The 144,179-nt window shown below is 30.1% G+C and overlaps 1 protein-coding gene across 1 annotated transcript; it reads right to left on the bottom strand.

The window, feature by feature from the left end:
* Positions 1–57,557: 57,557 nt before the first annotated feature.
* LOC132753000 (dopamine D2-like receptor) lies at positions 57,558–122,702 on the bottom strand. Its single transcript, XM_060743412.1, has 4 exons — positions 121,439–122,702; positions 71,164–71,273; positions 64,468–65,360; positions 57,558–61,092 (listed from the first exon to the last, which is right to left on the bottom strand). The coding sequence occupies exons 1-4, from the start codon at positions 122,030–122,032 to the stop codon at positions 60,854–60,856; spliced, it is 1,836 nt and encodes a 611-aa protein (XP_060599395.1). The 5' UTR covers positions 122,033–122,702; the 3' UTR covers positions 57,558–60,853.
* Positions 122,703–144,179: the final 21,477 nt, after the last annotated feature.

The following is a 144,179-nucleotide window of genomic DNA, read 5'->3' as shown; positions in this document are numbered from 1 at the left end:
ATTTAGATGCTCGTTCATTGGTTACTTTTCCTGGGGTTTCATATTGTGACAACAGGAAACGTGTTTTTATGTTTGACTATGATACAAAAAAGAAAGAACATCAAAACACTCGGCAATCTGATTTATACTCTAGGGCTACGCCCCCTCGTACAAATCAGATAGCCTCGTGTTTCGATGCTTTTTTTATTACTTATCGCATATATCCTATATATCTCTTTCGTGCTCTTTTCTTGTATCTTATTATTTTTATACAGTTATTTTAATATGTTTGTGGATGCTGATGGAATTCAGACGATTTATGCAATTTATCATTTTATCACTGAGTGGGATATGCATTTGATTCTTTCGGCATTTGCCGCTAAAATCTAAAAGTTGTAACCTTATGCTTGAATACCGAATATCACAATTTGAAAATCTCATATATTCAATGAGCCCCATCTGTAATTAACTAATTAAATGATTTAAATTTTTTATTGTTCATTACGTATGTGATTGAATTACAAAAATAACGTTTGTGCACAGGAATAATGATAGTCTTACTTAGGCATTTCTTACAGATTCTGAAACATAATTTTTTTTGGTCTTATATAACAATTTGATGCTCAAATTAAGATTTATCAATTTTGAAATCATTTGTTGCATGATTTCATTGTCTTCTTCTTCTATTTATGATTCATGTTTATCCGTATGCAAAAACGTCCGATGACAATGGATCTTAACTTTAGACTTATCAACCAAAAGATATCTAAGACGCGAAAAGTACTTCAGTTTGCAAACATCAAACTATGTGGCTTCTGTCACTGTGGTGATGACCATTTGTAGTAAAATATAGTCTGATTCGATGAATATACGACAGCCATTTTTTTAATGTAAACCACGTGACCAGCTTTTTCATTTTTAAAAACTACAGTTACTTATGTGTCAGTAACAATTCGTTAGTAACGTGGTCCATTTGCATTACCAGTAAGAATAACTCCCATCGGCCGTAAGAAAATAACTTTACAAAAAGTGAGGGTTAATATTATACACGTTTCATATTCTTAATAAGACTGTACTAAATTGCAAGGCATTGTGAGCAAACATGTTTCATGACCTTTTAAGCTTCATGAATATCTATTTTCTAATATATCAGACGTCAAGCTTTGTGAACAACGGGAAAATTTTATTATTGGAAGTGTTTTTCTAAATACATTATTCATATCCTAATATTATGTTGCTAATTGAATAACGTGACACAAATTGTATTTGAAAATACCTATTTAACGAACTGTTCTAATCAAAGAATAAGTGTGAGAAAGCAAACTTACAGAGTCAATTTAAATGCGTTTCAGTTTCTTCTATTTGATAAACAATCGAGATGTTTTCAAAATGCACCATAATCCATTTGCCTAGATATTACCTCATTGAATCATTAAGTGATTTTTATGATAATAATATTGATATATAAAGATTCCTTACTCCGTGTAAATATATACAATTACTTGTTCCTTTGACAGTTATGGATTATCTAAAAATCAAAATTGTGAAGTTACAAACACTATATTATTTCTAAGGGTCTTTGCTAATCGAATTAACAAAATATTGAAACAGGCGAAAAAAATTAACCCTTAAAACAATTTCGGCAATGTCAAACAAACTGGTAAGAAGCTGTTATTCCAGGCGGTTATAGATACTTTTTTAATCTTTTAACGTTTATTGAAAATTTATCGGTTATAACTTAAACCTTACATTAGTAATCATTTGTTTCAAAGGTATGTGTTTGTTTCATCAAGTAAGAATGCGTGCTGTTTAACGAAAAAGAAACACACACACAAAACAAGACAAAGAAAAAAAGAAAAATGAATAACATTTGAAAAAAAGAAAAAGAAAAGAAACAAACAAAACATATTTAAACAGCAACTACAAAAATAAACACACACAAAACAAAGTAGCAACAAAGACAACAAGTGTTTTCTTTAAAACAAGTAAAAAGACAATAAAATCTAGATTTACTAGCAATAGTTACTTTGAAATAGGAAAAAGGGAATAAGTTAACATGATTACAATAATACGTGCTGCTACGTAAATAAACAGAACGTAATATATGATTAACTAGATACATGTAAAATTTACATTGAAATATTGTCTATACTGTTTTTACCGTTTTTATAAAAATGATTTTGATTTTCCTATATTATTTAGACATATTTGAAGTTATGATTAAGAGTATTTTAAACAAATATTGTAATTCGAGCAGGTTTATAAAATTTTGTTTAATATATATATTTCTGAGGCACATTGTATACCGGTTTGATTTTCGATCTCGTATTACCATGCCAATTTTGCTTTGAATTTTAAATTTTAAATTCCTCACTTAAATGCATTGCTAATGATGGTTTATGAACGGATAAAATATCTAAAGGATATATTCTTGCTTTTTTTCTTGTTAAACGTTCAGTGAAGAGTACTTCTACAATGTGGCTAAAGATGCACTTACAATATTGATGTTAGTTTATCAAATAATACAAGTAAACTACATTTATTTGAGTAAGGTTTCACATTCTTGGTATCACATTGAGTGATGTTACCGCATAATACATTAGAATATCTAACTACTCATTTTACCCTGATATCATATAACCAATATAAAAATCTGGTAACGTTCTTAATACATCGTAGTAAATTTGTGCGGGCTTAGGTAATGCACTTTTTGCTTTGTGTAAGCATGCATACGTACGTGTATTGATTATTCAAAGGAGATGATATGGGCAATATAACACCATATTACATGAAAAGTAAAAGTGACGTAAATAAAGAAAAAACAATCTTAATAATAGTTTTATTGTTAAATGTAGGATAATTAAATTTAGATTAAATTAGGTCATTACATTAAAAGGAAACATACGAATTTTTATTATTTACTGCATACTTCCTTTACAAGTTATAAAGTTTTAAACATTTATTCGTTTGATTGTGAGATAACAAGAATAGAGACATTTATTTGTATCTCTTGTTAGAAAATAATTTTTGTTGGGTGTAACGTTGAAAGTAATATTTCGATTTTTCAGCTGTCCTGGTGAAATTACGACAACGGGTGCCCCTCCGTGCTTTGATTCAAGCACGAATGTGTGTAGAAGCACCCCGAAGTTCCGTTACTAGCAGGATAGTTTGTCAACGTAAAGTTGAACGGTTGCAGTTTGAAATTAAAGAAGTATATTATATTATGCTCTACAAAAGTCCACAGTGTTACTTGTGACAATGACAACTTTGAAATTCATTCATTTGTATTAAACTCATCAATTCAACTGAAAGATGACTTTATAGGCATTTCAACAGGATCAATCAAAACCGAACCTGCAATAGTTCTAGTTTTGCAGTTTTTTGGGCGTTCTTCAGGGATTGATCTATATTTTATCATTCCTACGAATAAAAGTATCTTTGTTGACATCGCTGACATTTAAAAGATTCGAAACATACACAGATTATTTGCACAAAAATAACAACGATATATGCAAAGATTCTGAAGCTGAAATGCTCGTCTTAATACATTTTCACAAAGGAATCTATCAGTAATCCATCCGTATATTATCTTCCAAGAGGTAGTGCAACCTAAATGTACGATTATTTCCATTGTTAAAGAAAATTGATTCCTTATTAGGTGTTGAGAACTGTCTGTCTAGCATTTAGTTATAAACTGATTTCCCAGGGGTTTACACATACTAGATTAGGATTTCAGTTTTAAACGCTTATTCATATACTGTCCGGTCATAAACTTATATCTACATTTACGTAGATATCTGAAGGACGGCCGTGGTTTCTTTAGAAAACTCAATAGTACTTTACGTTTTGAGGAAAAGAAAAACCTAACTTTATATATTCGTTATCTCGAAGTCGCCGGGACTGGATAACGAAAAATTAAGATTAATAAATAAGCCATGATATGGGAGTATCAACCCTATGCTACAGTGATGAAATATATCATTTTAAGTTACTTTTCATTTCGATTATTTGAAATAATTAAATAGTGTAAAGTTGGTTCAGTTTCATTTGCATAAAAACTAAGTAAAAACATTATTTTATTTTTCAATCCCAAAGTTATGAATTGGTTAATTTAAAAGCAAAGTGATGCAACCAGATCTAGCATATATGTCAAATTGTGAATGTCATTAGCTATAACATATTTATTACATTGAGACACAGTGATTGCTCATTTCATAAAATATCAATAAGACAACGCTTTCATGTCAAAATGCTAATATTGCCGTACAACAGGGAAATTATTTCGTTAGCATGTATCAGACACTATTGAACGCGTCCGGTAAATGCCCTCTCTCAATATGACATCTATATATTACAAAGTCAGTGTTTTGTATCATTTATTACGGTGGCTGATTTGTGCCATTTGTGTTTTTGCCCCTCGCCCCCGCCATTTTAACTTGTTAATCATTGACTTTTCGCTTGGCGGGGTCGCGGGGCGAAAACACGAATGGCACAAATCAGCCAATCTTATATCTTACAAGTGATTTTACTGCTTAATAACACACACTTCCGGTTCTTTTATATCCAATAGGGAAAATGCGGTTTGTGTTAGAATAGATAATTGTGCATAGTTTAAAGTTCCTTTTTTAAGGAATTGAAACCCTAACTACTTTTTGCTTTTTTGTTTAGCACATTACTTGATTTTTCTTGTTTCTGTAACATTATTAACTTTCGTAAGATTTCCTGTACTATGTAACATTTGTTTTTAAATCTGAAATCTTGCAAATAATTCGAAATTATTCGTACTTATAACATCAAGTGGTGTCTAGACATTTCAGGAAATAAAGTTTTAAATTAAAAGACATGAAACCAACAGAACTGTTGTAATTGTAATCTTGTCTGTGCATTTAAAACAACAGAGAAAATACTAATTCTCTTACCATAATGCGTGTAGGTTAAGTTTTACAGTGCCTTATGAAATTGTGTCATCCGGTTGATTTAAATTTTAAGATGGAAAACTCTAAAGCCAAAAGTGATTAATTTGAAAAGTGTTTAATTAATAAAGTAATTGGCAATGAAGTAACCGCATTGTCCAACAAAAAGTTGGCAATGAAGTTAAGAAATTGCCCGAGATCTTTAAAATATGGTAACATTACAATACGATTCTTCGGCAATGAAAAAAAAGAGATAGTGGATAGTTTCAACTATCTAGGTCTAGTGTTTACACCCGGTGATTCCTTTAGACCATCAACAATGACTCTAGCGGCAAAAGTATTCAGAGCTGTCGGGTTATTCTAATTGGTAAAATATATGCAAGTACCAACAAACGTAATGTTTAATTTATTCGACTCTTTTGCGAGCTCAAATCTGTCATATTCTAGTGAAATATGAGGTCTGTCAAGCGCGGTGTGCATAGAAAGGGTGCATGGGATACTAATTAAATGGACACTAGGTGTAATAATGTCTACTAATAATGTACGGGTTCCAGGTGAGTCTGGTCATTTTGGAAGTAAAAGCAGTAAATGTTTGATAAAACTGAGCAGTAGAAAAGTAATTGTATTTCAAATACTTTGTTTGATGGATTGATAAATTTGACTGAAAAATGCTATTGACAATAGTTTTTTTACAAGAAGGTGATTTATTAAATGCAACTGGTTTTGGTGAAATATCGACTTTGCCAGCATATGTTTGTATAGAAAGATTTACGCCTGTTCTGAAACAGAGACTAAGAGACTTTATATAGCAGAATCAGCATGTGTCCTTCATTATATTTATACAAGTCCCACCGTATTTCTTATTATTTAATAACTTGAAATACAGACGAACAATTGCAAAGATACTTATGGGGCCACATGATTTAATGATAGAAAAGGCAAGAGATCAGCGGAAGTGTATGCTATGTGACATGAATGACATTGAAGATGAAATTCACTTCGTTTTAATATGTAAATTATATAGAGATATCAGAAAGAATTATATAAGTGACTATTATAATAATCATGCAAGTGTTTATAAGTTCATTGAAATATTAAATTAGACAAACAAATGTGCTTATCAAGCTAGCATTATATATTCTTAAGGCTTTTAAAAGGCTTTTTAGAGAGATTTATTAGTGTTAAAACAGTGAGTGTGTTTTCAACATTATGATAATGGATGACGTATTTACCAAGTTTTCTGTTTCTGTAAAAGGTTTATGAATTCTTGCTGTTTTTTATTTTGTGTAGCCATTTGTGTATTGACTTTGTGTTTTGTTTAAAATGTAATACTGTGTGTTTTTTGTATATTTCTGCAAATATGATAAAAATTATTACGCATGCTACAAAAAGTTTTATGTTATATATAAAAGTCCATGAGCTGTGAATGTGCTTAAGACTAATAAAATATATATGTTATGTTATATACACATTTACGTTTAAAGAATATGCAAATTTGTATTTTCTATATCCTGTTGATGACATGAGTTCCTTCTAGCTGATTTTCAGAATGTAAACGTGTCTTAAGCATTTAAAGCTTATTTGCATTAGTTCCGGGGATTAAAAAGCAAAAAAGTGAATGGATTTCCCTTTACCGGTACATAGTGATTTATTATATGGAAAAATGGTGGTATAGTTTTTTATTATGTTGTCCCCAGATAAAATAACTAACAAAGAAGTTATATCCACAACAATCATTTTACAAATTGTTGTATGTTTCATATGCCATTCTTTTAGGAGTCGTTCTTTTTGGAGTCAAGATCTCTGACATCAAATCATGGCGTCTATATTTGGGAAGGTATCCCTCTAGACAAATCTTTTTTGTTATGAAACAATTGTGCCGGTATGGTCAATTTACCTAGTTGTCACGTTCTACTAGGACTCGTGCATGAACAGGGACCTGATTTAGTATTCACAAGCTAAAGCAATGTCACAATGTGACACTGTTATCATAACGGCCTCGATGTGACAACTTAAGACATAATCATAATTGCAACTGTACATAAAATATAACATTCCTTTTGTTTTAATTTGCTCCTTTAATTAATTATTTAATTTACATATTTATTATATATCAGTATATATTAATATATATTAGTGACTTAACTCAATACCGTTTTTGTTTCAATTAAACATACCTTTTATTTGCTTCGAACCTCTTTATTTATCTATATTATTACATGATATTGTTATTCGTGCAAACAATGCAGATAAAAAATTCCACTGCATGCTTTGTATAATTTGTTGAAGATAATACGCCTTTTATGTATATGTATCATACATACTAGGTAAAAATATCAATATGGAAATAATATACTTTTGAAAGAATCATCATACCTATCTTTGGTGGTTGCAATACTTATTTAATTGCACCATTGACGTATAGAACAAAGGTAAAAAAACGGCGAATACTCAATAATTCAAATAATTTGCATGTAGATTTGTTTGTTTGTTAAAGTATGAGTAATCAGAAAACTTCCAATTATTTTCCAATAACAATTGCCTTCCAGTTGCCATGATTGCAATCAGAATATACGATAATGTCAATGGTTTAAAGAAAATGAAAATTGAAGCCTTATAAAGTTAGAAATGTCTCAAATATGTTTTTCGAAAGCTAATTTCCCTGAGGGTTGGATATATTTGAAAAGAATTTCATCTATACATGTATATACTATTATTCTCTGAGATTAAATCAGTCGGCATTCTGAACTGTATAAATCAAAGATAGTTGAAGGACTTCCATAAACTCTATTTGCTTATTTGTGTCGCTTATCCGTTTACAAAAATATTATATTTCCTTATTAGAAACCCAGGGAACTTTTTTTAAATACAGGCTTTGATATATAACTTTACAAATAAATAAAATGTACCACTTAGCATTATGATATTTTATTTTCAAGTAATTTAATATTAGTTTTTTTATATTTCGACCACTAAGCATTAACATATATTATTTTCAAATAATATAATATTAGTTTTATTTATATTTCGACAAGTTATATGGCCCACGAGTAAACGTTGTTTTATTCCATATATATATATCATATATAAACCGAATCTGTCAATAATATTTTTAAAGAATTAGCAATCTCCTATTTTATGAATTGATTACAGCTAGTCTATATTAACGTCACGATTTTCCAATGAAAAGCGACATTACGATTGTGCCGCATTTATGTATAAGAGAATATGTTCAAAATTGTAAATAAAATAAATGCTCGAAGGCTTTAATAAAACATAACGACAGATTAGCCCATACCCTAAATAATAATATCATTATTGAATTTAAGTAGTAAATTGTTTTTGTTCATTAGTTCATCAAGAATATGATAACTTCTTTATACTTTTTAATCTCCAACTATGTTATATTGTATGAGTTAATTTCGACGACGTAAGGTCGAAATGAATGTGAATTCCAGTAATTTTACAATGAAGTATAGAATGCGTCTATGTGTTTTAAGTTGCGTGCATAAACATTTATAATGTTATATTTATTTATAAAAATGACAACGATTTCATAAATTGTTAACATGCGGTGCATTTCACATCGTTACTTTTAACAATTAAACCATTTATATTTGTGCTCTGACTTTTGTCAACAATGACACATATTATAATAATAACAAATTACTTGTTGGCTTACCATAAGAAAAAATGAGACATACTCACCCCGAGCATCAAAATGAAAATGTATATTTGCTAAGATATGTTTTGTCTAGGAGAAACTATATTCTATCTCCTGATGCAAGAGGACAAAATAATTGCTCATTTCATAAAATATCAATAAGACAATGCTTTCATGTCAAAATGCAAATAGCGGTATACCACAGGGAAATTATTCCATAACTATTCATCAGACGCTATTGAACACGCCCGTTAAATGTCCTCTTCTCAAAAATTGTTTTACTTACCAAGGTAAGTGAGATTGTGTTCATTTTGTTACCTTTGGAACATTTTTAATTTAGCAATATGCCATTGACTTTATTTCAAGGTATTTTATCTCACTTTAGATATAATGTAAAGAACGCAACGACTTATATCAATATATTCCACGCATTTGTGTTGTGTGTTGCGATATAATATTTCCACTTGTATATTCAAGGCAAGAATACTATGATTTGCTAGCAAACATATATTAAGTAAAAACGGAATTCGTAGAACCAGTAAGGATATAAATCAAAATGAAATCATTTGAGGTTAAACACTAAACACGGCAAATTTAAAATCATGTTTCTTCACACATTCGATTGAGTTTAAAGTAAAAGTTTAAAAACATGTTATATCAGCTGAACAAACAACTATATAATAAAGATACCAATTCCATTTATTTTCACCGACTTAAATGTGGCACAAAGAATTTTTTAATTTTTGGGCATTAAACCATGGAAATATTCAATTAATTTTCATCTGTAGCACCACAGAGAACAGTAAAGTTAAACTCACTTTAATGTAACTGTTATATATAATATCATTATTGTACAGTATTGTAATAAATGAGTTTAAATTGTTCAATATAATTACCTAATAATATTATACGGGTTGTTTTACTTCATCAAAAGAAATCATGAACGAAGAATCACATTGAAGTGGAAATGTCTACAAAAGGAATCATATATTTGTTAATCAAATACTAATACAAACAATAGAAAAGTATCATATGGATTATTCTTAAATAATGCTGCTTGAAAAAATGTTGATAATGTACTAAGTGATTTAGAATGACCATTTAACTAACAAGAATAATAGTTTGTTCTGGATCACTTTATCATCTGCTATAAATGTATGAAATATAACGGTATAGTATGTAATAACGGATCATGTATATCACACTTGCCAACAACTTGTAATCCGACTGTTGTTTTTTAAATACTACCAACATGATTACTCATTATATTACAGACCTCCCATTATAGACAAAATTACTTTAAAGTTAGATATTTCTCTTTTTAATAGACAAATAAATCTTCCTTTAACCTTTTTAAAAGTATGTTAAAACCATATAATTTGCATTCGATTTGAAAGGATTCCTTCATTATTAGATCAGGTGGTGTCTCGACATTCCTGAAAATAATGTATTATAGGAAAATACATAAACCAGATAAAGCTGTTTCAATCGTAAATTCATCTGTGTAAATGAATCAAAGACAGTAACTAGCTTACAATCACACATGTTCGCTTACATATTGGTTGCGATACAAATCAACCACACGTTTTTATAATCATTTTATCCAATCCATTTTATGAAATTAAACGAAAACGAGTGGATACAATTGAGTTCGTTGTGCATTGTTTAAGCTTGTTGTGTTTGAAGAAACGTTTATAACTTTTGCCAAATATACATTGGTCATTTGTTAATTTCTGTAATTGAAATTACTTTTTTGTTTTGTAAACATATAAAGACAAGCCATGTTACAAGTCATCAAATTGAGGTATTTTGTATAGTTTACGTAATGTTATTTCGAGCAAAGTTAATAAGAATATTTTAAGGTATAAAATGTATTGTCTGTGAGGAAACAGATTTTCCATGGGGTGCAGAGGTGCAAACTCAAGGATGCAAACGTTTTAAAACTTTTTTATTTGATCAGATTATTGTTTTCCGTTTTTTTCCCAGTAATATTCTAATTTAATTATATTCGCAGTTGTATTTTTAATGTAAAAATAGTAAAAAGCAGGTATTTTTACAACTTAAAATGATTATACTAATTGTTTCAATATTCGGCATGGAAAAAATCCATTACTTTACATGATAGTTATTGGGAATATCAAGGATGTCACTATTATATATATATAATAAATCTGAAAATTATTTTTTTTCCTTTGCTTTTGTTGGTTATTCACACCTTATGAATTTAATTGGTGACACTTTGTATTATTATTATGTACACTTTAAGAAGAAGAATATGTCTAAAAATAAGATATATTGCGTTACCACTTTACAAGACAAACGTTAAGAAAATTATTACGTCACTTACACAAGGTTTCCATTACCAGTATTGACAGTGGTATAATCAGGCATGTAAGAGGCTGAACAATGTTTGTCTGCAGAAAGTCTCGGAATGAGTCAAATCATCGCTTTACCCATTAACTGATTGGACAAATTACGTGCCCTTATAATGAGTCTGGTGTTACATAATATCCCTGTAAGTTTAACAGCCAGTCTGATATGGTCATTATTCCAGTGTCGAGCGTAAACATTGTCAGTCGGGAGCATTTAAAAATTACAATATGTCAGAATACATTTATTTCATTCAGAATTGCAGTATGTTTTGGAAATATAACTCATGCATGTATGAGAACTCAATAGGCATATTTGTATTCTATTCATACATTTTAAGACTTTTTTAAAGTGAAACATTGTGTATCTTAAATGTTGACTGTCATTACACTAGCTTGTAGAAAGTCAGTTAGTCTTATCCAAGCACCATCCCCTCCATCAATGTGTGACAGGAGCAAAAAAAGGACGCTATTTGCTAACACTTTAATGAGTGCATTGTTAAATTGATCCTCAAATACTGTTTGATCAGTTAAATAATGTTCCATTTGATGCAGGTATAAACCAATAGCATGTTTACAAAACTTCAGATCATTCGCACACTCCGTGTAACCAGAATGAGTATTCTCATTATGAAAAAATGACCCAAAATTGAAGCACATTACGATTTTATTGTCTATTTCTGAGTATATTTGTTCATTGTCTATTGCATATCGTTCTGTTTAAGGTTCACCAGATGACATTTGTGAAAAAAAAATCAAATTTCATGTTTTTACGCTTTAGAACATCAATGAGTTCTTTTCGGGGATAACCGTAAAGAAATAAAGGCAATTAGTTATGTTAATAATTGTCATTATGATAAGAGATATTTAAAGCATGTGAAATATTCCCGTTTTATTTACTGTATAGGTGAACTACTTTCAAATATGATAGTTAGCATGGTGGGTAGAAATACTTCACTATAATATGTCTAATACAGTTATTACTAACTTCATTTATCACGACCTTTTATTTATTGGTGATTTCCAGAGTGTTTATAATTAACAATTCACTTCAATATTAGTTAACAACTATATTTATGGTTTAAACAGAAGAAGACAAACTATGGACTGAATAAGACGAGCCAAAATAAATTCTATTTCCCCTTAGACCAATATAAAGCTCGTTTAATGATGCATCGCTCAGTAGTCAGAAAAATGAATAAGAAAACGGATCAGTTGTACCTTTAAAATAATGTTAATGGTCAAACCGATACACATACGTTCAGTTCAGAAATGAAACGTTGAAAATCTTGACAATCCCTTCATCTGTTTCGGTCTTTATGAACAATTACAAAACGTGCGAAAACCTTTAAGATTAAACTTTCAAATATACTGGTCAATGAACTGTTCAACTTTAAGAAGTTAAAACAGCTTTTGAATTAAAAATTGTTGTGAGAATAAAACAAAATTTAGCAAAATATATAATTAAACATGAATCATAACCAGCCTTTCAAACTGTTAATTTGGAAAGACACTTTTAGTATAATAACTGATTAGGTAAACTTAAAATTATATATTATTTCAGCCGTTGGTCAAGTATTCGGTTAGTTATAATAACTTTAAAATGTTAAATACATGCGTAATCGCCTATACGATATCATATTACAGGAATTGCATGACTTTAAAGAACTTACAAGTGTCAGTAAGAACATGTTTTCCTCTGCATTTTAAATATTGTACAAGCTGTGTATTTTATTTGTTTTAAGCGTTTATTTCAATTCGCGCTGCTTAACTTTAAAATGTAAAAGGAATGTAAAATGCATAGAAACAGAAAAGAAAAATGTTATTTAAATATTGCAACAGCTGTTTAATAATATTGAAAGAATGTCTGCATTTAGTGGGTCACAAATATTGAAACGTTTAGCATGTCTATGGTGTCATTTATACATAAGTGCATAGTCTCTGTACGGAAATGAAGTAAGGTTCAACTGCACTTTAATGTGTAACATGAGCGTGGTTGAAACATGAGATATCAGACAAAACTATTTCATTTTCAGAATTAAATACTTATTGTATTCAATGAATTGTTGTTTTAATGCAAGGATTTGTCATTGAAAATACTAATATAAAATCAAACGATATTTTATTTCTTATTTTGATATACAAAATTCATCAATTAACGCATTTGGATACTTCATGCAACAGGAACATTAAAACAATAATTTGTCTGTTCCGTCAATCTACAACAAAACAAATAATTATTTTAAATACAGAAACAATATTTTATATCACACATTTTCAAATTGCATACAGAAAACATAGTTTTGTATAATATATACGTAAAACAAATAATCTGAACAGTTTCCAAAATCGAAATTATCCAACCAGCTAGCTGTTCTTCGCTTTTGCTAGTATTTGTTTAGGAATATAAAGTACAATAATATGTTGTTTACGGCACTTCTTTTTAATTTTTGTTTCCCAAATAGGTAGGATAATAACAAATCTTATTTGAAACGCCCGAGCACGGCAACATACTTATTGTATATAGTCTAACATTTTTCATTCACTACAAATAGACAATACTTATACGCAAGCCAGTGAAATAATATCTAACATATTAAGAACTTAATGTGGTTTAATGATGTTTGCCACGTTATGTGTTAACGAATTTGATTCACCGTTTTGAAAAACTTGAAACATCTCATGTGTTAAGCTTATTGTCATATTATTAGATGGTAGTATTTGAGAAGAAAACATAATTAGGGCTCTGTAATGCAATCAATGAGACAAGTATTTGGTCATATAACAAGACGTTGACCTATGACCTTGTCATATCGAAATGTCGCAGACATTCACCGAATTATTTAGATACGAAATACAACATATATGAACAATAAAATATATGATAGTATCTATAGGGCCAAAATCTGTACATTCAGACAGTCTAATACTTTATCATACTGGCATAACGTTGTTCAATATTGTTCCGAAAGGAGACACAAACAAGGTATTGTTAAGGCAACGCAACTTGGTGAAATTTTAGATTTTATAAAATATCCTGGTTTATTTTATGCTTTTCAGTGGATTACTGATTTATCCGTGAAAATTATATTTGATAATTTCACAGTGAAAATTATCAAAATATAATTTCACACTTTTCAATGACGAAACTACTTTTTTAAGATTTTTCCCATGTGGTACCTCAATTTTATTTTTGCTAACAATTCTGACAATGTCAGGCTGTTTAAAGAAAACGCAAAGCTGAAATTGATAAATACCTTAAACGTCAAAAGTAATAAAAAGAAGAAAACTTACTTCTATTCATTCAAATTCCAATCACCAAATTTCGTCTCTAAATTTTTTGTTTCATTTTTACAGTCTGAAAAATACATTCCTTCCACATGCAAACTGCTCTTGATGACATTTGGGCATATTAAAGTATCCTACGAGTAATAACTGCCGTATGCTTTATGAAAAATTGAAAAGCAATGACAGCTACAGCTCGTAGAACAAGTAAACCACCCAGCGTTCCGAGCAAGTTCCAAATCTTCCATTTTCATAGCTGCTTTTTTCATGTTTTCACATCTGTCAACACTTATTTTTTGTCTGTTTCAATCCTCAAATATGTTTTCTTTCTTTTAAAAAGGTGTATGACTGACAAATCCAAATGATATCCCTCTGAATCAAACACAATTATTTTCCTCCCGTGAAATACACAACTTTAAAAAATGGCTGCCGCTTACATTTAACAAAGCCAGGTCTAATATAAATTCGCAGTAAGTAACAGAAATATGGATGGATGGTTGGAATTTTCTCCTACACGAATTGTTTGTTTTTATTATTAAAACAAGCGACCATTCATATTTTTTAAACAAAATAAATAATATCACTGTCATTAAACGTTGATTGTCGGACTTATTTTTCAGCTCAAGACTTCTTGTTTTTAATGAGAAATTCGCACGAAATGGGGCTCTCAATGGGGAAACAGATTTTAATATTTATGTTAATATTATGGAAATTTCGTTTAAACTTGTTTTTAGCATAAAATAAAAAGAAAATTTGTTTGTTTGTTGTGTAAGATGTAATTTTATTTCATCTCGTGAACTTTAAAAACAGTATTCTCACTCGTGGCTACGCCACTCGTGAGAATACTGTTTTTAAAGCCCACTCGATGAAATAAAATTTCATCTTACACACAAACAAACAAATATCCTCTATATAGAACATTAATGTTAGGGTCGGATAAAACATAATGAATAATTAGCATGTAATTTTTTGAAGATATGTTTACTTTCTGTAACAATGGCGTATTCATGCACGTATAAGAATGCCTGCGGTTAATCAAGGCAGGAGGAGTAAATAAATGATTACTCTACCCTTCATATATTTTTTGTTATTGTTCATTGTTGTTTTTCATAATTAATTATTTTGTGATTTGTAGGGTTATTATTGTCGGGAGAATAACTTAAAATTATGTGGGATAAAACATAATATAAGTCAGAATTAATACTTAAAATATAGGCTACACACGATTGTGACTTTAAGCATATTTTATTAACCTTTCTGTATAACGATCACTAGTTTTTAACCACTATCTGTCATGAGTCAATGTGCCGGTTATTGAGATTACTCACCTATGGGAAATAGGCTTTACTTTAGTTACATTTGTTACAAAGTATTCCGAATATAAAACGCTTCACAAAACCAATAAATATTGAAATATCTACAAATAAAAAGAAACACAGTTGCTGCAATACATTTCTAAAACGTTCAATTGCAAAGAATTTTGTCATTATGTCAAAGTCTTATTCCAGTTCATCATAACTAAGGATCGAAGGAGGAATGACCTTTGCTGGAAAAGTACAAAATCACTTCTGAAATCATAACCAATATTTCAATTTGACATTCAACCATTTTCAAAAGTGATAAAAAGTGCCCCAGGTGCATAAAGATGGATTATAGAATAATGAAATGCATTCAAATGGAAGGTCTCCAATGGGCAATGAAAAAGATATAAAATGGGCAATTACTTTATATGGTTAAAACATCAAATATCAAAACCTTCAATTTACGTATTTTAACCGACATACATATAAAAATGTATTTATATACAAGTGAAATATCAAACTAGACTTCAAAGCGACGTTCTGTTAAACAATTAGCCTATGTTTAATTTTAAACAAATAGTCTAATAAGCAAAACGTTTCATTTTTAAATAATCATTTGAAATATAAAATCAATTTTAAAGGACTCCATTTTTAAAGAAATTGGCTTAATTATCAAAAAACACTTAAAAATAACGACTCTTAAAGGAAATAATATTGAAAATAAGTGATAATTTTAGCATTTTAATCTAAACATTTAAATAACTGTGTACAAGCACTTACGATGGCTGTTAGTAAAGGTTTGAAATAATTAATTTTGTGTAAATTATTAAATAACAATCAAAACAAAAGAAATACAATGTAAGCATGCAATTTTACATATGCGTGACGCATTCTGTCAAGTTCAAAAGCTCAAACGATATAGGATTTTAGTATAGTATTTCATATCTGCGAAGTATTGTTATCCATTATGTGTACTCATAAAAATAATAATTAAACAGAGCACAGTTGATGTATTTTTTAAATAAACTGCTCTATTGAATTCAAAACACAGATAAATAAAATACTAACACTATCGGAGATTTATTTCTCTTATATAAACAAAAAAGGCCGGAAGCGTAATATATTAAGAGATTAATACAAAGCACAGTAGGACCGGACCGTGATTATCGGCTCGCAAAATGATTAATGCTTCAGCCAGATGGCATTATTCATTTCAGGGCCGATAATCACATTTTTGCCCATTTATGACGTGAATTAAAGTCTTAAATAAGCTTGATAGATCTAAAATGTATATTTTAATATTTTTGTCGTTGAAATTCCTTTCTCTGTTTATTTCAACTGTACTATACAAATACTTCTACAGAGTTGCTTCGCGTGTGTGTATACAACAGAATCTAGAAACACTTTTTATTTTCACAGAATGAAATTATAGCTAGTATTTTGTCTTTAAATTTCAATAAAGCTGTGTTTGTGGAAATTACAGCCCTACTTTCACTTTCAGCTAGCTGTTTTGATGACGTAAAATGTGAAGTCATTGTTTCAGTTAGTAACAAGTGTATTAATTCACAACAATGCACTCGCCGTTCTTATTTCCTCCCTCTGAACTTTCAAATCGACTCATTCATGGCGCCATTTTATTTGAAAAATCTGATAAATAGAAAAACAATTTTTTGTTGATTTTTTCTGAATACTATCTAGAATGGTAGAAAATTGCCCTTTAAAGTGTTGTTTACGTGACCTCACAATGTAGCGCAAAACAGCGTGGGCAAAAGCAGTCGAAACAAGAACGCTTTTTCAAATTTGGATTTCTATAACTCCAAGTTAAACAAAAATACTTTATTATATCGATGCATTGAATCAGCCATCTGCATTGAAACAGCGCAGAACAATTGGAAACCGCATCTTTTTCTGTTTATATAATTTCCACACAGTTATGCTGAATATTCGTGCAACTTTAGGAGTAAATATTTACTAGATTATTTTGCATTAGAATAATATTGCACCGATCATTTTGAAATTTTAATGTCTTTTAGCATCTTAGATTAGATATTAATGTAATTATCCTTTTATGCTTCTCATGTTTATCATGCTAATAAGACATTTTGCTCTAACAGAGCAGACACACGATAAAAAAAATCAGGTTGAAAGAAATATTCACACCGAAAAAATATAAACAAATCAAATAATTACAAATTTTATTGAGCACGACTGAAAAAAGTGCATGTCACATTTCATCAAGTATTAAAACAGTATTAGAACATAAGAGCCCTATGCTTGAAAATCACTTAATAAGAGATAATCTTGAACTGTCGTGAGTTCTGTAATGAAAAATACTTTAAAATCAAGACGCAGTTTTTGATAAATTAAATTTCAAAATTTTACGGATTCGCAAAGAATTACTATTTTATTGTTTTTATTATAATTGAATAAAGACATGCTGTATAAAGCTAGACGTCATTGTTAAGAACTTACCCATTTTAAAAAAATGCAGATAAAATTAAAATCAACCATTTATTTAGTTATTTATCCATTTTTGTAATTTCAGAACGAAACAAATATTTATTGAAACACCGCAATTGACGAAATACAAAATAGAACACTTAACACAACTGAAACATTACATTACAGTATACAATAATAAAACAAATTATTCGACAACTGTTTCAATCATTGTTATACTAGATCACTATGCATAATTTAATTATTGTAAAAGAATCGAATCCCAAACTCACAGAATATATACTAGTCTACTACCTGTACATGTAAACCAAGTATAATAGCATTGCTTGATATGTCTTATTTCTGTAACGTTATTCACTTTCGTAAGACTTCCTGTACTATGTAACATTTGTTTTAAATCTAATATCTTATAAATAATTCCAAAATAATCGTACTTATAACATAAAGTGGCGTCTAGACATTTCAGGAAATAAAGTTTCAAATTAAAAACATGAAACTAACAGAACTGGTTTGATTGTAAACTTGTCTATGTATTTAAAACAACTGAGAAAATACTGATTTTCTTATCATAATGCGTGTTTGTTAAATTTTACAGTGACTTTATAAAATTGTGTCATCAAAATAATTCAAATTGTAAGATGGAAAATGATATGCTTATTTTACAAACTATAGCCCCTGCGATCATAATACAAGTAAGTACTTCTGAACACTTCTGATTCAGAGTGGTAATTTTTATAATTCATTTCTTAAAAAAAAATTAATATAAGCAAAAATAACAATACGATTATATACACATTATTTCTACGTTTAAAGCATTATTATGCAAACTTGTATTATTCTATATCCTGTTTATGACAGAATTCCTTCTAGCTGATTTTCAGAATGTTAAAAAGTTGAAAAATATTTGCATTAGTTCCGGGGATTTAAAAGCAAAGGAGTGAATGGATTTTTCTTAACCGGTACATACTGTAGTAATTTGTTATATGGAATGATGGCGATATAGATTTTTTTATTATGTTATCCTTAGATAACAAAACTAACAAAGAAGTTAATACCACAATAATCGTTTTACAATTTTCTGTATGTTTTATATTCTATTCGTTTAGGAGTCTCCCTTTTTGGAGTCAATATTTCTTACATTAAATCGTGGCGTCTATATTTGGGTTGGTATCCCTCCAGACAAATCGTTTTTGTTATGAAACAAAAGTGCCGGTATGGCCAATTTTACCTAGTTGTCAGGACTCGTGCATGAAAATGATCTATTAACAACCAGCTTAAACAATGTCACAATGTGACAGTGTCGCCGTAGACAACTTAAGACATAATCATAATCGCAACTGTACATACAATGTAGCAGTGCTTTTGTTTCAATATCTTCATTTAATCAATTATTTAATTTACATATTTATTATATATCAGTATATATTTATATATATTTGTGACTAAAATCTATACCGTTGTTTGTTTCAATTAAACATCCCTTTATTTGCTTCGAACCTGTTTAACTAATTTATTTATATTATTACATGATATTGTTATTCGTGCAAACAATGCAGATAAAAATGTCTACTGCATGGTTTGTTTTTATGTTCTTCTCTGATGACCTACCTACACAGCATGCACAGGTCCGTTAGACAGAAGATATTTCCGTTTGAAAGGGATATACAATATTATGTTGATGATAATACGCATTTTGTGTGTATGTTTATATATACTAGGTACAAATATCAATTTTCAAAAAACAATGGAAATAATATACTTTTGCAAGAATCCTCATACCTATATTTGGTGTTGCGTAACTAATTTAATTACAATATTGACCTATAGAACAAAGGTAACAAACGGCGCATAATCAAAAATTAAAACATTTTGCAGTTTTTAATATAAAAGTTATCAGATTGCTTGCAATCTGAATAAATGATAATGTCAATGGTTTAAAGAAAATGAACATTAGAGCCTTATAAAGTTAGAAATGGTTCAAATATTTTTTTCATAAGCTGATTTCCCTGCAGGGCCACATATATTTGAAAAGATTTTCATCTATACATATATATACATTATTCTATGGGATTAAATCAGTCGGCATTATGAACTGTATAAATCAAAGATAGTTCAAGGACTTCCATAAACTCAAATTACTTATTTGCGTCTCTTAGCCGTATACAATGGTATACAAATATGTTATATGTTCTTATTAGAAACCCAGGGATATTTTTTTAAATACAGGCTTTGATACATAACTTTACAATGTATTTATACTAAGCATTGTCACATATCATTTTAATTAATGGAAAACTACTTTTATTTATATTCGACAGGTTATATGGCCCACATATAAGCGATTCTTTGTATATATTACCCGAATCTGTAAAGAATACAAGAATATTTTGTAACGAATTTAAAATACTGCAAACTTCATATTTCCTGAATTATTTACATTGTCACGATTATCCAATGAAACGCGACGTTGCCAATGTGCCGCATTTATGTTTAAGAGAATATATTCAAATTGTAGATAAAATAATGCTCTTAGTTGGTGTCCGAAAGGCTTTGATAAAACACGACAGATTAACGACAAAAGTATCAGCCATACCGTAAATAATAATATTAATAATTTCATTATTGACATTTCAAGTAGTAAATTGCTTGCGTTCATGAGTTCATCTAGAATATTATAATTTCTTAATACTTTAATCTTTTCTAACTTTGTTAAATGAAATGAGTTTATCTCGAAGATGTAAAATTGAAAGGTGTGAATTAAAGTTATTGTACAATGAAGTATAAATTCCATCTTTGTATTTAGTTGTATGCACAAACTTTTAAAATGTTATAAATATTTGTAAAAATGGTTTAAAAATACTTTCATGTTTTTAAGTTATTTAAATTGTTTACATGCGGTGCATTTCACATCGTTACTTATAACAGTACTATAAACAAGTATATTTGTATACTGGTAACAAATATTTTAATACGAACAAACTATTTGTTGACTTGTAAGCAAAATGAGACATACTTACTCCGAACATCAAAATGAAAATGTATATTTGCTAAGATATGTTTTGTCTAGGAGAAACTATATGCTATCTCCTGATGCAAGAGGACAAAATAATTGCTCATTTCATAAAATATCAATAAGACAATGCTTTCATGTCAAAATGCAAATAGCGGTATACCACAGGGAAATTATTCTATAACTATTCATCAGACGCTATTGAACACGCCCGTTAATGTCCTCTTCTACAAAAAAAACGTTTAACTTACCAAAGTAATTGATGTTGTATTTATTTGTTTTACCTTTGGAACTTTTATAATTTAGCAATATGCCATTCACCGCCCGTATGTCCGCTCCTGGTTTTGGTTTGGTGCCTTCTGGGTGCCCTACTTTGGTGTGTCGGGGGCTACGTCCTGTGAACGTTGCCTTTGCCTTGTTGATCTTTATTCTTGTCTTTTATTTTAAGGTAATTATTTTATCTCAATTTAGATATAATGTCAATGAACGCAACGACTTACATCAATATATTTTATGCATTTTTGTTGTGTGTTGCGATAAAATAATATTTCTACAAGTATACTCAGGACAAAAATACGATGATTTGCTTGCAAACATATCAGTAAAAATAAAATTCGTAAAACCAGTAAGATGGAATCATTTGAGGTTAAACACCAAACACGGCTTTAAAATCTTGTTCCTTCACACATTCCTTCGAGTTTAAAGTGAAATGTTAAAAAAATAAAATTTTCTGACAATTTATACAGTTAATTTTCATCAGTAGCACTACAGAGCATAGAAGAGTAAACGTTATTTTATTTTAACTGGTAAATATTTTATCATTATTCTACAATATTGAAATAAAAAAGTTTACATTGATCAATATAATAATGATATAATACGGGTTATATTATACCGGTATAATATGTAATATCGGATCATGTATATCACACTTGCCAACAACTAGTAATTTGATTGTTGTTTCTTACAATGTCTTTTACAAAATACTACCAACATGATTACTCATTATATTACAGACCTTCCATTATAGACAAAATTACTTTAAAGTTAGATATTTCTCTTTTTAATAGACCAATAAATCTTCCATTAACCTTTTTAAAAAGTATTTTAAAATCTTATAATTTGCATTCGATTTGAAAGGATTCCTTCATTATTAGATCAGGTGGTGTCTAGACATTCCTGAAAATAATGTATTATAGGAAAAGACATAAACCCGAAGAAGCTTTTTAATCGTAAACCCATCTGTGTAAATGAATAAAAGACAGTAACTAGCTTACAATCATACATGTTCGCCCACATATTGGTTGCGATACAAATAAATCAACACGTTTTGACAATCATTTTTTCCAGTTTATATCATAACATTATATAATTAAAGTTCATTCTGAATTTTTAAGCTGTTATGTTTGAAGAAACGTTTATGACTTTTGCATAAATATACATTGGTCATCTGTTAATTTCTGTTATCGTAAACATATATAGACAAGCCATGTTACAAGTCATCAATCTTAAGTATTTTGTATAATTAACGTAATATTATTTCGAACAAAGTAAATTAGAATATTTTAAGGTTTGAACTTAATTGTCAGTGAGGAAACAGATTTCCCATGGGGCGCAAAGGTTTAAGCTCAACAGGATGCAAACGTTTTAAAACTTTTTTATTATATGATCAGATTACTGTTGTCCGTTTTATTTTCCAGCAATATCTAATTTAAGGATATTCGCAATTGTATTTGTACTTTTTAATGTAAAAAGAGTAAAAAGGAGGTCTTTTTACAACTTAAAATGATTATAAAAATTATTTCTAAATTTAATTCTTATTTTCTAAATTCGGATGGAAAATCCTCCATCATATTACTCAGATGTTCAGAAATGTATGTAGATAATTATTTTGGAATATCAAGCAATGTCACTATGATATGTAATAAATCTGACCAGTGTTTTACAATTTCATGAAAACTGAAAGAGAATACAGTTGACTCTCAATAAGTCAAAATCGCTTTACTCAAAATTCCGCCTTAGTCGAATAATTTCTAAAGTCCCGTCAAATTTCCTTCTTTATCTTTGTATTTTAACTCCGCTTAGGTCAAATTTTGACTTACCGAGACTCCTGTTTAGTCGAAAAGAAAATTTGGTCCCGTCAATTAAAGTACGACATATTTTCATCTCAATTAGTCGAAGTGTGAAAAAAGCCGACTGATCAAAGGTCGGCGACATCATGGTTAGATGTTGTCACTCGTGATTTACACGTTTCATAGTAATTTTTAATTGCTGGTCATCATGTATTATTAACACGTCGTAAAAGTGGCTTTAATCCGTTTCAGGACTTAATTGGTTTTAACAGTTAGATAACTAAATAAAAAATTAATTACGTTGACGGGTGTTAGTCAAATATTGCAGCATTGCCGCTTACAACAATAACAACTTACTTCTTTACACATTCAATCAGGCACATGTAACTGCAATTAACCAACTTTTCTCTGCTTTTGTTTGTTATTCTTTTAAAATTATTGTCAAATATACATCTAAAACATATTAACTGAACACACTGTTCGTAGATATATTCACACACTGTGCATTTTATTGGTGAAACGTTGTATTATTATGTAAACTTTAAGAAGTAGCATATGCCAGACAATAAGATATATACATTACCTCTTTACTCGACAATCGTTAGGTCAATTATTACATTACTTACTGAAGTCAAGGTTTCAATTACCAGTATTGACAGTGGTATAATCAGGCATGTAAGAGACTGAAAAATGTTAGTCTGCAGAATGTCAGTTTAATGAGTCAAATTATCGCTTTATCCATTAACTGATTGGACAAATTACGTGCCCTTATGATGAGGCTGTTGTTATATGATATCCCTGTAAGTTAAACAGCCAGTCTGATATGGTAATTATTCAAGTGTCGAGCGTAAACATTAAAAAAGAGCCAGTCGGAAGCATTTAAAAATTACAATATGTCAGAATGCATTTCTTTCATTCAATTTATTATGTTTAGGAAATATAACTCATGCATGTATGATAACTCAGTAGGCATATTTGTATTTTATTCATACATTTTAAGACTTTTAAAAGTGAAACATAGTGTATCTTAAATGTTGACTGGTCTATTTCTGAGTATATTTCTTCATTTTCTTTTGCATTTCTTTCATTCTGCTTTAGTTTATCCAGTCAACCGTTGTAAAAAATCAAATTTCATGTTTAAGGCTTTAGAGCCTTAGTGAGTTTTTTTTAAGGGTTACCAAAAGTAAGGTCTGTAAAAATCATTTAAAGCTTTTGAACATGTTCCTTTTTTACCGCAGTGCGGGTGAAGTATGGTACTTTGGAATATGATAATAGACATGGTGGTAAAATATACATATACATGAATTACAAATATAATCACGAAATTTAGTTAGAAATGATTCGCAGAATTATTTATAATTAACAATTCACTTCGATATTAGTTAACAACTATATGTTTGGTTTAAACCGAAGAAGACTAACTATGGACTGGATAAGACGAGCCAAAATAAATTATATTTCACCTTAGACCAATATAAAGCTCGTTTAATGATGCATCGCTAAGTCGTCTGAAATATGAATTAGAAAACGAATCAGTTGTGCCTATAAAATAATGATAATGGTCTCGTGAGTGGAGTAACCGATACACATACGTTGAGTTTGGAATATAACGTAATGCGTGCTAGATTTAACGTGTAAATATGTTAATGAATGAGTCATAATTCATGCATGATTTGTTTTATATAAGTTAAAATAATTAATGAAAAAATATTTCAGTCTTACAAATTAATTATTTTCATCACATGGCAGTACATGTTTGAAAAGCTGGACATTCGTTTCATTTGTTTCGGCCATTATGAATAATTACAAAACGTGCAAAAACGTTTAAGATTAAACTTTCATATATACTGTTTAATGATTTACCAAGGTGATATATAGACAATAATGCATTTGACTCAGTGCATTACGAATAATTATAGAAGAATAAATAGATACATAATTATAGTAAAAAATAAAAGGCGACTCCTAAATAGAATATGGTTTGATAAGAGTATGTAACGTAACATAATATGAAATGTAAGTATGTAAGCTAATACAGATACCATACTTTATATTTTCGATATAAAGTACCATAAAAACCTTCAATCTCAGGAAGAAATAAGTTTTTATGTCATATATGTTACGTTTTTAACCATACAAGCGTTTCGTTTCCGTTTTAATGTTAGATTCTTCAGAAAACATAATGAAGAAAACAAATAAAATATTTTTTTTTTAAAAAAATATTTATTAACTATTACCTGAACTTCTGCAAATTGGTACAAAAAAGGATGATCATTTTAAAGGATATAAACCTTGCTCCAGTTTTAATAATTACTCAATGACAATGTCAAAGGGCCAATTTGTTTTGCGCCTTATTGTTTTACAACGGTCTGTGAAATTATCTGTTTAATAAATGTGTGTGACTTGACGAAAATGTTTATCATGAAACAGAATCTCAGTAGAAATAAAAAAATATCAAAGGCAATTCTATTTGAGAAACTTGTTATGTAATAAAATTAATGGCGTAGAAAGCCACGAAAAAGTTGGGAATGTGTCAATTTGCAAGGCGAACAAACTCGATCACTCACTCACTCGATCACTCACGTATTCGACTCCTTACTGAATCTATCACCCAATCACTAACTCAATCAACAAGTCACTCATTTACACACTCATTCATTGATTCATTCATGCAATTGCCATGCATCAATTCATTTCTTTGTCATGCGGTCATTCATTCATTCATTCATCATTTAATATACAGTAATGTAACAATTTATATTGACAAGTACACGTACATGTACAAAACACAATCCTCAGTAATTTATAAATTATTGATGACTGCCTTTATTCAAAATAAAAAGACTTCGGCTGACGATTAAAAAGACGATTGTTTTATTACAATTACACAACATATGCAGTTTGTCACCTCAACATACGTTAACGCACGTATGAATTTTATGTCTTAAAGCAGAACCTATCAAATGTTAATGAATAATTTCAAAAATAAAATTTATATATCATGATGTCTAATAAAGAATTAATAATAAGTTAATTTGTAAGAGTAATTCACCAAGGCTGGCATGCATAGATAATTTCACTGGTTTCCAAATAATGTAGGGGAAACAGTGCGTTGACAGATTTATTTCTTTTCATACTACATTGATGCCAAGTATTGCATCAAGTATTCTCCAAACCATTTGATGTCCTGCAAACAAAGAAGGGATGTTTTTTCCTTTAATAAATGTTCACAGCATTATACGCAACTATTTTAAATTTCTTTCACTATCAGTCTTGTGAAAACCTGTACCTTTTCTTGCTCAAAATAGATACATAAATATTTAGGAATTCTTCATTTAAAGTTTATGCAAATAATTCAATACCAAAATAGTGATATTCACTCATGCAGATGTCTCAAATGTGTGATAAAAGTGACGGATACAGTCGTTAAAACAGTTTTAAAAGTATAAATTGTTTTAAAATACAGCACAATTTAACAAAATATATACATGTATTTCAACAAAAATCCAAACAAGTCTTTCAATGTGTAAATTTAGAAAGACACTTCTAGAATGACTGATTAGGTGAACTTAGGTTAAATCGTATTTTAGCCGTTGGTCAAGTATTCCCTCAATTTCGAGAGAATGAAATCAAACTTTTCGTTAAATATTGAATAATTGTAATATTACTTTATAAATGCTTTTGTTTGAAACGTTGTTAATAGGTAAGATTCAAAATAAACGCTTTTTAAATATATAAAATATAAACTCGATCGAACGGGCACCTGAATTGAACAACGGACAGTCCATCAGCTAACTTGGTAGGTTCCTCACATGTCAACATCTATAATCATTTGTAGGATTCAAAATAACAGTGGTGAGGGGCAAGTGGTTTGGATTCAACGACCTTAATCTCCCGGCCACGCTATTTGTTCCTTTGATAAATTGATAAAATTATAGACGCATAATGTCTTACTTGATGGATTGGTTAGTTATACTTACTTTAAAATGTTAAAGCCTTTAAGATATCATTAACAGTAAGTGCATGACTTTAAAGAACTTACATGTGTCAGTTTATGCTAGACATTAAAAGCATGACTTGTTTTTCTTTGTTTTCCTCTGCATTTTAAATATTGTACAAGCTGTGTGTTTTAATTGTTTTAACTGTTTATTTTAATTCGCGCTGCTATAATGTAAAAGGAATGTAAAATGCATAGAGACAGAAAATGCTATTAAAATTTTGCAACAGCTGTTAAATAATATTGAAAAAGAATGTCTGCATTTAGTGAGTCACAAATATTGATAAATTAAACATGACTTTATGCATAAGTGCATAACATCTGTATTGAAATAAAGTAAGGTTTAACGGCACTATTATCTGTAACAAAGGCGCGGTTGAAACATGAGAAATCAGACAAAACTATTCCATTTCCAAATACTTATTTATATGTAATTATGTTATTGTATATTCTTAACCTACATGTATGTTAAATAATTATTTGCTTTTTAAAATGTGGGTTTAACAAAAAGGAACAAGTGTTACATATGGTTTATCACCAGAAATTTATTTTCTGTAAACTGTAGTTCATTGTCGTTATATAACACATAAATAAAAAAAACGAACTAGTATAACAGTAAAGAAAACGATGCAGTGATAGCACCTGAGGCGTATGTCTGTTGTGAAGAAATCCAACCCTCTCAAATTTATATTTTCCAATACACTGCACGAACATGTTTCCTTAGAATATACTTTATTGTAATCAATCTAGATTCTAGAATGATTATCAAATACACGTATTCAAACAAGAGTTTAATATGTTCGACATCGATTATAAGTTCTTATAACCAATAAAATCTTGAATTGCCAAACGATCAAAATGATCTTAAATTTTTCAAAATAAACACAGTATATGTGTCCAATGAGGAAATACAAATGTTTATATGAGACATGAAATGTTTGTCCTACAATGTATTGTCAGAACATGTCAATGAAAGCTAATAAGGTGTGGTGAACGTGGTATAAGTAGTTTTGTTAACAAACAAGAAATTGAAAATTTAGAGAGTAGCAAAGTGCTTCCAGATGCACAATTGAATTCAAAATACATATTTTTCTATTATTTTATTCTTAAAAGATAAATTTCTTAGTTTGTTTTCAACGAATTGTCGCTTTTCATTAAAAATACTTATATAAAATCAAACAATATTTTAATTCTTATTTTAAATACATAATTCATCAATATTTATGTTTTTGGATACTTCACGCAACAGGATTAGTAAAGCAATAATTTGTATGTTCTTTCAATCTAAAACAAAACAGATTCTTATTCTAAATACAGAAACAGTCTTTTATAGCACAGATTTTCTTAAAATCGCATACAGAAAACAAAGAATTGTATAATAAAAATAATTTGAACAGTGATCAAAATCGATCTCATACACAAATTTGTTTGCTACATGTTCATCGTTTGATGATATTTGTTTATAAATATACAGTATAATAATACTTTTATACGGTCATTCCATTTTTAGCTTGTTTCCGAAATATTTAGGATGATAACAAATCTTATTTGAAACGCCCGAGCAACAACATACGAATGTGTAGCCTATCATTTTTTATGACTACAAACAGACAATACTTTAACACAAGCAAGTGAACTATAAAGAACTTAACATAATTTAATGGTGTTTTGCCATGTTATGTGTTTAAGCATTTGATTCACCGTTTTGAAATCATCAATTAGCTTTTGTGTATATCTTATTGAATGTCATATTTTTAGATGCTAGAAGAAAACAAAACCAGTGCTATGTAAAGCAATAAAATAACAAGACGTTGACCTATAACCTTATCATTCAGTAAGTAATCGATATGTGAGTCATTAAGTTACTAATTGAAATTTGTCACATTAACCGCAGCGCAGAACTGTAAAAAAGCCATTAATAAAAACGATATTACACTAGTGTAATAACACTTTGACGTCACGTCATTTGCGCTATATATAATCATAGCGTTAAAGCGCGCTTATGTTAGCGTTACCCTATAGGAGCGTCAATGAAAAATGACTCTTTTTAACAGTTTACCGTTCTTATTGTGCCCCCGCCATATAATGGCTGGGGCATATAGTGTTACCTTGTTCCGTAATTCCGTCCTTCCGTCATTCTGTCATTCCGTCATCATCAGTTTCCGCTCATTATCTTAGTAACGGTTGCACACATTCAACTCAAATTTGACATATGGATATGTCATGATAAAATACAGTTCAAGTTCGAATTTGGTCATGGTTTGATGATTTTTGGCAGAGTTATGCCCCTTTTACTTTGAAAATAATATTAAATTTTCAGTTTCCGTTCATTATCTCCACAACCGTATTACACATTCAACTCAAATTTGACAGAAGGATATGTCATTAGAAAATACAGGCCAAGTTCGAATTTGGTGATGATTCGATGATTTTTGGCAGAGTTATGCCCCTTTTACTTTGAAAATAATATAAAATGTTCAGTTTCCGTTCATTACCTCCCCAACGGTATAAGACGTTCAACTCAAATTTGACATATGGATACGGCAAAGAAATGCGCAGGCCAAGTTCGAATTTGGTCATGGTTCGATGATTTTCGGGAGAGTTATGCCCCTTTTACTTTGAAAATAATATGAAATTTTCAGTTTCTGTTCATTATCTCCCAAACAGTATTATACATTCATCTCAAATTTAACATATGGATACGTCAAAGGAATACGCAGGCCAAGTTCAATTTGGTCATGGTTTAATGAGTTTTTTGCAGAGTAATGTCCCTTTCACTTTGAAAATGATATGAAATTTTCAGTTTCTGTTCATTATCTCCCCAACAGTGTTACATATTCAACTCAAATTTGACATATGGATACGTCAAAGAGATGTGCAGGTCAAGTGCGAATTTTGTCATGGTTCGATAATTTTTGGCAGAGTTATGCCCCTTTAACTTTGAAAAAAGGAAATGTTCAGTTCCCATTCATTATCTCCCCAACAGTTGTAGATATTCAGTGACAACTAAAATTAAAGATATTGAAATGTCATAAGAATGCATTGGTCAATTTCGAATTTAATCATGGTTTGATGATAGCTGACAGAGTTATCCCTCTTGAACTTTGAAACAAAATCAGAAATCTTAAGTTTCCGTTCATTATCTCCCCAATGGTTGTACACATTCAACTCAAATTTGACATATAGATACATCTTAGGAATAAGCAGTTCAAGTTTGAATTTGGTTGTGGTTCAATGATGTTGGACAAAGTTATCCTTCTTGAATGTTGGAAAAATTTTGAATTTTCAGTTTCAGCACTCATACTTTTTTGGACATGTATGTAGCCATTATTTTGGCTACAAATATGCAATATTCAATTTACAAAAGGTTAACACGGAATAGTTTCAGTGCCTTGAACTTTGTATAAAGATGGTTTGTGTTAACATTGAATATTTTTAAGGGCTTTGAACTTAAAAAGAAAAAAAATAATTTGTGCAAACAAATTTGGAACTAAATATTATAACATCTGAAATTTTGCATCCCTGGCGTGACGACACATTTCTAGTTTCATATATGTGATAAAAAGTATATTATATTCATGTAGATTCAATACTAAATTTATTGAACTCGTTGAATAAAACAATTTGATGCTCGCCAGAGGATCGCGTAATATGATTTTATTTAACTCGTTCAATAAATTTAGTATTTAACTACACTCATTCAATATCCTCTACATATGAAAAATATAAAATATATGATAGTGCCTATAGGGACATAATCTTAACGTTCAGACAAACTAATATTTTATCATGCTGGCATAACTTTAATAATGTTCCTACAGGAGACAAAAAAGGTATTGTTAAGGCAACGCAACTAGGTGAAATTTGAGATGTTATAAAATATCATGATATAAAACAAACATGTTTAGGTCGGATGAAACATAATGATAGCATGTGTATCGATATCTAGGACAGGAATGAGCAAATATAGTTGTGGTAAAATACTGAATTCAGAATTGAATTTTTGCTTTACTAAAATATAAAGCTTGTAATTTATAAAAGATATATTTACTTTCTGTTACAATGACGTTTTCATGCACTTATAAGAATGTCTGCGGTTAAACAAAACTCATTCAGGAGTGAATTATTGATTACTATACCCTTCATATATATTTTAGTTATTGCTCATTGATGTTTTTCATAATTAATTATTTTGTGATTTGTATGGTTATTATATGTCGGATGAATAACTTGAAAGTTTAATGAGATAAAACATAATATGAGTCAGAATTAATACTTAAAATATAGGCAACACACTCTTGTGACTTTAAGCATACTTTTATTAACCTTTCTGTATAACGATTTCCACTGTCTGTCATATGTCAATGTGCCGGTTATTGAGATTACATACCTATGGGAAATAGGCGTTTAATTTAGTTGCATCTGTTACCAAGTATTCCGAATATGAAACGGTTTACAAAAAACAATTAACATTGAAATATCTGCAAATAAAAAGAACAACAATGGCTGCAATATGTTTCTAAAACGTTTAATTGCAAAGAATTGTGTCATTATGTCAAAGTCTCTCCAGTTCATCATAACTAAGGAACGAAGGAGGAATGACTTTTGCTGGAAAAGTACAAAATCACATCTGAAATCATAACCAATATTTCAATTTGACATTCAACCATTTTCAAAAGTGATAAAATATTCTCCAGGTGTATAAAGATTGATTAACAGTTCTTTATAGAATAATGAAATACATTCAAATGGAAGATCTCAAATGGGCAATTAAAAGGATGTAAAATGGGCGATAACTTTTAAATGGTTAGGAAAATATCAAATATTTAAACGTTCAATTTGCGTATTTCAACAGACATACATATAAATATGCATTTAAATCCAAGTGAAAGAGCAAACTAGACTTCACGTCGACGTTCTGTTAAACAATTAGCCTATACTTAACTTTACACAAATAATTTAATAAGCCAAACGTTTCATCTTTAAATAACCATTTTATAAATTAGGTCATTTTTAAAGGACTCTCTGTTAACATGTAAAAATAACGACTTTTTATGGAAATAATATTGCAAATAAGTATTAATTGTAGAATTTTTATCACTGTCTACGAGCAATTACGATTGCTTTTCGAAAAGGTCGGCATAATAAATGTTGTTATAAAATTATTAAATAACAAGGTAGAAAAGGAATACAATGTTAACATGCAATTAAACATATGCGTGACGCACTCTGTAAAGTATTTCAAAGGTTCAATTATATTGGATTACTTTTTAATGGGATTACTTTTTCAACCGACATGAACAGCTTTTAGAGAACGTTTCTACTGGAAACTCTTAGAGCCAAAACTTTTTTAACCACCAAAAATATAGTCCAACTATTTCATTTTCTTGAGGTGTAAGAATGGAAATGTATATCAATTTTTCGTGAATTCTAATAAGTATAATAATGCACGGTTTTTCGTTCAAATGCATTGAAATTAATCACTCAGGCCTATCGGCCCTCGTGACTTTATACCACCTACGCATAAACAAAATGGAATCTTTAAAGAACGCCAAAAAACGGCGAATTGAATATGTTCCCGGCTCGGTTTGATTGACTCTTCATGGAAAATAGTGGTAATGTATCCAGTATTTGCAACTTAATTTGTGTTTAAATTTAGAATTAAAAATAGTTGGTTTAAAAAGACTATAGAATTCAAATAGTTAAAATCTTTTTTAAAACAGTCATTAAACAAAGCATGTTTTGCCCTCAATATCAGACCATTGCATTTAGTTTTCAGGAGCATGTATTTTTATAACCTTTTTCAATGTGTAAAATTTAGTTTAACTGTTATGCATCAACGTCCTACCTTAGATTATTCACGATGCATATATCAATATTTCAAACGTGACTTTATAAAGTTAAAACTAACAACGTAAAATAATATTCTCAATATTTTTTATTTTTTATTGATAAAAGTATTCTTACAACATGTGTACATTTTGGTCAAATAGCATCGCACACTAAATATTGTACATATTTCTATTTAATGTCGTTGTATGTCATAAAACTACAAACACAATACGTCATGTTTAAGGCTATAACCAGTTTATGTTTATGGACATATCGATAAGAACTTTGAAATCCTAACAATATCACATTTTGGATAATTATGTTTCGGTATTAGTTTCGAGATTCACGATTTAATTACTACACAGTTCTAACGCAACATCGCAGATGAATGTTACCTGAAGCTCAACGTGTTACACAGCAAGATCTCAGAGGTCAAAATCACGCGACTCATAAAAAGATTTTTATAAGTCGTGGCTTAAATTAAAGTAAAAATAGTTAACACACTGTTATTTACTACCAATAACAAACTCATCTATTGCTACAACGATAATGTTATGTATTTTGATATTTTTGTTTAGGTCTCCACCATTACTCACGGTTACTGTGTACCAAAAATTCAAAATAATGAATAATATTATGGTATACTGGTTTGGTTTTTGGTTTTGAGTGTCATACAACATGACGAATAATGGTGATTTATTAAGTTAATAAACGATATCGTGTTAATAAGTAGTTTTTCTAAGGATATGCATCGTCTTTTTATGTCATTGCTTCTCTTGGTATATGTCCTAGAATTATAATATTCATACATAAACATTATAGCTCTTTCAATAGTCAATTGAATTGACAATATATTTCAAAAGATTGACTGTTAAAACGGTGATTGGTCAACAGTTTATATTGGATTTTTTATTTATGATTTAATGAAGATCTGAATAGAATATATAATGACTGCCCCACAATTTCTATAAACAGAATGATACAGTTACACTCTCATGGATATTTATAAGAATGTCCTTAGGTCATGTGAGTTGTTTATCTTTTCATGTGGAGAAAACTCTAAAAGTGGAAGGAATAATGGCAAAATGAAAACTTATTTTGACTTTAACCTGTCCATTTGCTGTTATACCTTTGGAAAAAAAAGTCACAATGCTTCTGAAAGTGAGACATTAAAATTACGTTGCGTTCATTGAACGCCGCCTTTCCTTGTTGATCTTGTTTATCATATTAAAGCATTAAGCATTAAAATACATGGACAAAAATATGTAGTCATGCAAAATACAAATTTTGCATTCTATCAGTATGCTATCGCCTGAGAAGTACAGGTTAATTGTAATACTGTATTATATGAGTAATTTGCCAGTTACAGAGATAACTAAATACAGACTATGTGCCACGACCTGTCAGCATCGTTATCGTTAAGAATATTTGTTATCGTTTAAAAAAAAAAACATCAACAACCAAAACAAATTAAAAAAACATCGTTTATTACATTAATTTAACTATTAACTTGCATCGCAAGTCGTTAAAAATATTTGAATGTTAAGAATTAACAAACAAACAAACAGACAAAAACAACAAGAATAAAACAAACAAACAAAACGATTTAATGTCCATATATTTAAACTCGCGGATAGATTGAATGTATGAAACTGTCATGCTGCTTCATATTAAGTTGATGCATTCTCTAAGAATTAAAACATTATCGCAATATTTTTGATGCAATGTGTCGCTCATTGAGACGCAAGAAAGAAAATTCATTTAAAAGCGAACAAAGTCAAAATGTAGCGTCATGTCGTATTGTTGCATGTCGTGTTGCATTGACATATTTCGTGTCGCATTGTCGTTTGTCGTATGGCATTGTTTCATTTTGTGTCACATTGCCAGCCAATTCTTACATAGCATTGTTACACTCCATGTCATATTGTCATCTTTGACATATGTGTTGTCGCATTTACATTTTATGTTTCGTTTTGTCTTTTGACGTACAATACGTCACTGTCTTCATTGTCATACGTAGTAAGGCCAATACATAAATCTATTTGCTTTCAAAACAAACAATTGTTGATAATTGCATAACTTCAATTAGTTTGTAGCATGATATTGGTATATAATTCAGCTTTTAAATACAAAATCATTTAACGACATAACAAAAACACATAAGATGCGGTATCATGTCCGGTGGAGACGGATTGAAATCTTCATAATTTGAGAGATATCATTCATCATTTAATAAAAGTATTATATTTTGCTTTGATTAAAGGGCACGTTGCAAATACTACGACCTTGCATGTTCTCACGAGTGACAAAAACATACATTCTAAAGACTCTATAATAATTATTTCAAACATGAAAGGGAATGTGATCTTTAATTGTAACTAATGATTCGCGTGTCGTTAATTCATTAATAAAACGTTGTTTACTAATGAAACCTAGCTTAACATTTTGCATCATCTTATATACTAGATATTGTTGCAGCTAAATAGAGTTTCCCTCGTGAATATTTTGGAGTGGTTTATCCGAATCAACTATAAACTGGAGTAATGCTTTATGATATTAATAGATAACGTGTGTACTTGGAATTTTATTAAACTATATTATTTGAAAATTTATACTAAAGATAACGAAATTGTGTACATATATTCTAACATCTCAGGAAACTCATCTAACTTGTCAAAGACTGTATGAATGAAATAGCTTAAATAGACACGCAAAAATAAACAGAATATAGATTCAAATTTATTTCTATATTCACTTTAAAATACGAATAACCTATGTCGTTAAACTATTAAACGTTTTATATAACAGAAGTGTGATTGTCGCCTTCTAAACGGAAAAGGTATAGCAATCATTGTGCCTGAAAAAAGTGAAAATGATGCAAAATAATTGGCAATATTTCACACATCGTTTGAGATAATTTAGAACAGTAAATATTTTCGCGTCTCAAATCCCTGTTGACTGTTTTATGTACTACATAAATACTCTCGTGTTGTGAATAAGTCAATGCGGTAATAAGACTTTATATAAAAAATAAAAGTAGCATAGTCATAGGCCAGAAATTTAATATTTTCCCAACGAAATTATGCATTATAGAAATGCAACATTTTTCTGGCCTTGAAGTTCTCGAAGACAAGTTCTATAGGAAAATATACTTGTCCGATTTAAAAAAGTCACGAGTTGATCGAGGCAGGCACAGGAATTCCGCAACCCTTTAAAATGAAATTAACATACCAAATTATTATAATAAATAAAATGCTTAAAAATTACTTAAAATGTTAAAAATTGCCATACATGTATTTATTACGAAAACAACTATAGTGAGGGTTATTTGTTGTGTGTGTCTACCATGTTTTGACAACAATGATAAGCTCAAATAGTAAATAATCATATGTTTTTATATATTATGTATGCCTGTCTTTGCCATATATGTTTTTGTGAATATGGCCATAATACATGCCAATAAATTTTGAAACTTTTGAAACCATTGGCAACATTATAGCCTCTTTTCATTGTAAATCTATGTCATTTTGTTGACCGATATATGAACGAAGTTCGTGATTTTCACAATATTACACAGTTCCTAATTACATTTCGGTATCAGAATCATAAGTGAAAATAGATGTGTGTCACGCAATGTCGGTAATTACTTGGTCCTTTGTCGTGTTTGTTTGTTTTTAACCAGCACTTAGAAAAAAAGCAACATATGAAGCATATGCAAGACATACAAGTACGTACATTTTAGCTGAATGATAACGTTACGAATAGAGAACACGGCCTTTTTGTCTGCTAATGTCTTTTTAATTCTTTAAGGTTTTCTGTCCTTTTGGACGAATTTGAAATATATAATTACTTTTTGTATGAGAATCATCGTTAAGATAAAAACATGCATCACTCTCTATTTATTTTTAAAATACAACTGAAATTTGAAATTTAAAATATTCAAAGACAACAAAGTTTCAATTTACAATAAAGAATCGGCAGAACGTTTTTTCCTTAGCTCGAACGATATATCTACATCACACAAATATAGTTGAATGGAGATGCCAGGATTTGAACCTGCATGGATGAGATGAAGGGAAAGTAAATAAGGCTCAACGACCTTAACCACTGAGCTAAGAGAAACCATGCGTTCTATGTGGTAAGTTAAAATACATTGCCTACTAGTATATGTGTACAACAGAACATTAACCAACATTGGTGCATCAAATTGTTTTCGAAATTACATTTTGAATATCTCTATCTACTCAATAACTCAACATTTGATTATTCAAATACAAAAATATTTCCTGTGTTGGGAAAACAAATATGCCGATAAATATTAAGCACTTTATGGGGATTGTTAATGTTAATTGTAGCATACCGATATGTCAAGGCGCATATAATTAAATTTCTGGATGTTTTGAAACTACGGGATTTTAGTCGTGTATAATCTAAGGAATGAATATTTTCACATTGTTGTGTTGTTGTCTGTGCTTCAGGCCAACACAGTTAAACTTTATTTAAGTGGCATTATCGCAGCAGAGGTCATATGGCGACTTTACAGTTTAACTTGAGGAGGAAGACCTCATATGGCCTTTCGGGCATTGTTTCAGGCACGAACGGCACCTAAGGAAAGAAAACCATAACGTAGCCCGATAGCTTCATCGCATGTTAAAATCCACAGTCCTTTGTGTGATTCGAAAGCACAGCGGTGAGAGACAAGTGTTTCGAAGTCAACTACCTTAATCACTCGGCCACGCCACATGCTATTCAGAAACATTTGTTTGAAAAAAATGATATTTAAACGCAAAGTGTTTTAGTTGATGAAGTGGTTAAACATAATTATGTACTTTAAAAGTCCAAATTGTGAGGTGCTAATACATGCAGAATCGCCTATTGCGATATCATATTACGGCAATTGCATGTCTTTCAAAAACTTACAAGTGTCGAGTTATGTTTGATATAAAAGGCATGGTATATTTTAGTTTGTTTGTTTCTCTCTGCATTTTAAATATGTTACTGTTGAAATGTTCAATTCAATGTGTGCTGTTATTCTATACAATGCTTGAGGAATGCGAAAGCAGACAGATATATGAAAAAAAAACTATTTAAATATTTAAAGAGTTGTTTAAAAATATTGAAAATGTTTTTTGATTGTTTAGTTTAGATTTAGTGTGTCACAATCTCGAACAGGTATTGATAAAGTCAGCATGTCTATGATGTACTTTATACATATGTGCATAACCTCTGTACGAAACTATGATATGTCAGGTTTAACGCCATTATCCTATGTACTAGTAATCGAGGAAATGGTTGAAATATCAGATAAATGATTTGTTTGTTTTTATAAGATGTAAACACTGATTGATATGCAGTTTTTTATTTTGTATATTTTTAATCTATGTTATATTATTCTTTGCTGTTTAGAATTTTGGTTTTACAAATAGGAATATGTGTTAGATATGGTTTATCACCAGAAATTTACTTTCTATAAAATGTAGTTCTTTGCTGTCATATATCACATAAACAAAAAGAAAATATTATTAATAGTATAAAAAAAGAAGCGCTGATATACACACATTCAACCATCACGAGGAAATATTTGTCCAATAAATGGCACAAACAAGTTTTCCTAGAATACATGTTTATGTTATCTAGATTCAAGAATAACTATCAAATATTCAATATAATTTACATCAAACCATATTTTATTTCTTACTTTAAAATACAGTTGTACAAAATTTATCAATTAACGTATTTGGATACTTCATGCAACAGTTAAGCAATAATTTGTATGAACGAAACAAATAATTATTTTAAATACTGAAAAAAATCTTTTATGTCGCATATTTTTAAACTGCATACAGAAAACATAGGTTTGTATAAAATATACGTAAAACAAATAAGAACGATTTAACCAATTCGTTAGCTAGATGTTCTTTGTTTTTGCTTATATTTGTTAATTTAAATACAGTATGATTATATTTTAAAAACGGGCGTTCTATTTAAAAAGTTCTTTTCACAAAACTTATTACAATAACAAAATGTTATTTAAAATGCCCGAGCACGGCAACATACTTATGAATAACCTGACAATTTTCTATGTATACACATATACATACTTATAAGCAAGTGAGTGAAATAATATCTAGCATATACAGAACATAGTTTGATGATGTTTTGCCACGCTTTGTGTTTAAGAATTTTGTTTACCGTTTAGAAAAAATCTTCAAATAGCTCATGTGTATATCTTATTGCCATGACATTAGATGGTAATATTAGAGAAGAAAACAAAATCAGCGCTCTGTAATACTATCAAATGAGACAAGTAGTTGGCCTTATAACAAGACATTGACCTATACCCATGTCATATAGTAAGCATACGAAATGTCGCAGACATTCACCGAGTAATTTAGATACGTAATACGAAATATATATAAAAAAATAAAATATTTGATGGTATCTATAGGGGCAAAATGTGTACGTTCAGACAGACTAATACTTCATCATACTGAAGGAAACTAAAAATAAGGTATTGTTAAGGCAACGCAACTAGGTGAAACTTGAGATTTTATAAAATATCCTGGTATAGAACATTTATGTTATTGGCAGATACAATATAATGATAGCATGCGTATCGATATCTAGAACAAGAATTAGTTATTATAGTTGTGGTGAATATTGAGCTCAGAATTGAAGATTTTGCTTATCTTAGATATAAATATTTAGCATGCAATTAAAAGTAAATACTTTCTGGTATAATGAAGTTTTTATGTACGTATGACAAAGGCCTGCAAATAGTCGTACGTATACTTAATTAAACCGATTTTAAACAATCACTCTTAATAATTGTTATCATACTTATGTCTTAAAAATTAATTATTGAGACATAGCCGCGTATTAACTAATAAATTAGAAGATAAACAAACTCAATTGCAACGACCCTCTTTGATATTTGATATTTTTTATCCTTCACGGGGGTAATCGAATTCGTCCTTCGGCCTGTCCGTCCATCCGACCGTCCTTCTGTTCAGCATGTTTGCTCTGAGCGTAACTTAAAACACTATTTGACTTACTATCAAAAGATCAAACTATACCATGTAGATTTAATTAAATGTTCTAGGAAACAAAATCTGTTGCTTTTATGTTTAAACTGTAATTGAGGCGGCGTTTCCTAGTTAGCGAATTTAGCGTTGAAATGAACTGTTTTATCATGAAAAAATGTTACAGCAGTATACCAGATACCACATGTCGATCAACTGTACAAAAATATTTCTATACACTTCAATCGTGAACGAATATTTACAAAAAAAGGAAACACTCTCTTGTGAACTGCGGGATTTTTTTATCACTCTTTCGTATAATGATACCTAGTTTATTTACAACTGTCTTCCATGACAAAATGTGTCTGTTATTAAAATTACTCACCTCATTTAAGTAGCATCTGTTACCGAATATAAAACGCTTCACAAGAACGATTAGTTTTGCAATATCCACATATAAAGAGAACTTTAATGGCTGCAATATGTTTATAAAATGTTTAATTGCAAAGAATTGTGTCATTATATCGAAGGCTCATTCCAGTTCAGAATGACTTCTGCTTGGAAAAGTGCAAAATCACATTTGCCGTATGTATGTGAAATCATTACATATATAGTATATCAGAAAATCTATTCAGATTTGAAATTTTGAGTATATTTAATAGATTTGAAATCATGCTTTACCTTTCTCATTATTTTAATTCACTCTTTACTAATAAAAAAAAGAACACAATTATTTCATTCAGTACATTCAACAATTTTCAAAAGTGATAAAAAGTGTACAAGGTACACTAGAAAAGTTCATTACAAAATAATAAAATGCATTCAAATGGAAGGTCTCAAATGGGAAATTAAAAAGATATAAAATGGACAATAACTTTTAAATGCTTCAGAAAATATCAAATATTTAAACCTTTAATTTGCGTATTTCAACACACATACGTTCATATAAATATGCATTTTAGTACACGTAAAAGAGCAAACTAGAATTTAAATGGGCTTTCTTAAAAAAATTATTTAAATGTCATATTTAATTTACATGCATAGTTAGAAAAAGGGTTTTTATTTTCAAATCCCATTTTATTAGCCGGGTATTTTTAAAGGGACTCTCAAAGGAATTGACTTAAATTACAAAAACACGATAAGACTTTAAAGAATGAATGGTTTTAAAATTTAAAGCATTTGTATCCAAAAAATTTTATTAAAGAAACGGGGTAAAGCTTTTTAATTGGTTATTAAGATGGCTGTTCGAAAGGTCGTAGAATTAATTTAGTTGTAAAATTATTAAATACCAGTCAAGAAATGGAATACTATGTAAACAAGCAATTTAATAAATGCGTTAACATATGCGAAGGGTACAATTTGGAATAAGAAACATCCGCATATGTGTTCATACGTCGGTTATCATGGAATCTTCAATGTGACACAGTATTGCCCTTCGATTAAAAGCGGCGTATGGTCCTCAAATAATAAAATGCGTGTGACCTAAACGAGAAATAATAGGCGGAACAAACAAAATGGAATTTTGAAAGCGTATTAGAGGTTATGAAGCCTGCATATGACAGATAAGACGTCAAAAGACAAGGTAAAAAGGCAGACAACATATCCTAAGGGTGATTCAACATTATTCAAGTAGGAATATAGGAACCGCCCAGCTAGAAAATGCCAAATATTTAAAACTAAAAATACAACAAAAACAACAGAACGATCTATAAGGATCGGCAATTTAACATCTCTGATTGAATGTACCGGGCGACTTCAGACTCATACAATGAATAATGCCATGACATTCAAGGCTAAATATTTTTTTTTTTTTGTGACATACGCCATAAGGAAAAATTTAATGGTGATGGATTAAGTTAATAAACGGCATCGTGTTATTAAGTAGTTTTTCTAAGGATATAAATCGCCTATTGATTTCATTGTTTCCCTAAGCATATGCCTTAGATTTGTAATATTCCTACATAAACATTATAGCTCCGTGCAATGTATATAAATCTAAACAAAATCTTATATCACCGTCCATTTAACTATTAATTTAAATATAAACAAGCATCGTAAGTCGTTAAGAATATTTAAATAATAAGAAAAATAAAACAAACAAACAAACACACGTAACAAACCAAACAGAACAACGTACCAAATAACAAAACCATTCAACAACATAACAGAACATGTAACATCAGGTTAGTACAGATTGAAATCTCCTAAAGAAATGAAAATATTTGAAGAGCATCATTCATCTTTTAACAACAGTATTCCATCTTGCTTTGATTTAAGAGCACATTGTAAATATTACGAGCTTGCATGTTCTCACGACTGCCAAAAACATTCATAACACAGACTCTATAATATTTTTTTCTAACATGAAAGGAATGTGATCTTCAATTGTAACTAATGATTTGCGTGTCGTTAATTCATTAATAAAGCGTTGGTCTCTAATGAAACCTAGCTGAACATTTTGCATCATCTTATATACTAGATAGTGTTGCAGCTAAATAGAGTTTCCCTCGTCAATATTTTGCAGTGGTTTATCCGAATCAATTATAAACTGGAGGAATTATTTTTGATAACAGATTTAAAGTGTGTATTTTATGGTGGCATATTTCTGCCACCAGATAACCTGATAACTAACTAGTTAATTAAGAGGTTAACTAGTTACGTAACTAGTTAACCTGATAATTAACTAGTTAATTATCAGGTTAACTAGTTACGTAACTAGTTAATTTTTTCAATAAAGAAAAGATCATAACGGGAAATAAATGCATGTTAGTGCCTGCAACTGCCATCCTTTCATTATATTATCATCTTAAAATTAAGAGGTTAACTAGTTACGTAACTAGTTAAATTCTTAATTAACTAGTTAATTAATAGGTTAACTAGTTACATAAATACTTAACTAGTTAACCTCTTAATTAACTAGTTATTTATCAGGTTAACTAGTTACGAAAATACCTAACTAGTTAACCTGATAAATAACTAGTTAATTAACAGGTTAACTAGTTAGGCTTTTACGTAACTAGTTAACCTCTTAACTAACTAGTTAATTAACAGGTTAACTAGTTACGTAACTAGTTAACCCGTTATCACTTATCTATAAATAGATATTGCATAATATTTGGAATGCCCGTACTGTCCGCGGGGTATAACTAAAATACGAAAATAGGGTTATTTTCGCGAAAATAGCATTTTGGCGTGAGCGGCAAGATATTCCCTTTTTTATTGCACGTGTCTCACAGCATCGGGTCAATTTCCTGTGTATTTGTTTATTTGAACGTTAAGACTTTCATTGTCTGACTAATACATATCTTATTTTATATAAACAATATACATACCTAAATGAAACGTAATCGGGCCGTAAAGTAATCATTTGTACTGACCCATGAAAAGGCATGTTATAAAACATAAACTAATCAAAGGGTTTATTGATGTATCTTATTATAACCACCAACCCTTTGGCACCTATCCATTAAGATATGGAAAGTATTGATTAATTACTTTTTACAACAATTCCATGTACTCGTCAATACACAAATCATTGCCTTAACAAGAAGGTATACAAATACATCAAGAAATGAATAATGTTTGTAAATCATGCAATGTTATATTTGTTTGTAACAGAATATCTTTCTCTTTTAGTATGACTAAAAAAAAAACTTAAAAAAAACACAATATAGTTTGTCAATAATAAGAAAGACACTTTAAGTATATAAAAGCTTCGTAATATTAGGTATATATAACTGCTAAAAATGCTAAACACATCTCGGTGAAGCATAATACTTTTTTTACATAGAGCATTTAATTAAATGTTTGCTATACACATTGTACTCTTTTATGCAAAAGACTGGAATGAAGGGACCAATCCAACACTGACACTTTTACATCCATGAATTGGCAACACGTGTCGTGTCATAAAGGGACTTCATAACACCTTTAATTTAGGTACTTCTGATATTGCAGTCGAGTTTACTGCACAAACGTCAAACTTTATTACACACATTGAGAAATGGACAAATCAAAAACACAGTATCATCATCTTCGTCAGGTTAACGATGGATCAGGAGCATAGATCAGGATGATATCGATAGGCCCGGTATCCAATGTTTACAAATGTCCACCGATGCTCTCCTGGATGCGTGTTTAAAATTATATCATTGATTAAAAATGCCTTAAGGCACATTTGTGCAATAACTTTTTTTGTGTTAGTTGGTATATTCATTATATGCTTACGATTTTATATGAATCGTGCGTGTTTAAATGATACCAGTAATTAAACATACTTAATGCATGCACATCTTGATTTGTGCAATGCCCTATGTATTTTGTGTGAGAGTTCACTATTATTTGTTAGTGTTGCTAGTTTTAGTCTTAAGTTGCAATTCAAAGATATGACAGTAAACGATCTTAAATGGTTGTTTGAATTACTTTATACCTTTATGTTAAATTACAACATTGAATAAAATGTATTTTGCATTCATTTTCTGGGTTTTTTTTTTACTTCTGTCTTTAAATTCAAAGATACTTATTTAATAAAATTTAATTGTGTTTTGGTACAATTATTGCTTTACAACTCAAACTATTTTACAATCGAGGTAAAATAGAACAGTAAAAGCATCAATCATTTATCCGACAATGATACCTTCAAAGGGAATAAAAAGCGAGTCATGTCAGAATGAGATTAGGGATCTGTTAACATTGCAGTAGCACTCAATCCAGTATCTGACCATTCTCTCCAGTATTTGACCATGTATCAAATGCCAATGGAGCAAAAACAATGCTATTTATAGATAAGGTGATAACGGGTTAACTAGTTACGTAACTAGGTTAACCTGATAATTAACTAGTTAATTAATAGGTTAACTAGTTACATAAATACTTAACTAGTTAACCTCTTAATTAACTAGATAATTATAAGGTTAACTAGTTACGCAAATACCTAACTAGTTAACCTGATAATTAACTAGTTAAATAAGAGGTTAACTAGTTCTGTAACTAGTTAACCTGATAAATAACTAGTTAATTATTAGGTTAACTAGTTACATAAATACTTAACTAGTTAACCTGATAATTAACTAGTTATTTATCAGGTTAACTAGTTAAGTATTTATGTAACTAGTTAACCTATTAATTAACTAGTTAATTATCAGGTTAACTAGTTACAGAACTAGTTAACCTCTTAATATTAAGCTGACAATAAGGGATGGCAGTTGCGGGCACAAACATGCATTTATTCCCCGTTATGATCTTTTCATTATTGAAAAAATTAAATAGTTAGGTAACTAGTAAACCTGATAATTAACTAGTTAATTATCAGGTTAACTAGTTACGTAACTAGTTAACCTCTTAATTAACTAGTTAATTATCAGGTTATCTGGTGGCAGAAATATGCCACCATAGTATTTAGTAGGTAAGGTTTATTAAAATACATGTTTTTTGTATTATAATATAAATGGAAAAAAGGAAGATATTGTATATAAATTTTCTAAAATCTCAAAAACAATCACTCTAACTAAGTTAGTTTAAGACTGTATGAAACAGCTTAAAAGAAAGGTAAAAGTATTAAACAAAATATAGCTTGATATTTATTTCTATATTCACTTTAAAATACGAATAATGTTTGTCGAATCACTGTTAAACATTTTAAAAATAGAAGTGATTGTCGCCATGTAAATCTAACTAAGGTATAACAACAACAGCCTATATAAAGAGAAAATGGTGCAGAATATTCGGCAACATTTCACACATCTTATGAAATAATTTAAATCACTATAGATTTCAATGTTTATAACCCGTCTCAAATCCCTGTTGAATTATGTGCATGTATATACTTTGTTAAACATGACAATACATCATTATTATCTACTCGTAGCACAGTTTAATGACAGATGAGCCGCGTCAGAGAAAAGAAAAATGAGTAGAGAAACTGATAGCGAACAGCATGGATCCTGATCAGACTGCACGGATGCGCAGGCTGGTCTGGATCCATGCTGGTCGCAAACTCATTATGTTGTTTTTGTCATGACGCGGCTCAAATCTGTTCATTTCCTAAATGCGCATTATAACATAAATATTTACATCGAGACAACAAATAGCAGAGCTTGTTTTGTTCTTCACGAGTGCTCTTAGAAATGCCTCTCATGTGGGGAATAAGTTAATGCGGTAATAAGACTTTATATAAGAAAATAATGTAGCCTAATCATAGGCTAGAATCATAGGCTAGGAATTAAATGTTCCCGATGAATTTATGCATTATAGAAATGCCGCATTTTTATGGCCCTGAAGTTCTCGAAGACAATTTCTATAGGAAAATATACGTCGGATTTCAAAAAGTCACGAGTTAAACGAGGCAGGCATAGGAATTCCGCAACCCTGTAAAAAGAAATTAATATACCAAATTATAACTATAAATAAAATGCTTAAAAATTACTAAAAATGTTAAAAAATGTACAATTACGAAAACAACTATAGTGAAGGGTATTTGTTTTGTGTGTCTACCATGTTTTGACAACAATATAGTTAATAATCATATATTTTTATATATTATGTATGTCTGTCTTTGCCATATATGTTTTTGTAAATATGGCCATAATACATGCCAATAAATTTTGAAACTTTTGAAACCATTGGAAAACATTGTAGCCTTTTTCATTGTAAATCTATGTCATTTTTTTGACCGATATATGAAAGAAGTTCGTGATTTTCTTAATATAAATTACACAGTTTCTAACTACATTTCGGTATAAGAATCATGAGTGAAAATAGATGTGTGTCACGCAATGTCGGTAATTACTTAGTCCTTTGTCGTTTTTGTTTGTTTTTTTAACCAGCACTTAGGGAAAAAAACAACACATGAATCATATTCATGACACTTAAACAAGACATACGTATATTTTAGCTGAATGATAACGTTATCGGCCTTTAATATTGTATGAGAATCATCGATAAGATAAACATACGCATTACTTTGTATTTATATTTTGAAATACAACTGAAATTAAAATTTAAAATATGCAAAGACAGCAAAGATTCAACTAACAATAAAGAGTCGGCAGAATTTTAAGCTCAGCTTAAACGATATATCAACATCATGCAAATATAGCTGAATGGAGATGTCAGGATTTGAACCGGTATGGATGAGGGAAAAGTAAATTAGGTTCAACGACCTTAATCACTGAGCTAAGAGGGACCATGCGGTAAGTTAAAAATACATTGTCTACTAGTACATGTGTGCAACAGAACATTTAGCATCATTGGTGCATCAAATTGTTTTCAAAATGACATTTTGAATATCTCTACCTATTCAATAACTTAACATTTTAACATTTGATAATTCAAATACAAAAATATTGTCTGTGTTAGGAAAACAAATATGCAGATAAATATTAGGAACTTTGTGAGGATTATTTATGATACCGATATGGCAAGGCGCATATAGTTTAATTTCTGGACGTATTAAAACTACGCGATTTATTTGTCACCAAAAGAAAAAGGTACAGAGGGAAAAAAGGATGATATTCTCTTACTCATTAATTGACGAAAAGTCAATGCAGACAATGAAACCCAGTTCTCATACGGATAAGATTATAATATAATAACATTACATCAAATTGGACAAAAGACACACATCAGGCTAATGGCACGATTATAGGAAGCTCGATCAGTCAAAAAGCGACCGAATCTTTATACTTTATTTTATTGTACATGTAGTCCTGTGTAACGAGGTATCAGATAAATGATTTGTTTGTTTCCTATTTAAGATGTAAATACTGATTGATATGCAGTTTCTTATTTGTATATTTTAAATCTATGTTATATTATTCTTTGCTGTTTAGAATTTTGATTTTACAAGTAGGATTATGTGTAAAATTTTTATTATCACCAGAAATTTACTTTCTGTAAACTGTAGTTCTTTGCTGTTATATATCACATAAACATAAACAAAAACAAAGTAATAGTAAAGAAAAAAGATGCACTGATATAAACAAATTAAACCATCTCAATGAAATATTTTTCAAATAACTGGCACGAAATTTTTTCCCTAGAATACATAATCATGTTATCAAGATTCAAGAATAACTATCAAACATTCAATATGAGTAACATCAAACCATATTTTATTTCTTATTTCAAAATACAGTTGTATAAAATTCATCAATAAACGCATTTGTATACTTCATGCAAAGGGAGATAATTTGTATGTTCAGTCAGTCTACAACAAAACAGATAATTATTTAAAATACAGAAACAATCTGTTATGTACATATTTTCAAACTGCATACAGAAAACATAGGTTTATATAATATATACGTAAAACAAATAATCTTGACAGTTTCCAAAATCCATTTCGTTTGGTAGATGTTCTTTTATGTATATTTGTTTATTAGTATACAGTATAATACTATCTTGTAAACTGGCACTCCTGAGGTTTTTTTCTCAAATGTTTAGGACAATAACAAATCTTATTTGACAAATGCCCGATATCGATAACATTTTAATGTATTGCCTGACCTTTTTCTATGATTACAAATAGACAACACTTATTAGCAAGCTAGTGAATTATATCTAACATATACAGAACATAGTTTAGTGATGTTTTGCCATGCTATATGTCAAAGAATTTGATTCACCGTTTTGAAAATTCTTCAAATAGCTCAAGTGTATATCTTTATGCCATAAACTTAGATGGTTATATTAGAGAAGAAAACAAAAACAGTGCTTCGTAACGCAGTCAAATGAGACAAGTATTTGGCCTTATAACAAGTCGTTAACCTATGACATTATCATATAGTAAATATTCGAAAGGTCGCAGACGTTTACCGAATTATTTAGAAACGTAATACAATATATATAAAAATAAAATTATATGATAATATCTATAGGGGCACAATTTTTACATTCAGACAGGGTAATATTTCATTATACTGCTATAAAATTGTTCAATAATGTTCCTTCAGGAGACAAAAACAAGGCGACGCAAGTAGTGAAACTAAAATATTCTGGTATAGAATATGAATGTTAAGGTCAGATAAAACATAATGATAGCATTTGTTTCGATATCTAGAAATATAATTGTGGTAAAATTATTGAGTACAGAATTAAATATTTACTTTACTTAAATATGAATAATTAGCATTTAATTTTATAAAGAAAAATTTACTTTCATTGACAATGACCTATTCATGCACGTATAATTATGCCCGTAAAAATGTATGCACCCTTAGAAATTTAACTAACTGATTTCAAAACGTCATAGTTTATCATTTTGCATCATGGGTTCATGCATGTTTTAAAAACGAATTAAACACACATAACCACGCATTAACAAATTGATCACAAATAAAAGCAAAATAAATTACAACGACCGTACGCGTCTTTATTTTTTTTATCCCACACGGAGGTGATGGGAATAGTCTCCGTTCCTCCTTCATGTCCGTCCATCCGACATGGCCCGTTCGTCCATCCGTCTTTTCGACGGTCCGTCCCACATTTTTCCCTGAGTGTTACTCAAAAACAATTTGACATAATATCTTGAAACGTCATAAGTATATCGAACTAATTAAAAAAAGAGTGCAGTACACAAAATTGATAGCTTCTACCGTTATTGTTTTATATCGTTGTCTTTTGTTATTTTTTACTTTTGACTGGAGCGTGTATCTACTTGAAACTTCATTGGTATTTAAAACTCAAATAGGAGGAGGACTATTTACACAAATGAGAATTCACCCTTAATACCTCTTTTAGTTATTGCCAGTTGTTGTTTTTCAAAATTCATTTTAATTTATACGATTATTTTTTGTCGGGAGAATAACTCGAAAATTATGTGAGATAAAATCTTGCACCTTTATAGGTGAATAAATGGCATTGAGAAAGAATGAAATGTTAAGGAATGATAACTCTTTCCATCATAACTTATTTGGTTATTGCCCATCATAATTTGTCATACACAATTTGCTTTTACAGAGTATAACTCATAGGTGCTTGGAATATCAATTGTAAACTTCTTATGTGGACTAAAGTATTTGTTGAGGAGTGCATAGCATAGAGTAATTACTATTCCCATCATTATATTTGAGTTATTTCCCTTTTGTTATTTTAAGGCTAATTTTGTACGGACCATAACTACAACTGTATTTGAGATATCAGGTTGAAACTTCAGTGATTAGATCTTACATAGGAGAAATGAAGTGCATAATATAAATAACCCTACTGTAAATATTTTTTCAGTTATTGCCTTTTATCAATCATGCTGTAATGTCCAGAACATAACTAAAAGAGTGTTAGAAACGTCAACCATATTCTTTATATGTTGATAGATGTCAATGAGGAGGAGTTCATGCTTGCTACGTCTGGTAAACAACACAACGAATTTTGCCTTAAAATGGTGTGTTTGAAATATTACTGCTTTCCACTTAACAGCAATACAAAAGGACAAATTATGAAACTGTCAAAATGTATGAAACATAATATATGTTGTAATTAATAAAATATGTAAAACATTTACAATCAGATACAAAATGTCGATAAATTAATTTGTTTAATAGTTATAAGAAATATTTCTATACACTTTAATCATGACAAAATACAAAAAAGCAACACACTCTTGTGACTTTCAGCATATTTTTTACAAATCTTCCTGTATAAGGATACCTAGTTTATTTACTATCTTTCATTACATTATGCGCCTGAAAATGAGAATACTCACCTATGGGACTTCAGCGGCGTTTAAATGAGTTGCATCTGTTGCCAAATATTTCGAATATAAAACACTTCACAAGAACGATTAGTATTGAGCATAAATGGTTGCAATATGTTTCTAAAATGTTAAAATCCAAAGAATTGTGTCATTATGTCAAAACCTTATTGCAGTTCACCATATCTAAGGAACGCATGTCGAATGCACGTAAATGACTTTTGCTAAATTAACATGTGCCAGATGTATATGAACACATAACAAATATATCCAAAAACCTTATTTCAATTTGCCATTATGAGTACATTTAATAGATGGGAAATCATGATTTACTTTTAAACATGTATTATTATTATAATACATATATTCGGCGATCAATTTATTCTTCTCATTGTTTGACTTTACTCTTTACCAATAAAATAAGAAACACAATTATTTCATTCATTACATTCAACCATTTTCAAAAGCGATAAAAAGTGCACCAGGTACAGACAAATGGTATAATAGTCCATTATAAAATATTAAAATGCATTCAAATGGAAGGTCTCAAATGGGCAATTAAAACTATATAAAATGGGCAATAAGTTTTAAATGGTTCAGAAAATATCAAATATTCAAACCTTCAATTTGCGTATTTCAGCCCACATACTTATAGATATATATGCATTTCAATACAAGAGAAAGAGCAAACTAGACTTCAAATCGACGTTCTGTAAAACAATTAGCCTATATAAAAATTTACACGTCGAATAGTTCAAAAAACATTTTTTTAAATAACTGTTTTAATAATAACCATTACCATTCAAATACACTTACAAAAATGACTCTTTAAGGAAAAATATTGCTAATAAGTAATAAAATAGCATACTTAAATTGACATATTACAACGGCTGTTCGAACAGGTCCTTGAAGTAATTTTGTTATAAAAGAAAATTAAAAAAGGAATACTTTATAAACATGCAATTTAACATATGCAATATAATAATTAAACAATATATAGTTGATTTATTTTTTAATTTAACGAGCATATTGAATTCAAAAGAAAAATAAAAACAAAACGGAATCCTTAAAGGACGCCAAAAACGGCGCACTGAAAATGTCCCCGGCTCTGTTTTACTCTATTAATGGATAATACATGTAAACAATCCACTATTTCTAAAAAAATATATATTTGAATTAAGAAAATAAAATGTTTGGTATGTTAATATCATGTAGCTCAAAAAGTTTTTTTTTAAATTACATTACACAAAGCATGTATGGCCTCCAATATCAGATCATTGCGGGCAGTTATTTGTACATACTTCTTTCAAAGTGTAAAATTAAGTTTAACAGTTTGCACCACCTTAAATTATTTACAAAGTATATAATCTTTCAAAAAGATTGTATCATTGAAAACAACAATGTAAACTAATGTTTTCAATATGTTTATTACTTCTTGAAACATGTGCACATTTTGCTTAAAAAACATCGCACACTAAATACTTTACACAATTCTATTACATGTAAGTATATGTCATAAAATGCTTGCATTTAACAAAGTACGTCATGTTTAAAGCTATAACCTGCTAATATTTATGAACAGACGGAAAGGAAATTTGGAATCCTTACAATATCAAATTTCGGATAATTATGTTTCGGTATTAGATTCAAAATTCACAGTTCTCACGCAACATCGAAGATAAATGTTACCTAAAGTCAAACTATTTACACAGCAAGATCTCAGAGGACAAAATCATCCTACTGCGCTTAACTTTTTATAAGTCGTTGCTTAAATTATAGTAGCATTTAGTTAGCACAAATTATCATTAACTGGCAAAAACAAATTCATATATTGACGCTATGATAATTCTATGTTTCGATATTTTTGCCGTTTTATACTTTTTACAAAGTCCCCGGTGTATAATAAATTTACAGATTATCTAAAGGTTTCTCAGGACTTTTGATAATATTTTCACGGTTACTGCTAAATATTTAAAGATTTATATAATGCTATGACATACTAGCGTTTTGTTTTGTGACAAACAACAAACGGGGAAATGTTGATGTATTGATAAACACCATCATATAACCTTGCAAAATACAAAATTTCACAATTAATCAGTTTACTTTCGGTAAATTGTTAACTGTCTAATATGGGTTGTTCACAAGTAACAGAGAGCAGCTAAATATAAAAGTTTTGTCACGACCATGAGCATTTCAGTACCTGTCAGCCTGGTCAAACAAACAAACAAACAAACAAACAAAATAACAAGCAAGCAAGCAAGCAAGCAAGCAAGCAAACAAACAAGAATTAAACAAACAAACAAGACAATGTAACGCCCTTATATTTAAACTCGCAAATAGATTGAATGTATGAAACTTGTTATGCTTCATATTAACTTGATGCATTCTCTAAGAAATAAAACATTATACTGCAACATTCGGTTTCACGTAATATATCGCTCATTCAGGACGACGCAAGCAATTTTATTTAAAAACAAAGTCAAAATGTTGCGTCGTGCCGCTTTTGTTACATGTTGTGTTGCATTGACAAATTTCGAGTCGCATTGTCGTGTGTCGTATGGCATTGTTACATTTTGTGTCGCCTTGTCAGCAATGCGAAACATCGCATTGTTACATTCCGTGTCATATTGTTCTCTTTTTTATATGTTTTGTCGTATTTTAGTTTTACGTTTCGCATTGTCTTTTGTCATGTATTACGTCACTGCTTTTTTGTCATGCGTAGTAAGGCCAGTAAATAAATCTGTTTGCTTCCAAAAACAAACACTTTGTGATAATTGCATAACTTCAATTTTGATAGATGATATTGATATTTCATTCAGCTTTTAATTACTAAAACATTTAAGGACATAACAAAACATATAAGATGCGGTATCATGTCCGGTAGGGACAGATTGAAATCTTCTAAAGAAATAAAATATTTGAAGAGGTATCATTCATCATTTAATTATAGTATTATATTTTGCTTTGATTAAAGGGCACGTTAAAATATTACAAGCTTGCATGTCTCACGACTGACAAAAACATACATTACACAGACTCTATAATAATTATTTCTAACATGAAAGGGAATGTTGTCTTTTATTGTAACTATATGATTCGCGTGTCGTTTATTTATTAATAAAGCGTTGTTCTCTAATAAGATCTCTTAAGAAAATATAAGTTCATCCATTATTGTGTTATATATAATAATTTCATTCATTTTTCATCCTATATGTATCGTTTATTATTATATTATATGTATTATTCATTGTTAAACACTAGAAACTATACAGTTTATGTGTAATAAAATCTGTTCTGTTCTGTTCTGTTCTAATGAAACCTAGCTTTACGTTTTGCATCATCTTATATACTTGATATTGTTGCGGCTAAATAGAGTTTCCCACGTCAACATTTTGAAGTGGTTTATCCGAATCAACTATAAACTGGATTAATGATTTATGATTTTAATAGATTAAAAGTGTGTTTTTTGGTACGTAAGTTTTATTAAACTATATTATTTGAAAATTTATATTAAAAATAACGAAATTGTATACATTTATTCTAACATCTCAGAAAACTAATCTAACTTGTCTAAGACTGTATGAATTAAATAGCTTAAAAAAGACACGTGAAACAAACAGAATATAGATTCAAATTTATTTCTATATTCACTTAAATGTACGAATAACCTATGTCGTTTCACTATCAACCTCTTTCTAACAGAAATGATTGTCGTCTTATAAACATATAAGGTACAACAATCAATGTACCTGAAAAAAAGAGAAAATGATGCAAAATATTTGGCGATATTTCACACATCTTTTGAGATAATTTTGATAAGTAAACCATTCCGCTAATAAACGATTTCAAACCTTTGTTTAAACCTTAAAAAACTTACAATACATTCATATCACCCTTTTTCATAGAAAAGTTAAGGCCCAAATCTGTTTTTACGAAACAAATAAAGTTGTAATTTAAATCTTTTTTAACCGAGAAACAAAATACAAAAGTTTTGTTTTTTCCCCACATGGGGCTCTTAGAAAGGGGCCCTTTTTCTGGGGGTAAATAATAATTCGTAATAAAAATTTAAAAAAAATGAAGGGTCCTTTAAATAAAAAAAGCTAAAACTAAATTTTACAAGAATTAAAAAATTTAAAAAATGCTGCATATTCTGGCCTTGAAGTTCTCAAAGACAAGTTTGTAAAAAAATATAATTGCCCGTTTTTAAAAGGGTTTAACTTTTTGAACATGGGAAATTTCCCAAAACCCTGAAAAAAGGAAAATTTAAATAAAATAAAATTTTTAAATAAAAATTAAAATGTTTTAAAAAAATCAAAAAATTCTTAACAATATTCCTATTAGGTATTTATTATAAAATGTACTTAAAAGTATAGTTTTATGTGTCTATCATTTTTTGACTCATATGGAAATAATTTCTAATATTTGTATAAATTTTGATACTTTGTATATTTTTAAAATTATGTGTAAATGTCCCTATATGTTTTTTTAAATAAAACATAAGAATTTCCCTCGTTTAGTAATAAACTTTGAAATTTTTTGATAGACATAGCAGTTTCTTTTTTCATTGTAAATTTGTGTTTTGGGGGTTGGGAGATCATAGAATAATTCGTGTTTTTCAAATATCAAACAGTTTTTTAAATTAAACCTTTTGGTATAAAAATATGATGAAGATAAATGTTTATCACGCAATGTCGGTAATTATTTGGTCTTTTGTCGTGTTTGTTTGCTTAAAACATCACATACAAAAAAACAACATATGAAAAATATGCATGACACTTACACAAGACACGTTTCGTTACGTTACGAATAGAGCACAAGGTTTTTTGAATATTTATGTCTTTTTAATCTGTTTTTTTGTTCTTTTTACGGAATGATAAACATGTGAATCATTCTTTATTATGTCTTAAAAGTACAGATGACATTTGAAATGTCAAATATGTAAAGGCAGCAAAGTTCAATCTTCGGCAGAAAGTTTATCTCGGACAAGAGAAATAGAAAAAATAGCTTAAAGGTGATGTCAGGGTGTGAGTAGTCAGGGGTGAGGGAAAAAAAGGCAAATTGGGCTCAGCGATCTTAACCACTCGGCTAAGAGGGCCATTTGGTCTATGCTGTAAGTTAAAAACAAATTGTTTTACATGCGTGCAGGATATCATTGAACATAATCGGTGTACCATCTGACATTTTAAATATCTTTACTTATTTAATAACATAACATTTGTTTTTCAAGTTCAAGTAAAGTTGGTGTGAAATATTAAAAAACAATAACAACAAATATTCGGATAAATATTCATCTCCTTATGAGGATTATTTATTATCAGCATAACGATATATCAATGCGGATATAATTATTTTTCTAGACGTTTGGAATCTACCCGATATTTGTCACCAAAAGAAAAAAAGTACAACAGTAAAACGATTTAGTTCTCTAACTAAGGAATGGATGAAAAGTCAATGCAGGCCACTGTAACTGTGATCCCATGCGGATAAGATGTAAATATACTTACATAAAAATCGAACAAAAGACACACATCAGCCTAATGACATTACGATAAGAAGCTCGATCCGTCAGAAAGCGACCTTATCTTTATACTACAGGGAAATTATATTGTAGCCAAATATTTAACATTATGGTCAAGTCGGGAGATCGTCACTTCTCATATATGATAAAACAAGGGTCAATATTAACCAGCAATGGCATTTGATGCGATCTTTAATAATTTTTTTTCCACATTACTGCCTTCACGACATATTTGCAGAGAAAGACTTTGAGACATTTAACAGTGTCCATTTAATTTTGTTACTACTACGATGTCTTGTTTTGTCCAGTTTGAATGCAAAACTAATTAAGTACTTGTCTTATGCCGTTGGAATCTTACAATTCATTTTCATTTAAATAACGTAAAAATATGACAGGAAAAATCAGCCAAGAAGGTTGACATTCAACGTATTTATCAAGAAATGCAAGAAGCAGATGAGCACCTTAAAAGCACACAACAAAAATTGCACACGAATAAGCAAATACGGACGGGGTTTATTACAGATCATTTTAAACTTAAATGTAATTAACCAATTAAGGCATATACTACTAGTAGTTTTCGTAAAAGGTTTATGTAAAACAGATATTGTTACATATCATAAATGTATTGAAATTTTCAGTTTGCACGGTACTTTATTATGACAAACAATCCGATTATTATGTAGTGTTTAGAATCAAAGAATTAAAATAAAACTATGATTGTTGTTTCTTTTTCACAAGATGCAACAGCGTACTGGTGTAAAACTACACTTTTGAGACCAAGCTATCTTACTGTCTTATTGTATTTATATACGAGTGCTTAAAGATCCTGTTACTCAATTTTTTATGGTTTTATATCATAAATATAATGCTCAAATGAAAATTAACAATATTGTAAGTTCCAAAAAAAACATTATTTATAAAGATATCACCGAATTTACATTTCATGTTAATAAAGGGAGGTAATTATAAATTTATTTTCTATAAAGTCTAAGTCATTTTTTTCCAATTAGAAATAAATGCATATACTTTAATGATTACATATATGTATAATGTGGACAAATATTTGCAGTACATATTTTACATATTCTTCGATGTTCGAAAATTGTTTAAGAAGCATATTTATATACATATATAAAATTTCACTTAAGTGTGGTTACAACCTTAATTACGACAAACAAGATCTTTAATAAGCTGTCCTATAATATTAAACTTTAAACGTATATAAGCAATCATTTAAGCTTTTAAATTACAGATATTTGTCTTGTGATGTTGTTTTGAATTGATGTTTTCTTTAATGATGTTTTTCTTGTGATGTCATTTGGGGTCCTTGCTCCTTGCTGGTGGTCCTGTGTTACTGGGTCGTGTGGAGGCTGCGTTCATTGAACGCCGCCCTTCCTTGTTGATCTTGTTTTTTCTTAGTTTACCCTCATTTAGAAAAACACACGTTTATGTTAACATTTTATTTCTCATGTATTTACATACAGTACATTTAATAACAATTCAATTTATATACAATTAATTCATACTGTATTTATCTAACATTTGTCTGTACTAGGTTTACTACTACTTCAATGCATTTATTTTATACACCCACACATAAATGATAATTGTCAGTGTTTTCTATAATACAAAACATGCGTATGAATATTGAAAATAGTTCGTAATTAGCAGTGTTTTGTAAGGAATAATCATCATGATATGTCTGTCTCAATTAAAAAAGGATTAAAATATAATCAAAATAAACTAGATCACAAAGTTCCGTGTACTTGTATAATTTTCATGGATTAAGATGCACTAAAAAGATAAATACTCAAAATACCTACTGCTATAATAAACAGGTGTATAGATTATATTAAATACATTTACTTCAAAGTGTTTAAATATTGGAATCTACAAATGATACTTATTGATGAAAAAATGTAAGACAACAGTGTTTAATAGCAGTAGAAACGTTCATATAACCATTTAAAAAAAATTGTTTTATTGTTGACAATTGTAATTTATTAATCTTTATGGTCATAAAGTATAAAGAGGGAACAAACATGGCGTCAACTGACATTATCGCTGCTAAATGTCTACATGCTATATTCAATAATACATGTAATTGAAAATGACCCTAAACTATTTTAATACATTATACTAGAATATTACATGTATTGCTTTAATATAACAATCTAAATACAAAGCATCGTATATTCTGCGTCATTTGTCCAATTTAAGTAATTACCTTTCAATCAATTCTACCTTCTGTTAACATGACAGTTATATTATAATACTAACATAACTTTAAAGAGTCAAGTGAAGTTTCTAAAAAGACAATATGCAATAGTAATACATATGAAATTTACCTTCGCCATTTTTTAATAAAAGGCAAATTATTCTCCAGTAGTTCTTTTATTTTTATTTCTGAAAAGCTTTCAATTTTTGTTCCTAAAAATTACTCATTTGCCAATTTCTTTGAACCGTCTTTTACTCCTGGTGCCTTTTGTCAATAAATGTATTTATAGTAATAAAGTGCTTTGTACGATAATCAAAATAATACCTTTTTTACTTTTTGCTACCTTACGACAAATTTTGAAGATTAAGTGCTACATTCTCCAGGTGTTGAGCATCTAACAAGATCTTTATGTAATCATCATTTAAACAGTATAAAGATCGTGTTGGTCCTTTCTTCAGAAAGAAAAAAAATGCATTTCTGAGGCATAATGTGCATTTACGTTTAAAAGAAAATATTGGCGTTGACTCTAGCTCGATTACAATACATTATTTAGGTAACTCATATTATTCTCTACCAAATACATTTGATTTTGATGGTATATGCGGTATAACAATTTAAACATGTAGACTTAATGCTACTTTGTGCCTTAAATAACATAAAAGATGTCTCCTTTGTGGTAAATATCACATATTAAATCGTCCAGTATTCCGAATAGGACCTATACTTTAGAACACACCGGGGGTATATGATATAATCTGCTGTTTGCTTAGAAATTTGATATTGTTGCATATAATTAAGCTGAGAAAACATGAAAACTATTTATCTCGCAAATATTTTCTAAATTATTCCAGACACGATAAATATTTTGGCAAACAAAGAAAACTATTACTATGTTACATTTCTTATTAAATAAAGTTTAACGTAATTTCCTCTCAATATCCAGTCTTTTGGATTGTCGTCACCAAAAAAGCGGACAAAATACAATGCTTCACAAAAACATATACTTTTTGTTATCAATAAACACAATATAAAAAATGTTATTTACCCACATCATGCTTTTAATATGTAGTTACATCAGGTACTGTATGTTTAGTATCTAAAATGAACATATGATTTCAGTGCGGCAAACCGATAATAGATGTATAAAATCATGTTCCATTACTCGAAAATGTCACGTGTTAACATATATTATAATCGATTGTAGAATATTCCATAATCGGAAAGTACATAACAAAATGATAAACTCGGAGATAAAAGTGAAGAAAACCCCATGTATTCTTCTGTTAATACACCATTGTACGTGACAAAGACACAATGTGTTTTGGTAGAATAAAAGCTTTTAACGACCTAAGACAACCTCATTGTCTCCTATTGCAGCTTTTCTCTTATTGTTACATGTATCCAGCGAGCTTTACGATCCAAAAACATTGACGTTAAAAACGATAGAAAGATAAAGCTGCTTCCGTACCAATAAAACAAGCACTTTGTAAGAATCTAAGATACGTGCCTGGGGGCAATCAGATTAATATTTTATGATTTTTCATTAAGTCTTGGCACATCAAATCAGAAATCTATCCAAACATTTGATCGTTAACAATACCGTGCTCATTTCTATAAAAGCCATATATTGAAGCCGCCTCTTTCCTTAATTTTGGCAACTGCTGCAATAAAAATGCTGTCTAACACGTTTAATTAATTTCTCTGGAAAAATATTTTTTGAGATAGAAATATATGTTACGTAAAAACCTTAAATCAGATTTGCAATGTTTTAAATAATAAAATCAATGTGTCTTGGCACGGTAAGGACCTAAAAACGAAATTCGTTTAAAATAATGTAGACATGGACATATAAAGTTAATGCTTAAGTTTCATAAACTTTAGTCTGATATAAAAAATAAGCCGCCTGGATATATGATGCACTTACGTGAGATTATCATATATTTAATTATGCTTTGCCTTTATCACAATTGATTTTCAAAATTATTTGACTATGAGATCGGACATAAAATTTAAAAGAAAACAATATATTTCATTATACTGAAACTAGAATCGAAGGACCTAACAACAGCAACATGTATCTTATTGCTGCAACCGACAATGAAAAAAGATGCAAATGATATGCATGTACAACATATGAAGCTCAAATGTGAATTGTCTCATATTGTAAATGGAAATCTTTCTTTTAAATTTTGAATTCCAAATAAATCATTCTATTTTAGAATAATTATGATTAGAAGAAATAACTATAAAACACATTAATCACAGTTTTCACCAATCACGCAAGAGATCTGATCTTAGAAACAACTTTCATTCACATGCTCCTTTGCCAAATATGGCTCAAAATGTTTGAATTTCTCTTTGTTCTATATATACTTGGCATGTTTCCAGATCGTCAAATTTTGGCATGTATCCAAAATGTCAACAATTGACATGTGTCCAAATTTTTCGAACTGCGTCATGTTTCTAAAGTATTGTCGCATAATGAATGTAACGGATTTGATTCTAAATTGTTAGCCACCTTTTTCAATACCTCTTTTTTAAAGGGTCGCTGAGTATTTTCTTGAAAGCCTTCCTGAATTCCGGGTTAAATATGGTATAAATTAAAGGATTCAAGAAACTGTTGATATAGCCCAACCAAACAAAAAATCCCATTAGATAAGGGTCAATGTCGCAGGATGGATAATTTAACACTTGATATCGGAGACATATTGCTCGCATAATGTTCACTGTGAAAAAAGGCCACCAGCAGAGCAGAAACACACCTGAAATAAAAGAAAAGCTCAGTTATTCTTTGTGACCGACAAACTAAAACAAATATCGACAAAAGTACAAAGTATAATTAAATTGAATGTAGACATTACGTGACCATTTTATATATAAAATTTAATTTAACTGCAACGTTGAATTAAAACAATAAAAGCCACAAATTAAATCTGTAAAACAACATGGAATGTCAGTTTTATGAAAGAGGGGATTGGAAAAGTTGTGTTTTCAAGACGTTTTTATGATAATATATATTTGCTTTTAAAATTTACTTTTCCTTTTCAGTAATAACTTTGTCTTCGTAAGAAATGAGGACACTTTATTTAGAATTAAACTAATGAAAACACCACTAACTCTTAATGTTGAGGGGCAGTAATACCAATTTTTATACGCTATGTGCCATGTTATCAAACTAATTCGGAAATACTTTCAACAGTTTTTTGATGTATGGGGTGGAATAATGACACTTTATTGCAGTCTAATTCTTATTTCTGTATGTAAATAGCGAATAATTAAGACCATATATTTAGAAAGGGTCTCCGCATCCTGACATTTATTGAAAATTTCTTTCTCATTAAACAAGCGGTCCTAGACATTCTCCTGTAAATAACAGAGAAAAAATGCTTGTTTAATAGTCAACCTTTCACCTCATTAAACAGACGCGGGCTGACTCGATGTAATGATTCAATGAAATCTTAGATTATTCTTAGAAGGGCAAAACGTAATCCGAAGCCATCTTAAAGTTTTCGCCTTTCCCCAAGAATGTTCGTTTAGTCAATAGCGTGTACAAGTTATTGGCTGTCACAACTATGTGCGTATATAAGATGTTATATGTAGTACGAAAATGTGTTTTACCGTAACAAAAGATATTATTATTTAAACTATTTACAAAAATTATACTAAAACAGTACTAAAATAGAAAAAATTGGAATCAAAACGAAAAAATTGAAAACGTTTCACGCTCTGTTGGTTTAATAGGACGGTAGTGGTTATTGCAAGCTACCGTCCAGTCCCGTCGTTCTGTTTTAATCAGAGTCTTTCCATCATTTAAAAAACATCATATACGGCGGTTACATTATCATTTTAAATGCAAGTGGCAATAATGATTTCAAAAGTAATACACAAACATAGTAAACTAAACTACTAGTAGAATCATGAATACTCATTGTGTTATTCAGCAATCAAAGAGATATCCTTGCAAAATGAATGTGAGTAATCACGATAGTTTTCTTTCTATCAGTGTGTAAAGCTATTTATAGCAAGAAGGGATTTCTATACTTAATAAGTAATCTATTTATAGCAAGAAGGGATTTCTATATTTAATAAGTATCACAAAATTGTCCTGAACACGTAATTTTATTGAAATAAGAACACTGTGTTATATTTTCTTGTACATATATATAAAAAATAATAAAAAAACAGCTTGCAAGGAAATAAACATGACGTATATAGAATTGAACGGATGTTACATGATTTAATAATAAAGATTTTTAGAAAAAAAATATAAAAAGTAAAGTAACGGTTTACTGGCTTTTGAATATATTTTGAAAGTAAAGTTAATACGTAATTTGTGAAAAATACATAATAAATATTTTCCTAAAATGTTATCATTAACTTGTGTGTTTCAGAAATTATGTACATGAACGTATACGTAAGTTTAATACTTATTGGTTACGATTACCTTATTTATCCATGAACAGTGGAGGAGTAAAATGATTAATTCTGATTGTTGTATTTCAGATTGCGAAGTGTTTATTATTTGAGAAGATATTTTTATTTAGTTATATAAGGTGTATTAACAGATACAATAAACAGCTGTTTGTGACGTTTGCTTTATTACAAAATAATAAGACATTTTTACAGGTAGTGATTACTATATAGTTCTATCATTCCAGTATTCAGTTTAGTTATTCCAAATTCTAAATCGGTCTAAGCAAATGTATCTATAAATCTGTCATATAATGTTTGGCTTTTGTCCTAACGCCTTTTTTGAAAAGACTAATCTTTATAAACCTTATAATTACTTCAAAATCGGCATCATTTTGCAAAAAAGTATTTATCTTTGAGTATTTTATGACGACATTATCAATTTTTATCCCCGGAACATGAATTTATTCATTATCTTTAATTCAACATACATCTTCAAGCTGGCAGAAAGGGGTGCATGTACCTAAACTATTTAGTTTTTTATACTCTCCTTAAATCAATTTTATATTTATACATACGAGACATATACGTTGTGAATACACGTAGACTTTTTGCGCACACCGTGCTGTTAATAAACCATTTAGTATCATCCTTTAACAAAACAACAGCCTACACACAACACAATAAATATTTGTGGATTTTGAATTCAGTACAAACGTATCCTGCCATAAGCACAGACATATGCTTTGTTTTATAAAAGATTTTGGCAAAATAGACAAAAATGCATTTAAAATGTATTTAAACTGAATTTTTATTGTTTTGTTGGTATTTAGGAAGTTGTCCAAACACCGAACTAAAATACTTTGCCATAAAAAAATCTCTATAACTGTTCAGCTGTATCAGGATTTTAAAGTTATGATCAATAATAGAGAATGTGAAGCTACACTAAAAATCTCGTTTCGCAGAACTCTGCTACTATGGAAGTAAAATACGAGTTCTTCAATCAAATTTACTTCCCTTATACTAAAGGTAACCGAATATATCATTCATTTTATGCTGTTCCGAGATAGTTGATAGGTATCCAAGAGAAAACAAATTAGAAGATTGTATCGCATATCTTTGCATATCATTTCTTATCATATGACGTCGCTTGTTTTTATTTTGAAATATAGCCACGACATGACGAATTAAATGATGAAAATACGACCATTATAAAATATATCTTTACCATTTTTTTAACAATTTATTGCTCAGGTTGTTACGTAACAAACATGTGTCGATGTTATATGTGTTCATACGCTTTTTCCATAACTGCGGTTACCTGATGCGTAGCCTATTCATTAGGAAAAAAATACTTAGCGAGTTTTTTTTATAGAAGATATGAAAGTATACCCATAATAATAATAATAATAATAATAATAATAATATTATGATGATGATGATGATGATGATGATGATGGAAATAATGATAATAAAAGGGAAATGATATAAGTTTACTACTCGAATAGAAAGTATTGCAATCGTTGATTACATAAATTTGCTTTTCTAAACCGAATGAAACAAAACCATCAGAACAGAACGCCCTTGTAAGATTGTCTTTATGTTTAACACATTTTTGTCATCAAGCCTCACGACGCAAGAAACCTTAGTGAAGTGTACGGTTGATGTCATTTTTAAATAATGCGTGAAAAGTTTAACGATTTTAGAAAAATTGATAATTAACTTACCTAATACAATGGCTAAGGTTTTTGTTGCTTTTCTTTCTCTTCTAGAAGAAGATTTCTCCTTCCGTTTCCGACTAGTTCTCATGTGAAAATTAAATTTTGTCATATTCTTTTTGTCTTTCTTCCGACGACCTTTTCCGTCGGAGCTAGTTTTCTCTCCACTACTGCTGTCATCTTTGTTATCGTGATTGACAGTTTTACCGTCTTTAGAAACAAAATTTGTTTCTTCAACCTCTGGAAGTGATATAACCGGTACAGGCTCAATTTTCTTACATGATAATTGTTCCTGTCGTTCAATGTCTTCAGCAACAGGGTTAACGATTAGTTCCCCTTCTGCAGGTAAATGAACAGGACTTTTAGAATCACTTTCCTCGTCTTCGTCCCGTTCTTGGGAATCCGTTGGAGGGTTGGAGGTTGACGGATCGTCTATATGAGTTTCATGAACTTCTCTATGATTAGATTTGTCAAAATTATTTGCAGTAGTATTATAACTAGACACTTTTCCATTGTCCATTGTGGCAAGACCTGTTTTGACAGTTGGCTCGTTAACCGCTTGATTTTCTATTACATTAGTCAATGTTTGCGTATCTATTGACCTAGCTTTCTTATGCGCTAATGATCGCCTAGCTCTTAGTCTTAAAACTCTATAAATCCTCCAATATAGAAAAATCATTATTAGTGAAGGAATATAAAACGAGCCCATGGACGAATAAATTAAGAAATCCGAGTTAAAGAAGCTACATGATCCCGGTACCCGTGCGTCAGAATAGTTAACTCCAAGTGCTATCGGTGCCGCAATTGCTACGGATACCACCCACGTGAGTGCGAGCATCACGTGCACTCTTTTTGAATTCTTGTGTTTGGCATATTTTATAGGTTGGGTTACGGCAATGAATCTGAAATCATAAAATATAAGATATTATATACATGTATAAAACTACTATTTACAGATCGGCACAGTCATTATGTATGTTGAATGCTTTATAAGTATAAAAATAAATACAAAAACAATTATGACATACCAGTTCAATTACACATTAAAAATGTATTGACTTCTTCTAGATTATGTTTCTAAAGTGTATGTAATTATTGTTGTTTAAATAATACATAAATTAAAGAAAAGTTAACAATTAACTCTGATATATACACATTTAAAGGTGTATCGAAGCATCTCAATGCTTTATAGTGGTCATGTGTAGACATTGATAATACCAAACTTGCGCGTTGTAATAAAATTGTATGTGTTTTGAGCATGTGCTTAAGAAAACGGGTTATAATGCAAATGCATACTCAGAATATCTGACCGTTATCTTATAAAGGCTGAGAGACGAATATTCTGATATATTTGACCGTGTGACGAAAGGACAATAACTAAGATACTCATTGTTATTATCTTATCCTTATAAAATACCGATATTTATATTATCAATGAAATTGTACATTGTTTCAATTTATGTTTCCTTTACTGACAAACAAGACATCGCATTGACCATTTTAGATACAAATACATTTTGACAATGTAGCAATCCCACTGCATGCCTCCATTCAAACATGTTTGGAATATTACGCAGCGACCAATTACGTCAGAATATTGCCGGATGGGAATAGGCATTCCCCCAGAATTAGAAGAGTTTGTCGAACCCTAAATCAGGCAACGTCCTATGAAATTAATGCAATAGTAAGTTCAGGGTTCAGATAGGGTGTAATGCTACTGTTTTCTTACGTATATTTGTTAAGAAATCGAGAATCTTATTAGAAATATTACATAACAGTTTGTCGTCACACGTTACAAGTAAGCAGTGTTGTAAGCTTCACATGATTTTGAGTATTTTTTCAAGTAGAACGACGCCAGAGTGTTTTACAGATGAAGTGTAAGATGTCTTTAAAGTAGAGAGCAAAATGATGTGTAGAGGCCGCTCCAACTCAACTGACAATCTGCCCTTGAGCATGCATTTCCTGAAAACAACCTAAATTATTTCTACGATACCAAATGACATTGCATTATGCATGTTAAACGTTTGGTACATAATGAAACCGTGGTATTCCGAAAGTGTGTTAATTTGCATACGTATCGCACCAAATAGACATAACAGATTGACATTAATGTCATTGTCCTAAATCATTGACCAAAACTTTGATGGACGTGTTACAGAAAAGTAAAAATGCAACCAGTACTGGTAAAATAAATAATTCAGGGTGAGTCCGTTGTATCATTACAAAATTTCAACAAAAAATACCGCGGAACACACGATGACTATTCTTTATAGTACATAACCATATAATCTTTGTCATATATGTAAAATAAAACATTTCGTGATTTCAAATGTGTACCATCAATTATTTAAGATTATCTACAGATATCATGTAGGTTAAATACGTGTAAGTGGAGACCTACTCGTATACAAACTAGACATTTCCCATTAATGTTGCTTTACTGAGTAAATTACATTTTATATAGAAAATAACTTTTATCGACTTTGTCGCAAATTTAGATATCAATTTTTTGAAACAAGTTTTATGTAGTTTGATGCGAAACGATATGATATAATAATTGTAAATGTGTTTGTTTTTCTATTTAGTTTGAATGTGGGGGATGGTTAAGTAACACTGACACTGAAAATGTCACGTGACGACTTTCGGCTTCACACTGGCCGATGGAAACTCTATGATATGAATTGCTGATATAAGATGATGACAGAGCATGAAATAGTTAGACAGAAATAAATATGATATGACAGCCAAAGTCATGACATGCATTCATTATAATACGTTTGAGTGAATTTTAGAGCGAGACTCTTAATCATGGCAAAATACAAACTATTCAAGTATTATAATGTTGTGTCAGTTTATAAATATCAGAGGACAAAAAAGAAAACATTGAAACAACTGTTACATGTATGTAAAAGTTTGGAATATATACAATGTCATCAACATAAATAGCAAACAGATTACACGTTCTTATTATAACTGGAAATGAGAACTTCAAAAACAAGAAATTTCTCAATGAAAAAAAGCAGACAGTCTTATATATTTGTTGATATCCCGGGGGTTTATTTCGCTAATTCTGTAAAACCGTATGACGGAGTTAGATGGATGACTGCTTATTTAGCACGCTTTTCTCTTTGTTTCGATACTGACGCATGGTTAAAGACATCTATAATTGATCGCCAACGGGTGGTAGCTTTTCTTCAGCTCGGAAGCTACACAAATGTTTTCGTCCCTTTTCTAAGAATTCAGTAAGCCTTACAAGCTTGTCCTAGAGGTAATTATTCTTTAAAATAATCACAGACTGGCATATTTACGTCTTGTCTTTAGAGATAACGTATCCGATATTTCGTGTTGCAATGTCACGTAGGTTAGTTGCGTAAGAATACAATATCATTACACGATGATGTTTTTGAACCGCGTCAAAAAGTCTCGGATTTAAAATCAAAACATAAATGAAAAGAAAAACAGTAAAAATTATTTTTAATTCGGACAGATAGAATTATCCCCATACACAATCATCAACTAATAAAGTATGAACAACTAAATGCCATTTACAAAAAAACAAGTATTATGAGTAGTCGCCATATTGACTCTTTTAAATTTTGTAAATATATTTGATGTAAAATCTGAAAAGATGGCCTAAACATTAATCATTTCTCCGGAAGGTAGGTGCCATTCTCAATTACTGAAATTTAATAATAATTATGGCTTATCGTATGACTTGATAAATTGTTCCCATAAATAAATGAATAAACAGCGTGTTTTTTTTTCAAGGATATATTATATGGGGTAACCATAAATGTGCTAAAGTTCGAATATTGTGACATTTGTCATTAAGCTGCTAAATCTTTAACCTTATACATAAATAATAAATACCAAACCAGACAGTTATTATTTCTGACCTTGTATTGAATGCCTTAAAGATATGCTGTGCCCACTTGTATCAGTGCACAAAAGTAAATACTGACAACCAGATCATATAATATGACAAACAGGAATAATCAACAACATGTGATTCTATCTTATAACAACAGAGAAGCCTAGTCAGTGCAAGGAAATTCTTAGGAAAATCAGAAATAACCATTTCTTTTTACGGTGAGATGATATAAATAGCCCTTGCTATAAAAAAATGTGCACTTATACTTGTAGTATGTACGTATATCTGTCTGTCTCTCTGTATGTATGGGTGAACGTACGTACGTACGTATGCCATGCCATGTCATACCATGCCCATTTCTTTTAATTTACTTAACGTACAAAACAAAATTTGAAACATTCAACTATATTATCAGATCCAAGACAGCACAATCCTAATACATATTAATGTATTTTTCTTTCATTTTTGCAAAACAACAGACAAGATTCTTTCCTTTCTTCTTCTTCTTTTTTCCTTCTATATTTCATTTTCTCAAAATTTATTTGCATTATATTTGTTTTTGTTATATCTGGCAAATGTACATGTTTTCTAAGTCATTGTAACGCAAATTATATAAAAATCAGTTAACATCGTTAAATACTATTCAAGCTAGAGAACATGTACACCCAATCATTTTTATTGTTCTTTCTTACCTAAAATCATTTTTTAAAGCCAAGTACTTACTATATATGTGTTAGTTTTGTTGCTTCTATCTAACTGAGTCATTCTTGTAAAATATATTATTGTAATTTATTGCATCAGGCAAGACCCGGTGCTAATGTTGAGTGAACTTGTGGGTCAACCCTTTTGCCAAATATGGCATGTCATTGTATTGTAACTGTCTACATGTATGTATATGTCTTATTTTTGGCAATAAAATATGTTTAAATCAAAATCAAATCAGATCCAAGACATATCATAGCCACATCGTTCGTTTCAGTTAGACACATAAAGTGTGAACATAGACGATTACATATCTATAACAATTAATGAAAAAGATAATTTCGATACATCAGGAAATAACCATAGCATGGTCCGTACTATAATTCTCATTGTACGCAACTCAAAAACTGGCCGTTTCCCTAGACTTGAGTTAACTAACTGATGTTGCTGACATTTGCTGAACTTTATCAATGTAATCAGCTTTCGTATCATACTTTTTTATTTAATGTACTGTTATAATTTCTTCAGAATAGAATATGTATTTTATATAAAGATCCGCATGGAGATTAAAGTGCACTTTTCGCTGATAGAACTGTCAAAACTCTCACTGAAAACTTATGCATAACCTGTGTATCCAGTTTTTTTAAAGATAGCTATAACACTGGGGTGTAAGTATACATTTAGACAATATGTTTGTTTTTACAAGGTTGTCAGAAGTTTATTCAATAAATACTCTTTCCTAGACATTCACATTGTCTGCAAGATAAATGGTACAATCATTCAAATATACTTCCTTTCCATATCTATTTGGCAGAATTATAAAGTCTGGATTCCATTGATCCAAAATAAAAGATAGCAATTTACGAAAATAAACATATTTACTTTATGTATCGTCAATGTTTAAATTGGCAAAGGAATATCTTGAAATCTGCGTTCTATTAGCTTTGTGTCTATACATTCATTCTATCTTAGCAATAAAAACTTTACTTAAAGACATCTTAAATAAATTGCATTTTTTGTTTTAAATTGATGTATTTAGAATGCTGAATGATGTGATATTTAAGAATAACAGATTCGAGTTTCCCTGAGATAAAACCGGGTTTGATTTGTTGTCTTTTCTCATATGTCAAAATAAGTTTCGAGTTACATTCTTCTGGGCTTCTATAAAAAATTACATCTTATCTATTCTTATGTAAAGTTTGATGACATTACACCTGATATTTAGCAATTACTGTCTTTAAAATACGTTTTAGACTTACTGGAGAAGTTACAATGAAACGACATTGACGTAACTGGGTAGCTTATTAGTCATTATCACATGGATAGCATGTTGATCGAGACATTTGAGTTTTAAACATTAGGGGGGAGATTCGGTGCAACATAATTGTCAGTTTTTCGTTCATCGTTATTTGTAAATGATTCACAAAAAAGAATCTTGTTTATATTCAGAAAACAATTAGACTTCAAACATACTGTCAGATAATGACAATAAACATATCTATGATTTTCACATATATCTATACTGCTTACACCATACAGTGAGAATTTGTTTACTACAACCTGTTTTTATGACACTTGTGGTTAGTATTAAATACAGTATAGAAGATAATGTAAATGTTAATAGGCTTATAACACTTGATGACGTTGTAAGATAAATCTTTAGAATACGAATCAGGCATTTTAATTTACGCTTACATCATCCGAGATTTGATGATGATTCACATGAATGTTGATCATTTCCTTGCTATTACTTTGTTCATAATCGGGAAAAAAACAATTTTTTGATCATAATGAAAGTTTAGAATGCCATGTTGAAAATATCAATGATTATGAATACTTATAATTTCAGACGTAAAGGATTCCAGGTTGAACGACCGATATTCTGTGGATTATACATAAACAGCTGGCATTTTTGAAGTACAATGTTTAATGGCTCGGTAGCAGCAGAACTATTGTCTACATAGGCAACCGCGAAAGATACTTCAAATCTAAGGAATCAATGCTGGATGAACTAAGTTTAGACGTAATTTCTTTTATATTATTAAACTATTTGAGACGGATATGTCCACACGTTTTAGGTGTGCAATAATTATTAAAACGTTAATGGACTATTTATATATACGTAAACCTACCTGTCAACACTTATGGCGGTAAGATTTAGAATTGATGCAGTGCAAGCCATAACGTCAAAAGCAACCCAAGCATCACAAAGTTCGTCACTTAGACTCCAATATTTTGTTACCTGAAATGATATGGTATAAAATATTGCAGGTTAAATTTGTTATATCACTAACAATAATAATATTTGAAATAATAAGATTAACAGAAGTTATGCATACATGTATCAAAACTAACAATTACCCAACGATAATGACGATGGTGTTGTTGTTAATGATGATGATGATGGTGATTATGATTTTCACAATGATAAAGATGATGAAAACACATTCACAAATTTTAAGACAGTAAGTATAGTCTGAACCGTTACGCTTGTACGCTTATAGTGTCATGACATATCTACAGAAATTATAAGGTTGTGACAGATCTTCAAATAAATTGAATAAATGCATTATGACAAAATATGACAATAAGTATTTATATATAAAGCTTTAGTTATTCCAAATGTAAGAGGAGTATGAAGAGTGAAATAATGGCTTAAGGTGTTTTAAGCATTGGTAAAGTAATTTTAATTCTTGGCAGTGTTCATATTTATCATTGATGGGAGATAATAAATACTTCTGACAGGCGCAACGTCCAAGACTTGGTATTTTGTCTGAGAGGTATCATATATAGAACTGTGTAGCGAATATCAATTATCGGGCCAGAGTTTGTAAGATTGCATTAACGTACGCCCATCAAACATTCTGTCTGAGCAGTCTATTATCTCTCTTGGGTGTTTAACAGTAGTCAAAGTGTCCGATCCTTGTCTTTCAAACAGTCTAATAAATTATATTGTTTGTCGGTCGCTTATTCTGTTTTACAAGATATCAATATTTAATTTATTTGATCATAGTCTGTTCTCGCTAGTGAACACTGTGTGCATATTTGCCCTGCTAGGTGCCACATCGATGCTCCTTTCTGACCTTAGGTTGCGTTTCATAAAAGTTGCTTACTCATGTTGATCGCATATGTGTGGTTAGTGTTGTTTTTTGTTGTTTTTACAATTGTAAGACAATATTGCATAGCTCTGTAATCTGGTAAGAAGTAATATTGTACTGAATGGAACGCTAACTTTTGACTTCTCTGGTATATCATTAAGAATTTTCGAATTAAAACACCTTTCAAATTCTTTCAACTTACACATTTTGTAGATTAAAATGAGTTTCCAAATTTTACATTCAAACTGTATTATTTTACAAAATCAAATAAAAAGGCAGAGCTCAAATGTATTTCTTAAGCCGGGTACACTTGATCATTTAGTTAAGTTCAAACGCATATCAAATCTACACTTCTACCAATAATTCTTAAAAATGTTTGACCCTATCTCCTTACGTTTATGTCTGTTTTGAACAATTTTGTTTCATAGAATAAAAAAATACAGTATGAAAAGACATACAAAAACGAGAATAAAGATCAACAAGGCAAAAGGAACGTTTCTCTTTTTCCTTATTTATTTTTGCTCATTCAAAATGTTTTTTTTTTTGTTTTTTTTTTTTTTTGATAAAAATAATGAAATTTGGAATAAACATTGTCATCACTATAATTGGATACTGAAATATTTGTTTGCTTCATGTAAAGCGTTTTAATTTCTCTTACAAAAGTTTCAATGTTTCACTGTTGTCTATTTACCTTCTATTTTTTTAATTGTATATTGTCTAGCTTGAGGGACAAATACTTCCTGCTTGTCATTAAATAAATAGAAATAAAATGAAAATAAAATATTATAACAGATGTGATTATGTATCTTACCGCATTTCTGTATGATAAATGCTTTCATGAAACAATATATCATTTATAAACTAGACAGTTTTCTATATATGTACTCAGTGCTACATGAAAAAAATAGATGTTAACCTTAGAAAAAGGACATTAATTTTATGTATGTAGAATAATTGTCATCGACGCGAACATTTTCAAATTTTAATGACATAATTACATACTTTTACTATTAATACGTACAAGTTTCACTGTCAGAGATCTCACAACAGTTTCGGCTTTATTAAAATAATGAAGAAACATGGCAATTTCAGTCATGATAAATTTCGAAAGTCATTAATCTTGAAAAAAAAGAATCATTTCACTAATGTTGTTAGTAAACATCTGGCATGTTGGGCAATTGGAAGAAGTAACAGTTTTGTCCAATGATATTTTCCAAACAATTTGTAATTCATTATCTTACATTCCTCTACCTTTTTCTTGATATTTTTTCTCTTGATATCAAAATTGTCATACACATGTTGATTAACTCAATTGTCCTATATGCATTTTACTATATGATCGAAACTTATTTGTACACAGCAGATTCAACGAAAGAGAGACATTAGGTTCACATCTTGCACGATTCCCCCGCTGAAATTAGCAGATACAGCAATCAAATATAATCATCATCACGCAATTGGCTCATATAATAATGCAGTTTATACATTAGAATTGAAACAACTTAACAAAAACGAACAATTCATAGATGAAGGAAACGGCTATAAAGTATTTCCAAATGTCTGCTATTCACAGTTAACAGTATTATTTCACTGCTGATTACTTCAGAATAGTCCCCCAGCCTATGCGGAATGTTCAGATATCATGCAAATTACATCAAGTTATAGAAAACAAATTTATTAGTTTTAAATCAACCAACACAATAAACACGCAACATATATGTTCATAGAAATTTACTTAAAAGTTTGAAATAACTATGGAAAAGACTATGGAGAATTAAGTAAAAATTTGTTTAAAAGACAAAATGAACTAAGTAATTCATTTTATTGTAGAATATACGTCTACAGATTTATATTTTCTTATGATTTGAATCGCACTGTCTACTAAATGTGGTATAATCCGTTGAAGAAAAAGTCATCTGATCATCATCATGTTTAAGATAATAATAATAATAATAATAATAATAATATAATAATACGAATTATAATAATAATAATAATAATAATATAATACTAATTATAATAATAATAATTATTATTATTATAATCATCATCATTATAATCATCATCATCAGCAGCAGCAAAAGCAGCAGCAGCATTATCATCATCATTATTACTATCATCATCATCATCATCATTTCAGGGAAGACCCGTTGCTAATGTTGAGAGAACTTGTGGGTCAACCCTTTTGCCAAATATGTCATGTCATTGTATTGTAACTGTCTACATGTATGTATATGTCTTATTTTTGGCAATAAAATATGTTTAAATCAATTTAAATCAAATCATTCAGCACCATCATCAACATCAACAACAAGAAGATATTTTACAAAAGTATAAACAGCATTTTCTAGATTGTCTTCTTCCCAACCTATGAGAAATGAACTTCATACAAAATTTCTGTATCTATAGTTCTTCTGATGATATATGCACGAAAGAATTTCTTTCAAACACAAAGAAAATATTTCAGAGGATAATTAACAGCGCAACATGAATATAAGCTTAGAACGTTTATGTGTGTTTGTTTATTGGGACCGCCTGTATGGTTTCTTACATATAGGTCTATCAAAAATATGAGAGAGAGAAATCCAGGCCACGGGAGGTGGTGTCATTGAGCGATTGAACAAATTATTTATAAGTCACCTGCTGTTTGATAAATACATCTAGGTTTAGGTAGGTTAAAATGTATATACATCATGAAAGAATTAAAAGAAACAAAGGCATTCAAAAAAGGTACAGCACAATTTCGAAGAGAAACGCTAACTGGTACATACAAAACCCTAAAACGAAACTATGTATTTTAGTTTGTCCTGTCAAGACATTTAAAATGACGTGAGTCGTTTTTTATATCAATAATAAAGAGGTGTAAAAAGAAATTATTTTTTGCATTCCATTTGGATTTCTTTGACTTATTTAGTGTTACCGAATGATAATACGGCTGCTTATGCCGGCTCGCCACGGCGAGCCGGTATTACGTTAGGATTTTGTTGAGAAACAATCTAAATCTCCGAATCCATCCAAAAATTTAATCGAAGCTTGGCTTCCAGCTTTCTACAAAATTTATCTGTCAGGGCTGGAATCCAAAATTATTTAGCCAATCAAATTTAATCTTACATAGCGTCAAAAAACCTTCAATTTTCACGCCATTTTTAAAAAGCAGCAAGTATTGCTTTGAGCGCAAAGATATAATGATGATAAAAATGTTTGTTTTCATGAATTCTTTTCAATAAATCATATTTACACTGACTTTTGATTTAGCGATTTCACCTGGTTTCTCTGTAGTAAGTTTTCGTTTGGTTAATTAACATAAGTGTTCATCTAGTTCTGTGCATTTTTTTCTTTTTCTTTTTTTCCGGTCATTTTATCTTTTCCGGTATTTAGGGTGGGGGAAAATCCCGGGATCCGGGATAGTATTAGATATATAGGGAAAAGGAATAAACTTTATTTGTGTTGATTATGGTCGTAATGAAAGGCGATTAAACGATAGCTTTTTATTTTTTATTGTATGTAGTGAATGGTAAATTAATTTAACTTAAGATTTAAATATATTTAGAGCTATTTATTAACAAACTTAAACTGAGGAAATCGCAATACTTGTAATTATATGTCTAATTGAAAAAAATCAAAGTTTTTGTTAATATAATATTTGGCTAAATTTTATGTTCAAGTATTTAAATATTATTTTTAGAAAAGATCATAAGATATACTTAACATAATTGATAACAAAAAAGATTTTTTCCATCAAAATTGATTTCAAAGTGCTGCAACTTCTTAATGGATTGATATAGAGTCAAATGCTTTTCAGCGTTGGTTACACGTTACCTTATGATCGATCTGGGGTCATTTTTAGCCTGTCACAAGTTCAAATTTTTTTTGTCGATGAGGGGGACTGCCGCCCCCTTTAAACCCCCCGAACAGAAGGGGGCACATCCCCTTCTGGCGACCCCCTGATGTATCTTTTGGTTGGGGGCCGCGCCGAAAAAGTGGTCACTTTTTTAAACAACATTTCTCAACCAAAAACAAGTGTTGGGGGCCTAAATAAGGCATTTTTTCACCATTTGAGACAACAAAAGGGGGGGTGAATATGTATATCGCGTAATGGGTTAATACGATCCCGGCTTTTCTGAATATGACATGGCAGTGGAAAATAACCGGCATCGCTATATATCTAATACCACCAGGAGTCCTCTTTCATAGTTGTTCATATTGTTCTACACATAGGTCAAGGACACGTCTTATAAAGAAACACATACGCACACCTTTATACCTTATTAATGCCTAAACCTTAAATATTTGGCATGTGGTATTGCCTTGTTGACCACTTTAAAATTGTGTTCATGTATTTACATGTACATCATATCAATTTGTTTAAAATGTTTCACATACCAAGATGAAGTGGACATAATTTTTATTAAAATGCTTAAGGAAAATATGTTTAAGTCTTATTGATATAAACTTCAATGCCTCCAGCTTTAATATTGAATATGTACCAATGCCTTGAGAACTTGTACAAATCAAATGTTAATCATGCCCCATGAATCTAAATTCGCCCACACCCAAGAGAGTTCTTCAGTAATATATTCCTGTATAGGACTTGTGTCTGTCACTCATTCAAATACTAAATAACATATTACAACTTAACTTCGTATAAAGAGACATCTTTATGAATTCTACCTATCTAACATTTTTTTGGTCAAGGTCAACAGGCCATATAGTAAATGTGCATAGACATAGGGACTTCATTCTATCTGTTTACATGCATCTTCATATATACTCACATTCCTCTTTGTTAAACTGAGAGAAGTGGCTTCAATAACTTTATATGTCTATTTTATTTTGATGTTCGCTGAAGTCTCTTCAGCTAACAGAACTGTCATTTTTACATTTAAACACACCCCTTGAAAAAAAATTACGAAGCGAGTCGCTACTAGCTTTTTTAAAAGCTAACCTTGTAATTAGATATATCATATCATGCTGTATAGCGTTCTGTATAAAAAGTGGCATTAAGTCTTTTTTGATTTAGACTGCCTCCATGGGTCATTCTTTATATTTTACAATGAAATATTTCCTCATTATACGATAACAAATAGGGAAAAATAAATAAAATTTACAAGTGGCATTCTCACCGTTCACCGGGGAATATAAAATTTAAATGCTGATAATTCTAAAAGGTGATATATGTTCATACGCGCTGCTGACAGTATATGAATTAGGAAACTAATTAACATTGATTTATAACAACATTTCTGCAGATTTATTAAATAATCAATAGTATAATTATGATAGTCAAAATTAGAAATGGTGCGAATTGGTTTGATTAAGTCTGTTCACGGTCAGCACTTGTAAGTTACTTTATGCGATGCGAACCCCGTAGCACCGCCATACCTATAATATGAAAATCGGTGTGAAATCTAGCATTTACCAACATAAATAGATGTGTGCATTCGAAATTTATAATGGGAAATTCAATGAAACACATTCGTAGCCTTTTGCAAATGTGTTTTAATAATGTCATCATCATACTATTTTCTCAGCTTATCAAAATATATGAGGTTTGTAAACGGATCGAAATGCTATTCCGTAAAGGTTTGTCTTGTAATACATCTAATTATAGAATATGAGAAGGGATGTTCACGGTCTTTTCAACTGAAGCCTTACTAATAACTCAGTCGCTAAGACGAGCTTTTATCAAATCAAGATGAATCGCCCGTCCCTATACATTCCCTCAAAAAACCGTATTATCATTCAAATGACGTAATAACGATGACAATGGATTAATATATCATTTGAAGAAATTCTATTAGAATCATTACGCAGTCTCAAAAGGAATTTCTCTAGTCAAATGACAAGTTTCCTGGCAAATATGATTAAGAAAAGACAATAATACCGCGGCCCTGAATTTTTATGCCATCACTTACAGACACAATGTCAATCAACCGATGAAATAAATCAAAACTGTCCTGGGATGGATGATTGAGTTACATTTACCGAATTCATCAATAGTACAAAACCTGTTTCTTAAGGTTGAATATTCAAACTTAACAAATATTTGGTTGGTTAGAAAAAAGTATATAAAAGCATTATAGTTGATTAAATTTAAAATTAAAACGTCGATCTGATTATTTTAAGCTCCCATGCATTTTTACACTTAAAATATATGTCAATTCTGAACAATGTTATAATGGTTGAATGCTAGTGTGAAATTAAAAATCATTTTTTGCTCGTTCTATTCAGATTAAAATAAATGGGATGAATTGGAAATATGGATTAAAGTATATGCCTCTAACAAAGTCCTTTATAATGGTAAAGGATGTTTTTCCTTTTCAGTATTGATTGCCATGCACACTGCCATTTATCAGGTTTTATCAATACAAATGTCATGAAGTGATATAAATATAAAAAAAGAAAACACGAATGTATATACATACGTATGAACTGGAATGAAAAGGACTGGAATAGTAACACAACTATTGAGATTTGCGCTTAAGAGAACAAAAGGTCCAATAACTCATTCAGGGGGTAGGTATCATTCGATTAATATCGAAATACGTCAGCAGAGCACCTTCTCACGGCGGCGCAATCAAAATGAATTTTTGTTTTTAGTTTTATGTTGTTGTTTTTGTTGTTGTTGTTTTTGTTGTTGTTGTTGTTTTTTCGAACCAAACGTTATAAAACACGCCGGTATTCCATAAGTGCTGCTGTGCAACCGTTTTGTAAACGTCTCTTTTACAATTAAATGACAATGTTAATACAAAAAGTAGTTGCGTCTTTCTTTATATATCATGAAACCTATTAATCAGTCTGCATAACACCAACAAGCAAATTTGATAAATGATAGTAATTAGATTTGAACGGTAGATTTTTCACTTTCCGTCTATTGCAATTACAATACGCCCAATAAGGCTAAGATTAGAGTATCAACAAACTGTTTTTGAAACAAATATGTTTTACGAAAACTGACAAAATGGGTCGTATAGGTATAAAAACCAATGGATGAAATATCGTGTTTGTTTAAAGATTAGATTGATCCACTCAATGCTTTCTATGCATATACATATATAAGGTATGTTGTGGTTTGCTTCATTAGCGTAAGTCTTTGTTGTAGAGCAGATATCAGAGGTCAAACCTTTTGACTGGAAATAGTTCACTGAATCTTAAATCCTATTTTCTTATTGCAGCCAAACTTTGTTTCACAGTTGGTCAGTTAAATTGTGTGCAATTGTGTACGACGCGTGCAATGCATTTTCAGCCATCAATTAACAGAGTAGCCGTTTCTTTATCAATGGATGTATCATAAACAGCTCATGAATAACTTATTTTTCATAAGTACAAAAAGGTTCAATCCTTCTGTTTACTTATGATATAATTAGACAGTTCAAGTACGAATACAAAAGATAGCACACTTTTGTACACTGCCATAAGGCAAATTAATGGCAGCGTTAACAATAATAAAACATACTTAATATTTCATATTTCATTAAAATACCCCTGATAAAGCCACGTCCTAAGAATTGTCTTCCTAGTAATCAATAAAACGCATTTCATTCAATGGTGCAAATAACTGATTTAAAAGATACAACTAAAAATCATCATTAACAACACAAATGTGTATTTCACAAGACGTCATCAAATTGCTGCAGCACTTATTTTCGTTCCAATTATATGAATAGAATCTGATTTTTTAAATGTTTCTCGGGAAGATTTGCCCTAGTTTCTACTTCATAATAACTATATGTAATTACATGTAAATTTAAGCAATTCAGATTACAGTACATGTATGCGGTACAAAAAGACTCTTATTCTGTGTCATATATACACATATATTGAGGGTCTGCGGATGTTTCAAAATTCCAAATTTTACCAGGGTATGTTAAATGTTGAAAACTATTTAAGCCGGTGCTACGGGGCGTGGACGGTAACTTGCACTTTCCATTACCGTCCATGAACAGGCTCAAACAAATCGAACATTTTCAATTGTGTCGTTTTGTGCGTTCTTTAGGGATTCTTTATTGCTCTTTATTTTTTCTTTAGTTTGAGTTAATATGAAATAATATAAAATTATGCAAAATCTTTCCCTTTTTCTTTAAGACAAAACAAGTTGTAATTGTTTATAATGTTCGTTATATAGTTCTCAATGTATTTGCCTTTGCTATTTTTGTCTTTAAGGAGCATGTTATACCATCAATAGAAAACAGCAGAACTTTCCGATTGAGTCATCTTAATTCAATGATAATCTTAAATGGAGTCTCATACTATAAAAATATATAAATACGACCAAACACAGCAAAATGAACGATGTCTTTCATATACATGAGTTTGAAAGCAGACATTGCAAAATCTGTGTTGTTTCATAAGCGTAATAGTTTGATCGATGAAATTATCTAGCTCGAGCCAGCGTTCTGAAACATAATGTGTCGTTAGAAAATAACTTGCATGCTAATTAGAGCTATACATATAAATTCCGTGTATCATTGACTTTATCTGTCAAATCTTTCATGATAAAACCAGTTTTATAAATCGACCGATTTGAAATTAGGACAAATACAGGATAATATGATAAATCTAATATGAATATCCGCATCTCAGTCACGTTAAGTAAACTATGGACGGACAGGAATTAAATAAATATTTTCTTTTCTCTTAAAATGTGTGTCTGTCCTGCTAATAAAAATGAAAGTGATAAGAAACAAAAAGAAGTACTTCAACATTTTGAATACAATAGATCGATTTATATGATTTTGTGTTATTTTATTACTTTATTTTAACAAAACTAAAGGAGAGAGGGAGGGAGTAGAGAGACATTAGGGCTGCAAAACTAAAGAATAAACTCGAAAACTTTGGAACATTGTTTAAATATAAAACCATTTCATAGAATGAGACGATTATTGAACCATCGACCATGCCCTTGCAAGAACGATACAGAATTTGCATTCTTAAATGTTTCTTAAAGTTTAATTAAAGCTGTACCCTCATTCGCTAGATAATACTGTTTAGTACATGTTTCATATATATGTAAGACAAGATTTATGATATAGTGTAAGACAAACACATCGTTATACTTCTGGGACAAGTTGAATTAACATCTCAATAGAAAATATGAAAATATGAAACCTTTGCAAGACGCTTCACTTGACAGTGCGCTCAAAGAGTCCCTGTTTTCCTTTGATCATTCAACAGCTTATTCATAGAATATGAACCACGTTAGGCGCATGATCTGCTTATAAAATATCTATATGTAGATGTCTTCACGCAAAATAATAATGTCTATATACCACAGGGAAATTATTTTGTAACCATAGATATCAGACGTTATTGAACAAGTATGATACGGTACTATAGCTTATATATTAATGAAAAATATACGATCAATGGTATTGCATATATTTGCATACATTAAACCTACTCAATAGAGAACAATTTTTATGACATGATTCTAGCTGAAACCGGTTCAGTAACTAACAGATGACTTTTAATTGAATCTTGAAATGCTTTACATATCCATTTACTTATTACTAATTGTCTAAGCGGTGTCTCGATGTATCAAAATACTGGAATCAACGTGATAATGTTGTGCTGCGGTGCTAAGGTGTCCTTGTATAATGTTATGTATTATATTTCTTCTTAGGGTTAAAGGTCATATCGATGAAAAATGCATGTGTCAAAATTATTCACTAAATTGCACTGATACTAGCTGTATAAGAAAGTGTTAATTTTATTCCCTAACCCTGTGATACATACCATGGTTTCTTAAAAATGTACTAAAATACATATAAATGCTAGGCAAAACTCACTTATTTTAATAGTTTAATAAGGTCTAAAAAGCGCTAGAAAATAACATTTAAGATAATGTATTTTCCTTGATATGTAAAGTACACAAATTCATTCATTTAATATAATATTATACAATGGGTAACAATGCCCATAAAGAGTATTCTATAGATTATTTAAATTAAACAGTAACAGAAAATTATATAACGATATTTCTTCTTTCATTGTAGTGTATTTCATCTTTTCCTATTCCTTTAATCTTCTTTACGATTTTCCTTACAATTAAATTCATATATTTCGTCTTCTTAGGAAACACATAAAAGCTCCCCTGAGAGAAATTTACAGATCTAAATTTCATATTTTCAGAGCTCACATGGCTAATATTAGAATGTATGAAGAATCAGAACGATAAACCTGACAAAATGATCAGCTTCGTAAAGCTTAGTTCCTTCAACAGATCACCAAATATCACGCGATATTTCCGAGAGAAACACCAAAATGTAACACTTTTTCACTCTCTTCGCTGATATATATCTATTTATTTGCACCATGATATTTCATATTTATATCCATAAGTGATAATGTTATCATATAAACTTTGATAATTGTGATATCAAAAGTTTTATACATACTGAAAATCAGAAATATGCTAATTTTAGGATTGAAGAAAATGTCGTTTGTTTCCGTCTTAAAAATATCGAAAGTTACTGCTGACTTACTCTTTTCAATGATTGTATAAATATCAATGGTTCAACATCTTCATGACACAAAAGTATTATTAGATAAGTATTTTACAAAAGAATAGGATAGTCTTAATAGATTGTAATACGCTTTTTATCAACTATACGCCATCACAAGTATTTAATTCTTATGAATTTGGAAAATTTTATATCACATGCATTCAAGCGCAGGTATAAAGTTCAACCGAATCTTCAGATAAAATATCTGAAAAGAACTGTGACTGTGTAAAAGTAAAAAGTTGCCCCGTACTTCACTTCAGTGTTGTTATATTTTCTGGTCCTTCGGGATCATTGATGCCAACACTATAAAGTGTTGAGAATTGAGTACCGCTCAAGCCGGTGCTAGGGGGCGTGAGGGATGTTGCACTTATTCATTATCCCTCATGTACAGACTCAATCAAACCGAGTCTGCAATTCTTATGTTATTTTGTTGTGATTAATGCTTCCGAGGGATCACTTTGTTTTCCCAGAATTTTGTTAGTAACATTAATTTCGTTTATTCTTCATTTAAGTTTAACTATCATTGATTGCTCCTATGATACATATACAAGCAAATGATACACGTGATGTTTATAAATTATTGTCTTTGTACCAATGTATGTTGTTACCATTTGCAATTTGTCCTCATCACATATGAATAAATTTATCATCTATCTACTTAACACGTAAAATATGCAAACAACAAAAAAATGAACACCACTTTTTCGTCATTAACGCGAAAGACATAGAATAAAATATATGAAATAGATACACATTTAACATTCAATTTGATGTATATTCCGATGTTTTTTTTCCATTAGTAACAAATAAAAAGTGGCAATTATTCGCTTCTCTGTCACAATTTGCACGTTAAGGTCAAACATGTCTCTGTTTACAAAGTGCAGACCACAAGTAATGTGATTTAACGCCATAATGCTTATAGCATTTGCTCTCCGGCGTTAGGTTATTGTCAAATTAGCTCATCGATGGTTTGTTTTACACTTGAAGAATGATACATCAAGCATCGCTGAGCTTATCAATTAAATTGACTTCGCATTACCGAGCACGGAATTCTTCTTAGGTAATGAAATGTTACTTTCTCGGATAAAGAAAGTAAGGTAATACTATTTGTACTATAAATGGTGGAAAATGTGTACTTTTGTTTCTCAAATAAAATAATTACATTTTTAAATTGAAACTGGAGTTGATTTCTATATTTAAACTTACTTTTGTTTCTAAATTTCTGAAGAAATACTGTAAAGGCTATAATTTACCATTAGAAGGTTTAATATATTTTTGTTGTTGGGTTGGGTGGGGGGGCAGGGCTTGAGCTGATGGTTCGCTTATACATGTATATTGACCTAACAATTAAGCGCTAGTTTTAAAAATAAATGCAATAATTAAATTGTATACCTGCTAGTGTACCGTTAGTCTAATAATATTTCTGAATATTTTCTCTAAATTATAAAAAATATGTTATAAATGACAGTCTCATTTATTGGTGCAGAAGGATAGGTCTTAAAAAATTCCAAAAAAGTGTTATATACAATTAATAGATATAGAGATATACGTATTTATTCTAGGCCTGTTGGTTTACAATTTTCATTGGAAGGGATTCTTAATACATGTACATGTGTTTGACAATGAACACAACTCTACATTGAAAACGTATTCTATAAAATTATAAAATATTTCATGATTAACTCAGTTGCCGTTTTGCCATTGCACGACACTACAAATCTTTTTAATTGATTATGGAACTACACTTTTGATACGGAAACAAAAAATATTGTTGACAAATATAGAAACTATCTTTGCCAGTAGTCGACAAACACAAAATTCATATAATAGTTAAAGACATATTAAAAACTAAAAGATGCGACAAAATGTGGGTAAAATGAATCTATTAAAACCTAGATGTGTAACTAGTTTCGAAGGCTTTAAATCAGATGTATGTATGCCGTTTAATTTCGGCCATAAAGAATTTTCGTATGAGGGAAGGGGGGAGCAAAACGGAAACTGACACAAAAACGCATAATTATTCATTCAAATGAACAATAAAACACTAACTTATGAAAAACATAAACAAACGATTTTTGTTCTCACTTTTGAATGTGTACCTTAACAGAAATGATTAATGATATTTAAAACATTTGAATGCAAGCACAATTTGTTTTCTTCTTTCCTTTAAAAAAACAACCCCCCCCCCCCCCCCCCCAAAGAAAAAAAAACAAAAAAAACTCGGTATAATGCAATTACTGTCATTCATTCATATACAGTGTGCTTTTTCATAACATGCCATTCCAAATACGATGTTACTACAAATTATGCACTTTATATAATATTAAAAAATATTTGAACACTCATTATATTATCAAAGTAATTGTTTGTTCTGATTTTCATGCAAACAATTCCCAGCAACCATAATAAAATCTAGTTATGCACTCTACATAATATCTTATAAAATACGTAAATTCTTAAAGCGAACATGCTATACTCATGGTGATTCTTTTTAGTATATTTTCTCGTGAGTAATTTCCCTCGACCATCTATTCTATTGTCACAACAAATGATATATCTCATGCAAATTGTCTGAGTTTATTTCTTCTTCGCGCTGATTGTATTCCTAACTCCTTCAAAAACCTACAAATAATGTGTCAACGAAGTCTAACGATGCCCTGGGGGTTCCTGAGATACCCCTCATTAATTAGACGACTAATTTATCTGACTGTCATCGAGACATTTCTACGATTATTCATTACGCTCAAAAGAGATTTCCCATTCAAACGTTCGCAAAAGAGGGAAGCATTATTGAAGAGTTCGTACAATAGGGGTTTTAGATGTGCACTACAATAATGTTCTATTTTCTGATTTATTAAATCACGGACTCTCCGATATATTGTTTGTCTATTCAGGGAAGGAAACAAGCGTGTAGAAATATAACTGGGACCCGACAAAAAAAGCCGTACCATTTCATGCCTTGTGCAAAAGAATTGGGATACTCAAATAGGATGATATCAGATCACCAATGGCAATTAATGTCACTCCAAATATAGGTTTTAAGATTTTTTTTAACTGTTTAAACAAATAATTACGTAGGAGTTCGTTAATAATCCTGACATTTGAAAATAATAAAGGTAGGTTAGAAAAAATATATGCATTGGTTCGACCATTAGAAGGTTTCGACTTTTTATCACTCAAAACCCAATGCTAGTGTGCCCTATTAATTGATGGACAAGTTTCCAGACATTTTGATTAAACTCTGGGATTTGATAATTTAAAAACTTGATGCACTATATGCAAACAAGAGAATTCAGTCAATCCTTCACAATAAATATGGGTACAAGTATATTCGTAACAAAATACCTCACAAGTTCCAATTGGAATGTAAATGGAAACGAATTTCTGTAAGGCGATATGAATGTGAAATCCTGAAAATGAATGTCTTCCGGCTGAGGTATCAGAATTCCATTACCCCAGATGTATTTCTCCAAGATCAATACTATAATATGATATTATATATATTTGTATTAATGTTGAATGAACCGTGAATTATATCTGATATAGTAATATCTGATTTAATCATAGAAACTTGTTGCTATTTCGCACTTGATTAACACATTCTTATGGCCCTATTATCCATGCTGGACTACCTAATTATCGGAAGTGAAATAAAAACTTTGTATTCGGGGGTCATATCTATTTCTTATACGCGAATTCTATAATGCACAATGGTATAATTTCGATATAATTTTCAACAGATTATGTTAACGGAAATTGGTTGCTGCAAACTGTTAATCAGTATAAACAGTTTGCTCTGCCTAAAAATAATATAATTCAAATTTCATTAGCTATTTTTTTCTTCTATCTATCTGTGCTGGACTACCTAATTATCGGAAGTGAAATAAAACATTTGTATTCGGTGGTCATATCTATTTCTTATACGCGAATTCTATAATGCACAATGGTATAATTTCGATATAATTTTCAACATATTATGTTAGCGAAAATTGGTTGCTGCAAACTGTTTATCAGTATAAACAGTTTGCTCTGCCTAAAAAGAATATCATTCAAATGTCAGTTAGCTATTTTTTCTTCTATCTATCTTTCTATTATACTTTATAAATGAAGTGAATTGTACTGATACGAGCGAGTGTATATGTTTTTACATGTAAAAAGCTTTTAATAGACATTTTTATAACATATTTTCCTGTTATAAATAAGCTTATTTGACAGACTCACAAAGTACATATTTCCTATCTTTGTTGCGGACTGTCAATCAAATATTACTGTGCAAACTTAATTATGTTTTTTAAGTATCAATCGGGAACCATTACATTGATTTTGCTTGTTGTTGGGTTATACGTCGCACAAATACAGTATTGGTCATATGGCGATTTTTCAGCTTCACTAGTGGAGGAAGACCTTCCCTGCATTATTTCAGGCACAAACAAGAACCTGAGTAGAACAAGCGATGTAAGCTAGCTGGATAGCTTCCTCACAGGAAATATTCCGAAGTCCCTGTCGGGATTCGGACCAACAGCTGTAAGAGGAGAGTGGTATAAAGTACTCGGCCAATGACGCCCCAGGCTTTGAATATTAATCCAATTTAGTTTACTCATACATGAAATAAATATATTTATCTAATTTCAATTAATTTAAAGTAAAAAAGTATAAGAGAACATTCAGTTGTTAAAATGCATACGATCCATATAAAATATCACAAGTCAAATGTTTTATTTGCGTGTTTGAACTACCAGAAATTACATTTTAGATAAAATCTGATGTTGAAGAAGCAGTATCTCGTGCACCAGTCTCGTGCATCGATAATCGTATTTCGGATAATGAAAGGGCACGTTAACAAGTAATTCAATAAGTTCTTCTTCATTATTCGAAGATTCTGACTTGCAAAACCTTGACAGAATAAACTCGATTAAAGTAAGTGAAGCGTAATGCTTAATGTCAAGTCGGAAACATTTCAAGAGAGCTCTTGTCTAAAAGTTCGTCAATTATCTCTAATACAGCAAGTTTCTGTAAACTCCCTAGTAAAGGTCATATAACACTGAAACTGTAAACTGTGTATACTGTAATTATTAATGTCAATCAAACATCACATAACTCTGCCAACCTTAAGGTGATTTGTTAGATGATTTAATTTAAAATGTTCAACTTTGTGTAGCGGATGTTACCCCCTACTCCTCCTCAGTGGTGTTATATTTCTTGGTTTTTCGGGATCGTTTATACTTTTAGTGTTAAAGGTTAAATACTTAAAAATATGAGAGAAATTTCAAGTAGCATTATCTTTTTTCAATTGCCTCAATCAGATTGAGCCAATGATTTAACTTAGTAATTACTTTGTATTTCATTGCTCCCAGAAGATCCCCTCATTTCCAAAAATCGCAAAATGTAAGTCGTTTAACATTCACCCTCCCTTTTTTTAAATAGTGTAGCATTCTCTGGCTCTCCTTGAAATAGCCTTCCATAAATCGGCGTTTCCGGATCTTAAGTGACCCTTGCAGATCTTTGCTTTCCTTACAACTGGATACAATTTATTATTTAAAACATACATATTCATTGGATTAGAAAACCATATTAGAGGGAATAATGAAGAACTTGCAGCTATGTCTCGTAATGACAAACGACTTTCCCTCAAAGATTTCTTCTACATATAATTATCTGATTACAAGCTCCCTTATATAATAAATCATACCAAATCAGGGGTACAAAAAGTAAAATTGGTACACCGTCAAATGAAATGTACTGAAAAAGGTTTCATATTGAAATACATTGATCGTTTGACACATTGATTTAAGCAGAATGTGACCATATCGTTGCTAAATCAGAAACACATAATTACGTAGCGATCAGAGGCTGTGGTTGTTGAGAAACTTTCTAAGCTTAAACTTAAATGTCACGGATTTGATAAGTTAGATACCGGCATGGGATGTACACTGACCAATGATATTCCTGAGATTTCTTTGAGACCTTAACGTTTTATAACCTTAAGACATGTACATCCATCCGCGTATCCGAGGCTCAATAACTTACCCTGATCATCAAACCATAATATAGTCAAATGCTACGTATTATAGGAAAAACAAACGACCATTAACACACTTTTCAATCATACAAATGCACAGTTTTATTTGACTCTTCAACGACAGCTTTTCTATACATACAATTCACCTGCAGCTTTGTTAATCCCCAGTGACCTCGTTTAGGAGTTCTTTTTACACTATCACACAGATTTTATTACGGCTTAAATGATCCATTTCGTTTGAAATCAAGTGTTTTATTTAGACATTTAACCGTAATTTCATGAAAATATTTGTGTTATGATGAAGTATGAAAAGACTGGGTATTGATCGTCATCATCGCTTCGAGGCTTTTGAATAGACTATTACAAATTTTATTGCAGCAGAGTTGGCTCTGTGAGACACAGGTAATCTGCAAAAGAATTTCCCATGTTAACACTTCCAGTCTTGATGGAATTGAACTTCACAATCGTCGACAATCAACTTATTTAGTCTAAAAATAGTTTTGTGTCATGTCATATGACATCATAACACCTTTTGACTATTGAATTTAATATCAATTTTGTGATTATGCTGATAAAAATAATCAAGTAGCTTTATGAGTTTGTAAGTGTTTAAGGTAGTAAAGCATTTATCTTTCTATCAATTTGCTGACAGTTAATATAACATTAAAGTCAGGATTAATAGTTTATGTTTTTGCACTGTTTAAATCTTTTCTTATCTTGCTGACAATCTGTAGGTAAATTACCAGATATTAATTTGTTAGATTTCAATCGGGGGAAAATTTTATAATGAAATGAATACGCGATGAAAACACACACACGTTGTTTTGTGATTTATTCCACTGCCACCTTATTTATTTGTAAAATAAGTGCACGATTTGGTTTTCAAACGAATGAAAAGAACATACATACATGTATTATGTGTGTATCAATAATTTTATGATATTGCATGTCTGTAACGTCGATTTTCATTGGATGACGTTTATTTAAATCATATACACGTCTGTAGTATATTATCAAGTTATTTAATTTTTTTCTCGTAGAAAGGCGTTTCTTGTATTTTAAATTCGTTATAAAGGTTATTGTCAGGTTATATGACCATATAGTTACAGTCACATAACCTGTCAAAAATCTTTAATTAAGGCCTAGTATAATCGGGTGCTTCTTATGAATGAATTTTCTTCTGATATGACCGATAAACATGAGACCAATGCAGACAGTTCTTATTTATAATTACCTAAGGATAACATGCCTGCACAATTTGTGAATCTAATGTTTACTAATGAAAACACCAGCCCAAAGATCAATGTGTCTTCAACATATTACTTTTAGATAATGTCTGGAAATTAAGATATGGAACACTTTGTCGGGTCATTGACGTCATTTTTATGTAGAGTAACATTTTCATATCATTTTAAAGTTACATACCACAAAAGATATACAAAGTACATCTATCATATCACAAAGAAAATAAATATACAATGCTCATAAACCTTAAAAAAAGAACAAATAAACGGAAAATAAAAATGAACATGTAACCGTTCAAAAGTTTAAATTGCAGGTAATTATATCTTAAGGTCTATATCATGTATAAAAAAAGGTCCAAATCAAAATGTTTAATAATGCAATTTAAGTTAAAAAAGACACAACTTGGGAAAAACGTAGACTCTTGTTGTTGCTTTTTTAAAATTATTTTAATTCATATTTTGTTTTAGAAAACTTTTTCTGTAAGTGGTTTAAAATTATACGATTAACTATTGATTTGAAAAAACATCAAAAACAAAACGCATACAAATTTCGAGTACACTGTAAAGATGTGATACAATTTAAGTTACAATGTATATTGATGATCGATATTTGATGGTTAACCTTATATATTGATCATCAGATGATACAATCATTCACATCAAAGTGACATATAGCATTCATTATATTGATTACCATGTGGTTCATTCGTATAAAGATTGATTCAACATTTGTAGTATTCATTAAAACAACTGATGTAATAACTTTATCAAATAAATGCAATATGATAAACATGTATATTATCAATATATCATATATCGTATATTATCAGATATATATAAACAATATATCAAGCATCGTATGTTATCTGATATATATCATCAGTATATATCACATAAATAAACCGTTATCTGGTATATATCAGCAATCAAACATATCAAATGATATCCGAGATATATCATCAAAATATCATAAATTGAATGATATCCGAAATATATCATAAAAATATCACATATTAAGTGCTTCATATCATCAATATATCAAACATACCGAATGACATCCGAGATATATCATCACAATATCATACATTGAATGATATCCGATATATATATATCATCAATATCTCACACAATAAATGCTTCATATCATCAATATAGCAAACATATGGAATGATATCCGAGATATATCATCAATATATCATACATTCAATGATACCTGATTTATAACATCAATATATCACACACCGAATGCTATCCGACATATATCAATAATATATCACACATAGAATGCTATATGATATATTACATCAATATGTCATGCATAGAATGCTATATGATATATTACATCAATCTGTCACACATCAAATGCTATCTGATATATTACATCAATATGTCACACATCGAATGTCTTATATCATCAATATTTCACACATCGAGCAAACGATGCTTTACCAACTTTAACGTGCTAACGAAGTTATTTATTATCCAGCTTTATTTAGTACAGACTTAATCAATTATGTCTGTGACCTACGTTACATACCTGAAATGTTAATATGATTTTTGAGTAATTACTAAGTTTATACCCGCCAACACTACAATGTTTTCATTTCTAACAATTTGTCTATGAAATAAGTTATGTTCCCGTAACTGACAAATTTGTAAACAATTTGACTTATGTCTTTCTATTATTAGAAAACCGAAGTTTTAGTTGAACCGTAGAAAATTACCTTTTGGTAAGAGCAAAATGTTTAGAGGTTCATGTAATGTCACAAAGTACATTAACCCCTGTCCTGCCCGATTTTACCATTACTTTTAATACTTACATTACATTTTATTTAAGTGTCAATTTCATTCTAAAGTATTCCTTATAATATGTATAACAGGGGGCTTGTGGGGAATGTTACTGCTACATATATTGATAATTCAAACAGCCAAAATCAGAATGCATGGATGCGCAGGGTGGCCTGGCTCTTTTCGGGCAGCACGGACCTTTCATAATCCCCACTAGCACGCACAGCAAGATGAATTGCGATTTATTTTTAGAACAAAACTATCAAATATTATTTTTACAATATCTGATTACAAATGCATCATTCCTGGCACAGCATCTCCCTCTCAAATGTCTGAACCATTTTCCATTTATAATTCACGTCCCCTAAGAATAATATTGTGTTATTTTCTATGGGTATTGTATAGCTATGGCATAGTATCAATAAATAATTTAAATATTCCAAAAACACGTGATTATTTTAGAATTTGCATCGCGTAACCCTTGATAATAAGATAAACTCTTACTGAGAAATCTCTCTTCGAAGTATATTTATATAAAATAGAAACTCTGTAATAAAAGTTGAAATTCTGTTAAATAATTTTGCTTGCGTTCGGACTATAGATATCAATCAAGGAATTACAAAACAATACGCGTTATAAAAACGTTGTAACTATTATTAATAATACGTGTTTTGGTTGTCGCCATTTTGTTAAGAGAAAAAAGCTTTGGTAAAAATTTAAAAACACAAAAACACAGACACGTGTTGTATCAAGTGAAAATCAAAAATACTAGCTTTTAAAAAGGAACTATAATTATTCTCTTTTTTTTATCTACGGGCGTCATTAATCGTGCAGAATTTATACGAAAACACTGTAAGTTGAATGACTAAAAAGATTTTAATTTTTCTCAAATGATACGGCAAAATCATGCACATCTGATATATGTTTTTCCTTTAGAATCCATAAAATATAATCTTGATATTGGATTTCCATCGAAATCATAATATATTACGAACTTTGCCGTACGCTACTAAAAGCCAATAAATTTTGCTTATACAAAACTAAAAATAGAAAAGGTAAAAAAAGATTTCCTATAAAAACATTACCATTGTTTAATGGCTAGAATTAAAAAGGATACTCTTTTGATCACTGAAATATGAGTAGTTGGAAATGGTTACCAAGATTGTTAATTACATAAATGTATTCTTTGCACGATGGCTATGAACATTACGCTACCCCACAGAGCAGTAATGGCTGATTTAAGGGAAGATAAAGTAAATAAAAAATCCGGTCAACACCTCACAAAGTCTATATCATGAATAATGTCTCTAAATAAAACAATTTATCGTTCCTCTATGAATCTTTAGAGATTTCAGGAAAGTGTGTTTCATACATAAGTACGGCAGAACACTAAATCTTAATCTACGTTTTCTCACTGTGCAAAATTGATATTGTTTATTGACGTAATCGTTGTAACTAAAAGTGCAAAATTTCAGAAAATGTTATTTTTATTCTCTTGGAGAATAACCGTCGTCTGTAAGTGTACGTGTTCGTGTGTAGGTGGCTGGAGGTTGCTGGGTGAGGGTGCTTAGTTGATGACACAGTTTCGTTGTTAAGCAGTTTTAACAAAACGAAATTCCGATCTCACTCAGATCATATTATGATTTAATTTATTTACAGTTTATTGGACCTGAGAAAAGTAAGTATCGTCCTCGGTTGGTATGATTATATTAAGGTTAAAAAAACCCAACATATATTGACCTGAACATAAGTCTGTAATTGTAATCGGTATATCGCATACCACTTACTATAATAGAGTATAATGTTTATCTTTTAAAAGAATATAATGCCTTTATAAACTCAGCATGTTAACACGTCTTTTAGCAGTCTACACGTCGTTTTACGGACTTGTGACGTCAAAGATAATCAGCCAATCAGTACGACGCTCATATGAACAGTGTACGATATTCCCACAAGACTGATACAAATTTGAATGTAATCATACCGACCGAGGACGATATCTACTTTTCTCAGGTCCGAAAAAACTGTATATAGCTTTAAACATAATATGACCTGAGTGAGATCAGAATTTCGTTTCGTCTACGAAAATGCTAACCGCGAAAGAATAAATCAGTGTATTGAAACTGGAACATTCTTATCAGCATTTCCGAAAAAAGTGCTTATGGCTAAATATAAAGTAAGAAATAAGAAAATCGAATACCATGACTAATAAACTTAGACAAACCTTCACCGTCAAATTCACAACTACGTAAGTTTAGAAGTTTACACTTTCATCTCGGAGATATATATATTATTAATACCTTTCGGCTAGAAGCAACAATTGATTTCTCCAAGCCTTTGTAATGTGATTGCTTTATCGTCTTCATCGGACAAAGTTTGAAACCATTGCGTTAATGTTTTAACAGAAGATGAAAGAGACACTAAGTGCCTTTGAAAGACATTAGTATTCAATGTTCTAACCTTACTTTAACATGCGAAAAAAGCTTCATAATACGGCGCAACACATTATTTATTCACCTAAAAGACGTGAAGATAAGAGTGTTTAGAAGATGTGCTTAAAACAAAAGATGGTAGTGTTGAACAAAGGCTAAGTACAACAGGCGTGAAACATACACTAACGACGACTGTAATAAGATAATTTTGTTGTTTGTGGGTTTTACATTTTAGGATCATTTCCAGCCTCTCTGAAAACATGATAAATGTACTTATAACGTAACACAAAAGTACAAAATAAGCATAATACATATTATTCAAAACAAACGACAGCTTTTGCACATCTCGAATTTCTGGAATAGATGTGGTAATGGCTGAGTGTATGTTTTAAGCTAATTGACTAAAACGGCAAAGAATACATTAGTTTTGCAGCAAAATACTTTAATCCAAATCCACAACATAAAGAAAAGAAAATTCAAATATGTTTAAACAAACTCGGAGGATATGGGGCCTGCATATCACAGAAAACACATAAAAAGTAAAATTTAAAAAGTAGGTAACATATCCTTAGGGTGATTATAATATATATAGATTTCAAGAAAAAATATTGGTACAACTTTCAACACTATTTTATATTGTTTAAGACTTTTTTACCAAAAACTATTGATTTATTTGATAGGTCCTAACTACTTGGTGAAAATAATATTTCCTTCTTGTAGGCCTCCATTGATATGAAAACCTGCGATTATCAACTTAAACAATTAGTTACATTATCAAATTCTAGATAATACAAGCGTGCGTGGTATTAACATGTATCTCCACTTTTATGTCACTTAAGCTAACATTGATACATTCGAACGAATATGACACCCAAATCACTCCAATATACAACGTTATGATTATTGGACCATCCTGTGTTTCGATCTAAATGCGAAAACTGACTTGATTTAGCAATCTTAGAGCGGTGTAATCAGCCACGTAGAAATTGTAATCGACCGGATGCGGCTGCTTTTCATTATCGACCGGAAGTAGATGTTTGTCATTACGACCGGAAGTGGCTGTTTGTCATAAACGTCATATGTCTCTTTCAATTCAATCGGTAAGAAAGTGCAATGCGAGTCAATATTCAATAAACTATAATCCAAAAATCTATTTTTGATCAATACACTGAGTTAATTGGTATTAACCTAATAACTTAACGACAGAAATATTTATTGGACTTTTACATTCAGTGGAATTGAACACTCATACTCTCTCTCTCAGTTGCTTTGATTTCTTATATACTTTTATTCCTACATTGTGCGATGCATTGATTAATTAGAAGCCACTTCTTCAATTAGGCGTCTACATTCCTTTACAAGGAAAGAAAATACGATTGATTTTCGTTATTATCTGTGCTGGTGTTAGTCCGATATGGCAAAATAAGCAAAACAAAGAAGTCGGCTATATTCGTAATTAAAGAGAAATCTGTGTTTAAGATTGATCAGCATATGTTCAATAAGATAAAAATGCATTAAAGGTATATATACATCAAGTTCATAAATTGATCCGTTGCGACATGTTTTGTTTTAATATTAAACGTTTGATATTGTTCGCAGAATCGTCCTTCTTTATTGTTGTTGTTGTTTTATTTTATTTTAATTTTAAATGCAAAATCATAATCATGAATATATATATATAATCATATTTAACATGTGAAAGCAATTAAAATACAAACGAAGTCTGGAAAGAGAAATGTGTTAATTCAAGAGTGATAACCACAAGTATTTTTTTATTCTGAATTAAACGATAACCCCGTTATTGAATTGGTCACTTATGAAATAGAGCTAACACTTTGTTATTTTAATTTGAAGCCAAATAACCATATACTATCATACATATTGAAACGTAGAAAAAGAAGAAGAAAAAGAAGGAGGAGAAGAAGAAGATGATGGCGACGATGATGAAGAAGAAGAAGCAGGTTGTCTCACCGCTTTATATGGCCACGAATTTACGTCATGAGTTTTAGGTATTCAGGCAAGAAAATGATTATTATGTAAATATACTCGGGAGTAAAGTATACTAGCTAGATATTATTTGTAAGAAAATACATGTACATAGTTTGATATATCATATATACTAAGCATCATGTAAGAATACTGAATAATAAATAAATAAATAAATAAATAAATAAATAAATAAATAAATAAAAAAACTATCTCGCAATATATATGAAGGATTTTGGCAAAATATATTCTTTACAATTTTTTAAAAGATTGTATTAGTAATGCATTATATATATCGTTTTATTGCGTTCAGTTGTATTTAAATTTTACAACATGACTCAGATAAAAGCCGCAAGGAATTTCTTCAGGAAACAATTCACAAATCATATCTTAACTTTCAAATTCAAACGTGACGCTCATTAACATGTCTTTATTAGATTGCGCTCACTTCGTAGCATTTTTGCATGCTATTTAAATGTTCGTGTTATTTCTTTAAAAAAGTTCCTATCAGCCTCGTGAACGGATAATACCTTATCTTTATTTGATGATCATCCCTTTGAGAGTAGACACGAACCAACGAGAACAAAAAGAATGTATTATATATAAATGCGATAATGGTGCAAGAAAATAAGTCAATAATTGATGATTCAGCAAAGATAATTTTTTGCGTGCAAGTTAATTAAAATCCACATATATGTACAGTGAAGAGATATATAAATGATTTCTCAATTGGTTTTCTTTTATCAGAAAAAATGAATTTGATTTTGGCGAGTTAAGTAGACGTCCGCGCAAAAAAATGAAAGTTTGAAAGAGCCATGTTAACCATTGTTGTGCCGGGGTGTCAGTGATATTTCTGTAAACTTCCTCACTTCCATCAGCGGTGAAACAGATTTATTCATTTTCATAATCGACTTATTTCTAATGAAATGTACATGTACTGTGCACATTTTGGGGTTTACACTAACAACCCAGGAGCCACCAGGCACGATAGGTATATAATTAAATTAAGTATAAAGGCTTAGATTTGTATTATGTATAAGTTTCAAATATAAGAATATCAAACTTTTAATTACTGCGTGCAGAAAACAAGAATCTGCACGTGTTTTTTTTCCTATTAATATAGAACAATTTTACATAAATTTTGATAAAATATATAAAATTCCCCCGAAGCCTAGGGCAGATTGGCCTTGGTACACATATCTAAACTAAATTATTCCATCTTCATCAGTTAATTAACTCGGATCCAAATACTTATTTGATGCAAATACTGCTGTTTCAATTTATTTGCATATTTGTTTCTCGTCAAATTACGCACATAAACTTTACTACGAGCATTCAGTGTAATAAAACGTAGCTCAGAACTTCATTTTAATGTATGATACAAGATGATGAAACACAATAAACAAGAATTAGTTACACCTGCCTGATCAAAGGTTGGTATAAATTCAAGCGGTGCTCGTTATAAGAATGCTTCAGAAATGTTACAACGCATCAGCATCATCTGATCTTTCAGAGTTATTGGGAGAACGCTTATTGCTGTCTTATCAAATCGCCTCGTATCGGCGGTATTAAACTTAATTCTTACAGTAATTGAATAGCGGAACAATGCGTATTTTGAAACTAAGAAAATAATAACTTGCCGCCGCGCGTTAGAAAGAGATTAACTATACTGATTCGTTTCGAAAATTGACGTGCGATTGATCCAATTGCAGAAAAACGTCAGAAAACCGTCTACAAATTATTGAGAGAGATATATATCGTGCCATCACGCTGTCATGTAAATGAACACAAAAACGAACAGATCTAAATAAAATGCTGTCATGTAATATAAAAACAATTCTATTCATATCGAGCCTATTCCTGAAGGATGTCAACAGAATATTGCAAAAAATACTTCATGTCAGAAGCAAACAAAACGCACTAATAACAAGAAATGTATCATGCAATGTTTAACATACCGGATAATTCCTGCAATTATGTCTAATTCAATTTAGCCCTTCAAGACTCAAAACGAATCTTAGATAGGAATAGAATCACGAAAGTTTTTAAGTATTTGATTCCATGAAAGATAATTGAATAATTTCAAACATATCATGTCCTCATTAAAGTAGGAGAAAGACACAGCTATGTCAAATTACCCGTGCAAGGTTGCATGTCATACAAATTCCCTGTCCTTTGTACGCCTTTTAAGGCATCACGAAAAAATGATTACAAAAATGATTACAAGTTATGATTAGGCAATAAATGTAAATTTTAATCACGTGACACGACCTAAAGTAGTCCAGCATGAGTAAATTAAGATCGCCATTCTCAAGATACTTCCATCGTTTTTCAAGACTTTTTTCTGTTTTACATTCCCGAAGATCAGTCGCACATTTACTGGAATAAATTAATATTCTTGAAAATAGATTTGGATCATACTTATTTCTAGTAACCGTTTTTGCATGTTAAAGAAATTAAATTACGTAAATAGTCTCGAGGGTGTTCATTTGATGATGACATGAAATTAGATTTGAGTTCCAGCGAAAGTTGTAGGTCGTTTTCTGACAATGCTATTATGTAAATGGATAGAAAATATCGCAAAACGTGTTTTTTTTGCAATAACTAAACTTCATGTTAATATAGAATATCATTTTGCTTTGCATGAAAAATAAGTATATGTAAATTAATTTGAGCCGTGTCACGACAAAACCAACATAATGTGTTTGCGACCAGCATTGATCCAGACCAGCCTGCGCATCCGCGCAGTCTGATCAGGATCCATGCTGTTCGCTTACAAACCCTATAGCAAGTAGAGAAACTTATAGCGAACAGCATGGATCCTTATCAGACTGCGCGGATGCGCAGGCTGGTCTGGATCCATGCTGGTCGCAAACCCATTATGTTGGTTTTGTCGTGACACGGCTCTTTTCTACATTCGAAGCGGTTTGCTTTCGATATTTCATCTAGATTGTGGTACCTGTTTGAAACGTTTCTCTGCAACTTAATTGGCTAAAGTATTCTTCAGTAATCAAAATAAAATAACTGTATTTCGTGCAATTCTCATGTATTAATACCTACAACTCAAATATTAATTATAAAATTATAGTACTTAGAATGCAAGCACCGACGGTTTTACAAAGTGTATAACGTTGTTTTATTATGATAAAAGAATTACGTTAATATTACGGTTGTATAACGTAAGAACGTTAAACATATTTAAAAAAGTCCATGGTCCTATATAAAGAAGGATATAGGAACAAAGAGGACCATTTTTATCTTACTTGATAAATAAAAGTACTTCAAATAAATGTATGCATTAATGTTAGTCATAATAAATTTGTAACTTAGCTGGCAAATCAATATCGATTTTTAATCGAAGTGCTGTTTGATCAGGTTTATGACTTTATCTCATTTTAAACATGTTCATTTACTTTTTTTGTTCAAATTTTAAGTTTGAATTAAAGGGCAGCATCTTAATAAAGGTTTACATGTATGCAGCTTTCCTTATCTTATCAAACCCTGAAAAAAGGTATTATCTAATAACAATAGTTCTTTGTTTATCAAAATCAATTAGGATCATAAATAAACATGAGGTAACATATGACAAACAAACATGATGGAGGAAATAAACACAAAATACACTGAACAAGGCTGAATGTTGTAAAATTGCACAATGGACTCGATTTACGTTAAAGTGGAACGACATAATTGCTTCTTGTAGACGGTACTAAATGAACGCTGTCATGTCCTTATATAGTATATAAAAAGCACAGAGTCTTTGATTTAGTTATATCTACAGGGATGTACATTAGCACATACAATAAAAGCCACTCCAGTAATGTATCTCGAAACTGATCGCTTTTGACAGTTCAGTATCTATAAGGCTGACTATTTTAGACAATTGATCGTCACGCAATTGTTTATATAATTTGTGTCACATATCTACAACAACTGCCATAAAAAGGAAGGAAAACAGTAGTGTCCGTACAAGTAGGAAAACATCCTAGCAAGAACAATGATGTTATGGCTTTGTAGGTGCGGGGACGGGGACGGTGCAGCCTTTGTGATTTGTTGTTGTTCTTTTATTCTACATTTAGTTTGAAATGGGAGAAATGTAAATGATTTTGGATAAGTTTTCAACACGTGACGTTTTTTCGATGCAGGTTATTGACCCCAAATAACCGTACGACACGAGTTCTGGCCAGGCCAAGAAGCGTACATGAAAGTTTTTAACATATTAAATGCAGGATACCACGTACCTTCTTCCCGAATCTGAGTAGTACGTATGCCAGATGAGAAAAATGCCCATGATCCTTTTAAATTAAGACTGCTATATGATGATGTTTTCTTAAAGAAGTTTGCCTCCAGATTCATGTTAATTTTCAAAAATCTTGAAAATGTTAGAAAGTGAAATATTGTGAAGTGAATATACATTGGAAACGCCACTTACAATCCAAGTAAATTACCAAAACGAGGTCAAAATATGCAAAAATATCCCTTACATGTATTCACGATAAATGATGCAAAATCAACTGAATCTTAAATCATTTTACCTTTTTTTATTCTTAGAACTATTTTCTTAAATTTTATTACTCATCTGAAAGCATGCAACTTTAACTAAAGAACATGTGCTTGGTTAAAATGCACAGAAGAAAAGAACAAGAGGGCCATGATGGCCCTGAGGTCGCTCACCTGTATATAGCCCCCCCCCCCAACGTTGCAGGGCCAATTTAACCCAAGGGCTTTTATTTGCACAAACATGGTAGACACCCATAAGAAGATGTTTCATGCTAAACATCTAAGCTCTAGCTCATTGGGCTTTTTAAAAGAAGATTTTTTTTAAAGTTTGTACTATACACATATAGTTAAAAACAATGACACCCCTGGGGCCGGGCCAGTTTTGACCAAAGGGCTTTTATTTGAACAAACTTTGTAGACACTTACTAGAAGATGTTTCATGCTTAATATATAAACTCTAGCTATTTTGGTTTTTTCAAAGAAGATTTTCAGTTTTTGCTATACACATATAAAGAAAATCAATGACCCCCGGGGCGGGGCCAATTTTGACCCCAGGTCTTTTATTTGAACAAACTTTGTAGACACTCACTAAAAGATGTTTCATGTTTAATATCTTAACTCTAGCTATTTGGGTTTTTTTCAAAGAAGATTTTTTAAGTTTTTGCTATACAAATATAAGGAAAATCAATGACCCCCGGGACTTGGTAGACACCTATTAGAACATGTTTGATGCTCAATACCTTAGCAATAGCTCTTTGAGTTCTTTAAAAGAAGATTTTTTAAGTTTTTACTATATGCATATAGGGAAAATCAATGACCCCCTGGGGCGGGGCCAATTTTGACCCCAGGGCTTTTATTTGAACAAACTTGGTAGACACTTATTAGAACATGTTTCATGCTAAATATCTTAGCTCTAACTCTTTTGGTTCTTTAAAAGAAGATTTTTTAAGTTTTTACTATATGCATATAGGGAAAATGAATGACCCCCTGGGGCGGGGCCAATTTTGATCCCAGGGCTTTTATTTGAACAAACTTGGTAGACACCTATTAGAACATGTTTGATGCTCAATATCTTAGCCATAGCTCTTTGAGTTCTTTAAAAGAAGATTTTTTAAGTTTTTACTATATGCATATAGGGAAAATCAATGACCCCCGGGGCGGGGCCAATTTTGACCCAAAGGCTTTTATTTGAACAAACTTGGTAGACACCCATTAGAACATGTTTCATGCTAAATATCTTAGCTCTAGCTCTTTGGGTTCTTTAAAAGAAGATTTTTTAAGTTTTTACTATATGCATATAGGGAAAATCAATGACCCCCAGGGCGGGGCCAATTTTGACCCCAGGGCTTTTATTTGTACAAACTTGGTAGACACTCACTAGAAGATGTTTCATGCCAAATATCTAAGCTCTAGCTCTTATGGTTTTTTAAAAGAAGATATTTAAAGTTTTTTCTTTCGGTTGCCATGGCAACCAGAGTTCTGCATGGAATTAAATTCTTTGAACAATTTTTAAAGGTGACCACCAAAGGAACATTCCTGTGAAGTTTGGATGAAATTGGCTTAGTGGTTTATGAGGAGATGTCATTTAAAGTAAGAGTTTACGGACGGACGACGGACGGACGACGGACGGACGGACGGACGGACGCCGGACGAAAAGCGATCACAAAAGCTCACCCTGTCACTTTGTGACAGGTGAGCTAAAAAACACACCAGCGAGAAGATGTTCAATTGGAAAACCAAATAACAGTGACAGGTTAATTTCTACATGCACGTTAATTAGAAATGATGCTTGACATCGTTTTACGTACATGGAAGCTTTATGAAATATATTCTTGGCGTGAAAGTAAAAATAGAGAAAAACTGCCACTTGTATACTATCTAATTACGTGTGGCAGCTCAATAAATACTTAATAAAGCGTTTCGCTAATATGATGCGCCCGAGACAAGTGTGATCTTGTTAACCTCCTGACCCTTTTAAACGTTCTTGTCAATTATGGGAAGAGTGAGAGCACATCCTTATCTAATTATGTATCTCCTGATACAATTGGATTATCCTACTATATGTGTACAATAGAAGTCATTGGTCATTTCATTTTCTAGGCAATTTAAACTCAATGTATTAAGGACATGCGTGATCGTTTGTGTACGGAATAAAGGCCAATTTTAGATTTGCAATGCTAGTATCATATAAAACAATCAAACAAATAAATAATTTAACATTATTTGTATTTCAAAATCATGTTAAAACGACGCCTACGAGGCAGAGACAGTCGACAACATATATGAGCCACGTCACGACAAAACCAACAAAATGGGTTTGCGACCAGCATGGATCCAGACCAGCCTGCGCATCCGTGCAGTCTGATCAGGATCCATGCTGTTCGTTTACAAACCATATTACAAGTAGAGAAACTGATAGCGAACAGCATGGATCCTAATCAGACTGCGCGGATGCGCAGGCTGGTCTGGATCTATGCTGGTCGCAAACGCACTATGTTGGTTTTGTCGTGACGCGGCTCAAATATGATTTGCTCAAATATGATTTTATAGAAAGCTGAGTCTTGATTGCTAGTGTGCAATACATTTCTATTGACTTTTTATGAAAGTAAAATAATTGAGAACGTCGATAATCTGCCTGTTTTTGTTCCTTCTTAAATTCACGATAGGTATCGTCAACAATTAATCGTTATACAACGTACTTTCTGCTTTGTTTCAAATGACAACTACCTCGCTAAGAACTTTCGATTTTTATAACGTATTTAACCGATCATGGGGTAAATTTTTGTTTTACCTAAAACGAACTGAATATAGTTTGTTAAAACAATAATTTAATGAAAATATTGTTTTAGAACACAAGTTAATAAATGCCAGGGCGAATCTATTTTTCAGTAGTGGATATTTTTATTAAATATTGAATTATTGCATTAATATTGAATAATTTCAAATATATATCATCAGTTCAGTAGATATGTGACTTGTAATGAGAATTAAAAATATTAATCAATATTAATCATACATCTTTGGTTTTTTATTTAATTCTCTGATAACAACTAAAAGAGACAGTGTCAGTATTTGTGTCATGACACTTGGAATTAAAACACACTTTAAGAAATAAAAAGAGTTTTAATTCCTAGAGGAGATATAGGAGATTTGCGTAAAAAAAGATCACTTGCTTTGTTCTTCTATTTTGAGAAGAAAATTAATTAATAGGAGAATCATTAAAGAGATATATCAGTTAAACCCGTATTTATTAATTGAGAAGTTTCCCTCAAGTTCGATATGAGATCATAAATCTGTAATAGGAGTCAACAACCTTATTTAAAAACGTTGTATTTTAGGAGAATTTTATCAGAAGCAGCTGATTTATATCTTCTTGACATGACTTATACTTTGTTTAAACAGTAGCGCTTTATTCTTTGATTCACTTATAAATCCTGAATATATTGAAAAGTATTGTATGTAAAGACGATCAAACGTAATTTCAAAAAATAAATAAATAAATAAATAAATAAAATATATACGTTCGTATTGTTATGAAGTACAGAAGTTAAAGGTGAGTTTTGTTTAACAATATATCAAAAGCTCAAGCACTTTGTATATTCTAAACACATTTTATATATGATTATTTCCATTCCTTCAATTCATTTATATATTTCTTTTTGTATATGAAGTAACGAAAAATCAACATCATCGTACAAAAAATTGATAGTAATGAGGACTTCGTTAATTTCAAAACGGCATAATAAACAAACAATTATTATTGTATATAATTTTCAACAAAGTTGAACATTTAATGACAAAGTTACGACAAAAAGTTTCATATAAATGGCTGCCACGTATAAATGGATTTTACTTGGCGGTTATTATGTTATATGCACTAAGATTACGCCCTAGTGAGGCATTAACATGCCTTTAAATGAGAAAACAAAGTGAAAAGTTCTTCAATTTTCGTAATTTGATTCTTATCATAGATGGCATAACATGTTCTCAATATCAATTATTCAAGAAAAACTGGTTAAAAAGGAAACAAATATAAAATGAGACACCAAGTTTGATATTTGAAAAAGATGATGTTGTAAACTTGCAGAAAATATCGGTAGTGATTTGAATAAACTATCAAAAACAACGCACCAGTAATCACAATTTGTGTTGTATTTGGCGTGTTTTATTAAATATATTTGTATAGCGTATTGAAATTGAAATTTCGATTCTTATTACCAAATATATTTTTAAACAAAGTGAAACTTACAACTGCGTGTATAATTAACAACGCATCTACTCTTAAGTTTATTCAAGTTGTACATGCAGTTACAGGCTTGTACAATAAGTTTGATGGCTCCTTTACCGTCATATCCGTACAATATTTGATTTATTAGTATTTTGATATTGAAATTTTATTGAGTATGATTATCCTAACTCGAATTCACTTCCATTGCATCATTTTGACGGGAAATGGTTTAAAATCAGCTCAGTGGAAATGATTTTCAACCTATTACCACTCAGTAAAAAAAGTATGATTTAAAAAAAAATATGGTAACTGTATTTTGTTAGCTCAAGCAATTTTTCCTATACATACTACTGACTCTTCAACTATTTATTTCTGACACTAATTCCGGAATTATTGTACGTACTCTCCGTAAGACACGACTGTATATTGTTGTCTATTTCGGTGCATTTTATTGATGTTTAGTAATTGATAAATTCATGTCATTATAATGTAACGCTGTTTCTACAGAATTTAGGAGTTTCCCACACGTTCTACTAATACCTTAGATTTACCTGTCAATAAAATGTACACGTTTGTAATAACTGACATACCAAATTATTATATACATTGTACATAATTATCATATAATCCTAAACGAAGCTATGAGCAAAACATTCTTGTATTGTACGTGTATATCTACTATAGTATATTTCTGTTGAAAGATATAAACACATGTTATTTCATTATCAATTATTATTGTAATCTACTGGAGTGTATTACGGAATGATTGATTTAGAACTTGTCCCTCAACGAGTCAAAGATTTTTACCAGAAGGGATAATTGCTTTAAATTTCACAACTTTCCCAAAACATGAAGTGATTACTGCGATTCCACGTATATTACAAATGTGTGTTTCCCGGGGTGACTTTAAAACACTGATGTTATGAAATCAATGCACACAAAATTTATGATATAAATGTAAATATAAAAAATACTATACAATATTATAAAGACAGTACCAGAACTTTGCTTAATTATTCAGAGTGTTGAAACATACATAAATAAAAGTGTTTAAGAGTACATAACAATGCAATAACTCTAAAATTTTAAAATAAATTTAATCACGCCCACCAGAAACTGTGACAAAAAGGGGACAAGATCATTATCATGTAAATGCTAAATATACTTACATAACGACACCATCCGTTGTTCATATGTATCTCAATTAGAGACAAAACTCTCATAAAACAAAACAAATCATTCATACATTGCGACATTATTGTCACAGTACTACGTTAAACAACATCGGTAATTCTGTTCAGAGAGTGTGTGTTTAATAATCTCCGAAAATGATGGTAACATAATATTTGAAATGTTAAACTTCTAACTCCAGGGACATTGTAACTGTATAATTTCAATAAAGACGATCAATATAACGGTAAATAAGTCGGTTGTCATATTAGCATTTTGCGGAAAAAGGGCAATAATTAAATATAATTTAGAATTATATATGCAGAGCTTGAAAGCGTACATAAACTATTAACCGTGAAACATGTCTTGCTGTCAAGCTTTTCAATGAATTAATTATAATAGCGTGCTACAACGTATTAATGTTTGCTAAGCTTTTAAAGTTATATATAAATAGAAAACTTACGATGATTAAAATACTTAGCATAAATATATCAAAATTATTTTAAATTCTTAATTAACACAGTCTTTTGATCAGAAATGTTTGTTTGAACCTGCTTCTCTTGTCTTCATTATACTACTTTGAGCTCGATTTTGTGGATAGAAAAACCGATGGTTATTAGAACAACTCCCCAGAACAAACCAGTATTGTTGTCAAATAATGAGATAATAATTATAATAATAGATTATGAGATAAGCAAAAGCGGCCACGTGATTAAAAGGCATACACCTTTTTACAAGAAGCTCCTTTAAACATTCATTCTTGCGTTTACCATCAACTGGCTTAAATGTCACTTTAAGACGATGGAAAAAATTCCATTTTGTCCTACTAGGAAAGACAAATTTGTACTCAGTTTCTGCGTCTGAAGGTTTAAGAGATTTTTATTTAAAACTGTTCGTCGTTTGAATACAAAATACATTAAATCCTTCCGAACAAAGCTATCGTTTGCTTGTAGTCGACATAAATGCATTTATTTAAAGACACAGTGACATTTAACAATTCATCGATATAGTTTCGGCTTTTATCAATACCTTTCTTCTCCTTTAATCGATGAGATTTCAGTTTGGAGGAAGCTTTCACACGAAAGAGGATCAACTTCTTAAAATGATAGAAGACAGTGGATTTACACTCTGAGCTTAAACATGACCAAATTCTGCTTAGTCTGCAATTTTCGCAACAAGTCATGTCTTCGTTGCTCTTACAGGTTTCTCCGAACTTCAAAATTTAGATAAAATGTGCAGGCTTACGTCTTTTTTCTGATTTGTGGGTTCGATAATTATGTTTGTTTTTTAATTAATTGGAAATATTTGCCATTTTAAAATATTTAATCATAAAAAAACTTATTTATAAAACTTTAACCAACCCTGATGGTCAGAAGTGCAATCAGCATTTTATGTTTATTATTTTTTTTTGAAAATATGATCAGACATTTATTTTTCAATTATCAGTAAATTTTACCATCAAAAGTTGGTCTTTTATCTCCTTGTTTGCAAAACATTAAGAAACTACGAGAAACACACAGACGCATAAAGTAATACGAAAAATAAACTAATAAAAACAAAAAACAAATATAACTAATAGAACGAGAGATTCTTGTATTCATCACATAGACAGAGAAAACAAAAAAGTGACAGATACGTAGAATAGGAAATAAATAGGAAAGATAATAATTACAAACAGGCTGGAAAAAAGAAACAAGTCTTGTTTCCCGCGGTTATTCAATTAATATGATTAACGAGAAGACGTCGAAATTTTGGAGAACTAGTCAGATACATACCAACATTGTATTTTTATTGTTTTCCTTTTTTCTTCAAACAGTTGTACAAATTTAACGCCAATCTAAATGCGTAGGAATACGCGGCAACAATTTGTCAGACGTTTATGTTCCTGGCAGGTTTTTATATCAGACATCATTTGACTTGTTTGAAAGTAATAGACCAAAGAAATGATTATATTGAAATAAGTATTCCACTAACCTATGACGAAACATGAACATTTAGTATTATAATTAAACCCTACTAATTTTAACATAGCGTAAGAGCATGCCGAGACGACAGCCATTGGCCGAGGAATATCTAAACAATCTAAAAAAGCAGCAACCTCAATATATGATGAGATGTCAGGAAACGTATTTGAAATTGAAAAAAAAACATATTATATATTTATATTGTCATAGCATGACAATACGATGCAAAGTATTTCCTCTTTAAGATAACTTTTCAGTTGAAATATTTCGATTTTCATCTACATCATTTAGCTTTAAAACGAAATAAAATACATTGTTTTTTGGATGTACTTCCGTATTGATTCGTAATTGAAATGTAAACAGACAGGGTTTCGTTAATAAACAGTAATTAAGATCTCAATTAGATGATCCGCTGACATATTGGAGAGGTAATTAGCCTTTATAAATAGTAATTAATTCATAACAACTTAACATGAGATACCTGGTTTTCTCCTGCCATTATTATTTTAATATAAATCGATAGCGACCTCTGTGTAAACAAATATAATTTAAATTAATCGTGCTAGAGACACGGAAAGTCGAGCATTTACAAATATTGTCTTTTTAAACGTTTTAAGAGTTTATCTGGCATTCGATATGACAATATTATTTTATTGAACCTCCTTGTGTTTACTGTTTTCCTGTTTCTTGTTTTCACATGCTTCAAAAATCAAATGGAAATTACATGCCGGTCAATCTGCAAGAAGTGACGTTTACAAGCATTTAGAGATGACGTCATGAATACGAGTCGACATAATAATACGTTTACATTGATGTGTCGTCATTGATTTTCACATTTATTTTACTTTTGAATTAAATGGACATTAAAACTGAGGTCAAAAACAAAGGCAACTAATACGTTCATGTAAACCACATATCCACATATTTAATGTAAAGCACATAACCCCTCATTTAATGAAACAAATGTACCCATACCTTTCAATGTAAAACACATATCCCGCATTCAATGTAAAACACATACCTATACATTCAATGTAAAACAACATAACCCATCATTCAATGTAATACATTTACACCATAATTAAGACACACCTGAATTTAAAATTCGGTGTAACGTTTTACCCTAAATAATAGCTACACGCGTCGTTTAAAATGCAAAATGTATCACTGTATTAATCAATATGATACAATGAACCATAAAAAACAATGTTCTGCATTTGCAGAGCCATCAGAAATATTATTTACTTGTCAATCAAACCTTCATGATGTTATAATAATTAAAATCAATATAAAGCAGAAATTAATTACTATAAGATATAAATCTACTGTCATATATATATCTCACTAATATAATCATAGTAAGGAATTAACTTATTCTCAATTAATCATAATATGGGAAGATCGCATGAGCTTTTTTTTTCGCTGACAAACAACTTAATTAAGTATCCTGATTCTGTTATCAAATAAAGGAAGTTCGTGACCCATAATCTGTCTTCATTGTCCAGTTTTATATATAAGATTAATATGTATACAGCTCAGCTCATTCATTTAATTAAATATTAAGGGTAAGGTTATTGCTATGCTCGTTATAATACCATGAAGGTTTCTTTGGACTAATTCCTTAGATATGCAGCTATCTTTTTTTTATCTACCCTTAATAAAGCAATGAACTTTTAAGTAACAATCGATACATACGTTTTCATAAACATGCGTTGTGGGTCAAACTTGAAATTGTTTAATATTAAGCTTACTAAAACTGGAAATTGACAAATTAAAATTTGAGGTGATTTACGGCTCATGGTGTGACAGGACTGCACGAGGACGTCAATAAACACGCGACATCACAGTTCAGGATGGTAGTTTTAATAAAACTAAACGATAAATAGCTTTATTATGGGTATTTATGTCTTCTGAGAATCAAATGTCAAATCTAATGTAATTTTTCTTAATATTCGTGCTAAATATTCCAGTAACGTACTTAAAATACACACACAAAACACCAGATATCTTCAAATTGTATTAACATTATTATGAAGAAGCAATTAAGTGTTAAATAAGACGCGGAATCTTTTACAGAGACAAATATGCTTTTGAAAATTCCTGATGATCATCTCCTACTTTCAAGGACAATAAAAGCCTAAAGGAAACACAAAACCACCACTTCTAAGTTCATTGATTTCTAGGTGTCTTGATTCAAAATCCCTGTACTCCAAAGCAATTCTCGACTATTTAAGTATCCGTAGATTCTTATTTTCCTTTAGCACACGCCACTGCTCAAACAGAAGAGCTAATCGAATATATTGATTATTTTAAAAGATGGAGAAGCTGGTCAAACAGACTGAACTTGATCTTATTACATGTCAACAACAAAAATCCAAACAAACCCGCCGAATAGGAATTAATCGAGTACATATCCTTTATTAGGATATATATATAGATGATATGAAGTTAAGTTAATTAGAAACAATCAATGAAATTAAGTTGATATTGATACCGGAGATCAATCTTGGAAAGGAGTGAACAATATAATTCAGACAGATGTTGATGGAAATACTCCAAAACAGATGTTAGTCGTATCTTCAATGTAAATAAAGGCATTTATCATTAGAATAAGTAAATATGAGAGATATGTGTTTCAAGTAAGTGCTTTTTTACGGTTTTAATTACAAACCGCTATAAAGCCATTATTTTAATCTGTCGCAGAATTCATTGTAAATGGCGAGATATTTCTCTTGCTGTTTTTTTTACAAATAATTCTAGATGAGATGTTATGATCGATATGGAATAAATGTCATGTCAACTTGAAAGGAAATATGTCACGTGACAGATGGTTTTAAACCGGGGGCGATAAATATCGTTATTTGTTCAAACCAAAATTTAATAAAGAACAAAACAACATCGTAAAATCATTCTCATGACAACCATCATCGCCATTTTCAACGACAACAACAACAACAACAACATTCTCTCTGAATGCATAGCAAAATAATGAAGATAACATAGTTAATTCAGCCAACATTTAAATATAATTACTTTCTATAGTTTCTGCTTTAGTTTATAACGTACAAACAATGTATGTATGTATGTAAATTAAGATGTTTACACGATAGTCAGACATTCAAATTAAGTATTTCGAGGGCTTAAATATGTTAAGTTAAATGCATTTGTTTTCAGACATTTCCTTCCCATGTCAGAGAGAAATACAACGAGTACAGCAAACAAGCTGATGAGGTCAAGTGACTGATAACGTTCTTACATAACACAACCTTAAAGACGAACAACACCGTATAGAAAATAAGTAAATAAATAAAAAAATAAATAAATAAATATTTAAATAATTAATTAAATAAATAAATAAATAAATAAATAAAAATATAAATAAAATGAATATATAAATAAAACACATTGTACAATGATGTAAAAGTAATAGAAAGAGCATCGAAACACGAGGCTATCTGATTTGTACGAGGGGGCGTAGCCCCCGAGTATAAATCAGATTGCCGAGTGTTTTGATTGTCTTTCTCTTTTGTATCATAGTCAAAAATAAAAACACGTTCCCTGATGTCACAATATAAAACCCCAGAAAAAAGGAACCAATGAACGAGCATCTGGATATGATATTTCTATCGCTTTCCCTTTCCCCGTCGTCACAATATGTAAACCCCAGACAAAAAGAACTAATCAATGGGCATGCTCTGCAGTGCGGGTAGCTAATTCCTGCACTCCAGTTAACGCACTCATTTTTCTTGTTACACAAAGTTTAAAAATAAAATGATAATATGATTGAATTTCTAGATGTAAAAGCTATTATATATTGTGTATACAGTGTATTGTAATCTGCCTATATTGAAGGCGAATACCATTCTACATTGATATGTACCTCTAAGAGTGCAAAAAGTTTATCGTGTAAATACATGTATTTAAGTAATAGTCAATTCAAAGATTGTCATATCCAGTGAACCCATTAAATATTATTTCGGAGACAATCCTTGTCAAATTACATACCCCTCTTGTTTGTTATTAGCAATGCAAAGTAACTTTCATTTTTATTTGGAATAACCTACATTTTGTAAATGTTGATATGTTTTATATCAATATGACTATGCGCACAATAGCACTATAACATGAGAATGTGTTATTATATATCATTTAATCTATCAAAATATATTACATATATACACTGTAAGTGACTTAAATAAATAACAATTGTTTATTCTATAAATTAAATTTAAATGTTGTTGATTTAATACAAATATTGATAAACAATACGGAACATAGGTTACGGTTCAAACCAATCCCTTCTATAAGTAGATAACATAGTTTATTTCTCATTTCAAGCATGCTGCTTTTTATACTTAAATACCAATTGCATCTTTATGGTGAAATATTTGATATTCGGAGGTTATGCTTTAAACGATCGTATACAGAAATTTATGATTACAGAATTTCTAGTTTTACATCTTTTATACGAGTTAAATTCAATCCCAGTAAGGACTTTACCATAAATTCAATCTTGTTACGCGGTAATAAACATAATGACCATCATAATTTTCATGAAAAAACAACTACAGACCTTAATATCAAACAACTATTAAGAAGTTTCAAGAAAAGATTGGGCAATTAACTTCATATTGCTTTTTATAGTCTTATTCGTTTTTCTCCGTTCATATCATAATAATATTTTATTTGCTTTCACATCAAACAATAAATAAAACTTCCATTAGTTCGGGCCCTAGTTTGATTTGCTTTGGCTATAAATAAAACGAATATTGCCAGTCGTGACAAAAGTGTATCATAAATAATTCCAAAGAAGGGAAAGAACATTTAGATTTTACACAGAGAAATCTAGTGGGCTGTATATACGCTTTGATCACGCAATCATACCATTTTGTCCCTTGCAGATTCCCTACTGCGCTTGGATTCAGATGGAAAACATATCTCTTTTGGAAGTAATAAGTCTGATACATTACCATAATATCTCCATGTCATTGATCCATGGCGCTTGAATATTGGAATCAGTTGATAACACGACGTATGACAGATTGGCCTGGTCATGCCAATGTACATAATAGATACATATTTTACGAGCGTCGGAATAATATAGGGACGATAAACAAAATCACTAAAACACCTATCAAGGAAATGATAGACATATATGTAAACTTGAGATAGCATTGTTTTCTCGTATTAATATAATGATAGATACCCCAAATCTTTGTTTACAAATATGTCTTTAACAATCTGTTTCCGTATTTATAGTGCCTTTTCGCATTTTACATTTGGTTATTTTTGTAATTTCTGAGCCGTATTGAAAGGATATCAAAATATATTATTCGTAAAAGTATGTTAAAGGTTAGAAATGAAAGGGACTATCGTGAATTATAAGGAGTCTTTGCAAAAAAAAAAAATAATAATAAGAACAAATAAATAAATTATACGAGCATTTTAAGTTTTAAATATAGATCATTGTATTTTATTCTGTTTAATTTGCCTTTTGTTGGTTTAATTTTGATTGGCTTTTATTACTTTATAATTGTTTACCTTCAAACGGAAATACACTTACTAAAGCAAGTGGATGTAATAAATAATGCTTTGATGGCGGTCTATGTAAAGAATACGCAAGGTTAATTTACTTACTTCATCAGCTAGGGTATTAAATATTTCATCTTATAATTTTCCACTCTTATTCAATCAAATAAAACCCGACAGCATATTGATTTTCTTTTAATTCAGATAGTTTCAAGACCTAACTGATTATAAAATCATACAATTAGGTCCTACATAATTCACTTTCCTTTAATGATGATGAAAAAGCAAAATCAAACTTTCACATAACTCATTAAAGGTTATCAATTTTATTTCCCTGATAAATTCTTTGCCGCGAGTAAAATATGGAATTTCCCATCTTTTATTTAAAGGTATATGCATCTGTTCGTCCTAGCAAACATTAATCAAGCTCGCAGCTGCCTGTTAATATTTATAGATGTGAATTAAATCTATTCTTGTATGCAATGACTAATTGCGGAGATTTCATTCCTTAAAAGAGAAATGATTATTCACAAAATTCCGCTTTTTCCCATTTTTAAAAGAATATATTTGGAGAAAATTGTAACATGGCAAATTTTAGGGATCAATTTGTGGTTTTAATGACAAAATGGTTTAGAATCATTAATTGAAATCATGAAATGTAATTCAGGCTGTAAGAACCTGTAAAAAATAGTGGCAAAGTAATAGGAAGAACCTGAGCTCGTAAATACTTTTAATAATCAGGAAGCTGTATAATTCGGCAAGTGTCGTTACTTTCCGTAACTACCATGTATCACCTTAACGGATATTGTTAGTGGTTATTTAACTGTTTCAAAATTGTTTCATTAAGAACAGTGGAATTTGAAGAACAAACAAATTGCGGTAACTATAAGACATTATATTTTTTCCGAAAGAGAAAACTAGATTCTATATGTCTGTTTGAGTTAATGGTTTTCCCTATCGTATAAAACGAATCTTATCTATAACGAATAAAACTTAATAAAGCCATACCCTTATGGACCATGTTTGGTATTTTGTGTTACTAACTGTATTATTTTCTCCTTTCAAATGTAGGATTAGCGTAGTTCATGTCACGTTTAATACAGATATTAGGTTGATATCAGGCACAGTGTATTATCCATGTGCCAAATGTCAATACTAACAATGAATTATGATAAAAATTTACGAATGGCCGATACCATAATGTTCTTCTGAATAGCAAAGCAAATACAGTCCTGACATCTGAAACCCGGAAGCAGACTGTCATTCCTTTGAAAATAAGTTACTTCACGGTCAGTTCAGTTTTGTAATGAAGCAAGCTTTTTCCCAAGAACGTTTTTTCTGATAAAAATTAAAATAACTACGTTTTATTTTAATGATATACATGCATTTTTTAATTATGAAAACAAAGACCAAAGCAGTCATGCGACGTTTAAAGAAAGTAGTCCCAAAAACTCCGGTCCCACAGAACCACAAAAAAGGCTCCCAACAGGGCACTTAAACAAGTAGGAAAAGTCACATTAAGCAAAGAAGGCGGTCCGTATCTATTAATACGTACAAACATTTTTCTCTTTTTCTCGAAAATGTTGAAAGGATAATGTATCGGTAAAACCAACGTTTATAAAAGCATCAAAGGAAGCAGAGGCACTAAACATCAATGATTGATATATGTCCAAAGTCAATAATACTCGTAATTGATGATCCCTACCAGATTCATTAGAAAATGGATGTTAATAGTTTATTATGAATAATGTATCAATATTAACACACGTGTATTATATAAGTGTATCGTAAAATAATGAAAAACAATGATCTCATGAAACCTTTAACATTATGTGTTTTTTTCAACCACTCCTTAGAGTAAAAAGTGACCTTTTATATATTTTATTTCTTTGTCTGTTTATTTGCTTAAACTACTTGTTTGTTCTTGTTACGATATTACAAATCATGTAAGTTAAGCTCAACCAAGAAAATACTACATCAATAATTGATATCTTATCTGCAAGTCGTGCCCGTAATATACAGGTTTCACAATCTAGTAATGTTTTAATTCAATGTTAAAAGTATGCCGGCATTTTTTTTTGTTCATATATGTATGGCACTATTTCAGCTTTTATTGTTTGTGAAAGTAAACTTAGAATTGTCAAGGTCTCATTTATATATCACAAAGAAATAACATGTGTATGTTACTTAAAAATCTGGAAACAAAGTGATCCTTCGGAAAGATAAATCACAACAAAATTACTTGAAAATTGCACACTCGGTTTTACTGAGTCTGTTTATGGGGGATAATGAATAAGTGCAACATCCCTTACGCCCCCTTAGCACCGGCTTGTGCGGTACTCATTTCTCAAAACTTAATAGGGCTGGCATCAACGATCCCGAAGGACCAGAAAAATATAACAAAACTGAAGTGAAGTACATGGCAACTTTTTACAGCTGCCACGCAGCACTTGATACCTGTTGTTGTGAAGTATAAAATCTGGAAACAAAGTGATCCCTCGGAAGCATTAATCAGAAAATCACAGACTCGGTTTTTTGCGACGGACGCGTATGTGAAGAGGTTCTAAACCTTAGAAGTGCTACTCTATATTTGATAATGAATAAGTGATCAATAATTAATTCAACAAAATGTTAATGCTTGATATGAAGATCATATTTTCTTCTCTCGTCTTAATATAAGAACTTCTATTTATATCTGAAAATTCGATGATCAAAAAATAAACTTTTATCTTATGTTTCTCTAAAAATTTTGTCAATCTATTTATGTCTTAAAATTTTGATGATCAATAAACAAAACTTTTATCTTCTGTATCTTTTTTGTCTATCTTAAAATGTCGATCTTAAATGAACAACACTCTTATCCAATGTATCTTTAAAAGTTTTGTATTTCTATTTATATCTTGAAATTGCAATGATCAATAAATTTAAACAAAACTTTTATCTTATGTATCGTAAAAGATTTTGTCTCTCAAAATGTTGTCTTAACGAGCTGCTTTTGTTTGCTAGTTAATTTGCCCTTCTCCAAAGTATAGTGTTAGACTCGCGATGTTTTCTTCTGCGAAAATTTCACACACATCTTTTTATATAAAGAACGCACGCCATTAAACCATTGTTCATATCTTTGTGGCAATTAAGAACTATTCTTGACATTTTAAAACAATAACTCATGTCCTCTGCGTATGATCAGTTAAAACTTTATTTCCATGATGAAAATTATTAAATAATCGAAAATCAAAGACCCGCACGCGTATGACCCTCTTTATACATAATGTTCAAACAAGGGCTACAATAATCAACAGTGAAGCAATTGTTCTGTCTAAAGTGTTAATTACGTTTTCTTCTATTCTGTCTGAAACCGGTTGCCTTTGCTGCTTCTGTAAATGGAAATTGATTGTGCATTTGCCCAAAGGCTGACAATGTCTGTGTAATTTTACGTAAACGTTTCACTCGATTTTAAAGGGTATTATATCCCTGCATGTAGCTATTTTGTCCGTAAAAAAATAAATATTATTGTGAACCATTACTGAAATACAGGAGTAGTGGAATGTTTCAAACCCATGTCGAATTAAAAATATGGTTATTTGATTATTCCATATATTTATGGTGATGTTTTGTAATACTCGGGATGATTCTTATCGCTATTACAGATATGTTTAAAAATAAGGTATGGACTCCTAATGTAGAAACTATTAGGAGGGTATTGCGGATCATTTGAAATAAGTTGAGAGACATATTGTAATTCAGGATTTCTTGTTAAGTATGTTTAAATTGCTTGTAATGTTTCTCACGAAAATGTGACTACATATTAAGCAAACTTTGGTAAAATATAGAAATTGCACTTATTACGCATACTCATTACTACCATTAGCATTTTTGTACTCAAATATATATATATTTAAAGAAAGCAGCACGCCTAGATGTATCAAAACGAATACAAGAAATATATAAATGTACTATTAAATACAATCTGATTCAAGAAAATAAAGTTTGTTTGTTATGTCAACACGGCCTATGAGAATTCTGTCAGTCGTAATAACATTACCGGCGGTAAGCGGTATTAAATTGAATTCCACGGCACAGGTCGATTGGCTAGCGTTAAATGCTATGTATATATTTTTTGTCGTCTGCAACTGATAAGTTTGTAAACTTACCGGTTAAAATCAATGACAATAAGACTTTTTGCCGTGAAATATTAAGTTGAAATATTTGTCAAATTATTCAATGATCATTGTAAATCTGTAGTTGCTAAAAATATTTTCCGAGATTAAATCTCTTTTCATCTCAATCTAGAAAGTATTCTTATTTTGATATTCTGATTTTTTCTCTCTAAATTATAACATATTGCAGACAAGATTCAGATTGATGATAATTATTATATAGTTTTTTTATATGAATTTAAAAGAAACTAGTCTTTGATTTTATTTTCAAAACTGCTGATAGGAAAAATGAAAAAAAAAGTAATTTCAAACTGAAAGAAAAATAATTTCATTTCGAAACTAAGATCAAACATAAAAAAACAGAAACGTTTAAGTTGTAATAATCTATGACTCACACTATTATATTTAATTTTTGACGGGAAATGGAAGATATTTGGACACAAGCCTCTTGAAAATGTACCGTTGACATATCAGATATAACCAAACATTAAAGGCGCACTTAATGAACGCTAGAAAGTTGTTTACGCGGGATTACTATAACGGGAAATTTATGTATCATTAACATGTAACATATCCCCCGGAATCACAATATATCATCTTAAGACTAAGAAAGTACCCCATATCTCACCATACTTCTATACCAAGAAAACAATTCATAAATTATAATTACGAGTCAAAAGTAATTACAGATTTAGTGGAAAAGTCACGGGCCGCGGGGAAAATCTCTCCGCTTATCATGATATACTTCAACCCTGGAAACATTTTTTCTATTATGAAAGCAGCAATAAGATTATACATATCGGTCCTATTTCTCGGGATCCCTCCAATTTAAGCTTTTTACAAGACATGCTTTATGATCCACGCAAAACATTATGGGATTTTTGCGTTTTTAATTTAAGCGCGTAGATTAACATCAGGTATGTTCAACTGTAGGGCAGTTGTAACAACCATTTAACTAAGTTAAGAAACACGTGAATAAAAATAAGTTTATTCACCTAAACTGTAATGTTTTGTTACTCATGTAATGTGGAAACCGCCTAGCATTATACCAAGTCGTAAATTGAAGCCTTCATCAAATTAAAACCGTACCGAAAATACGTTTAATGCTCCGATAGATAAAAAACATAGCGTTTTAGCAAATAAAACAGCATTAAGAATGATTAAAAAATTAGAGCCAAACCTTTTGTTTCAAATCTATTCCAGGTGCTTGTCGGAAGAGTATAGTGTATAAAAAGAGCAACATGCTTTTGATGTACTTATTTCGGTCAAATGCATAATAGTTACTGATTTAAAAGAGGACATAAAGATCGATTGGTTTAACTTGTTAGAAAATTAGACTGAACTGCACATTATGAAAGAAGTAAACCTTCTCCCAAATGGGTAAGGTAAATATATTATTTGTGATGATGAGCAAATAATGTTTCAACTCAGATAACAGACTGATATGTAGTTTGAAAATTGCATTAACATGATGAATTACAAAGGATTCCTCCATACATGCCATTGAAGCACTTTCCATTTTTGCACTTTTTTCTTGAAAAATGTCTCCCATCATCAACTTAAATATACTAAAACATACTTTCACTTCACGGTTAAACTTATTAGGCGAATTGTAAAATGTCATTTTCCCGACACACTCATTTGTCTCCGGCAGTAAAATGTTTTTGTAATTCTGTAAATTGGTACAATTAGATTCTACATTTATCCTCTACTCTTCCAATTGCAAATACGACAGTGTTTTATCAAAACCCCGTTAGATTGTTTACGATTAGAGATTATTTCTGGATAAAACCTGTGATATTTGCATACGAAACTGATTAAGATCTTATCTCTTATATTGATCAACTTAATAACAGACAAATTCCGTCTTTATTTTGCATAATCCCCCAAGTTGGAAAATGTTAAGATTTACAAATTTTCTTAATTTTTTTTTATTTCAAACAGTCTTTATTTCAAAATTTTGCTCAATAGTATTTTTGTGTTCCATTTTCTTGCAAAATGTTAGAGCTTCTTCTATAAATTCAATATAGTCATATCTAATCAATGGTCAATGATTTCTGAATTTAATCCTAGTACGATAGCGACAATTCGGTAACAAAAGACCAATTTAGTTGTAAGTTTCAAAAATATTCCTTACAAAATATTTCAATAAGGTGGGGACATCGTAGACATGAACAGGCTTAGTCAAACCGAATTATGGACATTTTAAGGATTCTATTTCTCACTATTTTAAACGGGAGTTTATGAAGCTGATTCCTCTTTTGGTTCAAGTTAAAATGTTTTTTATAATGAAGAATCACAAAGCCTGTATCAAATTGCAATGTTAGACAATAACGACAAACCTAAAATTTTAACATTCTTTTAATAATGAGTGACCTTATAATTGATTTTGTCGAGGTAATTAAGAAATTTAATGACACATATCTTATTTGATATTCTGATTTGAGGTAAGACTACGACAGTAATTATTTATAGCTGTTTAATTTTTGATTAAATTTTCTACGTTACAAACACGAGATATGTCTTCAATATGATATTGCCAATGCGCATAATTTGAATGCGTTCTTTAGTAATTTACGACTAATGCGTTACAATAAAGTGAATCTTTAAAATATGTAATTTAACAGCTTTATGGGAATCAGGCATGACAAATCTTAAACATAAATGTATGAGATTAGTTTGATACTTTTTGTATAGTGTTCTTTCAAAAATACCAAAATTATGTAAGAAATATCAAAACACTTGATTTTATTAATACGTTTCTAAAATATTCAAAAGACGTGTTTGGTCAAATTTGGTAATATATAATATAAAAGAAATACTGAACGCCGAATAATATAACATTTTTTTTCAAAAGAGAAATAAAATAATGAAATATAGATAACCAGAGAAAAAAACAAAGAAAAGAAAAACAGATTTTATCTTAGTTAATTTTAGACACCAATCTAACGACAAAAGATCAGGTTAGAATTGAAAACATTTTTATAGCTATCATGATTTGTTCTTTAGAGAAAATATGAAAGGTATTGCATGTTTGTGTCATATAAACTATAAGCTTAAAAAGAATATGAGGATAAATGAGTATAAAACAATAAAACAGATGTTCTACGAAACTCTTAGTTGTTAATTGCTTTTTTTGTTTATACAACCATATGCTATGAATTGATTGTAAGTTCAGGAAAAAAACGCGACTCATGCGACATTTTATTTCTTTACATTCAAGATATTGCACACATTCGCTATGAACCTGATACTATTAATGCAATAAACAAGTTAATCAATTATTAATGTACACTGAAGTTAATATGTTTATTTGGAATATGTCTTCTCTCCAATGACTTGATAACGTAATAACAAGACCTTATATGGCCTCACTTGAAAGCAATGAACCTTATATTCATATAGAATGTAGGACGTGTTTCTCTTTCTTGCTTAACCAACTGATTTGCTCTTCTTCAATACATTTCGCAAAATCAAATTTATTTTATATGTTTTACATATTAACATTAAGGTATCAAGAAATTGGCAAACATTATTGGCGTTTCATTGTATCAATTTAAGGTAAATTATGAAATATCTAGACGTTGAAAACTTGGAAGCTGGAAATTGTTTTTTCAATGTAGTCTCATATTTTAGCAGAGGTTTTGTACGTTCTTTAAAATCTACATTATGATAGTGAAAATCACAGAACAAAATGGAATGCTTTTTATTTGTTACATAGAATTTTATCATTTACTTGATCAACTTCAAACTGAGATTTCTAAAATTAAATGAATAAACGACCTACCTCCATGAACACCGCTGGTGGCATTACAATCACAGCGACAAGAATATCCGCAACGGCTAACGAACATATAAAATAGTTTGTAACATGGCGCAGACTTCGCTCCCTATACACGCTTAGAACCACGAGAATATTACCAAACACTGTGAACACAGGGAACAAAACTAAGCACAGCGTCCAGTATGCATGCTCAGGATAGCCTTCCTCCTCGGTCAACGTCGTATTCCAACAAGAACTGTCGTTGAAAATATCACAGCCAAACCAAGAACTCTGGTTCAAACCAGAGTCCGTCGTTTCCGTATATGCGGAAAAATTATTCGATGTATTTGATAACAAGTCTAATGTTATTCCCGCCGATTCAACATTTGCAGCGAAATTGCTGTCCAAATTTCCCGTAAATTCCACTCCATTGCCAAGTTTTGTATCCATATTTAAATTGTCTTTCACATCGAAGACATCCGCACTTTTCTCACGTGTGGTCGCTTTAATTGTTGTAGGTAACAAATGCTCAAATATTGGTCCTTTTCCGCTACTTCGGCCAAATCGTGCCCTTGGTACTGAAATTCCAGAAAATGTATTTCCATTAAAGGGAAACATTGTCCTCAGAAAATTCGTACATCCATCTTGAACGATGCCTTTTGTGGTAATGAATGTCAGCTACCAGAATTAATATCCTGTTAAAGTTTTAGTGCTTCGCGTTTTCCTGACGCAATCCGGATAAAATATCCTATTAATTTTCTTTTCAGGAGATTAGCCCTATGAATGCGGGTTTTAATCCTCCTCAATGGATGTGATTATCTAGAACAATTGGTTTGAAGATATCCATTATAATGTGATCACTAAAATGTATTCCAATATCCGCGCGCTGTCACGGCAATTTCATTGTGTAAGATATTCTATTAGGTTATTCTACAAATGAACATACAGCGTTCGCATTATAATGTCTCCACAGCTAAGAGCTCGCGCGGAATGACACAGACACCTGTCGTTGAGAAACTATCAGATTTTCGTTCAATATTTTCAGCGTAAGAACCGACTGTGCTGATCCTGTCGAATTCCATCGATTCTATAGGCGCTTTTTCGTCTACCTGTTTAAGAAGAACAAATAATATTTACGATAGTATTAAGAAATTAGTTGCTATAATTACATGATGTTCCAAAATACATAATAATTATTCCCATTAAAGAATTCTTTCAATGTGTACGCCGTCATAAATAAGGTATTTATGTTCTTGGTATTTTCTATATTATCCATGTTGAAAAATAACATACTGTATATACTTCTGAATGTAGATTTTAAACAGCATTTATCCGATATCTGTTTTTATTCAATGACATTTCCTATTTGATTAGAAAAGCTAATAGTAAATATTAATAAAGAGTAAATAGCTGCAGTTCTTCTGCTGCGAGCGTTCACAACAAAACATTTACCGGATAGGTGTATTAATGGTTTTAGATATTACAATAGTTAAACTTTTCATTTGGCAAAAGTTTTCAATAAAACAACAATAAAACTTGATTGCCTAGGAAATGTGGTTTTCAGTGTATATTTTACTTTCTTTCCGAAAAAAATAAATAAAACGATTTGCATATTCTAATACCTCTTTGTGATTGGGTATGAAAAAAAAAGATAAGATAAAGCCTGTCATAAACAGAAATTGTTTCAAAGTATCGTATTTGAAAACTTAGCATATATAGGTTTAGAATACGAAAATGCTTTACCCTTCACTCTAAAATAGATTCCCGACAGATAGCGATTCCTGTTATAACCGATTTTTTTTATATATCTAAGCATAAGTGTTTGAATGATTAAACTTCTGAAAAACTGTTGTGTTAGCCAGAAATAATTTCATTTACGTTATGTTTGTACTCAAATCATTATAATTTATCATGTTTTGTCAAACAAAATAAAATTGATTCAATTCACTTTTGTTTATTTTATTATGATAATGTACTCGTTATTAAATCAATGAAAATAAAAACTTTAATCTCACAAAAACAAGTCATATAAAATACACTTACTAACATGATGTAAAATATAATGCATCTTCTCAAGAACTTTTTACAAGTTTTGATTTTTAAATAAGTAGGTACAAAAAGTAGTATATACATGTATCATGTATATTTGTAATTTCAAGAGCTATCAACTAGTGGATAGAAAAGAAATTTACTTATTTTTATAATTTATTATTCATTTGTTTTCCAATTATTTTTGTTGCTATCATTTTTCATGATTTTCATTGTATTTTAATGATAAATTGAAGATATTGAATGAGTATGGACTTAATACTAAATTTATTTAACAAATTAAATAAAAAATTTACATTAATGTGCTTTAACGCTATGTTTTGTACAAAACGCAAATGACGTCCTGTCAAAGTATTATTACACTCGTGTAATATCGTTTATATTAAATGGGTTTATTATATTCCTGCGCCGTGACTTATGTGATAATTATTGTTATCATATACATGTATATTTTCATAATTAACATTTTTATTATTACTCTTGCATTGGCAAGTTTCCTACTTGCATAACCAGTAAAACATCATCTTATTAGGAACACATTACTAAATAAACTCAAGTAAAGTCTTGTTTATAAAGACAGAAATTTATGGCTAAGTGTTAATAGATAATTCTAATGCATTTCTAGCAGAACCATATTTTAAGTATATCAGAATCAAACATAAGTTACATATAAAGTTATATTTGAGCAGGACCGTGTCGTATAAATCCATTTTAAATATAATAATAATAGATAGGTTATCTGCAGTAAATAGAATGTATTTGTAAAATGAATAGAATAAAACCCCGGTTACAATCATACCTATAAAGATTATTCAATTTTATTGAACACTTACTATCCATTTTATTTGATATACGTTTTAAAAGATGTTCATTGCCATTACGAATTTCTATTTCATATCTGAAATTGATACTTATAAAATTACCTCAAGTATATAAAGCTCACATTAAGTAAACTTATGTTTATTATTCATGCAGGGACGGTTCTATTTAAGATTCTCTAAAATATATCAATGTAAAGATTATATGTATCTGTTTGAAAACAAAACGTCTGTATATCTACTGTTGTGCTGGAAATTATCAACCATTTTGTGATTTTTTATCGGTTATTTTCCAACAATGATAACGGTATATTATGATAAATTATTATTGTCTATGGTGTTTTAAATACATTCTAATAGATTTTATAGAAATGGAATAAACACTATCAGTATTTATCACTTATTATAGCTGTATTAACAAAACGTTGAAAGTTTTGAAATAAAATTGTAGCTTTATTCAATTTTTATTTTAGAGCACAATTCGATCCCTAGTATTGCTTTTATGCTTTTTCATAAAGAGGTTTACGCAGTCAGAGGATAACAACAGTATATTAGAAAAAACATAGTTGAATGTAAGCTTTGTGGGAAACGTCCTGAACAGATTTTGAAAGCTTTTTACATGTATCTTGTTCAGTTTATCAAAATTATTGTTCAGCCCAAAATAATTAATAAATCATTTTCCCAGCCTTTCGCATATTTTGAAGAAAAAAAAAGCACAACATATAAATAGATTTCTTTAAATCTTATATTGCAACCAGCACTTTGTGAATGTAAAGTGTTCCTGAAAATAAAATAAAGACTAGAACTCGTGCCAATTTCTCAGCTGGCAAATTGCAAGATTTAGCTTCAAATATATTGTATTACATTTTCAAAATTAAATGAGCGGAGACATGTTTATTTTATGTATCCTGTTACTATATACAGTGTTATGCATATACTTTGTAACTGGATTCACGTTTACACATGTTACCATATATGTGCATTAGTTCTACAGTAATTCTCTCAAAGTGATGTATTATAATATTTAACCAGAAAGCCTGATTAACTGTTATATTTTATATATATTCGTTTAGGGCATTTTGACACATATATATACACAGATTATTAACGATTTTTGTTTGTTTATACAACATTTTATTTTATTACCCCTCACTATTTTTGTTATGTTAATTTTCCATAGGTAAGTGGGAATTATTCTTACTGTTAATTCAAGTGTATCATGTGATAAAGGATTGGTACTGAGACACAGGTAACAGTACTTTTTTACAGTACAAAATTGGAAAATAAAAACCTATAGAAACAGTGGCCCAATTAAGTAGTCGTTCGGGGTAGTATACGACTCGGGTAACCGTACTTTCCTCGAGATGGTATTTTTACTGTCACTCACAAACCTACGTGTTATTTATGTACATGTACTGTATATGATATTCTATTTAAATTAGACTATATCATGTTTACCTATGGCTAGTAATATAACAACTGTTGCCCAGATACAAGTAATCGATTCGTTGAGCAAGAATCGTATACATTCATTTCGCATGCTTGGTACTGGTTGGTTCCAGGAACGGATTCGAAAGTGTTTCAATAAGCTTATATCATCCAACAAATTCACACTAAAACAAATTCAAGTAATAATCGGGCAATATATTATCCTGACAAAATTCCCAATGCTTATACATGTAGGATATCATTACTACGCCACCGTGACGACATTTACAACGGTTATATAATACAACTGTGACGTCCAATTTTTATGTCAGTGTTCCAGATATTTCTGTGCTATTACATTGAAGTTATAAACTGAAGATATTCTGAAAATAATTCTTAATAACTATATCCCGCTTATTCTGGCACATAAACAAACAACACAGATATAGAACTAATATAATGATATTTTCGTAATACAAATCGGGTTAACCATAAAATTATCTTGGGAATTTACTGTATATTGATTATATTAAAATGCTTGATTTGAGGATACTTATATGTTATTCAAAGTTACCATTTCACTGATAAATAATTGAGTTCATGACATATTCGTTACAAAATAAAATGTTGTAATAATTTATGTGCAACAGATGTAAAGATGTATTCATCATTTATTTATGTATTTAATCATTTTACCAACAACCATGCGGGTTTCGTGTCATATTAGACACTTTACAATCAGTCATGCTTTCAGATTTGAACAATAAAAACTTTCGTATACCCCTATTTGTCTTGATGTTTTTGTTTGCAGACATACTTGCGCTGGTTTATCATTATTCCAGACACAAACATGTGGGCAAATATCAGACAAATAGTCATACAATATTGTACGTAATAGATTCTTTTAAGTATCCGAAACTTTCTCTACATTATTAATATTTTGAATGGCGATAAAGAAGACTGTATTTATAAAAAATGGACATACTGTCGTTATTACAAATATGCATTGTACGAAGCTGTTAATCAGAGATCTAATCAGAGATCGGGTGGCGCTGTCAGTTTTGAGATTATCGATCTTATATAGTTCTCAAACTACTATTCACATTGCATCTTTGCGTTACAGAGATTGAACAAATTAACAAAAATAACGTTTAATACATTACATTAATTCTATAATTGATAATTTAGCTTAGCTTGTTTTTTACCTTAATATACGTATATACAATTTAAAGAAAGAAGTAGTTCGAAATATTTATAAATTAGTAACAAAATTAGGAAGTCCGAATAAATGTGTTAAGTTATTATTAAAATGCGACAGCAATTGTATACCAATAAGATGCCACACAAAACAAACACACACCAACAAAAAAAAAAATCTGTTAAACTACATTATTTTTTTTTTCTTATTCTAAGATACTATTTGTTTAAATCCGTTTTAGTATTGAGTTAAATCCCTTTTTAATTTCATATAAAACACTAAATCTAATCTGAAGTTAATGTTGATTCTTACAAACATTTATATTCGAAATGTTTAACTTACTTATTCTTTGAAAGAAAATAACAATGTAATAGTATATGAGAATATATCCTTCTTATCATGCAGAAGTATTCCGGTGTTTCATAACATGCTGCGTTTAACGATCGACACAAAGAATAAATGACAGAGACAAAATACACATGTAACAATGTAAACGGTTGCTAGAGTAACTGTCCGAATGTGATAATATACATATTCATTTATATAACGGTACTTTTACTGACTTATTGTTTTTCAGGTCAAACTAATGTACAAATACCGCATATATATTTGTAAAATAATCAGAAGTGAGTTAATCATATTCTCCTGGTTTGCTAAAGTTTGTAAAGGACATGTGGATTTTATATTTTGAAAGATATAGTATACTTAACAAATAATGGTAGCGAAATTTCAGACCCCGATGTTCTTATTTGCAAATGCCGAAAGTAGTCCAAACTCCTCGAAGCGGTTACTTCCCTTCATATGTACATTAACGCCGAAAAATTAAGGGGAGATCACTGCGTAAAGATTGTCAAATGACAGGCGCATTAATTTTTAATAGATATCTATGTCTCTGCCTTTCTGACATTCTGAGACCCAAACAAATTCAGCGCCTTCTGTGCTTTGATGTAAATTTTGTATGGAGGCAAAATACTACTTCGTTTATATTTTGCTACCTTTACGAAACATAGCTACAATTTTAGTGCTAATTTCTTCAGTCCTTTACATCTAAATGTTCGAATTGAAAACAAGGAATTTCTGAGACATAATTAGCCTGTAACTAAACGAAGTAAATGAATAATACAAATTGTTTCGAGCATTGTCCAAATTATGTGAAAAGGGGCGCATGGAGAGCACCGAAATCAATTACAAAAGGTAAAAATTGCAGACTAGTTTTAATTTAGACAGTTCAAATGCATCACCTCACCTCACTCCCCGTAGAGCTGACTTATGCAGTTATTGGAACCCGAAATACTATAAAAATATAGCAACACTGAAGTACCGGGGACATTTTTACTATTATCACCTGCTTGTTGTATGTTAAAAGTATGGAAACAATCACTTCCTTCTTTGGATCACAAAAATATGTCCTTTAATTGCAAAACTGAAAAATGCAAACGTATTTACGTGATTATATTTTTTAATTCATACTATTTAAATCTTTTCAAACACTGCAAATGTATTCTGTACATACAGAAACATGTTTCTATCTTTCACAAAAAAGTAAACAGGTAGTCCATTTAAACATTCCATTTTATTTCGTCCCGCCAATTGTTTTCTCATTTACTTGGGGGACAATACGCCGCTATTCATAAAATGAACACATCTGCTACTAATTTAAAATTACTCAATTACCGTGCAAATGTTGAAAACTGGGGCTAGGGGCGTTGGCGTTTCAATTTTGATGTTTCGCGCGTTTTTAGTTATCCATTTAATAATCATTTACAATTTTAAATAATTATTATAATAAAGGTCTTTAAGTTAACATTAACATTTTAGTTTTGCAAAAAGAAACATTTTAATCTTTTAATCAGTCCATTGTAAGAAACAACAACAACAATCAGCTGGGAAATTAATACATGAATATAAAATTCTGAAAACGTGCTGCTTTTGCAATGATAAAAGCAATCAGATGAAAACAAAACCGACTTTGTTTTAAACTAAACAATGGTAACGCGTGAATCGCAGCCGCCGAAGGGTGATATCTAAGTTATCCCATTCGACCGACTACAAATGCGAACAATATTTTATTATATCTTATAAGTTCGTGATAGGAAGGTAAGTAAAATAAAATAACACTTGAAATGAAAAATAAATGTAATAAAAGTGTGTAATCTTTCGGATCAGTTTGACTGAGTCAATAAAAAGGTTATGATCTGTTATATTAAATAGACGTTTTGAAACTTTTCAAAATAATGTGATATATACTAGTTCTAGTCACGCATAGACTATGTTTGAAACATTTCGTTGTTTATACTGCCATGTTGCATTAAAACCAGAACATAGTTTACATAAGATATATCCATATAATCTATATAACTACATTTTAATTAAACATTTCTGATAGTTGCAATAACTAGTCCTGACGTACGTTTATAATGTAATTTATTTAAACATTTTAGATGTCTGTCTGGTTATCTTAATTCAATTAAATCTTTGGAATAGAAGTTTAAATTTAATTTTTACATATAACATTGTTAATTAACTTTTTTAAATTTATCTGAGAGATTATGTTGGTTGAATGCTTGGTGTAAGTACTCCTCTATGCTTTCAGTAAATAGTTATATTTTAGTCAACATTAACTTTAAAGAAATAGAGAAAAATCTAAAATAAACCAAAGAAAATGTATATCTTTTAATTGCTACTTATTATAAGGTTTGAGACTCAAATGCTTAAAGGATATGACCACTTTTCCTTTCCCTTTCATAAATAGAAGAAAATAAATAGAGTCCACGTTTTCTCCCTATTTTATGACTTTTAAAATGTTCGGACATATTTTGTTTGGATATTTCATCTACTGACTAACAAAGCTGATATTTATACGACGAGTGATAAGTATAATTAAAATGACGACGAGACACTGTTCGTAACGTAACAATTTCAACAGAGTTCAAGCACTAGCGAGTATAACATGCAAACGTATTTTATTGTATAAAGTGAAACGGATATTAAGTAAGCATATAAACATGCAGTACGAAAGCAACCGAGGCAATTATTGAATAATTGTACTTAAATGAACCTTACGGTTAACTATTTCATGTTACATACTAAAACTACATGTAATCAGAAATTATTTATGTGATATTATATTATCTTATTTTTGGCAGACTCCTATTTATTTCATTGCTAGACACTTAGTATAATTGACTTATAGTAATAAAAACCGAGTTAACATTTAATTACATGTACTTATGGAATTTATTTTAAATTGACTCTGATAATTCTACCGTTTTTAGGCCATCTACTAGATAATCGGTTTGATAAACGTTTGTAGTCGTGCCAAAAGATAACAGGTAGATAAATACAGTTAAGGAATGTCGTAAAAATATAAATTACTTTTATATTTTTACACAATCTTTTTACTATTTTAATGAATATGTTCTCACTTTTAAATAAAGAATTCAGTAAACGCATCAGTCACTAAGTCTATTTATAATTAATACCGGGGGGGGGGGGGAGGGGTGCAACTATCAATAGTGACGTAATTCCTGATGCTTCGACAATAATGCCAAAATAATATGCAAGTTTCAGGAAGATTTTATTAGAATAAATATAACAATTAATTGTTTTGTATTACGTAAGACGAATAACAAAATTTGTAAACAATATTATGTCTACACGTGGGATTAATTAATTTAAACGGTATTCAATCTATTAATAGCATTATGGCAAAATAATGTTTGCCTTTGATTCAGAGTTCACTACCCTTTTGGAGGGCACACGTTACGAGCAATTTATTATAATGGAACACATACAGCTTGTAAAATTGAGAGTATTATTGTGTTTTCAATCAGTGTTATATATTGATACCATAGTTAGAAATACCTATCAAATGCTACAAGACGTCTGTTACACTTCACTTACAGATGAATATTTTAACATTAACTTTATTTTGTTGATTTTGGATAGTTTTGAACCCAAGAATGACTAATCTCCCACAAGAAAATATTTGAACGTGTGCCCGAATGACAATACATTAATATAGTTTATAGTGTAATAGAATCACTAATGAACGCCAAAGAAGGTAAAATTGAACAACCATGTTGCAAGCTCGGTTTAATTTGGTAATGCGCCTGTCCATGGAGGGCAGTGGTAATTATAAGCTAAAGGCCACTCCCCTATTTATATGAAACCCTCTCTTTAGAAACGCACTTTAAAACGAAACTAATCTCCTCTCAGTGTCAAAGTGGTTGGCGTGATTTTGTTGTTGATTTATGCAGCGAAAGTATGATAACGTTAGATAAATCTCTCTCTAAAGCTACATATTATCTTGTTTTATGTAAAACTGAGCACATATATAGAAAACTGTCAAGCTCTTTAATGATATATGTATTACGTATGCTACTAAATATCACACCAATGTGCAGAAATACACATACATGTAATATATATACTCGATAACTTCGGATTTCTAAATTGTTTATCATAAACTATTCAACATTTAAAAAGTCTTAGTGACAATCCTGTTAAATATGTCCTTTCTATTCTAGTTAATGATTAGAAATAACGTGTACAGAAATCAGAGCCTTTATCCAAACATATGATGATGATTAATGTATAACAAATTACTGCCATGAATTATTCATATTTTAATATTCTAATCTGACTACCACAAAGGGCATATTTCAATGTTTTTTCGTTTATCAATGCAGTATAAGAAATAAAACAAACACATTTGATCTAATTATCAAAGGCGAACTGTATGTCATGTTTACTTGTGTACAGATTCAAATGCCATTAAAGTACATTTCATTTGTGACAACAAAGGTAGTGTGTTGGCTACAAAGCAGCACCTAAACATGTTCCTTTCTAACGCAATATCTTATTTTAACGGTTATGGTGACTAAACTTGTAATGTGATTGTTAGAAGTATTCGGATGCAATATTCTATAAGATGATTAAGAAATAAAGCGTATTAGATTCAATAAAAGCATGTGAAATATTCCAAGGACGTTTCAACAGAGTACATTCTTCTGCAACTGTTTTTTTATATTATCAAGAAACTACGGAAAACTACTTTCAGTTATTATTTACTTTTACCTTTATAAATTACCGGTATAAACACATGGAAACAGGAACTGCAAAACATAAAGGTTATACTGTAAAATATTCGTTTGGAAACATAAATCAACTTATCAATCAAGTAAGCAATACAACAATATTCATTCCAATTCCATGTTATAGTCTTACTGTTTACAGGGAACTTGGCATTATCTTATGAAATATTTTGTAAAATTGATAAACAGTAAAATTATGTTGTCTGATCGTTTTTCAAACGAATTGTAACAGATAACGTCCCTGTGTGAAAGGAATATTGAACAGAAACAGAATAAAATGTTTTGGAACAAAATATTATGTAACTAATTGTAGAAAGGGTGTAGAAAAATTTTCTCGATTCTCTTGTATGGATATATACAGACATAATGCTTTCATACAAGTAATTTGAAAGCACTCATTTTCAAAAAATAAAAAATAAAAAAAAATAAGTAAATAATAATAATTGTGTACCCTGCCGGCATCAGATATAAAGCTTTATGCACTTGAAAGTTGTATTTGAATTTAAGTATCAGTATTTATATACATATATACTTAAAGGCCCGTGAAGCCAAAGATATGTTAATATTTTTATTTTTCAAAAGAGTTTTTCTTTTTTTTTGGTCATATTGCATGTTTCAAAAAATTACTCATTGGCCATAGAGCTGTGCCATATGTTGCTCCTTTTACCCAAGGCAATTTGCACATTCATAGTGATATAGTATATTGTATGGAAGTCTAAGATTAAAAATTATTTACTTTTTTACATGCTTTTTCACTTTTAGCGCTATTTTCTACAAGTGATAAGCATCTTTCACCTTTTTAAAATAAAATCATTATAACAACATTATAAAACACATGTTTGCCCTTTCTCGGCACAGACAAAATGTATTCATTTCTGAAGATAAATGTGCTGTTATAATAAATGTAGTAAATCAAAAGGTATTCTACATAGTTTCCTATCTGACTACATGAAACAATTCAAAATTGAGAAATAGTGGTATAAACTAAAACCAAATATGCCGCACAAATTCTTCTATTGTTGAAGAGGTCGATGCTATAGGGCGTGAGGGATGTTGCACATTTGCATTATCCCTTATGTACAGACTTAATCAAATCAAAATTTATGTTATGTTTCATGATTTAAATGCTTTTCAAGGCAGATATTTATTACACAGGTTTCCTCTATGATGCCAGATAAATAAACCGAAACAAGTCTAACCCGCAATGAAGAGGCTTAGAGAAACATAGTGACAAATAATGGATCATATTCGTTTAAGAATGTTTTCCTACTCCGGAAATTTGGTATTTATATCTTAATAACAACCGTCTATTATTCTAGTACACTTATAGTATTGATATTTCTTTTTCATGTTTCGATTTATTCGACCATAAGACAGTTTACGATAAAGGCGTGTTTTGAGCAGGTATGCAAACAAGGTATGTACACATGTCTTTTTTTCTTAGAATTACAGTCATACTTGTTAGTACTGTTTAACTTTAAATGTGATCTTATATTATATATAATTAGAAATTATATCAAAAGAATATAGCAATAAATACAAACACGTTATTGTTAACCTTTACTGCAAAGAATAAGAATAATAAAAGTTGTAATAAAAAAATTGGTCTCATTACATTGTTACGTAAGGAGAACTCAGCTTCGAATCTAGTAAGTAAACAGTGTGGTTTATGATTTTCTTTTCACTTACCGCTATAAATATATATGATATCATTCATGCCATATCATCGTAAGATCTCGAGAAATGGCATAAAATTGATTGCCTAACACTTATCATAATGATGGTTTTAGTAAACAAATCAGGTTTACATATAATTACACTGATAACTTATAATTAATTGACTTTGATAAACTGTGAATTTCTGGGCGTGTATGAAATTAAAACATGTTATGAATTATAGTATACAATGAGCAAAGGAATCACAGTACTTTAATTATAATTACCCAGAGATTTATTAAGGAAAGATTGAAAATGTATTTAAGGGTAAAATATTGTGTTTTGTACAAAAAAGTAATGTACATATTGTAAACGACACTTGCAGTACACGTTACTTAAAAAAGGCGAAAATATGCAAAACTAGCCCTTATTGCGTTAGTAACGCAGCAGAAATATGATGATAAATACTGCAAAGTATGTAAATAATCTGTCAAGTTTTATTTTCTTGAAATATTTTGAATCATTAACTTGGGGACAATATAAAATGAACACATCTGCTACTTATTTAAAATTACTCAATTTCCGTGCAAATGTTGAAAACTGGGGCTAGGGGCGTTGACGTTTCAATTTTGATGTTTTGCGCGTTTATAGTTATCCATTTAATCATCATTTACAATTTTGAATAATGATTATAATATAGGTCAAAGTTAACATTAACATTTTAGTTTTGCAAAAAGAAACATTTTAATCTTTTAATCAGGCCATTGTAAGAAACAACAACAACAATCAACCGGGGAATTAATACATGAATATAAAATTCTGAAAACGTGCTGCTTTTGCAATGATAAAAGCAATCATATGAAAACAAAACCGACTTTGTTTTAAACTAAACAATGGTAACGCGTGAATCGCAGCCGCCGAAGGGTGATATCTAAGTTATCACATTCAACCGACTACAAATGCGAACACTTTTTTTACATCTTATTAGTTCGTGATAGGAAGGTAATTAAAATAAAATAACACGTGAAATGAAAAATAAATGTAATAAAAGTGTGTAATCTTTCGGATCAGTTTGAATGAGTCAATAAAAAGGTTATGATCTGTTATATTCAAAAGACATTTTGAAACTTTTCAAAATAATGTGATATATACTAGTTCTAGTCACGCATAGACTATGTTTGAAACATTTCATTGTTTATACTGCCATGTTGCATTAAAACCAGAACATATTTTACATAAGATATATCCATATAATCTATATAACTACATATTAATTAAACATTTCTGATAGGTGCAATAACTAGTCCTGACGTACGTTTATAATGTAATTTATTTAAGCATTTTAGATGCCTGTCTGGTTATCTTAATTTAATTAAATCTTTGGAATAGAAGTTTAAATTTAATTTTTACAGATAACATTGTTAATTAAATGTTTTAAATTTATCTGAGAGATGATTATGTTGGTTGAATGCTTGGTGTAAGTGCTTCTCTATGCTTTCAGTAAATAGTTATATTTTAGTCAACATTAACTTTAAAGAAATAGAGAAAAATCTAAAATAAACCGAAGAAAATGTATATCTTTTAATTGCTACTTATTATAAGGTTTGAGACTCAAATGCTTAAAGGATAAGACCACTTTTCCTTTCCCTTTCATAAATAGAAGAAAATAAATAGAGTCCACGTTTTCTCCCTATTTTATGACTTTTAAAATTTTCGGACATATTTTGTTTGGATATTTCATCTACTGACTAACAAAGCTGATATTTATACGACGAGTGATAAGTATAATTAAAATGACGAAGAGACACTGTTCGTAACGTAACAATTTCAACAGAGTTCAAGCACTAGCGAGTATAACATGCAAACGTATTTTATTGTATAAAGTGAAACGGATATTAAGTAAGCATATAAACATGCAATCATATATCTTTAGTACGAAAGCAACCGAGGCAATTATTGAATAATTGTACTTAAATGAACCTTACGGTTAACTATTTCATGTTACATACTAAAACTACATGTAATCAGAAATTATTTATGTGATATTATATTATCTTATTTTTGGCAGACTCCTATTTATTTCATTGCTAGACACTTAGTATAATTGACTTATAGTAATAAAAACCGAGTTAACATTTAATTACATGTACTTATGGAATTTATTTTAAATTGACTCTGATAATTTTACCGTTTTTAGGCCATCTTCTAGATAATCGGTTTGATAAACGTTTGTAGTCGTGCCAAAAGATAACAGGTAGATAAATTCAGTTAAGGAATGTCGTAAAAATATACATTACTTTTATATTTTTACACAATTTTTTTACTATTTTATTTGAATAGGTTCTCACTTTTAAATAAAAAATTCAGTAAACGCACCAGTCACTATGTCTATTATAATTAATATCGTGGGAGCAACTATCAGTAGTGACGTAATTCCTGATGCTTCGATAATTCAATACAACAATAATGCCAAAATAATATGCAAGTTTCAGGAAGATTTTATGAGAATAAATATAACAATTAATTGTTATGTATTACGTAAGACAAATAACAAAATATGTAAACTATATTATGTCTACACGTGAGATTAATTAATTTAAACGGTATTCAATCTAATAATAGCATTATGGCAACATAATGTTTGCCTTTGATTCAGACTTCACTACCCTCTTGGAGGGCACACGTTACGAGCAATTTATTAAAAAGGTAACACATATAGCTTGTAAAATTGAGTGTCGTATTGTATTTTCAATCAGTGTTATATATTGATATAATAGTTAGAAATACCTACCAAATGCTACAAGACCTCTGTTACACTTCACTTACAGATACATATTTTAACATTAACTTTATTTTGTTGATTTTGAATAGTTTTGAACCCAACAATGACTATTCTCCCACAAGAAAATATTTGAACGTGTGCCCGTTTGACAATACATTAATCTAGTTAATAGTGTAATAGAATCCTTAATGAACGCCAAAGAAGGTAAAATTGAACAACCATGTTGCAAGCTCGGTTTAATTTGGTTGCGCCTGTCCATGGAGTGCAGTGGTAATTATAAGCTCAATGCCACGCCCCTATTTATATGAAACCCTCTCTTTAGAACGAAACTAATTTCCTCTCAGTGACAAAGTGGTTGGCGTGATTTTGTTGTTGATTTTAGCAGCGAAAATATGATAACGTTAGATAAATCTCTCTCTAAAGCTACATATTATCTTGTTTTATGTAAAACTGAGCACATATATAGAAAACTGTCAAGCTCTTTAATGATATATGTATAACGTATGCTACTAAATATCACGCCAATGTGCAGAAATACACATACATGTAATATATATACTCGATAACTTCGGATTTCTCAATTGTTTATCATAATTTATTCAACATTTAAAAAGTCTTAGTGACAATCCTGTTAAATATGTCCTTTCTATTCTAGTTAATGATTAGAAATAACGTGTACAGAAATCAGAGCCTTTATCCAAACATATGATGATGATTAATGTATAACAAATTACTGCCATGAATTATACATATTTTAATATTCTAATCTGACTACCACAAACGGTATATTTCAATGTTTTTTCGTTTATCAATGCAATATAAGAAATAAAACAAACACATTTGATCTAATTATCCAAGGCGAACTGTATGTCATGTTTACTTGTGTACAGATTCAAATGCCATTAAAGTACATTTCATTTGTGACAACAAAGGTAGTGTGTTGGCTACAAAGCAGCACATCAACATGTTCCTTTCTAACGCAATATCTTACTTTAACGGTAATGGTGACTAAACTTGTAATGTAATTGTTAGAAGTATTCGGATGCAATATTCTATAAGATGATTAAGAAATAAAGCGTATTAGATTCAATAAAAGCATGTGAAATATTCCAAGGACGTTTCAACAGAGTACATTCTTCTGCAACTGTTTTTTTATATTATCAAGAAACTACGGAAAACTACTTTGAGTTATAATTTACTTTTACCTTTATAAATTACCGGTATAAACACGAAAAAGGCGTGTTTTGAGCAGGTATGCAAACAAGGTATGTACACATGTCTTTTTTTCCTTAGAATTACAGTCATACTTGTTAGTACTGTTTAACTTTAAATGTGATCTTATATATATATTTATATAATTAGGAATTTTATCAAAAGAATATAGCAATAAAGACGAACACGTTATTGCAAAGAATAAGAACAATAAAAGTTGTAATAAAAAATGGTTTTATTACATTGTTACGTAAGGAGAACTCAGCTTCGAACCTTGTAAGAAAAAAGTGTGGTTTATGATTTTGTTTTCACTTACCGCTATAAATATATATGATATCATTCATGCCATATCATCGTAAGATCTCGAGAAATGCGATAAAATTGATTGCCTAACACTTATCATAATGATGGTTTTAGTAAACAAATCAGGTTTACATATAATTACACTGATAACTTATAATTACTTGACTTTGATAAACTGTGAATTTTTGGGTGTGGATGAGATTAAAACATGTTATGAATTATAGTATATAATGAGCAAAGGAATCACAGTACTGTAATTATAATTACCGCTAGAATTTTTTAAGGAAAGATTGAAAATGTATTTAAGGCTCAAATATTGTGTTTTGTACAAACAAAGTAATGTGCACATTGTAAACGAAACTTGCAGTACACGTAAATTTAAAAACGGCGAAAATATGCAAAAATAGCCCTTACTGCGTAAGTAACGCAGCAGAAATATGGTGATAAATACTGTAAAGTCAGTAAATAATCTCTCAAGTTTGATTTTCTTGAAATATTTTGTTTCATCTGGAGGCATGCAGCTTTAATCTGACTTGATATTTTGATAGATCCCGTCGTACATAATTAGAAATTTATTTTTATAATCTTTACAGCTAATAAAATGTTATTTAATTGCATAGCTGATTAATTCTGAATGCACTATGACATACTTTAGATGCTAATCATTTTTAATTTGAGGTTTGTTTGACATGCACCATTTAGTAAACTATTCTTAACAAAAGGCTGATAAGTTATACAACTAATTCTATGTTCCTTACTACTATAAAAGTGTTTAATACATACTTAACTTTCTATATTCTGTCTTCGTCAAATAGTAAATCGTGTTTAATAATAGAGGCATTTTATTTCACATTTTCGGGGGATCGACCAACTTCAAAGAATAATATAATTTACCATTGACTTATTCAACATGTATAAAATACCCTGTTATACAAATTGTTAAGTTCAATATTATTTAATGAAAAACGTGCTACGCATATATTATTATTTGTAAATCATTTTAGAAAAAAAAATATTTTGCAATCAATTTAAAGTGTATCTATCCGAAAGTTTGAAATTTAAATATAACTTTTATGAAGAATTGCTTTCGATTAAAACAAAAGAATGAGGAGTTCACAAAATATAATTTGAAATGTACCGTTATCTCAATCAATCATTTCTAAATCGAGAAACATCATTCAAAATCAAATATAAGTGATTAAAAACGGGGATGTGTCGTATAAATTCATATCAAATATAAATGTAATAGGAAGGTTATCAAAATAACGATACTTTGGATGTAAAATAAATGGTATAAAACATCAATTCTTATCTTACAGATAAAGTTTAACTGAGTTGATATGAATTTATGATCTTTAATATTTGATATACGTTTTGAAACATGTTCATGTTCTGTACGAATTCTTGAATTAATATCTGAAATCAATACTGTTTTAATCTCAAGTATTTTATAGATTTTGTTTCCTTCAAAATTTGATTCATATCGGAGAGATGCTATTGCAAAGGATAAAATACGTAATAATTTCGGACAAGCTTGTTTTTATTCAAAAATTGCCTTGCATGACATCCAAAAATACCATCACCGAAGTAACTGATATTTGTTGTAAAAATATTGTAACGCTTAATGTATAAGCAACCAGTGACAAACTATTAATTTTCATTACGACTATTCTTTGCTTATCATGGAATGGAACTAACGTGTAACATTAAAGGTTCCATGATAACAGCCGTACGATTACATAACATTTTGCGGATGTTTCTCAATCCATAATTTCACGAATTTCATGTTCAACTTTTGAATTTTTCTTAAGCCTATGCAAGAGGGCGAGGACGGTAACTTGAAATTACCGCTACCATCCATGAACAGGCAAAATCAAATTGAGCCAGCAATATTTTCAATTCTAATCTGCGATATTAAGGAATTCAATTTTTCTCTATTTTATGTATTCATTTCATAATCTTGAATGTTTTTAAGTACATGTATATCTTTTTACATTTGTTTTAGTCTAGACGTTTAATGACATATTGAATCAAAAAATTAGAGTTTGATGATAACCTTAAGCTATAAATAAAACAAAATTTAATATTTTTATGATTATTGTATTTTAAGAAAATTATTCACATTAAATGAAAATTAATACAAATAACTTTATGTCTGGTATGAAGCATGAAAAATGTTCATATTTTTTTCTCACTGTGAATAACTTAAAACACGTTTGAATGAATATTGTTTTCAATGCATATTGACGTTTTTTACAGTATTGATCAAGTCATAAGAAACTTCCTAATTATCAAAAAGAACATATTTGACAGTGTAAATTGTTATCACTTAAGAGTAATATTAAGACTTGAAATAAATCACCAAGATGAAGACTGAAAACGAATCAAAATAAATTGCAAACTAAATGAAAATTTGAGCGACCTGTTCACTAAAAGCACGTTTCTGCAGAAGTTCCGATTAATATACGTACATGTATATACTCATACTTTCTATTTTATATTGTAATTAAAAAAAATCAATATGGTGAACTTAAGCAACATTTGCAAATACATGTAAGAATAATTTTTTAAACTAAAGTGTTTGTTAGTTTGGTAAAATTCATTATGTGTACGTACATTTGTATAACAACTTCATGTTTAAAGAATAAGAAATAATTGTTTGATTTCTTTTTTATCTATTCACACATTTTCAAGCATGTTATTCAACCCACGTATTTTTAATTTTTAAAACTTCATAGGTGTCTGGGCCACACCTTTACTTTCAAATATTAGACATGATAATGGTTTCATGACATCATGCCATTGATATCAATTTCATAAACAAAATACAACCCTGTATTTTCATCAAATAAACATGTCATGCATTATGAAAAGGCAACTAGTTTTTGCCGAGATATGGCCTAGATATAATCATACTAGCCAACTACATTCTAGACACTGCTGTTAATCACTGCTGTTTTCCCACGTTTTGTCATTGTCGCTATTCATCTGCGTTTCTAATAGCAAAACCTCAACAATTGTTCAAATATATTTAATGCATTGGAATATGATCTTTGATTGAAAGTGCGTTTTATAGACTCTTTTAGCAGACAAATCATTAGTTATTTATTTAATTTTCAATTTAGTTTTGTAATTAAGCCAAATATGGTTGAATGAGAATGCGTTTTAGAAATAATAATACTTATACAATATCTGTTCATTAAAATACAACAAAGGCAAATCTGAATGTACTCTTTTGGTTTGTGTTTGTTTTGTTCTTTGCAAATTGTAATTAGAGGCGATTGTAATGTACTTATGAAGTTTAACCAATCTTCGTTCATGCTGTCTACATTTATGGGCTCCCATATTTATAACACTTCGTTAACACGTTGAAATGCACCATTGAGAGACACATAAACAACTACTTTTGTACACATATAAGTTAATGCTTGGATAGATAGCACACTAAACGTTCTAAATAACACATTTAACTAAGAGCACACAATCTTCCTTGTTGCCTAGTTCGAACAAACAATGTACTTGTGAAACTTGTGAAGATTATTTGCAGTTATAACAAAAAGGTGTTGGTGAGGTGTCAGTAGGGAAGTACATTTAACAAAGTTTCTTAGTTAACACTCATATCTCCTTAACAATAATTTGTAACATGTAAAGCAAGTAAATTATCTTATTGAAGCTTTCAAGTTATTCATCTAATAATGGTCACAATTATAGCAACCTTTAGGAGTACATGAGCTGAGGTTAGCCTTTTTATTGAAAAACTTTTTATAAGAATGGATCGATTCTTAAGCATGATTATAAAGAACAGAACAGAACAGAACATATACTTTATTTTTGACTTGTACAATCATACATCGTCATACATATATAAACAATTTTACAATGCATACTAACATATATCACAAGATCGGATCTAAACATGTCTCTTTAATATCAATATAGAGGATGAATTATTAATATATTAAGTTGTATCTACTGTATCTAAATTATTTCTATGAGACATCGCATCTCGTAGATACAAGGATACATTTAAAAGTATATTTCTATTGTTTGATTTTAACATATAATTGTTAATTAAAGCATACTAGGTCTTACATAATAGTGTCTTTTTATATATTTTTTTTAAATTAACTGTACAAAGTAAAATATTTGAATCACCCTTATACTTGAAAAGTTGTCCGCCCGCTTCGCTCAAAAAGGAAAACATCTTCATGTAATTAGTTATCTAGGTGTCACTGGTTCTATCCTCGGGCGAGGTATATTTCGCCGTACCCTTTGAGTTAAATGGCCATTTGGTTCTCACCGCTGATTCATAAATCATATGGGATTATTAGACGGTTCCTTTGGTAGAAATTGCTTATTACTGGTTTGTTAAACCTGGAAAAACCCGGGAAGGTGGACCCAAAAATGGGTTTTAAAAAAAAAACGGGAAAAAACCAGAAAAACAAAATAAAACCAAAAAAAACTTTAAAAAAAAGGGGTTTCATGACAGAAAAATTTCCCAAAAAACACATTTTATTAAATTTATTAAAAGATCTTTTTTAAAATATTAAAAAAGATTAAAAAATCAATTAAATCAGAAAACCCAAAAAGTTTGTTTTTCATGTATCTTTCAAAAACCGGGGGGTAAATAAATTTTTAAAAAATAAATTTAAAATTTGGCTTTTGTAAATCATTAAAATGAAACGACCCCGACATAATGAAAATTTTTTAAACTGGGAAATTTGTTTTTTTAGAAGGGGTCCTTGTTAAAATTTTGAATTAACTAAAATATTTTAAGTAGTTGCAAACAATAAAACTAGTCTGAAAGAACTTAAACGGCTCCATGAATTATACATATTAATTACAATAAGCACTCGCAATAGAAACACATTTCTTTCCTTTATATATTGAGGTTTGAAAATGTTCTATCTATAGATAAAAAGAGACATTCATAATAAACGCTTATTCCAAACCCATTTTAAACACCATAACTATATTGAAGATAAAATTTGTTTTAAAGGTGCGGCAGATCAACATTAAATCTGATAAAAATGAAATAGAAATGATAAAAGTTCTTACTTGAGATACCGAATCAAATGTTTTAACAAATATTTCAATTGTTAAAGGTAATTTCGTTATTATATTTTTAATTATTCATGACAAAAATGAAAAACAAGAAAAGAACTACAAAAAAAACAAACAAACCAACATTGGAATTGTATGTGGTATGGATGCTCTTGCTCGTTTCGATTTCACTATCGACAAATACTTTTATATTATAATTGATAGTACTACTGCATAGTTTATAGGAAAATCCTTTTATCGATGGCAAAATCCCACAACAATACGACTGAAACATAATATATGCTTTTCGGCTGAAATCTAGAAATAAACTGATTCTGGTATAACCTCTACTGTAAGATAAATTAAGCTGTAAAGTTAAACAATATTTCAGTTGAGAAATGGAGGATAATATACTCTATACTTATCTAATGAATGGTTGATAAATGTTTTATAGAAAACCTGCAAAAAATAATTAAAAATTACATTTTCTTATATCATACTATCAGTAATCAAAGACGTTTTTATACACTGTCTCGCCTATTACATTTATGTAACTATGTAATGTAAAAATGATTTTTACACAGGAATGTTCGCATTGTCATTATGCTAATGCAGCTGCACTTTACGTATTAACACTTCAATATAATTTATAAGACAGATTTAACTATTCGATATCTTTCGCGTAATGTTTGCGCGGAAGTGAAAAATGAATACGTTTATATTTATATAAGTTTATTCAATACCTAACACATATTATTTTCTACGTTTCTCTTTTTTAAACAAAAATATTGACGATAATGTTACTAACCAACTATGAGATAAAACGTTTTTACTTATTTAAAAGGCATTGCTAATTGTGATCTTCCTAGAACCATTATATACAAATGAAAAATGAAAAATATTTTTTATTTTCAATTTCAGTGAAAATGGTTTCATTACATATTTGTCTGGTAACCGAAAAAAGTTGTGTCATTTGTTACATTCTTTGTTAATTTCTTCTTTGTAAAATCCTTAATATGAACAGATAAAGCTTATTCATTTGATACAATTTGATCAATATATTTTGTCTTTGCCCGAGACAAATTTGTAAATAACTACTTGGAGTGCAATACGAATCTCATTGTATTTTGCATCAAATACTGACTTCAAGGTCAACAATTTTAGTTTGATTTTGAATTTA

The sequence above is a fragment of the Ruditapes philippinarum genome, unplaced genomic scaffold (assembly GCF_026571515.1).
Source record: "Ruditapes philippinarum isolate M1 unplaced genomic scaffold, ASM2657151v2 ctg2679_1_1_1_1, whole genome shotgun sequence".
NCBI lineage: Eukaryota > Metazoa > Mollusca > Bivalvia > Venerida > Veneridae > Ruditapes > Ruditapes philippinarum.
Note: the sequence above shows the minus strand (reverse complement) of the source record. Positions and strands in the feature narration are given on the sequence as shown.

What these genes read in the sequence shown, in the direction of transcription:
- LOC132753000 (XM_060743412.1), bottom strand. Translation starts at nt 122,032, where the DNA reads ATGTTTCCCTTTAATGGAAATACATTTTCTGGAATTTCAGTACCAAGG. An exon ending in CACCAGCGGTGTTCATGGAG is followed by an intron (nt 71,274 to 121,438) that starts GTAGGTCGTTTA and finishes ATATCATTTCAG; the next exon opens with GTAACAAAATATTGGAGTCT. An exon ending in ACCGCCATAAGTGTTGACAG is followed by an intron (nt 65,361 to 71,163) that starts GTAGGTTTACGT and finishes TTATGATTTCAG; the next exon opens with ATTCATTGCCGTAACCCAAC.